Source organism: Siphateles boraxobius, unplaced genomic scaffold (assembly GCF_051911475.1).
Source record: "Siphateles boraxobius isolate OS27281-9 unplaced genomic scaffold, OSU_SipBor_1 77, whole genome shotgun sequence".
Taxonomy (NCBI): domain Eukaryota; kingdom Metazoa; phylum Chordata; class Actinopteri; order Cypriniformes; family Leuciscidae; genus Siphateles; species Siphateles boraxobius.
The window spans coordinates 16,512,557-16,656,735 of record NW_027509205.1 but is presented as its reverse complement, the minus strand read 5'-3'; the positions used below and the strand labels follow the sequence as shown (position 1 = coordinate 16,656,735).

Sequence of the window (144,179 nt, the reverse complement as noted above, 5' to 3'; positions counted from 1 at the left end):
GGAAGAGATAGAGTGAGGGAATTAGAAATGGAGACGGAGAGAGAGCCACAAACACATTAAGAATGAGGGGGAGGCGAGAGATGCGATACACAGATTCGGTGCAGGGGGAAGTGAAGCGTTATATCACAGTGATAAAGAGATGAAGAGGCGCTGAAAACTGAGGTAGTGGCAGGGCAACCCAAATATGACCCAAACTATTCTCACATGCCATGCATACCGAAGATTGCGGTATGTTTCCCATCGCTGCTATGCTGCATGAATCATGGGTAAGAGTCGAGGGAGTGGAGAGAACACACCTGTTTTAACTTGGTGCCATCCATCAAATAGCCCCTACCTGCTGCCTGCCAGACGAGACTGCTGTCCTTCAGGTCCTCTCCTGGTCTGTGCGTCTGCTTTGCAACAGGTGTTGCCTCAAACACGACCTGTGAGTCAAACCATCAGCCTAGATTGCAGAGCTGTGTACAGTTCAGAATTGAGGAGTTTGCTCACTTCAGGTGTGAATTGGAATTGAATTGGCCAAACCCCACAGGAAGCTGAATTGTAATGACAGGAAGTAAAATTTACTACATTTTAATTCAAAGAAATAAAAGATCTGTCCGTCTGTCATCCATCTTGACTGTCTGTCTGTCGTCTGTTTTTATGTCTGTCGATCTATGATCCATCTATCTGTCTGTGTCTGTCTGTCTGTCATCTGTATTTCTATCTGTCTGTCTATCTGTCATCTATCTGCTTGTGTCTATCTGTATGTCTGTCATCTATCTGTATGTCTGTCATCTATCTGTCTGTCATCTATCTGTCTGTCTGTCATCTGTCTGTCTGTCATCTATCTGTCTGTCTGTGTCTGTCTGTCATCTATCTATCTGTCTGTCTGTCATCTATCTGTATGTCTGTCATCTATCTGTCTGTCATCTATCTGTCTGTCTGTCATCTATCTGTCTGTCTGTCATCTGTCTGTCTGTCATCTATCTGTCTGTCTGTGTCTGTCTGTCATCTATCTATCTGTCTGTCATCTATCTGTCTGTCTGTGTCTCTGTCATCTATCTGTCTGTCTGTGTCTGTCTGTCATCTATCTATCTTTCTATGTCTGTCTGTGTCTGTCTGTCTGTGTCTGTCTGTCATCTATCTATCTTTCTGTGTCTGTCATCTATCTGTCTGTGTCTGTCATCTATCTGTCTATCTGTCTGTCTGTGTCTGTCTATCATCTATCTGTCTGTCTGTCATCTGTCTATCTGTCTGTCTGTCATCTGTCTGTGTCTGTCTGTAGGGGTGGGCGATATAGCCTCAAAATTATATCACGATATTTCTTGAATATTTGCGATAATGATATTTATGACGATATAGACATTTTTGTTGTTGTTGTTGAAAATTTTCTTATTATGTTTATCTCACCTAAATGTTTGCTCACTCATTGCGTTTTTACAATGCGGTAATTTTGTTGTTAAGAGTTTACACAACACAAGGAAGCTTGATTTCAATCTTTGACTTAAATGTTAAATGTGTGTAGGTCTAACACCAGTATTCAGAAATAGTACAGAAACATAAAAGTAATCAAATGTAAAATAACACACAGTCTTTTAGTTCTGTTTCCTGATTAAATTAAATACATAGGCTAATAATTCTCATTCATTACAATTAAAGCTATCTTTTGTTGTTTTGACGACAACATTAATGACAGACGCATAGCCTATGGCTGCTGTCACTTTTACAGCTAGTGCACTGATCCATTGCTGTTTTCATTATACTGTCTGTCACACTGTCACATGCGTTTTATACATAACCGACTGTGTTTATGAGTATACTTACCAAGACCGGAAGTTTTACACAATTTTGCGTTTTTCCCCCCGTTAAAGCCATATAATCCGCGAAGAATAACTTTAGTTTCTCGCGAGCTGTAGCCTACTCTATGTATGCACGCAGTGCAACTCTCTCAGAGAGTGCGCGAGTAGCTTACTGGATAGTTTAAAACCGCTTGAATGTTTAAACTGATAAGAATTAAGAAGACTTGAAAATTATAAACTTTAGTTACGATGCAGTGATGGCCCGATTGTGCAAGAGACCATTCAGTCATGTCCCGACTCATAAACGCGCCGCGAGAGAAGACGTGCGTCGGCAGCCCCGCTGAACACTCAAGCTGTTTGTGAAATTGCTAAATCATCATCGGAGGCTGACAGGCTGCTCTTGCGCTCAGAAAGGTGTTGTTGTTGTGCGTGCTAGGGAACGTAAATGTGCCATACGTCATCGCGTCGCTATATCATTGATATCGCGATATGACACTTTTTTATCATGTAAAAATGTATACCGGTATTATTGTGGACGGTATGATATGGCACACCCCTACTGTCATCTATCCGTCTGTCTGTGTCTGTCATCTATCTGTCTGTCTGTGTCTGTCTGTCATCTATCTGTCTGTCTGTGTCTGTCTGTCATCTATCTATCTTTCTATGTCTGTCATCTATCTGTATGTCTGTCATCTATCTATCTTTTTCTGTGTCTGTCATCTATCTGTCTGTCTGTCTGTCTGTCTATCTGTGTCTGTCTGTCTGTCTATCTGTGTCTGTCTGTCATCTATCTATCTGTCTGTCTGTCTGTCTGTCATCTATCTGTCTGTCTGTGTCTGTCTGTCTGTCATCTATCTGTCTGTCTGTCTGTCTGTCTGTCTGTCTGTCTGTCGTCTGTCTGTCTGTCTGTCATCTGTCTATCTGTCTGTCTGTCATCTGTCTGTGTCTGTCTGTCATCTAGCGTCTGTCTGTGTCTATCTATCTGTCTGTCATCTATCTATCTGTCTGTCTGTATGTCATCTATCTATCTGTCTGTCTGTCATCTGTCTGTCTGTCTGTCACCTATCTATCTGTCTGTCTGTCATCTATCTGTCTGTCTGTCTGTAATCTATCTATCTGTCTGTCTGTCATCTGTCTATCTTTCTGTGTCTGTCATCTATCTATCTGTCTGTCATCTATCTATCTGTCTGTGTCTGTCTGTCATCTGTCTGACTGTGTCTGTCTGTCATCTATCTGTCTGTCTGTGTCTGTCTGTCTGTCATCTATCTATCTGTCTGTCTGTCATCTATCTATCTGTCTGTCTGTCATCTATCTGTCTCTGTCATCTATCTGTCTGTCTGTGTCTGTCTGTCATCTATCTATCTGTCTGTCTGTCATCTATCTATCTGTCTGTCTGCCATCTGTCTGTCTGGCTGTCATCTATCTATCTGTCATGTGTCTGTCTGTCATCTATCTGTCTGTGTCTGTCTGTCATCTCTCTGTCTGTCTGTCATTTATCTGTCAGTCTGTCATTTATCTGTCAGTCTGTCATCTGTCTGTCTGTCATCTGTCTATCTGTCTGTCTGTCTGTCATCTATATGTCTGTCTGTCATTTATCTGACTGTCTGTCATCTGTCTGTCTGTCATCTGCCTATCTGTCTGTGTCTGTCTGTCATCTGTCTGTCATCTGTCTGTCTGTCTGTCTGTCATCTATCTGTCTGTCTGTTTGTAATCTATCGATCTGTCTGTGTCTGTCATCTATCTATATATCTGTCTGTCTGTCTGTCATCTATCTACTTGTCTATCTATCTGTCTGTGTCTGTCATCTATCTATCTATCTGTCTGTCTTTCTGTCTATCTGTCTGTCTTTCTGTCATATCTGTGTCTGTCATCTATCTGTCTGTGTCTGTCATCTATCTGTCTGTCATCTATCTGTCTGTCTGTCTGTCATCTATATGTCTGTCTGTCATCTATCTATCTGTCTGTCTGTCTGTCTGTCATCTATCTATCTGTCTGTGTTTGTCTTTCATGTCTGTCATCTGTCTGTCATCTATCTATATGTCTTCTGTCTGTCTGTCATCTATCTCTCTGTCTGTCATCTATCGTCTGTCTGTCGTCTGTCTGTCTGTCATCTATCTATCTATCTGTCTGTCTGTTTGTAATCTATCGATCTGTCTGTGTCTGTCATCTATCTACTTGTCTGTCTATCTGTCTGTCATCTATCTATCTATCTGTCTGTCTGTCTGTCTGTCTGTCTTTCTGTCTATCTGTCTGTCTTTCTGTGATATCTGTCTGTCTGTCATCTATCTATCTTTCTGTGTCTGTCATCTATCTGTCTGTGTCCGTCTGTCTGTCATCTATCTATCTGTCTGTCTGTCTGTCATCTGTCTGTCTGTCTGTCATCTATCTGTCTCTCTGTCTGTCTGTCATCTATCTGTCTGTCTGTCTGTCTGTCATCTATCTGTCTGTCTGTCTGTCATCTATCTGTCTGTCTGTCTCTGTCTGTCATCCATCTGTCTGTCTGTCATCTGTCCATCTGTCTGTCTGTCTGTCTCTCTGTCATCTATCTGTCTGTCTGTCATCTCTCTGTCTGTCTGTGTCTGTCTGTCATATATCGTCTGTCTGTCTGTCATCTATCTATCTGTCTGTTTCTGTCTGTCATCTATCTTTCTGTCTGTGTCTGTCTGTCTGTCATTTATCTATCTGTCTGTCTGTCATCTAACTATCTGTCATCTGTCTGTCTGTCATCTATCTATCTGTCTGTGTCTGTCTGTCATCTGTCTGTCTGTCTGTCTGTGTCTGTCTGTCATCTGTCTGTCTGTCTGTCTGTGTCTGTCTGTCTGTCATCTGTCTGTCTGTCTGTCATCTATCTGTCTGCCTCTGTCTGTCTGTCATCTATCTGTCTGTCTGTCTGTCTGTCATCTATCTATCTGTCATCTGTCTGTCTGTCATCTATCTTTCTGTGTCTGTCATCTATCTGTCTGTCATCTATCTGTCTGTGTCTGTCTGTCTGTCTGTCATCTATCTGTCTGTCTGTCTGTCATCTATCTGTCTGTCTGTCATCTATCTATCTGTCTGTCTGTCTGTCATCTATCTATCTATCTATCTATCTATCTATCTATCTATCTATCTATCTATCTGTCTGTCTGTCTGTCATCTATCTATCTATCTATCTATCTATCTATCTATCTATCTATCTATCTATCTATCTATCTATCTATCTATCTATCTATCTATCTATCTATCTATCTGTCTGTCTGTCTGTCTGTCTGTCTGTCTGTCTGTCTGTCTATCTCTGTCTGTCATCTATCTATCTGTCTGTCTGTGTCTGTCTGTCATCCATCTATCTGTCTGTCTGTCTGTCATCTATCTATCTGTCTGTGTCTGTCTGTCATCTATCTATCTGTCTGTCTGTCTGTCTGTGTCTGTCTGTCATCTATCTGTCTGCAGAGGTGTCAAAAGTATTCACATAAAAGTAAAAGTAATGCAAAGAAAAAAATGCCATTAAGGATAAAAGCTTAGGCCGCACCACAGGGGCACTACCACCTCCTCAAAACAACATGTTTCTAAAGGCCATGACTATATTAAAATGTTAATGTTGAAAAATTTGAGATGCACTACCTGTTTCAGCCGCATATACGCCCATAGAAAATGAATTTCAGTCCAATTTTCATTTTAGTAAAATGCAAATACATTAAAGAACCATATGTGTGTACTACTGAGCATTAACATATGTTTCATCTAGAGGAAGATATGATGACTAGTTGCCTATAAGTATTGTAATGGTGCAAAAAGTCAAACTTCAGAGGCATGTTATCATCGAAATGGTATATGTTTATACTTCTGTTTAAGGGCGTAGGTTTGATTTTGAGATTGGTGGGGACTGGGGACATCCACAGAAGTGGAGGAATCAGGAAATTAATAGGATAATGTATTAAGGTTTTTAGTCTATATTGACCTTAAAAAATACGTTAATTCATTAATTCTGTAATGTTACAGGTAACTAATAAAGACAATGAGGCAGTTTAACAGAGACTTAACTTCAATCCGTTCATAGTGCAATGCAATAGTGCAATACTGACTTGTTCCTTGCTTTTTAAAGAACCCAAACACGTCGGCATCTTTCATTAAAAGGATATAGTTTACCCAAAAACAAAAATCATTTAGGCTACTCACTCTCAAGTTGTTTCAAACCAGTTTCTTTCTTCTGCTGAACACAAAAGAAGATATTTTGAAGAATGTCGATACAGTTGATTGTAGCCATTGACTTCCATTGTAGGAAAAAAAAATACTATGGAAGTCAATGGCTATCATCAACTGTTTGGTTATCGACATTCTTCAAAATATCTTCTTTTGTGTTCAGCAGAAGAAAGAATCTTTTTTGAAACAACTTGAGAGTGAGTAAATGATGACAGAATCTTCATTTTTAAATAAGTGAACTTTTCCCTTTAACAGAAATTAACTGTTGGCATATATGTTTTGCATCAATACTGTCAAGTTTGTCCTGTTGGACACGACACACAGCAATACTGTCAAGTGTCATTGTGACCATTGCTCTGAGACATGTTTTCAGCGCCTAAGTGCACTGAAACTTCTTTCAGTCCAGCTGATGAGACTGGGATGACAAGGGTTCAACTTGATCAAACAGGCCTCTCATTTCAACAGACCAAGCAATGTTATTTTTTCATGTTTTATAGGGACTTTCCATAGACATAATGATTTTTATACTGTACAAACTGTGTATTCTACCCCCCTACACTAACCCTATCACAGATAACTTTCTGCATTTTCAAAAAACATCACTTAGTCTGATTTATAAGCCGTTTTCAAATAAATCTTTTAAAAAATCCCGACAAGGATTTCGGATATTGCTATCTTTATGGGGATATTTTGATCCTATAATATAGGGTTACACACACACAAACACACACACACACACACACACACATACACACACACACACACACACACTCTCTCTCTCTCTCTCTTTCTTTCTCTCTCTCTCTCACGCACAAACACACTCTCGATTATGTTTGCCACTTATCCCGTGATTGTCTTACAGTACTATATTGTAAAAACGGCTGTCCCCAAATCAATATTTGACGCGATGTGCCCCGTATTCTTGAGCAGAGAACTGTTGATTTCTCCGTCACTTACCGCATCTAGATTTCCTAATTCCTTCGGATGAGTTTTGCCGCTTCACACAACCAAATGTAACAGCCTCTCACAAGTTTTCACAAAGAAAACACAGAGAAGAAATCGCACAGATCAGTTTAGCGATGTTCATTAGGTGGGACTCAGATCTATTAAACGTTTGTGTAATTGGCCATTTTTTGAACGATGACAACCCGAAATGAAAACAAGCCGAAAATAATTTTTTATGTATCTGTCTGTCATGTATCTACTTGTCGATCTATCTGTCTGTGTCTCATCTATCTATCTATCTATCTATCTATCTATCTATCTATCTATCTATCTATCTATCTATCTATCTGTCTATCTGTCTGTCTGTCTGTCTGTCTGTCTGTCTGTCTGTCTGTCTGTCTGTCTGTCTGTCTGTCTGTCTGTCTGTCTGTCTGTCATCTATCTTTAAACTTAAACTGTCTTGTCAAAATTGCAAATTTGCAGCCTGTTTGTTGCCTCAATTCAAATCCATGAGCTGATTAGGAATTTAAAGGGACATTTTCAGTTAATTCATGAATGGTGCACAACCCTGATATGGCTCATGTCTTACATTTTTTCTCAATAACTTATTGGCACAGTCTTTACGTTCTATAAAACTATAAGCACAACTGTTTTCTGGAACATCAGAACATGTCTACAGAACATCTAATTCATGCTTTAAAACCTAGTTATTTTGTCAATAAATTGGCCAATGACACCAAAATAAAGTGTTTTTGTCAGCGGGTGAGACAAACTGGTCAAAATGTTTTGTTTTTTCACCATGGAAATATTTCTTATACAAATTACATGTTTTTCCCCTCCCCTACTTTTTTGTTGACTCTAACTGCTTTCTATACTGTCAGTTTTGTGAGTGTAAATACAGATTCAGGAGTCGGAAAACATTGACTGTGAAAAGTCAACACTGTAGTACACAAAAAGAAAACAAACACTTGTATTTACACAGTTTTGCAGCAATGAGTTACATGTAAACTGAAAATTCTTAGTTGCTTGTTCATTGTTTACACACTTATGTCTTTCTCTAACACATACAGTACATATCATCTTAGTTACATATCTTCCTATTTCTCTTCCATAACAATGTTTAGTTTACATCTAACACATTTCTAGAAAAAAATGACTGTAAAAATACAAATGTAATACAATACACACACATTCACACTATGTGTACTGTATACACTCTGTGTGTGTGTGTGTGTGTATATATATATATATATATATATATATAAACATTTGTTCATCGTTCATAAACATTTGTTCATCTACTATACAGTAGTCAACATTTGAAGAGGATTTAAACCTTTCATCATTTTGAACAATATCCGATATTACAATTTCGTGAGAATCATTAGTTTTGATCAACAAGCCATGTGCATTTAGTCATTGTGCAAATTGTTGACAATTGTACTTAGTCTTTTCTGCACGTGTGCCAGAGCATGCAATGCAATTCACTTAAATCAATAAGAAATTCAAATCTGATGTGAACAAGAAACTAATTGTTCAGAGATCCGAACTTATTGTCTCATTTGAGATTTGAGCCAAAGCGTTTGAGAAAAGCTGTAATATGTCAGCATGTCTTGACATTGCAAAAACAATAGAGTTATATTGTTATATTGCACATATCTTGGTTGTGATTGTTGGCCCGGAGTTCCTTGCTTTGAATGTGTTCATTGTCCATTGTATTTCAGAGTTTAGAATGCTTTAGTTAAGACAGACCGCTGATGATGTCACCACATTGCACAGATGTTGCCATAACAACAGTCTCAAAGCAGGTCTGCATTGTTATTTAACACTGGTTTATTGGCTGAGTAAGGAATAATGCAAAGAGACAAGGTCTAGACATGTTAGACGCGTTGTGCTAATAATCTCTGGTTTAGCTGAAATCCCTCCGATTATCTTTCTCTTTCACTTCCTCTCTTGCTTTCTCTCTCTCATACCCCCGCCTTTCTCTCTCTCTCTCTCTCTCTCTTGACGGATGGATCGCTCTTGTACTTCCAATCTGCTATCTCGGCTGATGCGGTTAGTGCCTGTGACGCTGCTGCAGGCAGGAGAGAGAGAGGGAGGGAGGGAGGGGTAGCCGAGCAGGACGAGGACGGGGTGATGTGGAGGACACGACATCTGGAAAACAAGCAAATGAAAACGAATGCTCGGGCACCACGCTACAGCAGACGGCACGTGCCACAGAAACAAACAATCTGGGCTCGCTTAGCATCAGCTACTGCGCTAGAGACACCAGGCTATACGTCAGTGCAGGGCTTTTGTGTTTCAAAAAAGATCTTGTTTTGATGGGGACGAAACTGAAGGCATTCAATTCAAGATCACTCTCAGGTTGTCAGTGTTCAAGGTGAAGTGCAAGTAAATGTCCAGCAGAGGGAGCTGTTTGCCTCAGTCAGGGCTCCAGGGCTGTCCTGTACCTGAATGCTAATGAGCTCCGGGATAATTGAATAATCTGCAGATACAAGTTTATAATTCAAATTAATAGATGCAATAAATGATCCTATCCAGACAAGTGTTTCATTAATGCACACAATGTGGTGATCTGTGAATGTCACTGTTTCAGGAAATGATCAGTAGTTGTACTCTACCTGTACACTGAGGTATTGAGCTTTTTTTGCATTTGTGTTTTATTGTAGTTACTTGAAATGAAAAATAAAGGGCCTTAGTTAAATGACAATTTGACACAAAATGATGTCCAATGGGTTGTATTTGTTAGGTTTTTTTTTGCACAATGCACAAGGAATTACTCCTTAATACTATCAAGTTACCATAAATTTTCAAAAGAGAAAAGACTATGAAAGAGATGCCAAATTTACTGTGACTCTTTTAGCAAAATTGGATTTCTCTCACAATATAATAAAAATAAGGGTTGCACTTTATTTTATAGTACGTGTACTAAAAATACTGGTTAATATAAGGTAACTGGGTTAGGTTTAGGAGAAGGTTCAGGGTTAGTACTAGTTATTACCCAGTTATTGTAATTACTATAATGTAAGTATGTAATAAAGTAAAGTATGTTTAGGGGAACAGGACTGTAAAGTAAAGTGATACCAAAATAAGACTAATCATTAAGCAATCTAGCTACCTATTTAACATATTAAACAAGTTAATATTAGCAGTGACAATCTTAATTTAACATTTATCCTTAATAAAAATGGTGACTTTTCAACTTTAGATTGAAATGTTGTTATCATTAATCTTGGGGACGTCACTGAAGCCAGTTCGTGGGAAAGTGTGCTGTAAATTCTATCGCAGCAATGTTGACTAGTTTTATAAAATATATACAAATATACACGCGTGAATATTAAAATTGTAAAGTAGTAAAATTATGACAACATTAAATATTACAAATATTTAAATTATAGAAATGTAATAATTTGAAAATATTCAATTAAAAAAAGGAAAACAATATTATTTTCAACTTAATATCATTGAAATAAAATCTGAAAATATCAAATATAAAAAATATTGTAGAAAATAAATAATCAAAAAAATATATATACATAAAATAATAGTTATTCATAGATGGAGGAAATGCGTCATCAAACCTTGTGAATTGGGCTAATTGAACAGAACTGTACTTTTATACATCCTTGTGTCAAATTTCACATTCGTGTCCAATTAGACTGAGTTCCATTAAGACACATTTCTGAATTCAAATTTAAATGGATAATTAGCTATAAACCATAAACAATCTATTTTGGTTTTGCAGTTTTATTAGTCCTGTTCTGTTTATTCAGTCTTAAATAGCGTGTATTTTATTTCACCGTACCTTCACATTTTATGTTTCTCATTGCCTTTGTTGCAAACCACTCAGATTCCTTGAAAGTGCAACTGCGAATAATTAACGCCATAAACTCAATTTAAATTCTATTTCTGGACAGGTTTGTCTTGTGTATGTTGGCACATTTATAAGTAACTTAATCTGTCAATGCCAATGTTCTCAGACGTTTCTTTGATTTTCCAGGTGAGAAGAACATGTAATGCTATATGTAGGACACTGACCTAAACTGCTTGACCTCTGGCAAGGCCGGTCAAAGGTCAACTCACTTGACATCTCTGGCCATATCTTACTGATGAACACGCTCAGACCGAGTCAGACGCACATCTGTGCTTGTGAGACAAACACTATCAAGTGCGGGTGTAAAATGACACATGGAAGTAATCTGTTCATCTCTGCTCTGGGCAAGAGGCATTTTTAATTTCACTGGAGGATAAAAAGCCAGCGGCAGAACTCCATCCATTTTGTATGGTGCCTTAATTTCACACAGCCCACAGAAAAATTGGCAGTCGATTTGTTTTTTGAAGATCCCTCCATTGATAGTAATTAAATTTGCTCTTGTCTGTTTTTTCCCCCTCTTTTCTCCATATCTCCTCCTCTCTTCCCCATCTGTATGCCTGTACTCCCTCTTCTCATTCTCATTGGCTGTCATCCCTCACTGTCACACGGCCGCTTCGAGCCATCGACCTCTGCTCTCAGCCCGGTTCAGCAGCGGGTCACCAGAGGGAGGGGGGCTTGTGTTATTGGGGGGTGCCAGCTTCCTTCCCTCGCCACGGTTACAGCTGCTGCTGCTGCCATGGCAACTGGATAGCAGAGCGGACCCGCGTGCAGATACTTGCAGAGAAACACACTCTAATGGTGTGTTACTGGGCCCTGATGTGCTTTAAAACAGGTTTTGCTGCATAAGTGAAAATGACTTGGGAAAACCTCAAATTTTGACTTTCTTGTTTTGTTTGTTGCTCAGTACAATCTATTCATGTGGTATCCAACAGGTTTTTTTGGGGGGGTGGAGTGCAACTTTCCTTCACATTTTCAGAAACAGGGTTTGGCTGTTAATTGATGTTGACCAGGAGCATGTCCTAGACTTAATTATGTCATGTGATTTTTTTTTTTTTTTGTGGAATTTATGGATATTTAAATTCTTGCCTATACTATACCAAAGATTATAATTATTTTTATGTTATGGTGATAACTGGTAAATGACTAAGAGTATAGTATTATTATTTATATATATATTTTTTTTTTTGAGAATTTTTTTTATTTTTTATATTTATAATATCATATTAAAATGGTGCAAATATTAAAATATTTTGTAATATTATTTTCAAGTTAATATTATTTAAATAACAAAGATATGAAAATATAAAATATGTACATTTTAAAAGTTGTAAAATTACCGAAACATTAAAAATTATCATTACAAATATTGAAAATAATATTTAAAAATATGAAAATAAAAAAGTAAGATTTTCAACCTAATATTTAAATAACATTCAAATTAAAATATGAAAATATCAAATATTTAAATGATAAAGTAAAATTATCAAAACATGAAATATTGTTTCAAATATTGAATATTAAAATTATTTAAATTAAAAAAATATATATATAAATAAAAAAAATGTAACTAGATTACATTAATTAAAAATATTAAAATTATAAATAAATTATATGATCAAAAAATAAAATATTGCAAATATTGATTGTTAAAATAATAAAACGCATACTAAAATGTTAAAATATTAAAGTATTAAAAATAAACCTGATACTACAAAAAAAATTGGACATGCATCATTAAACTGTACATTATTGAAAAATGGATATTAATTTGCTTAAGATTGTATTTAACATTGTCAATTATTTGTGTTTTTAAAGAATAACTTGAAGTGTGTTTTAGAGGTAATCTAAATGTAGAAATAAGGCAAATAAAACATGCACACTTAAATATCCAATCTCGATAAATACATACCCAATATGGACTGATGCAATAACTATATGTTGTGCATCCCCATTTACATCAATTGTCACATGGCTAACATTGTAATTTTTAGTCAAAAGGGATTGGTTAGAAATAGAAACTGGCTTTCCTCTGCTGAGATTTGGCTCCACACACATTGTTTTTCTCCTTCTGTTATCATATATGGGAGTTTTTTTGTCACCCTTGTCTTGCACATTGTGGCTAGTGATCTCTGTAAAGATGCTTTGAAACAACATGAGATGTGAGAAGTGCTACAGAAGTAGAATTTGACTTGAGTTGATTCAAGCATCATGCTTGTCGCATGTTGCCAAACGCTCTAATGAAGAGCAGCGCTGCATGTGCGTAACAGACAGCACTCGTATGCTATTGCTCATCACGCCTGCAGTCAGCTCTACTTGCAAATCTACAGTACACTCCAGAGGAATGTTTAATAAATCAAAAACTGATTAACAACATGATGTTGGCATCTTGGTGCAGATGATAAAGAGTCACCTGCGAATTGTGAGGTCAAATGAAGGAGAGAAAGTGAGTGGGAATGAGGATGAGAATAGAAGAAATAGCCACAAGCGTAGTTCCAGATCTCTCCAGGTGTTTCGGCACTGAACGGACTTGCTTCACTCAGAGCCCCGGGCCACGAGGTTCAGACCAGGTGGAGCTACTACAAAAGAGACTATTAATTATGCCTTCACCTTCTCCTTCTTTTCCTCTCTTCCCTCTTTCTTTCTCTCTTGCCAAACAAATATGATGGATGGGGTTATCAGTGTCTCACAGAAGCATGAACGGTTGTCAGGTGTGCTTTGATGTCCGACAGCTTGAATCTCCTGCCTTGTGCTTTGATGATGTGCTTGAAATCCAGATGAATTGACATACTGTAGTTCACACTCCATACAGCACGGCAGGCCATTAAACACACTCCACATAAGATTTAATACACTTGTCTTTGCTTTGATAGCGAGCTCTACTTTGCACTTTTAAATGCGATTCCCCACAGTGCAATGGCAAAAGCTATTGCCCTTATCAAAAAAAAAATACTTTATCTATTTCACTTCACTTCATAATGCAACCTAAAAGCGTTTGTTACATGTGCCACCTGTCTTTACTGTTTTTTTTCAGAAGTTTATTGCTCTCTTGGAGGTCTTGGGATTGTGTGTTGTGCTTTGGGCAGCAACTTGTGAGAGGATTTAGGTTTTGTGCTGTACCATTACCATCCAATAGGTGGCGCTCCTTACATAAAACACACTGGCTTTGGTCCATTGAATGCAGAAGGACAGTTTCCACTTGCTCTTTGGTTCAGGGTGGTTGTCAAGGTAAAGTTTTAACATGTATTTTAAGGGTTGTGCACTTTTCAGAATTGAACTGAGAATACTTGGAATTTGAATTTAATCTGAATTGAGGAAGCAAACAGGATGCAGAATTGCAATTGGAGTTTTAATGCAAGGTAGTAAAATGAATTGGAAATAAATTGAAATTCATAAAACTGTAATTTTTAACTATAAATGCAAAGTTGGACAAGACAAACTATAAATGTTGCCTTGTTAAAGCATTGTTGCATTGTCTTTGAAAAATTAGCAAAAATGTTTAAAATATGAATATTCAAATTTGAATGCAAGTAGAATTAAACATGAACAGTACAGTAGGTCACATAACTCTAATTTTGAACTAGAAAATGTTGAAAAATAGCAACCTAAACAAAAAGTTGCTTTAAGTTGAATGTTTTGAAAATAAGTTTAAAATGTCTTTTAAGAGAACGATAGATAGACAGAACGATAGATAGAAGGATAGATGAAAGAACGATAGACAGACAGAACAATAGACTGTAAAATAGACAAAGACTGTAAGATATATAGATAGATAGATAGATAGATAGATAGATAGATAGATAGATAGATAGATAGATAGATAGATAGATAGATAGATAGATAGATAGATAGATAGATAGATTATAATACATTTGTTTTTGTGGACCAGAGTTGAAGAACAGTTAATTTCCCAGAATGCATCAGAAATTCCTCTTTCTGTCACTCTAAATCAAATTCTTGGTGTGGCAATTTAATTCAAATTTAAACTGAATTGAAAGGAATCCAATTTTATCAGTCTTGAATTTTGTGCAGCCCTGTTAATGGTGTGATTAATTTGATCAAAGTTAGAATAAAAAGATCATTACAAATGAATGTGAAAGAATTTTTGAATATTGCCAAAAGTACGTCAAATATTTTAACGTAAAAGCGTAATCTTTTTAGGTCACAATTAAGAAGTCAACCAGTTCCAGCAAAGCTAACATATACCATTCCATAGCAGCACTGAAACGTGTTTAATGACTATATAACACCTCTTATACAATATAAATTGTGGTGTTAAATTTTTGATGTTGATTTAACAACGTCGTGCCCGCATCCGGTGAGTTGGACTGAGGCTGTGCTGTTAATGATAGCCCTTCTGTTCAACTCCGCGTGTCCCTGGAAGTCAGGTCGCCAATGAATCATTTACATTGTTTTAATCAGGCGAGTGAGACTAGCATGCATAAATGAGCACTGGAACCTATTTGCACTTGGTTTGCGGGGGAGAGCGGCCGGTTCCTCCAACTGAAGCGGCAGGGAAATGAGGGGCAGTGCTCTGGAACGCTAAATGACCAGTCACCAGCCACCGTTTGGAGTCGCCCTTCAAAGAGGCAACGACTCAAGGCGCCTTGAGTTTGTTTCTGTTCCTGATTAGCTGTCCAACCGAATGGATCGTGCAGATGCAGAGGTGTCAGTGACAGAATCAGGACAGGCTTTTTTTCTTTTCTTTTTTTTTTTTTTTTTTAGCTCAGGTGGGTTGACAAGTTGGCACGAGGAAGGAGCGACAGGCTAAAAGGTGTGCGTGCAAAAGGCTGGGGAATCATTAGCGAAATACAAATGTTAGTTTGGACAGGGTCACGGATCAAAGGGAGTGAAATGCTCCCATGTACAGGCAGTGAAATGACTGCGCTGCTCTGCCAGCGAGGTGTTTCTCCACTGTTCCCGCTGCCAGAGACTTCCAGTAAATGGGAGTTTTTGCACAACGTTCCTGCAACTGCTTTTCCCCTCCACTTAAACTGAACAGAGCTCTCTCTCTCGACCGCCTTATCGGCAGTTTTCCAGCACACAGCATAATTGCATAGGCTACTTGTATTCTGTCCCCACAGAAATACTGTAAAAAATTATTGTAATTTTAAAGGGGTAGTTCATCCAAAAATAAAAATTGTCATCGTTTAATCTCCCTCTTGTTGTTCCAAACCTGTGTTAGATTCTTTCTTTCTTAGATATTTTTGAAGAATGTTGGTAACCAGACAGTTGATGGTGGCCGTTGAGTTTTTTCCCCTATTATGGAAGTCCATAATGGGTCCATCAACTGTCGGGTTACGAACATTCTTCAAAATATCTTCTTTTTAGTTCAACAGAAGAAAGAAACTCTTACAGGTTTGGAATGAGGATGAGTAAATTATGACAGAATTATCATTTTTGGGTAAACTATCCTTTTAACGGTAAAAGACTGTAAAATGCTAAAGTAATAACGTGGTTAACAGATCAAATCGGACATTTCATGTAATTCTACGGTAAAATATTGATTATTTTGCAGTTTTTGAAAGTGAAAAACTCTCCTTTTGAAACAATTTTCGCTAGAAATTCCTAGAGTTAATTTTTCTAGCTGACTAACGAGTTTATGGTCACTGGATATGGTATTTCTGAGGTAAATGTGACGTTACATGACATTGTTTACAAGCTGTTTCACTGACGTCTTTCCATGGTTGAAACACTGATTACGCGATTCCATATGACGATACGGATTTCGATAAAATGTTCTCCAATGTTCCATTCTTTCATCAACTGAAAACAAGATGACTATAGCCTAATCGATTCTTCGGATTTAAGAATCAATATCGGTTCGTAAAAATGAGAATCGATTAAAATCAAGAAATCGATATTTTTTTACCCAGCCCTAATAAAAATAGTATTTGTTAACATCGGTTATATCGCTCATTTGAAGCGAACCTAAGTAGAACGGCTCTATATTTAACAAAGAACATTTAAAGGCCGGACGCGGTGCAAACTGTATACAAACTGTATGCAAACTGTATACTATGTCTTATAGTATACAGTTTGTTCCCATAACCCCCATTTACAGTGAAAAACCGTAAACTGACATTCCCAGAACATTATCAGTTAATGAATACCATTTTACTCCAAATTTAGGTAAACTGTAAAACCTAAAATTTTGCTACCCTTTTTTTTATGTGGAAGTTCTGGTTACCACTGCCAGACTGTTTTTTACTGTAAAATGTACAGATTTTTTTAAATTTATTTTTTACAGTGAATAACATACAGCATGGAATAAGCTCACATACAAGTCCACCTTTCACCTTAGATGAAGGATCATGGTTTGTTAGATCAGCAAAACAAATAAGTCAATAGTCGAGGCTAGGGTGTCCTCCCAGGAGTGGCATCCATCTTGGCGGTGACTGGCAGCTCTGTCAATGAGCGGGAAGGCAGTAATGTGTTGGCATTTGGAGGGCAGCAGGAGGAGGAGGTGCTGGTAGAGCTGATAAGAAGGAGAGAAGAGGGGGAAGGCCCATTCTAATCAACACTTTGCTCTATTAATAACGCATGAGATAGAGGAACAGCAGAACTCCCACTGATGAGCTTGGCACTCACTTGCTTTATAGAGTGGCTTGTAGTGTTGATGTGGTTATCTGCTGTTTATTTTCTCTTTGATTAGAAAAAGAGTTAGCCAAGTCTTCTCACAATTCACCTTCTTATGAGTAGAAGCTAAAAATGACCGTATAGTTTGAAATTGCTACAACAACAGTGTTTACCAAATGCATAACTCACTATCAGGTTCTTCTCGATAGTCATTCAGTGACATTAAAGACATTTATAAATTATGTTACAAAAGATTTCTATTTCAAATAAATGCTCGATTTCACTAATTTGATTGATTTATTTTGCTTGAGAACTATGGAAATACAAACTATTACTGAATTGGTTTGTAGTTCTCAACACCTTCTCACTGAAATCATTTTTGACAACCTTGTCTATGTTAGCCAGCTAGATAACATTATCGTGGTGACAGATTAGCAGAATGCGCAACAACAATGTAGAATACATAAATTCAGAACATTTAAGTTTGCAAGGCATAAAAATGGGTGAACAAGTAAGAATTTCAGTGAGGGTGCGTCTCAATCAGCTCCCTAGTTCCTGGCTCTAATCAGGGAGTCGGCCATTTTAAGGGCTGTCTCAATTGCAGAATCCTTCTAGGGCACTGAAACGTTCGCTCCCTAAAAAGTTCCATAATGCACCGTGAAAACCAGGGAGAATGGATGCTCACTATGTTCCCTTAACGGAAGTTCTGAAGCGTGGAACTTAAATCATGTGAGCCAACTCGCTACACATAACGACACGCGATAGATGTTTTTAAAAATACAAACCAATGTTTTATTATATTTCAGCAAAAATATGCATTGCTAGACAGGTAATAACTATAATCTAGCTATCATTTATCTATAATTTATTTGATGCATATCATTTACGTAATGAGCCAAGTATTTATCATAAGATTTAGCCTATAATTTTTTTTTTTAAAGATCAAAGATATTAGCTGTTGTTCATAATAATAGTGGTGTTGTACAATGAGGATGTTGTCACGTCGCCTGAAATAGTCATCAGTGTCCCAATTTGTAGTGAGCCAGTATCTTTAACTGTCCTTACCAGTGCCCGAATTCGTGAACACGATTTACTGATACACAAGCTAGGGAGTTGATTAAGACACACCCTAATAAATGGTTCTGTCATCTGATCTAAAACTTTTTGTTAAGCCCCACTTGTTCCACATCCCTGTTATGCAATCATGAACCAAACTTTTGTTCCACACCTTTTGGGATCTGTAGCCTAGTGGTTAAAGAACTGGTAACTGAAAGGATGTAGGTTCCAACCCAGCAGGAGGTGACCCATGATCTTTCCCCATTGTGCACTTGAGCAAGACACTTAACCTCATGTTTCTTCAGGGGGATTGTCCCTGTAATAAGTATACTGAGAGTTGCTTTGGATAAAAGCATTAACTACATGATAAATTAGCAAAGTCTTACTCAGAGTTTTTTTTCCTCTCATTAACCGTATTCCACTGTCCTGTTCCATAATCCTTTCCCGCAATCCTATTTCACAGTCCTGTTCATGAGTCTCTGTCCTGTTCTGCAGTCCTGGTATATGGTCCTGCATCATGTTCCTGGCAATCTTTGAGTCCCCAGAGTGATGGTGTGAACCGGTGAGTAATCTCCCTGCTAGTATGCCTGAGTTTCTATTGATTTTGTCTCAACTTCCAGCTCCCCCAATTACCTCCATTCAAGCCTGTTAGTGACCATGACGTCAGGGGAGTGATAGTGGATCCTGGTCTTTGCTCCCTGATCTGTTTGTTTGCACAACTAATTATTCCTGCTGCTTCCTTTCATTAGGAGGAGCTGAGCTATTGGGTTGTCTGGAACACTAAGTGCTTATTTTGTTTGGTGTGCAGGGACTGGATAAAGAGAGAACTGGCTGTAGAGGGTTCAGACTGTTTTGTTCTGTAATGCAGGGCTTGGTAATGGAAAAATCTAAACCTATACTTATAATATAGAGAATTTGCAACTCAAAATGGCTGCAAATGCAACTTGATTTATACCTTGTATCTCAGGCCCCATCCACACTACTACGTTTTAGTTTAGAAACGGAGACCTTTTGTTATGTTTGCACCTCCTGTCCAGACTACAACGGCAAAAACGAAGACCTAAAACGGAGAAGTTTAGAAACGCTGCCGACCCCGTGTTGCGTTTTGAATCTCCGCAGGGCGTTTTAGTGAAGACGGGTCAAAACTGAGGACTTTAGAAACGATGACGCAGAGGCTCACGTGGATAACGAATTACAAGCGTTACTGACTTTGATCTCTTTGCTAGCAGCTGTTGTGCAAGTAAATTGGTACCTTTCCAATATGTCGCCGTGATGGTCACGTGATCTGCGTTTTCAGTCGTTTTAATGTGGACGGAGATCAATTCTAATACGCAGTTAAAACGCTGGTGTGGACGGAGATCGTCTAAAACGCAGTAGTGTGGATGGGGCCTCAGTTTCAAGGGATCAGTGCTTGTGCCATCATAGCGAAGTCATTGCCATTTTCTTTTTGCCACTTTTGTTGACTTGATATTTGGAAGAGGACAGAAAATAGTGGGGAGGATAAGGATTGGGAGCCTAAACTTGCCTTGTCCACATGAGCACCTTTTTCCAGTTTGTGATGCTCTTGCTAAATGGTTAACGGCAATGTCAATTTTATTTCCACAATGTGGAATCTCGTTTCTGCCTCAGAGGATAAATAAATAAATAAAGGTAATCGTGACTTTTCTTACATCAAATTATATATGGTATTGCCACTTTATGTCTTGTTTTGTTAGCGACTTATCTAACGGTGCAACTTCATACTGTTTCTCACAATGTGACTAACTTTCAATGTACATTTATATCTCGCAATTGTGACTTTAGATTTCATAGTGTGATATGAAATATTACTCTATATTTTACAATATGACTTTGATGCTTATTTTAATCTCCCAATTGCATTCCTGTAGCTCAAACAGTAGATCATAGAGCTAGCAACCCCAAGGTCATGGGTTTGATTCCCATTGAAAACTGATAGAAATATAGAACTTGAGTGCAATGTAATTCACTTTGCAGATATTTTATATGCATAAATGTAAACCATTACGTTTTTTATTTTTTTAGTCCAGGTGGACACATGTTTCTATATTAGTGTGACATATTTCTGAGCAAATATTTATTTATAAAGCATCATTTATTCCCGTTCAATTTCTTGAACGGGAATAAATGGGGGCAAGAATTTATGAAAAGTGGGCGTCCATGCCATAATGAATCCCAAATGTGAGGTTGCTAAAGTAATGCCTAATTAACTATTTTGATATTAGTTACCATTATCGTTTCAGAAGACGAGCAAGTTACATTTTAATAAAATATTTTTTGGAAAACACGCTCCTGCACAATAAAACAAGAGACGTTCATTAAGCTGGGTCAATTTTGATTTTATGTTGACTTTAAAGTGGACATAAAGGCCTTTGCAAGGGTTAAAATTTCTTCTACTTAATGAGACCACTCCAAACAAATCCTTACAGCCTGCTAATGAGGACAGGAAGTCAAGAAGACTTACTCTCATTTCCTCAGCCTCGGCCCACTCTTATTTAGTCTGGCTCTCGCCTCTCTCCGAGTGCTTGCTTGCATCTTGTGTTCGTGTGTTAGGTTTTTCCCCCCCTGTTAAACTTCATTGTAGTGAATTATGTCTGGGAGGGTTGTGCGAGCAAGCAAGACCCTGCATCTGCAGTCCCCCTCCCCCCTTTCCCAGCAACCCCAGCGCACTCAACAGTGAGAGGAGAGTGCCAAAGAGAGCACAGCCGTGGCTCCTTAATGACTCCCATCCCTCTCCGTGCCACGTTATTAATTAGCTCAATGATCCTTGCCGATGGGACCTGGGCGGCGGATTAGAGCCCCCCGGCACATGCCCGCGGATGCCACTGTCGGAAAGGTGAAGAGGGACAGGACCGTGCACTGTGTGTCTCTGGAGAACCTGGGCACTGCAGCCAGTATCACTCTCAGAGCCCATGGGAACGAGGTGTGTGTAGCAGAGAGATAGTGAGAAAGCAAAATGCAGTGTGTGTACATGTATCTATAAGAGATAATATGTGAGCATAGCATACAAGCGTACATATGCAGTGCTTACTTTCCTAGTAATGTCTTTCCTTGTGGACATGTGACAAAGGAGAGTCCTGTCGCCCACCTGAGTGTGATTGAAATCTCTCCTCTACGTGTGACTGCTGGAGACGGTGTCTCCTTGCCCTCCCATCGAATCAATCTGTTTATCTAAGGCCCTTTGCTCATGGCACATATATTTGCGTTGGTCAAAATGAAAAGAAAGTGTGAAAGAGAGTGGGACTGGCCTCTCCAGATGCCTGGCAGTGGCATGGAACAAATTAACATAAATGTCATTGTCAGAATGGAATGAAGACAAAATCTGGGCTTGAAAGCAATCTGTGCTGCCAGATGATGACAAGGAGACTCATTTTAGCACACAAAGAAGACAGTCTGGTTGGAGATAAAGGTGTTTTTATAATGTTTTAACTCTACTTGCATTCTTTAAAGGTGATGTAATTACCTTTAAACTCCAAAAAGAGACAAAGAAATTACCTTTGTCTCCCAAAGACATCTTTGTCGACCAATATGGGTTTTTCGGGGGCTGATATCATGCTGATTTTGAATCGAGGAAACAAACGTTCTCTTTCGTTACATTTACATCTACATTGCAATTCTGCAGCAGATTTGAATGTAAGGAAGTATAATTAAAATTAATTAATTCAAAAACATTAATATAACTGACTTAACTAGAGAAGTACTATTGGATGATAACTGAACTGTGCTGTATGATGACATTGTTTCCTGCAGAATTGCTTCTATATGAAATTAACTAATTTAATAATTGATGATATTTACAACTGAACTGAATCAACTCTGAACTGCCTTCAGCTGAACAATGACACTAGTTTCTTTTTGAGCTGCTGTATTTTTCTTTATCATTTGAATCATTTTCCTGTTATCACTGTAAAAGCTGCTTTAAAACAATCTATATTGTATAAAGCACAGTATAAATAAAGGTGAATTGACTTCAAAAATGGTCAAGACTGTTGGCTTCATAAAGCCTTGAAATTTACTAAAAACCCTTGAAACCTTGAAGCATAGATAGAGAGATATGTATTTGAAATTTGATTTGATTTGAAACACTTTTTACTTAATGTATTTTATCATATTTAATAGTTAGTATGCATTACCTGTGTTTAATTTATTTGAAATTCAGTTCACTAAAAATCCTCTTCTTTATTCCGATTGAAATTGGTGTTGGGGCTGGAAATTGGTGTTGGGGCTGAAAATTAGGCTGGGGACTGTCTGTTTGGAAAGGCAAGGGACAGTCGGCTGTTTGGAAAGTTAATTTGTTCTTTTGCAATCCCATCTAGTGCCGCTAGTGACACCAGTTCAGGCGAGCTCAAAATGAGAGAACCACTTCCCTGGGGTTGGATCGGACTACATTTGTAGATTTGGAAGAGGAGCTGCATCTTTATTGGTCCAGCATCAGAGCGTCAACACATGTGGTGGGCCATTTGGGTCTTGTCTGGGTAAATTGGCATTCAAGTCGCATCCTGCTTGCAGTCTGATCCTGGCGGCTGCGATAATGCTAATGGCAGCGTGTTGGCGTGGCGTTGAGACACTCGCTCTCTCGCATCATACGTCTCTATATGGCTCTCGGCATCACCAAGGTGACAGCTGCGCGCTGCCTGTGTGATTATTGACTGGGTGAACTCGGCACGACCCCGCTGGTGTGCGAGTAAAGGGCAGGGAGTTAGTGTATGCCGCACTGTCTGTCAGACATGTCAATACTGTGATGAATGGAGGGGCTGGTTATTAAAGCAGAATTAGAGCGGGGGGCACGGGGAGGGGGGCGGATTTGGAGGTGGGCGATAAATGATGGTGCAAATGGCTCTGCAGTCGAGGGCTGTAGTGCCGGATGGCACAGCATCAGTGTCATCCGTCTTTATTATCCTCCAGGGAGAGGAAAGAGAGAGAGCGATAGGACGAGAGAAGGTTGGGGAGCGGTCAGGGATACAAGAGCCCATCAAAGAGCCTTGCCTTGCACTGAAAATCCCCCTGCTGGTCACTTTCTTTCCTCCTCTCACCTTTAAGTCGTCCCCCTCATCCTTCTTTGACTTCTCTGCGCTCTTTCGTTCTCCTTCTTTCCCCTCCATTTTCTCCAGCACAGAGGGAGGGGAAGACCCCCTACTGCTATTAATCATGGTGAAGTCTCAAAGCCCAGCGGCTGTGCATACTCATGCAGGCAGACACACCAACATCCGCGCACACGGGCGATGTGTGGACGGGCCAGCCGGTGGGTTCACTGCACAGTCACAGAGTGCGAGGAGAGAGGCTGATTGGAGGAGCTGGTGTTTGGCCGGCCCCTTCGTGACATGCCACCCTGACTACAGATGAAGATGCTGCTCGCTATTCGTATTCTCTCCTCACGCGCAACCGAGCCCACAGAGAGGCTGTTGCTTTTTTCTAATTAGTGCTTTATTTATTGATACCCCAGTTAACATCTCTCCTAATTTTGGGACGACTCTGTCTCTATTACTGGAGGATTCATCTGCTTCAGTTTCTTTACTTTGCTCCAGAGAACATGGAGATGTTTAGCTCACCTTCCTCTCTTTACCAAACAGTTCTATTCTTCGTTAATTATAGGAATATTTGCGTATTTATTCAAACCTCCTTGTCTTGATTAACACTCAAATTTATAGTCGTACCTTCAGGGATCCATGCTGCAATAAAATGGTCAACAATGGTGACACAAAAATAAATGTGTGTGACAGTCATTTAAAATCTATTCATTATTATACGTTGAATTAGACTAAGGCTGTATCCGAAATCGCATACTTCCCTACTGTATAGTAGGCGAAAAACAGTATGTGAAAAAAGTAGTATGTCTGAATTCGCAGTACTTTGGCAAAAAGTACCCGTATGACCTACTACTTCCAGTGAGATTCTGAAGTGTGCATACGATGGACACTTTACAATCTCATAAGGCCATTTGTGAAGGCCAAGAGCAGATTAATGAATGGCAGTGAATGTAACTGACGCTGGTCATGTGGTAATGACAACATGGGGAATGTACGTCTGTATTACATTCATATTACACACACTCATATAATAAAGAGCATACTGATTTAGTGGACATTATTCAAAATAAGTACCTACTCTAGTGAGTATGTGATTTCAGACACAGTCCAACTGCCTTGTTTTACTGAATGCTCAAACTTGTATTTTCAGTGCTCTGTACTGTGATAAAATTGTCAAAGACTGTGGCAAAAAACACCTCTAATCTTTCTAAAGATGTAAATAACAGCATTTTACGAATCATGAGATTGCCAGTGATGAGTAGATTTTTAATGATTGTCACCAATATTGTTTTTTTGACAACGAGCCATGATTTCCGATTCACACACAAATTACTCTTTTGAACCAGATCATTTAAACAAGTCAGTCAAATGCTGCGTCCAAAATCGAATATTTCCCTACTATACAGTCATTGTCAGAATTAATGGTACCCCTGGTAAATATGATCAAAACTGGCTGTAAAAAATAAATCTGCATTTTTAATCCTTTTGATCTTTCATTCAAAAAATTCACAAAAATCTAATCTTTCAATGAAGTAAAAGAATTGAAAGTGGAGGGGAAATCACATTATGAAATAAATGTTAATCTCCAAAACACGTTGGCCACAATTATTGGAACCCTTTTATTAAATACTTTTTGCAATCTCCTTTTTTTAAGATAACAGCTCTGAGTTTTCTCCTATAATGTCTGATGAGTTTTGAGAACACCTGACAGGAGATCAGAGATCATTCCTCCGTACAGAATCTCTCCAGATCCTGTAGATTCCCAGATCCATGTTGGTGCTTCTCCTCTTCAGTTCACTCCACTCATCAGGTCAGGGAACTGGGACGGTCATGGCAGAAGCTTCATTTTGTGCTCTGTAACACATTTTTGTGTTGATTTTGATATTTGATTTGGATTGTTGTCCAGATGGAAGATCCAAACATTGCCCATTATAAGATTTCTAGCAGAAGCCGTCAGGTTTTTTTTTTTTATCTGTTGATATTTGATAGAATCCACGATGCCATGCATCTGAACAAGAAGCCCAGGACCTCCAGCAGAAAAATATGCCCACAACATTAAAGATCCAACGGTACATTAAATTGTACACATGGGGTACTTTTTATCCTTGTGTGCACCAATCCCATCTAGCGTGTTTGCTGCCAAAAAGCTCTTTTTTTTAGTTTCATCTGACCACAGAACCCTGTGCCGTTTAAAGTTCCAGTCATTCTGACAACTGAATATGCTGGAGTTTGTTTTTGGACGAGCGAGGAGGATTTTCCTTGAAACCCTCCCAAACAATATGTGGTGATGTAGGGGTCGTTTGATAAAAAAAAAAGGCTTTCTGACCCCAAGACTCAAGTTATCTCTGCAATTCTCCATCTGTGATCCTTGAAGAGTGTCTGGCCACTCAATATGTCCTCCTTACCGTGCATTAAGGCAATATAGACACAAGTCCTCTTCCTGGCAGATTCAGAACATCTTTAGTTGATTGTAACTTCTTAGTTATTGCCCTGATGGTCAAAATGGGGATTTTCAATTCTTTAGCTATTTTCTTGCAGCCACTTTCTATTTTGTGATGCTCAACAATCTTTTGATGCACATCAGAACTATATTCTTTGGTTTTACTCATTGTGATGGATGAATAAGGGAATTTGGCCTTTGTGTTTCCTCATATTTAAACTCCTGTGAAACAAGAAGTCATAGCTAGACAGTTTCATGTTCCTAGTCACCCTGGTGTGCTAAAAAAAAGGTAAACATTAATGGGAATATACTTCAGAGATATTTGACTCGTAAACAATTCTAGGGGTACCAATAATTGTGGCCAACGTGTTTTGGAGAAAAACATTTATTTCATAATGTGATTTTCCCACCTACTTTCAATTCTTTTACTTCAATGAAAGGTTAGATCTTTGGCAATTTTTTGAATGAAAGATCAAAAGGATAAACAATGCAGATTTATTTTTTACAGCCAGTTTTGATCATATTTACCAGGGGTCCATTAATTCTGACCATGACTGTATGTGTAAAACAGTATGCCAAAAGAGTAGTATGTCTGACTACATAGTATTTGTAAATCAGTTGGCGAAAAGTCCCAGGATGACATTCTACTACCGCTGCGATTCTGGAGTCTGTATTCATGGACACTTTACTATCCCATGAGGCCACGGGAGAGGATTTATGAATGGCAGTGAAGTTACTCAACTGATGCTGTAGGTCATGTGACAGTAACATATTCATACTAACTACAACAGTCGCAAAGTATATTAAAATTGAAATGTTGTAACTATTCAGACAGTATGTGATTTCAGATGCAGTGAAAATTATTTGCCAGAATTTGTGATTTGAATCTTATTCATTCAGTAAGTGAGTCGTGGCAGTGAACACTGAACTGACACATTCAGAATGACCCAATAACCGTTACTGTGATGAATTTGTGTGTGTACTTATTTACAGTACAGACTGTTTGCTCATATAACATGTAATTAAAGATGCATTTTTACAACAGTGCGGTATTTAAAAAAAATCTAATAATATACAGTATATGTGTATATTTAATTAGAATATATAAAAAAAATACAGAGTTTATATTTGGTTATTGTTTAGTATGAGGAAACTTTTGTTAGGGAAAAAGACATTTTATTCAGTCTGGAGCCCTGACTATCCAGTTTTCTTTCTCACATTTCAGCTGCAGAGTGCTTGTTGCTTTAACTTGCCCTGTTTTGGCAAGTGATCCCACGCCATCTGCGTTCTGTCGTTCCGCCACTTAAATGAAAGTCTGGATCATTGTTGCGGTAGACAAAACATTTACTCGAGGTCTTCAGGAAGAGAGCCAGAACACTTAGAAGGATAACTGTGTTTGAGATTAATATGATCAAGTTGTTGTCTCATGGTCACTCCCATAATGTAAGAGAGACTCTTAACCTCAAAATATCTTACTCAACCCTCTTAACATCTGAAAGACAAACACAACTAACTTTAGGAAAAGCGCCAAACATGGTCCTTAATTACCAGCCACTCCCTTTGACCAGCATGTTATTCACTCTCATTTATCCGTGTCATCTCAGTGTGCGGCCACTGTAAGGCTGACGGTCATAAAATGGGATCTTAACCCCAGAGTTTAGTCATTCACAGCTCATGTCAATTTTTTCCACACCATTTTTATCTTTCGCTTAGATAAAACTTGGCTTGCAGCTAATATTCTTGAAATAAATCCCTTCAGCCTTTTTTTTCTTTTCTCCAGTCGTTTTATTTTTGACTGTCAAGTTGGCTATATGTTCTGCATTAAATGAATATTATGAGTTCTGTGCATATTAAGCTCAATTGTCAGCATTTGTGGCATAATGTTGATTTACTTCAAATATAATTTCCTTTTTTTCTTTAAAAAAAGGGGGTGGGGAATGATGCACTTACAATGGAAGTGAATGGAGCCAGTTTTTGTAGCACTTAAAATTAGAAATGTGAAGCTTATAATTAATACATCACCCCCTGGTTTCACAGACAAGGCTAAAGCCTATTCTCAGACTGAAATGCATGTTTGAGCTGTTTTAACTGAAAGCTACTTGCACTGAAATATCTTAAAATATGTCAGCGTCATTGTTTTGTCTCAAGATGCACACCAGTAATGTTTTTTTTCTAAGGAACATTTATAAAAGCTCCTTAAATGTCCTATTTGTACTTAAGGCTGATTTATACTTCTGCGTCGGACCTACGCCGGAGCCTCTACGCTTAAGACTACGCGTTGGTTTTCGTTTATACTTCTCCGTCGTTGTCCTCGTTAAGGCGCAATTACACATGTAGAGGGAGCATGTGAAACCCGAGGGAGGGGTTCTAGCAGACCAATCACAGCGCTTGCGTCTGCGTAGAATTTACGCGTTGTTACATTTTTGTAGAGGTGCACGTCAGGGTACGCCGAAGGGTATGTGCGCTACACACAGCCTCTAATGACAGAGTTCGACGCAGAAGTATAAATTGGGCTTAAGGCCTAATTCTGGCTTAATCTAATCCCTGTTTATGAAACAAGGTCAAATTATTCTGTTAAAATGTGCATTATTTAAGCAGTAAATGTTTAAATCATAATTTTACAGTAATTTTAGAATGACTTTAAAGAGTTTTAGCCAACATGTTGTCATGGAAAGAGGTTGTAAAATCAAGCTCAAGCTCAAACCTTCATTTTGTCCTAACCATATCATTCACCTGAGATTTTTAAAATGAATCATTGATTCGGTTGGGCCAGGTATGGTATCTCTTATCAACTAGTGTCTCAAAACGGGCTCTGTTCCTGCCAATCTTACAGTGTCTACGGTCACTCCTCCGCTCAAGAAGCCTTCACGATATCCTTTTTTAAATCAAATCTTTTTTATCCTGTTTTAAAAAATGACCAGCCTATCTCTGTCTTACCTCATTTCTAAGCTATTGGAGAAAATTGTGCTGGATCAACTCCAACACTTTTTGTCAAATAATTGTATCTATGAGGTTTTTCAATCTGGTTTTAGGACTGCTCACAGCACTGAGTCCGCCCTCATGAGAGTGCTAAACGATATTTATCTCTACTGATTCTGGAGATACTGTGGTGCTTGTTCTCTTAGATCTTTCGGCAGCTTCTGTTACCATAGACCACCCTACTCTTTTAGCTAGACTAGAGACTTGGGTGGGTCTAAAAGCTACTGTTCTGACATGGTTTCAGTCATACCTGTCTGACAGAAAGTTTTTAGTAAAGATGGGTAATTTCTCCAGCTCTATGGCACCTCTGACCTGTGGTCTTCCAAAGGGCTCTATTTTGGCTCCTTCTCTATTTTCTCTCTACCTCTGGGCACTATTCTGAGGAAACATGGTGTATCATTTCATTTTTAAGCGGACGACATCCACATTTATATTCCAATCAAGAGAAACAAGTACGATTCAAAAATCTCTACACTGGCTGCCAGTTCGACAGAGAATAGATTTCAAAATTCTACTCAATTTTTAAATCTCTACATAACATAGCTCCTGCCTATCTCTCTGAACTTGTTCATCCTTACACTCCTAAGATCCTACGACCAGGCTCTGCTGGTAGTCCCTCGTGTTAGACTCAAGCGTAGAGGGGAGCCTGCGTTTGCGGTGTCTGGGCCACAGCTCTGGAACACCATGCCTCTAGAGATTAGAACGGCCCCACCCTGTCTGTCTTCAAGTCTGTTAAAAACCTACATGTTCTCTTTAGCATTTTGATCTCTTTTCTTAGGTTGGTTTTACTATTTTATATTTGAGTCTGAAACTTTTTGGCCACTCCTGTTTTCCCATTCTATATTTGAGTCTGATCCTGCTTTGCCACTTGTTTTACTATTTTATATTTGCGTCGATACTGTTTTGCTACTCCTGTTCTAAGGTTGCCCTTAGCTTTGCTGCTTTTATTTATGTTTTATGTGTTATGCAGGTTTTATTTTCTTATATGGTTGTTCTGCCTAGTGTCAGCCTAGTGGCTGTTGTAAATGTGCAATATAAATAAAATTAACTTGAACTAAAATTGAATTTAACTTAACGCAAAAAGGGTTTGTATGTTTTTTCCCCCTCAATGAAATCATGTTAGCTATACTATTGAAACTGAGTATTTTAGTGTTTTCGGATTGACCCCATTAAGCCCATAACCAAGGTTTTTGCTTCTTTTTATTTTTTTTTAGAAAACGAGGGACAAACGGAAAATATATTTTTTTTTTGTGGTATTCAACAATATGCCACAAATTCTGTCGATTGAGCTTAACTTGTACTGAACCTGGAACATAATCCAAGTGGGCCAAATAATCCCCGTTATGTGAATGGAAGAAAGCAATAAGTTAATTAATTATTACATTAGCAGCCGCTTCTCTCAGGTGATCAGTCAGTGCCCATCCTGCCATTCCGGCCGCTATCTCATCCCAACACCTGCAGTTCTCTCCTCCTCTCCTCCTCTCCTCCATCGCTCCTCTCCGGGCCCTTCGGGCTTCTCCTCTCCGCCCAGATGGAGCGAGACCCGAGTGTCACATCAATCGGAGTGTACTATTTATATTTATGTACGAAAGAGAGAGGGGAGAAACCATGGCACTGTGGGGTTTATTGACTAAGCATTAAGTGGGCATTATCAGACGATAGGGATGTTATTTATGAGGCAGAGGGAGAGACACTGTGGCTGAGTTATGTGAGAACCAGCCTGAAGATGAAAGCTGCTCACACAGAGAGGGCTGATAGCAGCCTGCCTCTGTCCCCTCATTTTGGCGCTGGAAACGGGGTGTGACGTACCCGGCTGAAAAGAGCTGCAAATTTATGGACAGTCGGTCCGTGCCAGCCTATAGGTCAACCATGCCCTGTTTATCTGGGTCTCGCTGTCGTCGCTATGGTCAGGGATCAATGGCGCTATGCAGAGCAGATGCGAAAGTTCAATGACAAATATGACACTGTGTACTAGAAGAATGCAGATGTGCATATAATGCCGACCTGTGGGAGAGAGAATTGACACATGGTTGTGATTTATTTGTATAAATTCATGTTTTAAATATTAGTTGCTAATATTTTGAAAAGGTGAGATAAAAGAGGTCACGGACCTAGTGGTTTTCAACCATATTGTTTTTATACCTGTGTGGAAAAGCACTATTTGTTTGCTTTGTTTTCCTTCAGTTAATTTACTCTTATCGCCACTTGCTCATTAATAATAAGGACTGTGGATCAATGTGAAATATGAGCTGTAAATCCCAATGCCAGCTCTGCAGAAGCCAAATTGACCCTATTTACTTTCTTCATACACTTTCCTGGTGTTGTTGAGCTTTATTTAGAAGTGCATGTTATTCCAAAGAAAACGTCTCGGTTACGTATGTAACCCTAGTTCCCTGATAGGGAACGAGACGCTGCGTCAAACGCTGCGGGAACGCCCCTGCGTTGTGCGTCATGAAGCACGTATGGAATCAGCCCAATGGAGAGATGAAACGTCATAGGCGGGTGACGTCATCGACCAGGAAACTATAAAGCACCCCAAAAACACAAGCGCATTAGCTTCTGATAGGCTTGAAGGAAGCGCTAACGGGAGTGCCGGGAGTATGGCGGAGCGACGCAGCGTCTCGTTCCCTATCAGGGAACTAGGGTTACATACGTAACCGAGACGTTCCCTTTCAAGGGAACTTCGAGCTGCGTCAAACGCTGCGGGAACGCGAATACCCACGTCGCCATAGGACCAAATGACCGTCATGTGAGACTAGCGCACAGAGGACGAGAGCACCTGTGCCCCAGGGGTAGAGCTTAAGTCTAGGTCATAGAACTTAATAAAAGTATGCGGTGAAGACCATCCAGCCGCATCACAAACATCACTCAGGGAAACCCCCGACAAAAGAGCTTTAGAAGCAGCCATACTCCTGGTAGAGTGAGCTCGGACAACCAAAGGTGAAGGCTGGCCAGCCGACTCATAAGCAAGTGAGATAGCCTCAACCACCCACTTGCTCATTCTCTGTTTAGACGCCGGATACCCTTTCCTGGGTGGCCCGAAACATACAAAAAGTTGTTCTGATTTCCTCCACAGGGCAGCTCTGTGGACATAAGCGTCTAATGCCCTAACAGGGCAGAGTGAATTAAGTTTCTCCTGGTCCGATGACATAAATGGAGGAGGACAGAAAGCCTGCAGAACCGTAGGTCTAACAATATTAGTAGGAACCTTAGGAACGTAACCTGGTCTAGGATGCAGAAAAGCTTTAACCATGCCAGGTGCAAATTCCAGGCACGAGGGTGAAACCGACAGAGCCTGCAAATCTCCGATTCTTTTTAGTGAAGAGATAGCAAGCAAAAAGATAGTCTTAAAAGTGAGAAACTTCTCGGGAACTTCTTCGATAGGTTCAAAAGGAGCTAGGGAAAGACCTTCTAATACAATGGCCAGATCCCAAGTCGGCACCCTCGTACGAACTGCTGGCCTCAGCCTCAAAGTGCCACGGAGGAAACGAGTTATAAGCGGGTGTCTCCCAAGAGAAACTCCACTGAAAGGGACGTGGTAAGCAGCTAGTGCCGCCACATACACCTTTAGTGTGGAGGGGGATAACCCTGTGGAGAAGCGCTCCTGCAGGAATTCCAGCACTGCACCCACTGGGCAGTTAACTGGGTCCTGCAGGTGTTCTCCACACCAAGAAGTGAAAAGTTTCCACTTCAAGGCATAAAGCTTCCTCGTGGATGGAGCTCTGGAGTTAAGAATGGTCTCAACAACCTCGGTTGAGAGACCGGAGTCTATGAGCTGGGCCCCCTCAGAGGCCAAGCCCACAGTTTCCACAATTCTGGGCGGGGGTGAAGTATCGTGCCCCCCGCCTGGGAGAGTAGATCCCTCCTGACCGGGAGCTCCAAAGGAGAACCGTCCAGGAGAGAAATCAGGTCCGCAAACCATACTCGGGCCGGCCAGAACGGGGCTACTAGTAGTAGACTGACCCCGTCCCGGCGGACCCTCTCCAGAACTCCTGGTAACAGAGCAATCGGGGGAAAGGCGTACAGACGTGACCTCGGCCACGGCTGCACCATAGCATCCAACCCCAGGGGGGCTGGAAGAGTGATGGAGAACCACCGATGACAATGAGTGGTCTCCTTGGAAGCGAATAGGTCCACCTCGGCGCGACCGAAACTCAACCAAAGGAGCTCCACCACCTCGGGGTGGAGTCTCCATTCCCCTGGCCTCGGCCCCTGCCTCGACAGGGAGTCTGCTACCACATTCAAATACCCAGGGAGATACATTGCTCTCAGAGATAGTAGCTTCCCTTGGGACCACAGGAGGATCTGACGGGCCAACTTGTAAAGCCGGCGAGACCGCAGGCCCCCCTGATGATTTATATAAGAGACCACCGACGTGTTGTCTGATTGAACTAACACATGATGGCCTCTCAGGTCTGTTAGGAAGTGTTTCAGAGCCTGAAACACAGCCAACATCTCTAGACAATTTATGTGCCACGAAAGATGATGATCCTGCCACAGACCTTGGGCTGGGCGACCACTCATGACCGCCCCCCACCCTGTGAGGGAAGCATCCGTCGTTAGCGTTATGCGACGACAAAGAGCCCCCAGCACAGGACCTTTGGATAGGAACCAAGTTTCTCTCCACATGACCAGAGCACGAAGGCAGCGCCGCGTGACTTTGAACGTGCAGAGCGGATTTACCCTCGGGGAGAATCCCTTGGTCCTGAGCCACCACTGTAGCGGTCTCATGTACAACAGGCCGCAAGGTATAACGTTGGACGCTGCTGCCATCAGACCCAACAGTCTCTGAAACTGCTTGACAGTGAGTAGCTGGCCTAGCTTCACTTGTTTCACAGCTGAGAGAATCGAAGCGATGCGGGTCGGAGAGAGTCGCGCCCGCATCGATACCGAATCCCAAACGACACCCAGAAAAGTGGTCTTCTGGGAAGGAGATCATACACTTTTCTTTGCGTTCAGCCTCAACCCCAACTTTCTGATATGAGCGAGGACGACATCTCGATGCCGAACCGCCATCTGCTCGGTCTGAGCTAAAATCAACCAATCGTCGATGTAATTGAGAATACGAATGCCCTGAAGCCTCAGAGGCACTAGTGCTGCATCCATGCATTTCGTGAAAGTGCGGGGAGATAAAGCTAGGCCAAACGGAAGAACCCTGTACTGGTACGCCTCGCCCCCGAAGGCGAACCTCAGGAACTTCCTGTGTTGTGGAAGGAGGGACACATGGAAGTATGCGTCCTTCAGATCTATCGTGACAAACCAGTCCTCGGACCTGATTTGAGACACGATCTGCTTGATAGTGAGCATCTTGAATTTTAGCTTCCCTACCGAGCGATTCAATATGCGCAGGTCTAAAATTGGACGCAACCCCCCATCCTTCTTTGGAACGATGAAATATCGGCTGTAATAACCTGACTCCAAACTGGGAGGAGGAACCCGTTCTATAGCCTCTTTTTGAAGGAGCGTTTTCACCTCTTGTTCCAATACCAGAGCCTGCTCGGGGCCCACCACTGTGTGCAGAACCCCTCTGAATTTTGGTGGACGACACCTGAACTGGATAGCATAACCCTTTTCTACTGTCTGCAGGACCCAATGAGATATTTTTGGAAGGCTTTTCCACTCTGCCAGAAATTCTACTAAGGGTACCAGCCTCTCGAGACTGGCCTCTGGTGTAACTTGAGCAGCAGACGCAGCGCCCTGTAACGGCGCACCGGCAGGGAACAACTGGTCTGACCGCTCTGAGACCCTCCTCAGAGGGAGCGAGCGTCCCTCGGGAAAGCGCTCGCTGGGATCGTCTGTGCCCCGGCATAAAGGCGGGGTTGGCAGAACGAGCCCCTGAGGGCACCGAGGAGGAATGGGCACCGTAAAAAGAGGTGAACACCTTTCCGCCTCGGTGGGGACCACCCTCAGCATCCTGAACGGCTTGGCGTCAGGACTTCTTCTTAGCCGAAGCCTTCTTAGCCAATATAACTGTCCTCAGATCAGTTCTACTGGGAGAAGGCTTCGGCTGAGAGTGTCGCGGCTGAGCCCACTGTCCAGCAGGGGGAGCACGAGACGCGACACTCTGCCTCTGCTGCGCTCTATGTGATGAGCTCGAAGACGGCCGGGGCTGCTCCCGCCCAGCAGCCCCAGGGACATGAACTTTAAGGGGAAGAAACTTTTTAAAAGCTGCAGTTTGTTTCTTTTCTTCTTGGAATTTATCGATAACTGAATTCACAGCATCACCAAACAACCCCATGGGAGAAAGAGGAGCATCTAAAAGAAAAGCTTTTTCTCTCTCTTTAATATTAGTCTGATTTAACCACAAATGTCTTTCTGCGGCCACCAGAGCTGCCATAGAACGACCCATTAATTTGGCCGATTCTCTGGTGGCACGCAGGGATAAATCAGCAGCCTGACGCAGTTCGCGAACTACGTCAGTACTGACCTCCTCACTCTCACTCATGTCCCTTAGCAGATCAGCCTGGTATGCCTGCAAGATTGACATAGTATGCAGACATGACGCAGCCTGACCTGCTGCCGAATATGCTTTACCCACCAAAGCCGAAGTGTTTCTTAAAGGCTTGGTGGGTAATGCCGGTGCCTTAAAAGATGATGCTGCTTCGGGGGAGAGATGGCTCGCAAGCGTCTCTTCCACACGAGGCAAAGCACCATAACCATGAGCCTTGGCTCCCATAATATTAGCGTATGTTGAAGTCTGGGGACTAAACACTCTATATGACACCGGTTTTCTCCATGATTTCGACACCTCGGTGTGGAGATCATGGAAAAACGGCAGGCACCGGCGTGGAGGCTGCACACGTGACGGCAAAAAATCTCTCATCCAACTTTGATTTAGAAACAGACTCCTGTCTAGTCACTGGCCATTCAATATTAAGTTTTTCAACAGCTCTTGTTAACACCTCCATAAGCTCATCACTCTCAGGAGTGTGGGGTGGCGAATCCTCCACATCTCCCTCAACACTAACAACATCAAGTTCCTCAGAACTGGATAGCTGCAGCATTGGTGCCTCAGCCCGAGCGGAAGAAACCGCAGCGCGTGCTTCCGAACCCGGGACTGAGGCACTGGATCTCACAGGTGAAGGGAGAGATAAGGCAGAGCCCGTCTCAAACCCCGCTGTGAGATCCATCTGCGATCCCCACGATAAGCGCCGCCGCTCTGCCTCGGCAGAAGCGGGACCCGAACCGCGGGGAGCGCGCACCGAACCGCTCTCCTCAAAGAGCGATCGGCGGGAGCGGAGCGTCCTTAACGGCAAACGCTTGCAATGCTCACAGTCTGCTCCCTCGAGAGCAAACTGGGCATGCTGAACTCCCAAACAAACAACACAAAGATCATGTGTATCCCCGCTCGTTAAATAACGCGAGCAGGGAGGAACACACTTTCTAAACTGCTGTTCGTCCGCCATAATCTCTCAATATATATATATAGGGATAAATTGTTTGTGTGGTGCAGGGTATGTAAGACAGACAATATCACACAGGGACAGATTCACATGTAGCGCGACTGAAAGCACAGAAGCTAATGCGCTTGTGTTTTTGGGGTGCTTTATAGTTTCCTGGTCGATGACGTCACCCGCCTATGACGTTTCATCTCTCCATTGGGCTGATTCCATACGTGCTTCATGACGCACAACGCAGGGGCGTTCCCGCAGCGTTTGACGCAGCTCGAAGTTCCCTTGAAAGGGAAACGTATTTTTCACCCCCTCCCCACCAATCACCTGTCATAAAATAAGTCCTGACTTGTATGGGGGTAGAATTGTTCCATTATTCCAAATAAATAGATTATGTTCCACAAATAAATATAAAGAGATTCACAAAAATATATCAATTTCACAAATAAATAGATTAAGATCCACAAATAAATGTAAAGACTTTCACAAAGAATTATAAAACTCACGAATAAATAGAATGAGATTTGCAAATAAAAAATATATTTACAAATGTTGTTTATACCACAAACACAACTCTGCCTGGCATTTATTTGTGAATCGGTTCCTGTGCATTTGTAAATCCCCTCACGCATTTATGGATTTTGAAACACTTCTAGCGTCGGCGTGCACATAAATCCACAAATAAGTGGACTCCACCCTCCCTTTACCTAAGCCAATCAGATAACGGCCACATTGAGCTGACCAATCGTAGCACGTTCTCGCTACAACCAATCACGTTAGGCTTTACAGTCGGGGTGGTCTTGCCCTGAAATAACTTTGCTCGTTCATCTGCATTGGCTCAAATAGGAAGTGTAGGCTAAGAAAGACCCATAATATTGCCTGAGTAAAATGTTTAAAATTTGGATTTCGTTAGAGTTAAACCATGAGACTGCGTATCAAGCCAAGACACATTTTTATGAGCCTTTGAAAATGCCAGAGAAACGCGCTTACGTTATGGGAACAACCATTTTTTTACAGTCTATGGGAACAACGCGTTATGGAAGCATCACGTTATTCATGATAAAACAGAAAAGCATCAATACGTTGCTGACTAATGAATAACTGGATCCAACCGCGTGATACATACGCGAGTCTGTGTAATATTGGGGAAATTGCTGTCACAACAGCTTTTCCCACTTCTTCAGTCAAGTTTTAAATAGCAGGTCCGTGGATCTAATGATTAAATATAGGCTATAACATGCATTTAAAAGTGAAATGCCCAGCAGACAGCAGCGATTTGAATTTATCCGTTAAAACGCTTGATCACACAAATAATATTTCATATGAAACAGACTTAATAATTGTTTTGTAAAAGTTACTTACAGCATCCAATATAAATGCAAATATATCTTTTTTCAGAATTATCCACTCAAAACCCAAGTAGACACGCTGTTACATCTTCAATGATGGTCATTTGGGCTGTTTTGTAATGTATTACATCGTGTCTAGCCCACTGCTCACCCCTCCCTTTCGAAGAAGCTACAGTGGCTAAAATGGGACAAACGTCGTCGTCTGAGACAGCAGAGAATAGCCAGAGTAAACCAAGTTTCTGTACCACAGTCCATTATAAACCACATAATGGATAAAGATTACAAAGCCATAGTCAGGTGAGGATCAAGGGTCTTAATACATAATATAATAATAGTAATCAGCTGATTGTCTCACGAACGTAACCAGTACATTCTCCCCACATAGCAAACCCATAATATAGCGAGGGAGAAGAACCACATAAAACTATGCAACTATATATTTTTTCTAACAGGGTAGTAAAAGTTTAGCTGGCTAATATGAGCTGTTACTGTGGCTGAGCTGGTTAAATCGTTAAGCCTTGTTTATACTCTGTGTCCGCATGAGCCCAAAGGTGCGTGCGGCAAAAATAGCGTGATTGTAACAGCGCGTACGCCTCCGCATCCCCTAGACACCACTTACTACACACAATAGGCTTTTTTCTCTGATTTTGGAAACTCGATCGACTTAAAATGCTTCAAAGATCGACGGGTTGGTGATTCCTGTAACTGTTTTACGGTCAATGACAAGAGTAGCCTACTAATCAGCTGTCTCACGAACGTAACCAGCACATTTATCCCCACATAGCAAAGCCATAACACAGCGAGGGAGAAGAATTAAGTTACATGAAACAATCCAACTACATATTTACACCACTGACAAGGGAAAAGTCACTACTCATGGTGTTTATGGCTAGCTTCTAGCTTTCTGCAGCTTCTCTTTCAAGGTAGTGACGAAACGCGCTCTGTAACGCTGTTTGTTCGCTGTCGGCTACGGTAGAAACATGACGTCACAATATGGCGACCTTTATAGAAGGGGATTCCCGCGCCTATGTTGATATAAATGTCTCACTCTAAGGTAATAAAAACATTACGGTTTATTAAGTAAATTCTTTATACACCACTGAACACATAGTTATGGATGTCATATTGCATTTCTGTTAATAGATACTCAAAAGGTTTACACACTGCACCTTTAATAATAAAGAATAATAAATATAAAGAAGCCTTAAACTCCAACAATCTTTTGGAAACGGGTCTTTTAACCACACAAACAGCTAATTTGAATGAAGCTCCCATTACAGCTGCTTTCAGGGGTGCAAATATCTGCAGAATTAATCAGATCCAGTTCTCGCCCCGAGTGTAAAGCCTAACGTGATTGGTTGTAGCGAGAACGTGCTACGATTGGTCAGCACAATGTGGCCGTGATCTGATTGGCTTAGGTAAAGGGTGGGTGGAGTCCACTTATTTGTGGATTTGTCTGCACGTCGAAGCTAGAAGTGTTTCAAAATCCACAAATGCGTGAGGGTATTTACAAATGCACAGGAACCGATTCACAAATGCGTGAGGGGATTTACAAATGCATACGATTCACAAATGCGTGAGGGGATTTACAAATGCACAAAAAACGGTTCACAAATAAATGCCAGGCCAAGTTGTGTTTGTGGCATAAAACACATTTGTAAATATAGATTTTTATTCGCAAAGCTAATTTTATTTATTTGTGAGTTTTATATTTTTTTTTGTGAAACTCTTTACATTTATTTGTGGATCTTAATCTATTTATTTGTGAATTTGATATATTTTTGTGAATCTCTTTACATTTATTTGTGGATCATAATATATTTATTTGGAATAATGGAACAATTCTACCCCCATATACTTGCATCATGGATTGTCCTGTTGCACTCGGAAATACAAAATCATTTGGCAACCGTATTTGTGTAGATTCATTCTTTGTGGAAAATTTGTAGCTTCACAGAATTTAAAATGGTAGGCACAGATTTCACAGCTTCTTGTGTAATGCTTATATAGCTTCAGGTACAGTAATATCCACATCAGTTATAGCCAAGTTCCCCTAGGGGGGGCCTGAGCAGGTCCCCAAGGGTACGTGCAAAGATTTAAAGGCTAGGATATAGGTGATTTGTTCCAGAAACTATTTTTGTTGTGCTTGTTGAAAGTGTCTTCACATCTTGATAGCAATCACTAAAGTCGGGTTCACAATGTACTATTTTGTCCACTATTTGGCCGTCTGAGAAAAATTTTGCAAATCCTAAAAGATTCCTCTGATCCTAGGCTAAAATATGAAGTCCTTGATCGTTAGTTTGACATGTTCACCAACAGCCGATTAATGACCGTTGCATTCAAATTTGACCTCAGATGAAATTCTGGCAGTGTCAGAAGTTTTGACTCTCAATCTGCAGTGTGACTTCAAATTGTCTTTATTTTTCAAGACAAGCCATGACCAAAATTAACATTAGAGATTTCTTTGTAGCCCACTGTCACCGAACATGTCATTGATTGATGTAAAACTCCAGACGATTTTTCTTATGTGCGTCCGATTTTAACGTGTCTTGGCTGTCGTACAGTCTGACATTAATGACAACGGAGATCCTACAGTGTGACATGGCTTACAGTGAGGATCATGTTCGTACAGTCTGAAAAAGAAACAATGGTAAAGGACTATTATAAATCGTGCACTCGGCTTAAGTTAAGCGGTCTAAACAAATTTATATGTAAATATTTCGTCTGTTGAAGTCGTAGGACCATAAAATGTTTGTCCAATCATTGCATTGGGTCCGAATGTCCTACCTGCCTCTCAAGGTACTTATGTATTCCATACCTCCGCACACCTGCTCACGCAGACATCACACGTCATCAGTGTGTTTCATGCTATGCAGAGTTAGACATACGTCAGTCACGAGCATTGCAACCTAAACAGCAGCCTCCTTTTACAGTTCCTCCTGAACCAAAACAACCAGCTTATGGTGCGTTCACGCCATAACTACCGTAATTTGGAAGAAATTGAAACCCGTCACTCGAATTTATGCATTTCAATAGCAACACTATCGACGCTACTAGCCTTCTGTGTGCGTTCATGTGTTTTGAAGGAGGCATGGCTTTGGGGATGCTCTGAAGGAAGGGTGGGATCTCATGCTTTCAAAGCTAACTTGCTATTGTTAGCGTCTCCAAAAATTGCCTACCGTACCTTTAATGCATTTTATAGGTTTAACAAGTCAGTCAATATTAGATATTTAATGAGAACCATTTATTTATTTATCAACTTAACAGTTACTATTTAAAGTAAAATAAAAAGGTATTTTATTTAAAAAAGAAAAGAAAAGAAAAAAAGAGTGTGAGTGTTTTGAAAGACAATATATATACACACCTATTGTGTATGCCTGCCTTGGGTTGCTATGTTTTATGAGGACTTTCCATAGACATAATGATTTTTATACTGTACAACTGTACATACTGTATATTATATCCCCTAACCCTACCCCTAAACACAACCCTCACAGAAAACATTCTGCATTTTTACATTTTCAGAAAACATCACTTAATATGATTTATAAGCCTTTTTTATGGGACCAAAATGTAAAAGATCGAATATTTCTGGTATTACTATCACAACCAGGGAATATCTAACACACACACACACACACACACACACACACACACACACACACACACACACACACACACACACACACACACACACACACACACACACACACACACACACACACACACACACACACACACACACACACACACACACACACAAACACACATATATATATATTGATCTGACTTTAAAATTAAATCCTTGTAATAATGACCATCTTAATAATGTTGATAATGCTATACTGTATGATATGGCAAGTGTGACATATGTCTTCTTTGGTGTCATTGAAGGGGTACTTGAACCTAAATGATGGCTGTGGGGCTTTCTGGAGCAAATATAAAGTTGGGAAACTCTCAAACTCTATATTCCCAACTCAGACTCTCAAATCAGCCCATCTCGATTCCGGTCTAATACTGTCGCTGAGAATATGAACATTCTTTGAAGCTCTTTGGAGACCATCATTTGATTCATGTGTGACCAAATGCAAGTAATGTTTATAGCTGTTTAGCAGTTTAAGTGCTTTCTTCTGAAATATTGGTTGGTTTTAAGACGTATGGACAGAAATTAGAGGAAGGAGTGTTTCATTCACCAATGTCTCAGTTTATTTTGAATTACTTATTACAATCACAGCTGTTGATTCCGAAACTTTATTGTAGATTTACACGTCTCGTGTTTACCTCTCAGTGGCCAGAGTGCCTCATAAAAATGAGGAATTATCAAATGCACTTTCAAAAATAAAACAAAATTCCTTTCTGCCTGAAACGGGAAAAAAATCACATGGTTCAGCTGAGCCTTTTAAGGATGGAGCTAAATCTGACATCACGTATGATCTCGCACCTTTCTTGCATCTATAAAATGCCAACATGCTCAAACGCTCACACTTCACCTACCTAAAGCCATCTTTCTCTCTGGTAAACCAGGTCAACAAACAAAAAGCAATTATGTTAGGCAGCTGCCGCCTGGGAGTGGGTAATTACAGTGCAGTGTGGACAGCTTCATTCTAAACAGGTACTAAAAGCATCATTAATCATTTCCATCATGATGCTTCAGTCCGTTAAGGATCACGTGACGCACCGCCGAGGGCTCGCCAGGGATAGAGACAGGCTGCTGTGGGAGACGCCGGCGTGTGATTGGCTGCTGGCAGAAGTCCTTGCGGAGGTCAGCCAGTCAGCAGGCCTGACCCGCCAATGACCTTGTATCACTTGACCTTTGAAGGGCTCAGGATCACGCCTTGATATCGGCTGGGCAGCGAGCGATGAAGAGGGAGGGAAAGGTAAATGGCCCAGTAGAGGAGAGGAATGGTGGAGGGATGGATGAATAGGAGAGAGGGGGAAGACGGTTAAGATGAAGAATAAAACAGTGGGTTGATTGAGCACCAGGGCTTTTCCCCTATGCACTGACTGACCAATAGAAATGTATAATTATTATGCAGTATAGGTATACAGCATTTTAAGTATTTAAAGATTATTATATGACTTGTATGAATTTGGATGATTTTAGATGATTTTATTTGGATATATATGTGTATATATGTATACAATGGGCACATGAATATACATGCAAAAATGGTGTAAAATTATCATTGTGCAATTGTTTTATTCATTTACTATATTAACCCAATTCATGACTTTCAGGTGCGTCGCTCTGATAATGGGACGGTTGCATCCTGTTCGACATGGATCGGTGGATTGGGCACAATGTCTTATTGGAAGACAGACAGAAAGACGGTGTCCTCTGCTCTTCTCATCTCCCCCTCCACCTCCTCATAGTGTGTCTGTGAGGCTATCACTATGGCAACCTCACCGAAGGCAGAAGGGAAGTGTGTGTGTTTGGGGGGTTGGCGTAGTTCAGACAAATAAGCATTGCAGGGCTCATTTATTCATTTTTGGTTAGCTGAAAATGTGAACATGAAAGGTCAAATATGCTTGTGTTTGCATATTTGTTTTGCACTTTTGTTTACAGCAGGCGTTCAATATGGAAGGTATGAAATAAAAGGTTTGTTTTGGTGAATGATGAAACGGAACAAAACATATGGCATTGAAATTGCTCCTTGTTTCTGTTAAGAGAAAGCCTTGAAATATTGCTATTAATTTTTTCCGCATTGCTCTTTGTTTTATGAAGAATATGCCACTTGCTTTTGTGCAATAAATGTAGTGCTTTTTTTTCTTTGTTTTTGTAGCCCAAATATCTGCATCAGCAAAAATATACATGCTCTCTTGTTGTCTTGCTTTAAGGTCCCAGTAGTGCTAGTATGCAACTTTTCAAAGGGCAATCCAAACCTTGAGAGTCCGCAGTGCTACACCATAGAGGTCAGCGCTCATTTCCCAGGATCCACACATAAAGGCCTCCTTTATATATGCCAATGACACTTACAGAGGAAGAGCTAGGACCATATGACTATGAATTGTCACATTCACAACACCTACACTCTTTAAAATAAAGGTTCCAAGAGGGTGTTTTCACAGCAACGCTATGGAAGAACCTTTCATCATTTCTTAAAAAAATGTTTTTTTCTTAGTGTGAGTAACATGAAGAACCCATTTCCATTGTAAAGAACCTTTTGTGCTATGGAAAGGTTCCATGGATGTTAAAGGTTCTTTATAGAACCATAGATTCCAAGAACACATATTTTTAATAGTGAAGTGCACTGATCTGAATGCAAACCCCCCCTGAACGTAACCTTGACACAGTTTCACCTCGGTAAGCGTCTCCCGTTCTCTTCCTCATTCGGATTCCTAGACCCTGGGCTCCGTTCTCCCCCTCCCCCTTCTCAGAGAGCGCAATTTCTTAGCCAGCTAGAAGTGCTGAGTGCTGCTGTTTGCTTTGTACACAGAAATTCGCTGAGGCTGTAAGCTGTCCCCAAACATCTGTTCTCTGGAGTCGTAAATGGTAGGAGAAACGAGGGCTAGAAAATGGTCTGCGTGCGCACGCCCCTGAGCGTTATATATATGCAAGGTGCCTTAAGAGCTTCCCTCTACCTTCCGCCTTTGTGTGCCGTTGACAAGCAAACAAATGAGTATCAGTTCTTCATTTTACTGCTTGCGATGCATAAGAACTGATACAATGTGTGTTTGTAATGGAGACTGTGTGTGGGATGTGAAGATATGTTGGAAGCTGTGTGTTTCCTTTTGTTAGTGTACAACAGTAACCAGCCATTTTAAGGACCACCCATTAGAATCAGCCATCATCAGAGGCCACCACACAAATGGACAGTGTGAGGATATACATTTATATACTGTATTTTTAAATAACCAATTGATATAGCTATACTAAATGCATATAAACATGTTCTGAACATGTTTGCTTTGTAAGTATTTTGAAAGATTCTTATTGAATTAAAATAAAAAAAGTTTTTGCCATATTTCAATAGTTTCATATAAAATTTGAATGGCTATAATTAGGTGAAACTGTATGGGATGATTTTTCAACGTTATACAGTAGTCAACATTTGAAATGGATCAAAAAAGTTACAATCAAAGTTCATCTAAGACAAGAACGGGTATTGTTCAAAATTCATGTACAACTTTGGTGAAAGGTTTTGATCCACTTCAAATGTTGACTACTGTGTGTGTGTGTGTGTGTGTGTGTATATATATATATATATATATATATATATATATATATATATATATATATATACACACACACACTATTAAAATCATCCCAGATAGTTTCCCCTAATTTTACACACACACACACACACACACACACACACACACACACACACACACACACACACACACACACACACACACACACACACACACTGTGTGTGTGTGTGTGTGTGTGTGTGTGTGTGTGTGTGTGTGTGTGTGTTGCTTATTAAAAGGCATAAGCACAAAGTGATTTTAAATGGGTTCACATTTAAATCTAAACATCACTATTTTCATACACTACATTGTTTTATAGTATAGGAATGTCGGCAATTAATGAAGCTGAAGCATGATTAACACATGTTTGTTAGTTTAAAATAAAAGCTTATTTTAAGTAAATAATATCAGTATTTTTCTTACTTTTATTTTAACTTTTTAACAGTTATTTGTAAAAGTAAAATAAAAGTGTCTTTTTTCAGTTTGTGTGGCTGACACTAGCAAGAACACTACAGATTTTTCTCCTTTTGTATTTGCATCTAGAGTCATTGCTGCTCACTCAGACTCAACTGATATTAGGCCTCTATTATAATACATAAAATAATGTATGGCTTTGGTCATCATCCTAAGAGCATCGCTATAAGCCAGGCAATATCGTTTCCTCTCAATTACTGAGTAAAATGCAACCGTGCAGTGAGGATTAGACTTGATTCGATCACGTTATCTATTTCTGCGCCCACATGCCATAACGTGGGCAATAAGCCCCTGCACGCGGGTGTAACTGAGCTAAAACGCACATCAGCTTGTGAAGGTGAAATCTAATGAGCTATACTAGAGAAAAAACGTTCTTCCTGAACGCTGTACATATTCATGCGTCAAACGTCTCGAGAAAGAATCTACAGTATCGTATAAACAAGCCTATGCTTTTATCTCTCCTAAACCTGGGGACATTAAGTCCGCATTCACGCTTAAAAGCGCACAAAAATAATAGTCATACATCTAGTTAATAATATGATTTTTTTTTTATGAAAAAAGTTACTCGAGACGTTTAGAATTTCCATTATTCATAAAAAGGTGATTATCTAATCTTCTTTGTTTTAATCTCAACTTTTTTCTATCTTCAAAAAACTTAACCAGAAAAGATTATGGATCAAATCATAAAAAGAAAACGTAGCCTATAGATGAATAAATAATAATTGTTATTTTATTGTTATTACATATATTCAATTGAAACGACACGTTAATAAATGGTCTCATTATATAATTTTGAACCGCTTTAATTAACTAGAAGCCTACAATAAACATTTTAAACTTGAAAGAAGTGTGAAAGACGCAACACATTAATAATGCAGCCTTTTCTCTGTGAGTCACTGACCGGGTCACTGCTGTCTCGAGGCAGAACAGAGGTCAAGAGGTGAAAGGTGAACTCTGGAGTAACTGCATATATTAGCAGGCTCAGGCATGCGAGTCGTGCTTCGTGCATATAGGGTTCCTAACATGGCGAGATTACATGTTTTCAGTAGACCGAAGTCAAAAAAATATTTTGAACAAGCCGTCTCGAGGAACGCTTATTTCATTTCATTTTAGTCGCCGGTACATTGTTTGATTAACGCATCTGGATTTTAATGCTGCTAGACAATTGTAAGGGCATTTAATATAATTTAATAAGTGTCTTTTTCCACTGTTCAGATCATTTATCTCTTCCCTAGACTGTAGTTCTTTTGTTAGAGAATTTGCTTTTATATAAAGGGGGTTGGCTAATAAGCAAAATCCTTCAAATTAAAATGATCTTTGACGATTGTTATGCAAAACAAAAATGGAATTCATGCAGTGAAAAAAATGTTAATTTTAAAGGAACAGTATTGCCTTTCAGTTTGATATTGTGAAGAATCTGACTTAGTTTTCTGTGCATTATCTTAATGTTAGTGATTACACTGAAAACAATAAATGAGTGAATAAAATATGGCTTGCATTTAAATGCTGCAAGGGTTGACCCATCACGAAAAATCAATTAAAATTCAATCAGCTTAAATCCACTCAACATCGATAAATCGATCGTTCAGAAATTACGATAATCCCCTCTCTCATTCCAGATCAAATATTGTGTCCATCCACGAATAGAATAGTGACAAAAGGGGAGAACCTGCAGGGCAAATAACTCCATGTTTATCCATATAGCATTTTAAAATGATAAAGTAGGCTATATCTGAAAGATACCATATGAATAAAGGCACTTTGAGGATAGGCTATGCATTCGAAATGTAAACGCTGCCAAAAAAATAAATAAATCACAAGTCTCACTTTATTCGTCACCGTTCTTCTAGCTCTCAATGCACTGCTTTGATGCTATATCAAAATGAGGAGTTGGTATCAGTAGGTTCAGCCCGTGGCACTCGATTTAACCTCTTCCAGCCATAAATTGGTGAAAATACACTGCTAAGTGGAGGCACTTTGTACGTTGACAGGTTTTCGCCATTATTTAGAAAGACGAGTATCACCGATCATCGTGCGGCGCTCTTTATTTGCAGATAAAAGCACAAGCAGCATGGATATGACAGACACAGTATGTCTGCGAAACGGCAGCAAACCTGTTGAGTGTTTCTGAATGAGTGCAGCCTGCGCTCGTGCGCGCGACTAAATCTGCCCGCATCCGATAGGCTACTGTAGCCTACATGATGCACGTTAAAGATGTTTTATTTCATAAATAATTACATTTTAATTGCATTAAATAAAATACATCAAATAGTAGTTCAAAAATAATTAGGCCTACCTTTTCTCGGATATTCAGTTCGCTGCTTGTTAAAAATAAAATGAATGTTTTTAGGCTACAATCAACACGGTTTGTGTTGTAAAGCCTGGAAGAATAACCAGATGAGCAGTGTCAGAAATAATAATCTATTTTATTTTTTAAATTAAGAGGCAATAATTGAGCCTACACTGTACATTTTAGTAAACTATTTTAAACACACACTTAGACATAGAATATAACGTAATATTAGTTTATATAAAATATAAAAAACCGAGTTCATTTTATTTTCTTGCATTTCCCCCCACTTTTATTTTATTTCAAATAAATATCATTTTTGTCAATTTTCTTGGCACTTTTAGCCTACCCTGATTAATTTATGACCATGATTAGATCTATAAATTGTAACGATTCATTTTCTGATCTTTAATAACAAAAGCAAATTCATAATGACAAAACAGGTAGCAAATAAAACACTTAGGCTATAAGATATTAAAAGGTAGACTATTAAGTGCGTTTTTATTTCTCCGCTAGACTCAACAGGTGAGCAAACTTTATTTTTTTTTATCATAGAGAGTTACTGCTTTAATTTCTTAAACAATACAGTTGAATAGATAAATAAATATGTATGTTTAGGGGCAAACTTAATTTTGGGTGTGTAGGCCTAACTACATTTTGTTCAACAGAATCACTCTCTTGCTCTCGCGCATGATATTCACGTGATTGTTAACATTGTAGCTATAGCCTATAGCAGCAGTGCCCAAAATCTTACCCTACTGAAATTATCTTTTGTCAGGAGATGAACAAGTGTGTGCTTTTTTCGAGTCCTCATCACAGCCAGTATTAATCAGGATTAATCCAGGAACGAGGCCTTCCCGCAGCATTTTCTTCTGTTTCATGCGTCTGTTCTGAAACCAGATCTTCACTTGAGTCTCGCTCAGTTGGAGAGTGTTCGCGATCTCTATCCTTCTAGCTCGAGTCAGGTATTTGTTAAAATGAAACTCCTTTTCCAGTTCTGTGAGTTGTTTGGTGGTAAAATTAGCTCGCGGGGCTCCACTCGAGGGGTCCTCGTCAGCATCTCGTCCGTGGTCCGTCTTCAGCTCCGGGTCCGAGCATCTCCCCAGATGTATAGCTGTTAAGGAAATGCAATACATATTAATAAAAAAAACACACACAGGTCTATATAAAAAGATTCAAGGTTTAATTCAGTGCTTACCATTCTTGAATGAAAAAAACAACAACACACGAACAACGATTTCATTATTTTATATTCATATTAATCTCTGATCGACTAAAATGTCACCTGCAATTTTGTTGACAAACATGGAAAACAAAACACTTAAACTTTTTACTGTTAGTATTACTGTTAATACGTTTGCTGTTAATATATTCAGTTATACACTTGCTACCTAAAATATTATTGGCATTTATTAGTAATGCTTGAAATTTTAAACCGCGAATAATTGGAAACGAATTTATCGGTAGCCTACTGATTTATAAAAACAGAGCACCATATTAATATAATACTATTTTATTATATCTTAGTTATGCAATATGATTTTAAATTAATAACACACCAAACGTTATGAATATAAAAACAGTGGATATAGGGTACCATATAATAGTATTATATTCATATTGTGCTCTAAGATTTAAAAATAACTACTCTGTAAAAAAAGTTGCTCCCCTACATTAAGTACAATCTAATAAACTTAATTAAACTGACTTAAAAATGTATCTTGTATAAAATAAAAAATGTTGAAAAATGCTTAACTTAATTTGATGAGTTAAAGCACTATAAAGACACAAGTTGTTATAAAGTCTTGATCATATATATATATATATATATATATATATATATATATATATATATATATATATATATATATATATATATATATGTATGTATATATATATATATATGTATATATATATATATATATATATATATATATATATATACACACACACATATATATATATATATACACACACATACACACCTATATATATATATATATATATAATTTTTTGACATGTATATTACATATAAAACAGTGCATCATAGTCTATTGTTTAAAAGTGAGTTTAACAATGATATTTGAACTAGCTTCCATATCTGCCTTTTGGTTGAGAGAGGAATATGGTTTTTGTTTGAGAAAGAGCGATACATTTTCAAGTATGCAAAATCTCTAAACTGTAATATGACACTGAAAAGTCTTTATAATCTTCCATATAAACAACTTTTTTTGATTCCACATTTTTATTTTTCTACAGCAGAAATATCATTTGCTAGGCTTCTGCAATGGTCACTCATTTGTGTCTTTTCAGTGAAGGTAATTTTCATTGAGGATGAGTTTTTGATTGCTTGACCTTCATCTGTATGCAAACCCTGTCTCAGTAAGCTAAATAGAAGACTGTCTGTTTGCTCCTCACAGATAACTGTAGGTCAGGGGTCACATGCACTGTCCATCACAGCCTGTCATAAAAATATTCCAAAGTTGCTGCTTTCCAGTTTTTCCATTTTGCCCAACATTTGAATTTCCTGTAAATTAATAACAAAAAACCTAGTGTATCTAAATGTGCCTTTGTCTACAGTGTTAATTTTAGAATAGCGTTAAATCTGCAGTTTAACTGAGCTAGTCAACTAACAGCTGTCTTAATGGAAATCAAACTAATGTTTGTTGTTTGCTTGTGTTGTTTGCTTTTGGAAGCTCACAGGAAGTTGCACATTCCTTTAGGGGGCACACACACACACACACACACGGGTTGGACGGGAAAATCCCCTGGGGTGTTACAGAGGCATTGAGCCCTCCCTCACATACTGCTACAGTTGCAAGTGTCTCTCTAACCTCAGTGCCATCTGCCTACCATGTGTATGTTTCTGTGTGTGTGTGTGTTTTTGGTCATGTCATTGCAGTCATGGACGTACAGTCTGACCCGACGCAGGATATACAAAGACAAAAGTCAAATAAATACACAATGCTTTGGTTGCAAACGCAATCACAAAATACTAATATCTTCCTAAAATACTTCTCTTTGTTAATGCAACTAAAACATTGTATATTTATTTGCATTAACCTGCAATGAGGTCCATGAGCATTTTCAATTAAAACACTTTCCAATGAGCTGAATAAACTCTACATTCTCTTAGGCTTAGAGCACAAACAGTTGATCATTCAGTTGGTCTTTATCTCGCTCTCGCTGTGCAACTGAAAGTAAACAAAGAGATGGAAAAAAAAGCAATTGTAGGGTCACCTCTAATATTCACAAGGGATATTCTAACAATCAGTGCATTCACTGACAAATATGAAGTAATTAAGCAATTTCCTTAGGAAATAAAAAAGTGTGCATGAAAACACTGATGAATGAGTAACTGGATAATAGAATTGGCAGTCGCCAGAAGGCATAAAGGAATCAAACGAAACATTTGAGGAATGACTTGCAAACTTGGAAATGGCCAACCAGCCAGAGGGATGACGTGCCCCACTAAGCCTAAAAGAGAGCAGGGGAATGGGGGGTGGGGGATCGATACAGATTGCCTCGGTCATCTTGGCATCCAGCCCACAGTAATTCAGGTGCTGTCAGGGTATAATTGAAGAATGACGCACTGGGACTGTGTGCACTGTACTGGGGGATCCAGTCAGACACTCTGTGTAAGCTTTTATTCATGTTGAGAATAGGAAACATTTGATGTTGGCCAGTAAGAACAATAACCCTCACAATGCATGGAATCTCTGATTTAACGGGACCGTTCACACAAAAATGAAAATTCTACCATCATTTACTCAGCCGCATGTCGTTCCAAACCCATTTGACTTGCAAAGAGGAATACTGTGAAAAATGTCTCATCAGTCGAATTCAATGGGGTCCAATGTTCTTCATAATATCTTCTTTTATGAGGAAAAAAAGAAAGTCATACAGGTGAACTATCCCTTTAATGTTTTTTCCCTTTAATAATAATCTTTTTTTTTTTCATTAGGTTTTAATGAACTTCAGTAAAGGAGCAGGCAATAAACATTCGCCCTACCATTTAACATTTGACTTTGGCTGCTGTGTTGATGTGAGTATTATCTTAAGCACTTGTTGACAGACCTCTCATATATCATCATACAATGCTTTCTCCATAAGGCTTGCCATAAAACCAAGACATTAATCACAGAGGGAGAGCCCCAACTTATAGTGACCATTTTATTTTATACTTCTCTTCAAAGGGAAAATTCACCCCAAAATGAAATAATTTACTCACCCTTATGTCATTCCAAACCTGTATGCATGTCAATGGTAATCCAATGTTGTTTTGAACACACCATTCTTCTAAATATCTTCTTTTGTGTTCCGCACAAGAAAGAAATGCATACAATGACGTGAGGGTGAGTAAATTATGATAGTTTTTTGGGTGAACTATCCCTTTAAGCCTTATGTGCTTAAAGGGACAGTGAAGTTCAAATCTAGGTAAGAATGAGTGCAAAAAGTTGTACGCTTCTCTCTCTCTCTCTCTCTCTCTCTCTCTCTCTCTCTCTCTCTATATATATATATATATATATATATATATATATATATATATAATGTGTGTATATTATATGTGTGGGTGGACAGGCAGGAGCAAAACAAACAACAGACAAAACGGTACACAAATTGTGAACGCCTGGCCTTCAAGCATTTGGGATTTCATATAGCAGGCCTTTCTATCCTATTTCCTGACCACAGCTGCTGTTCATACGCTGGGCGATATAGCCCAAAATGACCTTTTCGCTGACATATTTGCCTGTGAGTTATTTTAGATCATCAGTGTGGCCTGGCCAGACATTCTTCTCCCTGACAGTCTGGAAACCATATGAATGCTGTATTACTGATTCGTAGGAAATGACAAATCAAACAGGGCTCTTCTTGGTTTTACCATCAACCTATTACATTATATTGTGATTTATTGAGGGGGACGAGCGATTCACAATTTAACGCACGGCTCTCACAACAAACATGAAATACTTTGACATAATACAGGTCAAATGTCATTGAGCGTGACATTTTATGAGCACATGTCAAGTAACTCACATTTGAACTGCATTAAACGCAGACCTATCCAATCATTACTCTGGTTAAGGATTACGCTGCGATTCTGACAGACATTTTCCGACATTCAATATAGAAAATTAATTGCAGCATATAAACATTGGTCTCTATTAAGATTTAGGGCTCTGTCGAGGAAAAGTATTCCTCCGAAGTTTATTTGGCTCTGAATGGAGAGCTAGGGGGTGCTGGACTCCTTTAAATATAGCCTGGGCTGCTTCTTGTCAATGAGAGAATTTTTAAAGGGATGAACATAGTGAATAGAATGAAATGGAAAGTGCTATTTATAAAAATGGAGGAATTCTGCCTGGCATGTTGTTGCTGACCCATTTAGGCACCAGAGCGGATCTTATATATTACACTCTCCTTAATTTTTAAAGGTTTCTCCATAAAACAAGCAGCCTGATTTGTGAAGCAAGAACTATCTGTCCCTGACATCTGCAGAGGATGTTTCATAATCTGCTTCATACTTTTGCTTACTGTATACTTATAGTCTGACATGTAAATGTTAAATAATCTAAGCCGTATGCACCATACACACACACACACGTATATATATTTACATATATGTATAGCCTATATATATATATATATAGCCTATATATACAGATATATATATATATGTGTGTGTGTATATGTATATATTAGTGCTGTCAAATCGATCAATCGCATTTAACATAAAAGTTTGTGTTTAGGTAATATGTGTGTGTGTATATAGTATTTATATATATGTGTGTGTGTGTGTGTGTGTGTATTTACACAGACAAGCACACACACTCACATATATAATATATATACACACATAGGCCTACTTTTTAACTTTTTATTTAAGTACATGATGGTTTCACTGTTATTTTTAGGTGATTATATTATGTAGGGATGTTTTGAGGTGGTGATATTAGCTAAACCCTATAGACATATAAGCCTACAAGCGTGTTGATATGAGTACATTTAAAGTGAGGATTGATTTATAGTGAGGAGCACTTTAAATTTGCTCATAAGTCGACATGCTTCACTATATTTGTTAGTGCATGTTTAAATATTTGGCCTTCAAGTATAGCCAAACTTACACACTTAGCTCCTCCTCCAAGTATTAAGTGCTGAAAAGTTACTGTCCAACTTTGGATACACTACTTTCTTAAAATCATTTTTTAATTGAAAACACAATTAGCAATCGCATTATTATTTTAAATCACATCCCTAGAATTTAAAAGAAAATTGGCAGAGAATGTGGCCACTTCATGGTCAATTAAGATGCGCTGCAGAAAAGTTTGTCGAACTAGAAAACTAGTCAACTTACCTGCACGGGACTGATTTTTCCTCACTCTCATCCAGTCGAATGTCTTTTCACTGTGCAATGTCTCATTTAACGTGTTTAGAGCCTCGTGCCTGGTGCTATTGTCCTGAATTGAAGGGTGATGCACTGGGCGGTCGCATGTGTGCGCAACGAGGTGTGTGTTGTTGACAGGGCCGAGTTCACAAAGCGCGCCGGAGAAAGTTCTGAAAGTGTCTGAGGAAGGCGAGAAGCCCGTTCTGGAGAGACCCTGCTCACGACAGCTTTGGAAGGAGGGGACTTGGGGTCGAACGGTGTGCACTGGTCTGCAGAAGTCTTGGTTATGGGGGAAGGGGGGTCTGGTCGAGTTTGCAGGACCAGGGTCCTCAAAGGGCTTTGAACACGTGCCTGTGGCCGTGGCACTAAGATTCGTGAAGTTATATTGAAGAAAATCCGCCTCGGTGTTGTTGACATGTCCCTCCTCTCTGCTTGGGAAGTCAGTAGTAGCTCCGTGGTCCTGATGCAGACGCATTACTCCAGTAGCATGATAGCCCTTGAAAAGTGACGTTGTGTCCCTGAACCCTTGATACGAATTCATGGCTGCATCTCATATATTCCTGATTTTCATTCGAGGCTGGACGCGACAGAAACTCCATCCACAGATGCCACACATAGCGCGCAAGAGGACAGAGGCTCAGATCTAGACAGGGACATGCCTTGTAGAAACATTCGATCAGTGATGGATGGGGATGACGTGCCCTCTAACTCTTGGCCAATAGCCGGACATCTCCTTCATCTGAGTGAGCGTTAATTTACCAAAGCAAGCAAGTTTGAATGACTTATTTGACCCGCTAATAAGGTCTCGTGGAGTGTGTGCGCTCGCGCGTGCGCGAAGAGGGGTCAACATCAGTACTACATTGCATAGTGGATCATATTGTATTTAATAAAAGCGCACTACATTATGCTGGATGATTTCTATGAATTTTACACAAATGTCAAGGCATTTGTGAAAAGTCACATTTAGGATATTATTAGATTATTTGTTCTTTTTGTTTCAGATCCAAATCATTTAGGCTAATTTCCTAACGGATAGTTTTGTGTTTTAAATTTAAGTTAACCCATAAAAAAATATTATTTCGACACGCTGTCTTCATATAGTCTCTCTCTCTCTCTCTCTCTCTCTCTCTCTCTCTCTCTCTCTCTCTCTCTCTCTCTCTCTCTCTCTCTCTCTCTCTCTCTCTCTCTCGGAAGGCCCAGTCCGTTTTAGATTAGCACGCACAGAAAATCAATGACAGGTTTAGTCAGTATTGCAGCCTTAGCTTACCCGAATAAGTTCTTAAGTCTGCATTGTCAATAGTTGTTAATGGGAAAGCCATTGATATTGTGGTTCATGCCTATTAATTCATTTAAACTTTGAAAATAATTTTAGAAACGTACATCTCCCAGGTAGCCTAACACACGTTAATTGCATTGCTCTTGTGCTATTTTTAATACTCCGATCTATTTATCTTTAAAACAGATTTCCTCAACGCAAAGAGTAGCCTATCCATACTTCGCAAAAAACTGAAACTCTGTGTAGAATTCTATGGCCACGGGGAATCTAACATAACAGCTGAAATGATGTTAAAATGGAATCATAAAGTCATTGTATGAGATTTCTGAGTGATTATCTGTGCTCTAAACAGCTGTCGTCGCAGGTCATTCGTCGGTCAGATGATAATTAGCAGCTGCTTCCCCTGCAATAATCAACCGCTTCATACAAGAAGTATTTAACCTTTTATTTTTAGAAATATTTATTTTTTAAAACAAATGGCAAGCTAATTCGTTAAATATAATCGTTTCATAAAAATAAAAAGTACAAATAGCTTTATTTTAGGCTAAGTTTAATATGCTAAACTTAATTATACACTTGCTGCCTTTTACATATTGCATAAAAGAAAGAAGAAGAAAAAAACATATAATTGCATTTAAACCTTTTCACTGTTCTCATTCTAAGAGGAATTTCTCTTGTAATTTCAAATAAAAGCCAAAATGAATTCATACTAAATGGTAATAAGTAGCGTACACATCCTTAAAATGAGTTTTTGACTAGCCTTTGTTACTTTCAACGATAAATAAGAGATGACTATTACGGAGTTTCTTTCATTCTCTTGTTTTCTTTTCTTCTTTTTTCCATCAGATTAGAATTTTTGTAACTCCAAGCAATAATTGGATGAGCCTATTAGACTTGAGGATGGTTATATAGGCTATATGATCAATAAGTTACGAAAACACATGTTTTTACATTGCTTAAACTCATCAAAATAAGTTAAGCAATTTTCAACTTTTTTATAAGTTATACAAGATTCAAATAATTTTTATTTTATTTTTACAGTTTATACATATATGTAATATGATAATTGATGTTAAAAAAATCCCAGTTAATCTAATATGTGATTCATGTGGTATTGAAACGTCTTAATTCACTGGATAAATGCAAGCCAAAATATTATGAAATATGTCCTTATAAGATACCCTCTGAACTTTTAAAGCCTTGCTTTGTTAATCTTGACTGTTTGCATGTCTAAAATATGAGAATTTTTTACTATTTCACATGTGCATTCCATTATGTTTTATGTGACATTTCAAAAAGTTTCTCCAAACTCATAGAGCATTAGACAGAGAACACCAGAGATATTACCTTCAGAGGTTACAACACTCTCACATCTGTTCAGATGTGGCAGCCCTGGGTTCCCTTGTAACAGATGTGGCCTTTCAGACTTGTATGGTCTTTCCCTCCAGTATAGCTCAGTCATTAAAAAGTTATACTGAGTCAAATTATTTCAACGTTAAAATATAATACGGAAAATATAAAAACGTAGAAAATGCAGAAATGCACATTTGCATCACGTTTACGTTTTGGGAGACAAAAATATATACATTGAATGTACTGTAAGTCACTTCGGATAAAAGTGTCTGTCTGTGTTCTCTAGATCTAGAAATCGGAAGCACTTTGGCGTTGTTCATTAAATCAGATTAAAATCAGTTTCTGGCAAAACGAGGTGAGTTTATGATCATTTCAGTTGTTTTTTTAACATGCATAAAATGTATTTTATTAATATAAAAGGGCAAATGTTAATTAGGAAAGTGAATAAAAATTAACAAGATGATTATATATCTAATAGTTATTATATTGTTTGCATTTAAACATTTGAACTACTGCACAGGACAGAAGGAGGAATTTCTGCTTATATGACCAATAAAGAGTTTTACTAGGGCTCTGCAGTGATTAAAAAACCATCTCAAATAATCAACAATGTATAACGGTGCTCTCACAACCCCAGAGATCTGGTCCCAGCTGGAAGAATAAATGGAATTCTACGGGCAGCAATGCACTGAATGACGGAGTGCAATATATCCTTTCCCTCTGTACATTTGCATGGTACACTTATCCATCTTCATGTCAGCTGTGGGGTTACCCAGGGTTCACGCGCTAGCTTGTTTCTCTCCTCTCCGCTCAATAAATAAATCTCTGCTGCTCTCTGTTTACGGGCTGAATATAAATTTGTTTGCAGTCGATCGCGGGCCTGTGTGAAGGCATTAGAAATTGTATTTCTGTAATGGGTTTCAGCATGAGGATGGGGGGTGGGGGTAGGGGGGTATGAGCCAGGAGTTGCAGAAGTGTTTGACTGCAGGGTAAGAAAAAAAAAAACAGGTGTGTGTGTGTGCACTGCTCCACCTCAATAAGATTATACACACTTTTTTTATAGTCCAGATAAGATAAATTAGCTCAAGGCTGAATTTAAAATGGATTTAAACTGAATTTTAATGTTATTTACTCTCATTTTATAGAGATCAAATATTAAGGGTTTATTCGTTTCTCTTCGTGCCATATGTTTGGTTACTATAAATCGTGAAGGAAAGCGGTGTTCAACATGCCTCCATGTGTTTTCTACAGACGTTTGACCTCAGTTGAACAGCTCTGGGTAAACAAGTCATCACAAACGTCCCCCCCCCCCCCCCATTCCCCCCTCAGTTCGAAACAGCTTGCTTCCCATCAGCACCCGTGTTTTGCCAGGACAGATGACAGGAAATCAGTCTCGGTTCATGTTCGTAATAAGGTGAGGGAACATTAATTTTTCTTATTGACTGGAAATAATACCAGCTTGCCACATCCGAGCTGTTTCCGGTCGTATCCTGTCTTCTACTGTTATAATGTGTGCATATTCAAAGCGAATGACATGCACCGGCCAAGCCTCTCTCTGTGAAGGAATTGCATGCATGTTCACCTCTCCGTGACTTTATAACTGGAGGCTGGTGAAAACTCCAGTGTGGTACAGGTTAGGTTTCATTATGATTTGAACGCATCACTCTTCTCAGAGGGGAAGCTCGCTCTGATAACCTGATCTCTCTTTGGTGACCCTCCCACAAGCTGTGGGATCTTGGCTATGATGTGGAGATCATATCATTGCCTGATTTTGACCTCTGACCCCTGTTACAGAGCCCTGGCATGATGACTTGTGGCCCGGGTTTAACCCTAGAGGACTGTTGGGCCTAATTATTTCTCATCTCTGAGCCCTGAAAATGCCAGGAGTGAGATGTTGCTGACAGGTGACTGTCACCACTGGTGGGAAGGTCATTGCTGTTAATGCAGAGCGGGCCTGTCTCAGATGATTGGTTAAGGGCTGGTAATCTATGCACTTGCGTACACCTCTTACTTTACCACAGGGGAAAACACCAGAGAGGAGGCCGCATGAAAAGCAGGCCTAGAAAGTATAGGCTTGTGCTATATTCAGAATTGAATTAGGAATGGATTTTAAATGAGGTAGCAAAAAAGATGCTAATTAGAATTCGAAGTTGAATGTAAGAATGTAGAATTAAAATGAATGAAGATAATTAACATGATTCTAATTTTATCTAAAAAAGCAATGTTTGTCAAGACAAATCTGAATATTGAATTGACCGTGTTTTGAAAGTTTTGAAAATAGTTGAAAAGACAATTTTGAAGTTTGAAAGTTTATAGGCCACAGATAGATAGATAGACAGACAGACAGATAGACAGATAGATAGAGATTGATTGATTGATACATGCATAGATTGATTTGATTGATTGATTGATTGATTGATACATGCATAGATTATCATTGATTGATTGATTGATGCATAGATTGAATGATCGATTGATACATTAATTAAATGATACTTAGATTGATTTATACATATAGATGGATTGATACATAGATGGTTGATTGATAAATACATTGAAGGATTGATACATAGATTGATTGATTGATTAATTGATACATGAATGGATGGATGGATGGATGGATGGATAATTGATTGTTTAGATGGATGGATAAATGGATGGATAGGTAGATTATATTGATTTATGCATAGATTCATTGATGGATGGAGGGATGGATGGATAATTGATTGGATATATAGATAGAATGATAGATGGATGGATGGATGGATGGATAGGTAGATGATATTGATTGATTGATGCATATAGATTGATTGATACATGGATGGATAGATAGATAGATAGATAGATAGATAGATAGATAGATAGATAGATAGATAGATAGATAGATAGATAGATAGATAGATAGATAGATAGATAGATAGATAGATAGATAGATAGATAGATAGATAGATAGATAGCATGGCAGTAGCAACTTCAAGGTCATGGGTTCGATTCCCAGGGTTTGCATGAACTGAAAAACGTGAATGCAGAGTCATGGATAACAGCATCTTCGAAATGCAACAAAAAAAGTATATTTATATAGACAGACAGACAGACAAAAAGTCTGACAGGGAAATACAAACGGAGTAAGAAAGAGCAATACAGGGAAAAAAGTGATAAAGGGAGACTGACAGGGAAGATGAAGCCTTCGATAACATCAACAGCAGTAATTGATTGAGCACATTGCTGACAGGGTGATTGTTTAAACTTGCAGTGGTGCATTTTACTCAGGCGGCAGCAAGATGACTCTGATAACAAAGCATGCCTAGCACTTTTAGAGAGTTTTTAGACTTTGTCACTTCATGTGTTTTTACTAATAGCTATCTAATCATGAAAACACCAATTCCTCTCCAAGATGCATTTGAGACAGATGCGAGAGGTGGAGGCGGTTAGAGACATGTACAAGATGCAGTCAAGTGTAAATGCTTCTGTTTGTTAATTAATCCCAGAGTCCCGAATGGTTTAGGTTGAGTCCATACAGTCCGCACGTGAGCAAGCAATCATGGATGAGACGCATGGATTGAGCAACTGAAAATCTCAAACATCATTTTCCATACGGGGAAAAAGAGACTTTTCAACATTAAAAATTTTGCAGCCCACCATTAGCATTACCACTGTTATATTTTCATATAGCATAATTATAGATTGATTGATTGATACATGGATGATGGATTAATATTTAATTAATTGATCGATTTATTTGATCAAAATACAGTAAAAACAGTAATACTGTGACATTTGATTACAATTTAAAATATATTTTAAAATATAATATATTCCTGTGATCCAAAGCTGTGTTTTCAGCATCGTTACTCCAGTCTCCAGTGTCACATGATCCTCAGAAATCACTCCTGTATGCTGATTTGTTGAAAAAATTCTTACCATCATCAAAGTTGTGCTGGTTAATATTTTTGTGGCAACCATGATCCATTTTTTTCAGGATTCTTTAATGAATTGAAAATTCAAAAGAACAGCATTTATTTGAAACGGAAATGGTTCATGATAAATGCATTTTACTGTCACTGTGGATCAGTTTAATGTTTTCCTGCTGAATAAAAGTATTTCTTTCAAACAAAAAAACGAATTCTAATGACCCCAAAACTTTTGAACTTTAATTTTCTTCTCTTTTTTACAATTTTTATTTTTAGCTTTATAAAGAAAAACTTCAGGGTTTTTTGGACCCAAATATGTGTTTTAGGGGTACAATAGCTTGTCACTGGACATCTTTGTACCTTTTCTTTTTTTTTTGCCCACCTAAGTGTTGTTCACACTTTTAAACAAAGAAACGGAAAACGTTTTATGCTTTATGGCCATTAATTTACACGACTACAGTGTTTTGGGGACCTCAAAATGCAAACTTTTGAAAACGGTAATCAAAATGCGCATTTTTGAAAACGATACCGTTATTGTCTGCATGTGTAAACTACAAAAACATGAATATGTGAAAACGGTGACGTTATGCACATGCGTGTTACATGTTCAGTCTATAGGCATGTAATTTTTCTTTATGAAGTGACATCGCCAACTACTGCCCTGGCATGAATAATACAGCATTTTTAATCATTTTTGTGGATCCGTTTGAACAGGATCATTTTGAATACGTTGTCCTCTGTACGCAAAAAATAGTACTTCATTGTCATGTAAACGTATATACTCTTAGAGTAACAATACATATCTTGAGGTACTACTATGAACCTTTAAATAAGATACAAAGATGTCCTTTTAAGGGTACTGCCCCAATGACAAACTGTACAATTTGTGCATATTTGTTCTAAGAGTGTATCAGTATCATTGTAAGAAGCTGACCTCATACCTTTCACTTTTTCTCTTCAGGTGTTGCAAAAAAAATGCATTGATAATGAATATCTGTCATTGTATTATTCAAAGTATTTCATGTCGAATTTCTTTAATTACATTCTTTTAACTACACTTTCAGTGTTCTCTAAAGAATTACTCATTTTAAATATCTTCAAGTAGACAACAATATGGAGTGTCGCCACTTCTAACAAAACTGTTGTTTTTTGGCACACAAAGTACATAGTGACCAGGTGTGTGTTAATGGGATGCACTGCTGATTCTTACAATCACACAGAGATCCCAGCGGGCATGTGCAGAAACAGCTCTGTCGCATCTATCCTGTGTACTTCGCTTAGTGTAGTGTATGGCTGTAAGAATACGAATGCTTCCGGTCTTCACTTCCTTCTTGAGCCCAGCAGGCAGCAGCCCAAACAAAGTGACAATAAGCCATCTGTCATACGAGCGTAGACTGCTGCACTGTCTCCAGTGCCTCCAGAGCTCCTTACTGGGAGACATTAGCAGGGTTAAACAGTCGGTTGGAAGGAAAACTCGTCAGTGCACAGCCATATGCCTCTTCTCCTCAATTGCACAGTGAAAGAAAGCTTGTCGGAAATCCTTGAAGATGTTTTGTTTTTGGTGTCCAGACCCGAGAACCGCTTTTCTGAAAATCATCAGGTGTCGATTCGGTTGGAAACCAGCAATTTAATTTATCGTAAAGATCAGAGCGTATGTTATGGTAATTGTTTTGTAGGAACCCTCATCAAGTTTGTGAGGCTTCTCATCTGTGTGACAGTCATCAGCCTTTTTTTTTCTCCATTTAATGTCACCAATCACCTTTAGCTGGAGCGTATTTAAAAAGCCATTGATCTTTATAATACAATGCTTTAATATGACAGTAACAGTTGTACGTGATGCAGGAAGTCAAATTGTGGAGATTGATGAGGGCTTGCAGGTGAATTATAATCCATCTACCTGAGTGATGCCTGCGCTGTGTTCCATACCAGCAGGCCAACAAATAAATAAAACCCACAAAGGTGACACTAGGAATTGATACTTAACAATCCCTCTGAGCAACATGCACTAGGAGCGGCTTTGACTGAGAGAAAAACTCCCCTGGAGAGACAGAGAGCGAGAGAGAAATGGTAAAGCTGGGAAGGTTAATGGAAAAGAATGGACTGGATTTGCCAAAGGTCACACATACAGAGTCAGCACCTTGTTTATGATTAGGAAGAGGTCTGAGCACAGCTTGTGTTTGAGCCGCTTAATAAAACGCTTTAAATGACTATTGATTCATGCCTCGGAAGAGAACTATGAATCTCTATGTAGTGATTACCTATGTAAGCATAAGGTCCAGCGTTTTTAAATCCTTAATGAGAGTCATACGGTAAAAGTGTGGTCACAGAGGTTGATCTTCTCCTTTTTAATTGGTAAGAGGGCCTATATTTCATTATAATAAATAATGTTGTATCTTCTAATTTCTAAAATTGTAGTCGGCCACGAGATGTTTGAAGACAAATTGAAAATTTTAATGGCCAGTGGACCATCTCTTATGCAAATTGACTGTAGAATTAATTGATTCGATCCAATTTCCAGATCCTTAACTAGATTGTGGGATTACTAACTAAATCTGGAATGTGATGTATGTGTGGTGTCCTGTGGGCCGTGTTGTGCAGGGCCTTTCTGACGATTTTTCAAAAATTCCCAGGATGAACTTATTTGGAGCGTATGCCGTAATCTCATTCGGGATGTGAATATGATGAGCGACTGATGGGAGTCTGTTAGTGCACTCAGTCTAGGTTAGTGCTGTGGATCAATGTGTGACCCTATTGGGGGGGAAAATTGGGAATTTGGAAGAACTGACCTTTAGATGAAAAGAAATGGACTGAGATACTAATGAAAAGAAAGCAATATCCAGTTAGACTGGTAAAATTGCAAGGTGTATGAGTGCAATTAGTTGATGTCAATAATGAGGTTTCATAGTTGTAATGATGATTTCCTCGTGGGGATATTGATGCTGAGAGCTTGCTCAGAAACTATGGCATGGTGTGCTTTTGTGTAGATTTGTGCACCTCACTACACTAACAGTTTTTTGTTATAGTTCTCAATTAAACTCACATTTTTGGTTGATTCACCATTATACATTAAAACAGAAACTTGTTTTAATTATATATGTACAGTAGTAATGTGAACTATTTACACTAAGGAAATTAAAGTTGTCGTATTGATGGATGATATATTGATTCCATATCAATTGGTTACGAGACGATTTTTCAGAATTTGTTCATATTGGATATGTATTGGCTGATATTGGATACTTTAATGTGCATGCTTGTTTTTATGCATGCCACATTGGCCACCCTCATAATTTTTAACAGCACTAACAATTAATAATCTTTATAAGAACTCAAAATAAATTTCTGCTTCATGTTGCAGCTATAATTTTGCGAGTCCTGGTCACGTCCTACATATAAAAAAAAAATGTTTTACCACAAAATTTTCCCCCAATGTTCCCTAAATACTTTTTTACCCATTTATCAGTTGTCGTCACAATTATTATTGGTATCGAGCAGAACTTTATGCAGTAAGCAGTATCACTGTAAGAAACAGGTGACATTATCTCATAGCTTTATTTTTTCCTCTCTCTCTCTATGTTGTATAGCAATACATCAGCAATGGATATCTGTCATTGTTCGCCCATATATATCATGTTGAAGAGGAACTTGAATTATATCAAAGACAGCTTTGGATCAATTCAGTCATGTGGAGAGTTTGTGATGTGCAGCCTGTGTGGTTTTAAATGCTTAAAAATAGGTCTTTTTATTGTGTGAGTGGCCAGAGCAAGCTCTCTCTTTCTCTGTGATCTTTGCCAGGGGTCGTGTAATGCTCCTTAATGTGCTCGTAAATCACGGCTGCTCAGCCCATACACACAAGAATGTAAAGAATCCAACGCAGCCTCCATCTATCTCTCTCTTCTTCTGTCTTTAAGTCAGTCCAGTAAATCTTTTTTTCTTCTGAACACTCAAAGAGGAATTTCTCTGCAGCTGATTTTCTGCAAATTAATTACATACTGAGCTCAATGATGGAATGATTTAGGAATGTAGTGGACCCGTTGTGCTGTTCTCTTTACCATGAAATAAAGCTCATACAGTGCAACGTTTAAATTAGATCTTGATCCTTCTTAGTTTACAGGCAAATTTGTCTTCTGCGGCTACACTGCAGGATGTCTATTTTAAAAATTGGGGCTGATGATGTTCAATGGTCATTCTGTCATGCCCCTTTGAATTACCAAATTTCTCTCTTGTTATTTTCATTAATATTAAAGTGTTAGTTCACCCAAAAATGCAAATTCTTTCATAATTACTAAACCCTCATGTCGTTCCAAACCCATAAGACTTTCGTTCATCTTCGAGATACAAATTAAGATCTTTTTGAGGAAATCTGAGAGCTTTCTGTCCATCCAATGACAGCTACGCAACTACCACTTTCAAAGCCCAGAAAGGTAGTAAAGTAATAATTTAAGTAATCCATGTGACTCCAGTGGTTTAACCTCAATTTTATGAAGTGACGTGAGTGCTTTTGAATGTGAGTTTTCTAAAAAAAAAAACACATATAATTTACCACTTTTACCACTCCAACATTCACGAGAGCACCACGACGCATGCGTGTTGTGATGACTCCAGAGCAGACTCGCGCGTCAATACAACACACATTCGGACGTTCACGACAGCAGCATGAGTCATGAATCATGCATGTTGTGTTGACATGAGAGCCGTTTTGCATAAACGCGTGTTGGAAATTAATATTTGGTAAATTATGTTGTTGTTTTTGCGCAAACAAAGCACTCGCATCACTTCATAAAATTGAGGTTAAACCGCTGGAGTCACAAAGATTACTTTAATGTCTTTATTACTTCTCTGGGCCTGCGTAGGCTGTCAATGGAGAAACAAAGTTTTTATTAGCTTTTATTAAAAAGACCTTAATTTGTATTCCGAATTACGGTTGCATGATATATCGAAATTATAGGAAAATCGCAAATGTACATATCGCAATATGCATATCGCAATGACTTGCGATTACTGAATGATTTTAATACTTCACAAGATTACGAAAAGTCAAAGGCTTAGGTCAAAGCAGATAGCGATAGACTGGACACGTGACTGTTACATACAGTGCTTAGCATAGTAAATACACCCATGCTAAAGTTGACTAAAAAGAGGAATAAAAAAATCCTCTTTTGGAAATTGATCTTAATGCCTTTATTAAAAAAATTAGGAAAACTCCAACCTTTAAGGACACCATTTTTTTTGTGAATGAATAATGTATCGTAAATAAATAAATGTTCTTCCTTAAAATACTGGTTAAAATACTATGCATCCTGATAAAGTTCCCTTGGCCTTTGGAATAAAAAAAAAAACATGTCAATCTCTAAGTATGGTGAAGGGTATGTGATGATGTGGGGCTATTCTAATTCCAAAGGCCAAGGAAACTTTATCAGGAATCATAGTATCCTGGATCTATGAAATAACTGGCCTTTAAAACTGTCCTTCTATGGGAGTTTTACATAGGGGTGTCCTGACTTATGCACCCTGTATTTTAAGGAAGAACATTTATTTACGATACATTATTCATTCACAAAGAAAATTGGTGTCCTTAAAGGTTGGATTTTTCCTCGTTTTTTATTTTATTTAAGGTATTAAGATCATTTTCCAAAAGATGATTTTTTTATTCCACTTTTTAGTCAACTTTAGCATGGATGCATTCACTTATGCTAAGCACTGTAGGCCTACGTGTGACATGCTTAAAGGTGCTCTAAGCCATGTCACACGTTTTTTAGGCTGAAACATTTATTTGTCACATCAAACATCTCCTTACTCTCCGCTAGCTGCCTGTCCCCTGAGCACACTGTAAAAAACGCGGTCTCTGTAGACAGCCCAGGCTCCACAAACGGCAAGAAAAACAAACTGGGCAAACTTGCACCACGAAACATAACAAACTCTTCCAGCCAATAACCGACAAGAATGATTTGGGGGTGGGTTTGGGGGGTTAGTGCGCGTGCACATGAAGGGGGGTGTGGGGAGTTGAGGAGAGAGAGGCATGAAGAGGGAAGTTAGCTAAAGGAGAGATGTCCTAGACCCAGACAGGGACAACGACTAACGTTAGAATTATATTCTCTTGAATTTTGATATGGCCGACACACGACCAGAGACGACGTTCTGATGAACAAATAGCAGAGAAGAGACTGAGAAAGAACGCCCGAAGTCCCGAGTTTACATCGGAAAAGCCTGTTTCAGAAAGAACGGAAGGGAGAGGGAGGGGACGGGATGAGGAGGAGGGAGAGTCTAGCTAGCCTCCGTTTTGTTTGACAATACTGCGAACGTCAACAAGAAGTGACGTCACCCAACATCGCTTAGATCACCTTTAATGTTATTACGTGCAATAAGCGAAGTAGCCTGTGCATAGGATGCTTCTTTATTCTTAAAAATATAGAATGTGAAACGTATGTTGGTTTTATTATTTTCATTTAAACACATTTAAATTGGCTATATTTTAAATGTATTTTACATAGGCTACTTAAAAGCAGCATCGTGTGTGTATCTCATAACTAATTCGTACGTATTTTACGAGGCGGCTAATTCGTACGATTTGTCTAAACCCCAGTGACGGGTAGGTTTAGGGGCATGGTAAGGGGTAGGTCATTTGTACGAATTCGTACGATACGACTATATTGGGCAACTTGTAAAATATTTAGGATTTAGCAAAAATTTTACAAATTAGCCACTGTAAGAATTGCCGTTAATTGGATCATTTAATGAATTATCGCTAATCGATTTTTTCCCAATATGTGCAGCCCTATAGAATGATATGATGGTGAGTAATTAAAGGATAAGTTCACCTCAAAATGAAAATTTCCTAATAATTTACTCACCCTAATGCCATCCAAGATACCCATGTCTTTCTTTCCTCAGTGGAAGAGAAAATAAGTTTTTTGAGGAAAACATTTCTGGATTTTTCTTAGAATAATGGACTTCAATGATAACCACTGTTTTGAAGTCCAAATCAATGCAGTTTCAAAGGTCTTTAAAGTGCTTGAAAATGCTGTGCACGATCGCAGCTGAGGAGGAGGGTCTTGTCTAGCGAAACTATAGGTCATTTCCAAAAAAAATAATATATATAGTTTTTAACAATTGTGCGGATTGAGCTGATCTGCAACGCGCCGGGAACTACGTCATCAGTTGAAAGGTCATGTCCATGTCGCCGGCGCCAGCGGAATGTCTGTTGAGACAATCAGATGGTAGAGTCAGAATTTGGCGTAAACAGAATGAGAACATGGATCCATCATGCCTTGTTACCACTGTGCAGGCTGGTGGTGGTGTAATGATGTGGGGGATGTTTTCTTGGCACACTTTATGCCCCTTAGTGCCAATTGGGCATCGTTTAAATGCCACGGCCTACCTGAGCATTGTTTCTGACCATGTCCATCCCTTTATGGCCACCATGTACCCATCCTCTGATGGCTACTTCCAGCAGGATAATGCACCATGTCACAAAGCTTGAATCATTTCAAATTAGTTTCTTGAATATGACAATGAGTTCACTGTACTAAAATGGCCCCCACAGTCACCAGATCTCAACCCAATAGAGCATCTTTGGGATGTGGTGGAACGGGAGCTTCGTGTCCTGGATGTGCATCCCACACATCTCCATCAACTGCAATATGCTATCCTATCAATATGGGCCAACATTTCTAAAGGATGCTTTCAGCACCTTGTTGAATCAATGCCACGTAGAATTAAGGCAGTTCTGAAGGCGAAAGGGGGTCAAACACAGTATTAGTATGGTGTTCCTAATAATCCTTTAGGTGAGTGTATATATATATATAATTTTTTTTTTTTTTTAGCTACATTAAATTTTCTAAACAGTTTTATAAAATACATATTTTTATTATATAAAATAAGTTTATAGAATAATGCTATAGGCTATATATAATGATTTATTAAAAACCGTTGAATTGATATTCTCTGTCTGTTTAGAAGTTTGATATCCTTTGTAACTAAGCAAGTAGTCGGTTAGATGCAGGTTAAATACAGCAAAGCACTCAGCATTCCGTTCAGTTGCACTGAAGGGGCCACCGGGAGGCCAACTCCTATTTTGCATATGGAACAGTGCCGCGTGGTGATGAATGGTAAGTTCAGCAGTAGCACAGACGGTGTTCCATTCTCTCGCGGACACTTGTATAAAGATATGTTCACATACTTATCTGCACATTACTGTATCAGATTATTTATTTAGATTTGTGATTTTGCCTCAACTCATTACGGAGTCATTTGTACCTTTAATCAGAATGAATGGAACGAAGGGCTATTTCCATCCTCTTGATTACAAATGCGGCATTGTAATCTATAAACGGAAACAAGGCTGAGAATATAGTTAAATCTATGATTAATTGTGCAATGTTGCTGATAGTCCTGGAACCCTCCAGTAGCGGGGATGAGAACCACTCAAGGTTACTAAGTTAGGCTACTAATTATATTGGGTCTAGATTGATTTACGCAGAATGACTGAGATTGGCCAAACTGCAATTGCTCAATTAGTTCAAATTTCATCTGAAGTTAATATTTTTGAAAAGGTAGATTTTACTGTTCCGTGCTTAGCTTATAAAATTACACACGGCGACGTCCTAATTAAACATAATTAATCAAAATGAGTTATCGCCCACCCTGCCAGGGGCGGTGCCAGCCTGGGCTTCTTCGCCGGTAGCGTGGCTGTAGTCCAATTTTGCTTAAATGTGTAATAATAGACTCTGTTTTTAGGAGAAAGGAGAAAACCAAATGTGCTTTCTCTGGTTGCGCTTTAGGTCCCATACTGAAGAAGAGTGCTTGAAGGTTGGAAGAGAAGTGCACTGCCTGTCATTAGGCCCAGCGGGTTGAGCGGCTGTGAAGCTGCTTGAGAGAGAGAGAGAGAGAGCGCGCGCGTGAGAGAGAGAGAGAAAGAGAGAGAGAGAGAGAGAGGGAGGGAGAGAGAGCGACTTGTCTAAATGATTAATGTTGCGAGGTTGGTAGGCGGAGGAAGGCATATATGTAAGGTTATGTATTAAGAATACAAAGTACAGTATTGCCTATTTCAAAAAGTATCAAAGTAAAATTCACAGAAGCACTTTTAAGCTAAATTAAGATTCAATCTCAGTTGTTCTCAATTGTTTCTACTAAACTAACAAAGAAAAAGAAAATATCTGGAAAAACAACAGAATGAACACATTATTGTCATTCACATGCTATTCAGTCACCTTTATTAACTATCCAGAGGGATTTAATTAGTTTTACGCAACCACTTTTCAGTTTCAAACACATGCTTTTAGTCTGATATGGCCAAGAGATAAGAACTAGAAATATATGCACATTTTACATTACAGCTCTGTCATGTTCACACTTTTGTCTAGATGAATAGGTAAAAACAAAACAAATAAATGATTATATCATTGACGTAGTATTGTGATAGAGGGGGTAAGTCCTGTTTTGTTGCTTTATTCATTTGTCAGTCAAAACACCATACATTCAGATTTAAATGACCAGTACTTTCAGTATTAAAACAGAAAAAAAAACTGTAAAATGTAACTCAAGGCCGTTCAACATGGCCATTATCAACAACATTTCCAAGTTAAAAGATTCAGCACATGCCTTGGGAAAAATAGCATATCGTTTTGTGAGTAATAAAAATATGTGGCGCACTTGCAAAAGTTGGGCGGATGTTAATGACCATTCAAAGTCTTAAATGCCCTTTTTAAAATAGTATTTTCTGTACCCAAGAGATAAACTTGTACAAGAGGGCTTACATCCATGTGCAATAAATCTTAGCGCTTTGCAGAGATATTACTACAGCAGTTTATGCACAATGGTGACTAACTCTGATACACCATGTACAAACTGATAACATGTAATCTGGTTCAAAGCGAACTTGGTTATTGAACTCTTCCAAGTTAACTTTTCATATAAATCATCATCTAGGGGCAATAAATCTTCAATTTTCTTATATATAAATCATGCCAGAGAGAGTTACAATGGGGAAAATAGCTGATCAGCAACAGAACAGCATACTTTGTGTAGAATTTGTATTTGTATTTCACTTATTACAGAGGTTGGCAAAGGTCACTGTCATTATGTGAGTCATTCTTTCAGTGCTGGATTCTGAAAGCAGAAGTCCCTAGTTGTTGGATTTCCTGTAGTTTCACTAGTGGTTCTGAGCACAGTTCATCATTGATGGTCTCTCGTAGTGGAACTGGAATTGTAATGGCATTGGAGTATCCACCGCACTGCCACTAATCGCAAAGGGCTGGTTACCTGTTTTCAGGCAGGAGTAAGAGGACCTTTCCTTTGACTTTTGCTTATGGTCTTTCTTATACTTCATGCGACGGTTTTGGAACCAGATTTTAATCTGGCGGTCAGTGAGCTTCAGCAGCGCTGCCATCTCAAGTCTCCGTGAGCGGCACAGATAAGTGCTGAAGTGAAACTCCTTCTCCAGCTCAAGCAACTGAGCGGAGGTGAATGCTGCACGTGTCCGTTTAATGTTAGAACAGCTGCTATCTCGTACTCCTGCTTCACCACTGCTGTGCCTGGAATCACCTAGAAAACAGGCAGATGGATAGAAGTTTTCAGGTACACAAGTTTCTGGTTCCCTGGTTTCATAGACAGAACTTTAGCCTTGTCCCAGACGAAAGTGCATGTTTGAGCTGTTTTAACTGAAAGGAACTTGGACTATCTTAAAATATGTCCGTGCCATTGTTTTGTCTCAAGATGCACACCAGTAATGTTTTTTGTTTTTTTTGTAGACAATTTTATAAAAGCAAAGTCCTAATTGAACTAAGGCCTAATCCTGGTTTAATCTAAGCCCCGTATGTGAAACCGGGCCAATATTTGTCGAAAATAGACTGATTCTCAAGTTTCGACAATGATAAGATAGTTCACCCAAAAATTAAAATTATGTCATCATTTCCTCACCCTCATGTTGTTCCAAACTTGAATAAATGTCTTTGTTCTGTTGAACACAAAGAAAGATATTTTGAAGAATGTTTGAAAAAAACTGTTTGGTTACAAAATGATGACAGAATTTTCATTTTTGGGAGAACTATCCCTTTAACCATTTTGAATAGGATAATCTATTTGAAGCATAAACTGGGATGATGAAAATATAGCATGACATCTTTGAATATGCTCAGCTGCATCGGTGTACTTAGAATTCACACTGTCTTTGGGCACACCACTGTTGGTAGACTAATCACCAAGTTAATTATCCATTCCGTGTGTTCTACTGTTAGATTCCCTTATGATTTTTTCATATCAAAAATGTTGTTCAAGTTGTGACCTCAATGGCATCTTTACATTACATTACTGAACATATAAGATGACACCCAGCACATTATATTCACTGTATCACCTCACTAATTATGGTATATGTTTGATAGAACTTATTCACTAGTGTAGAATAGCTTAGGCTAAAAAAAGTGAATCCGTTTTATCTGTGTGACCCAGAAAAAGCCAACACAAGACAAAAACAAACAAAAAATCCACTGTAGGCTCTTTTTTTATTATTCTGCTCCTTAGTAAACGTTTAAGCTTAATCAAGTTCACAGAAGAACTAGCGGTCCCTAGAAAATATGACTTTCCTTAGAAATTCTCTTGTTTTAGCCTATAGACATTTTCACAGAGAAACGTCATAATACTGTTAGACACCATATCAAATCCCCATGCTTAAAATATATAATTGTTTTTGTCAATGAGCAATAAGCATAGATTACATTTGCCCCACTCTTGTGTTTTTCCATAAACGTGTCCACATTCATCTTAATCTTTGGTTTTTGTGTTCATGATGGACTGAACTGATGAACATATTTAAATAAATTAACTTAAATTATCAGAATGAAACTTCAGTTTTAGACACACTCTTACATGAATTTACTCGAAGTAAACACCATCTTTATTAGTCAAGATTGAAATGTTGCTTGTGATTATGGGCTTATTTTCTATCAAAGGAGGAAGGATAACACCAATAATTGATTAATAACTGTACTTCTAAATGATGTCATTCATTGACATTAGTGTCTAAGTGACAAATTACATTTACATAGAACCAAATCTGACACAGATGTTATTCATTATCGACTAAAATATGACAGACTGATTAGATTACGTGTTTCTAAGCAATACAAATCAATATACCCCATTTACTCCAAAAACGAGTTCTCTCACCTGATTCCATGACTTTAATGGAGCTGAAGTTTATAGGTGTGTGTGACTCTCTCATCCAAGGGTACTTCTTGCTTGGAAAGCAGGAAGTTGGTAGCTTGCATCTCTTATCTTTTTCCGTATCATTCGCGTGGTCCAAGGAGTTTATCTTTTCATTCGTAGGGTAGTTGGCATCAGCATAGGATGAATAGGAATGTTGGATTTGAGAGATTTTTTCAAAGTTCCAAATATGGCCTTCATAAGGTTTTGATGAATTTTCTTCAGCATGTTGACTCCACGCAGAACTGCTCTCCTGTAGAGCACAAGGGGAGGAATGTTGCTCCATAGAAAAAACATGAGATTTTTTGCAACATATCTTGTTCAAGTGTGCATTGTAAATGTGAAAGTCTTGAAACGAATTCTTGTACATCTCTAACCCTCCTGATCACTCGGGCTGACTAATTGATCACACAAGGTGTAGGAAAGACATAAAAGTACACTCACTCGCGTCTTTAATTGTTTCCCAACAAGGGTAAACAATGTAGTCACGTGATGGCCTCCTCCAATAGCCTCGCGCACTCGCTGTTTGAGTTGTAAAGTGCTCGAAAGCAACCAAACGACGATTCCGGGTGCCTCCGCATTCTTCAACTATTTTGCAATTTCGAATGATTATCCTGTGGACAGACGAAAAGCCATGAGCAGGGCTCATACATTACCCTGTGCCCGTGCTGACAAGAGTTCAGAGAGCGTGATTGAGATGTGGGAGGGAGTCGGAGACCCATTTGGAAAGAGAAAAGACACGCAAGTCTGGGATCATGTCTCTTTAGTTAAGCCACAATGGATTGCAGAATACAGACTTCATTTCCTTGATAATGTTTTATAATACAGTGTTTGAAACCTTGACTTACTTTTCAGTCCTCTTGTGGTATGTATTTAAAAATAATCGACTTGTTTCTGTTATAGTTAAGTAGCCTAATTATTCGTAACAACAGCTCCACGTGTCTTAACATTTAATATACAGTATAGGCCTATATATATATATATATTTTTATCTTTGTAATCTGTCGTAAACAGCCATGTAGATAAATGTTTAAGCAATGCTTCTTTATGAATAAAATATTTCTGTAATATAGATTGTTTGTCTTTCTCCATCGGCATGTTTTGTAAAAAGGATAACAAACAACCTTTCTGATGTGTGATGAAATTGCAACACAGGTTAAACGGATCTTTTGAATAGGCTACTAATAGTGTTTTACTATCCACATTTTTTCGACGTGTTTTGAGATTTCTGCTTATTTTACCTGGTGAATTAGACATCAAGAGAATCAATGGGTGCGGTCAAACAAAGGGATTTTGATTGTCAATGCTGTAGCTGACAATGCATGTCAAAAAAAATCTTTGGAATGATAGTTTTTTTATTATTATTATTAACTGGCAGTATAAGAAACGAGTCGCTAAGATGGTTATTTGCTATTTCGGGTAACCAAACAAATATTTTTAAGTTGATGTAAGACCCGCATTGAGTAGGCTATTTAAAACAATGTCTTGATGAACAAAGAGCAGGAACAGCCCAGAATTGGCGTATAAGGACGACATTTTAGGGCAATTGGAAAGTCTTTAAAAACAACAAGTTACCCAGCGCCAACAAGTTTCAAAAAGTCATTGTAAATTGATCACAAAACTCTTGCTTTCGCAACAGAATTAGTCTTTGTCCTCTCTGACGTCATATAGCCTAAGCTGATGGAAGAGGGTTCACTTAGAACGTTGACTATTTTGCACTCAACCTGGGCAGATCGCTGTATTTTAGAAACCTAGGCTATAGGTTATCGACACAGTAAGAATTCTTGTTGTGCCAATTCCTAATTTAAACGACTGCATGCCGATAACATTAGCAGTCTCGTTGAAGTAGCCTAAGTATAAGTATAGGCCTACCCAGTCTGAAATGAACATAAAAGACATCACCCTTCCTTTACACAAGCTGCATGTGGACAGCGGTTGTCTCGCACTAGTGATTAATTGTGCACAAGGACTGAAACCCAAGGACTAGTCCCTTTTCATTTACTCTCCACAGTGTCTTGTTTGAGTATTTACTCAGACACTCAGTACTGTCAATAACATGTCTGGCGTATTTTCGAAGACAAAGACTGATAGCCTCAACGACTCACTCTCTTTCTCCTGCAGGGATTTTTATTTTTTGTTCAGGGAATGTTTAATATAATACACTGTTCAAGGAGTTTCTAAAACGCCAAAAAGCGCCTACCAGTATGGCCAGATTTGTATTTGAATAATGGACATCTCAATCCTAGCACATGTAGGACTACAAGATTACTTTGGACTGCATTAAAACAATGACGTGTAAATGTCAGCATGACACCAATTAAAAAGCCTTGTCTCTCATTTCGAATGGTTTAACTAGTCAAATAACCATAACCAATCATAACCATGCATATACTGTGTATTAAAGAAGATAATCAAAGAGCCATGGGGCTGTCCTCTCCGGTTGTGACGCTAAAATCAATCTTTTTTTGAGAACGATTTGTTATTTTGAGTTCAGTGAATTGCTGTCACAAGCCATGTCAAATAGAAGCATTCACTATGCATATTACAAGTCCGGCTTCTGCCGAGCTGCAGCGCTATTAACATGAAATATTACTGCGCCCGAGTGTGCAGGGAATGCAAGTGTACTCATTCCATATGAATTAGATATTCAATAAATGCTATTTAAACTATTTCGATGCATTTTCTATTTTATTAATATTTTTTGGAAGTGGCGGTGTTAGTGGAGGAGGCGGTTATAGGGTTTTTTATTATAATACTTATTATTCAGCAGGTTTTTATGGTTCCCCTTGTGCCTTTCATATATTTCGAACTCGTCCCTTATTGTTTGAAAGTCGCTTGTGATCTAGGGAATTTTCTAATTAAAGTAAGTTTGTTCCCTTGTCTCATGCCGCTGGGTCCATTCACTAAATCTGAAAAGGAATCTTTGATGTAGTGGCTCAGCAAGACCATAACTCAGCGCCTCCGCCGGTACACTACAATTCTCAGTGAACTCTGTTTGAACCACGTTGCTGGCAATAAATCATTTTTCTTTCTCTCACAAAAGCGCGCCGGTCGCTCTGGGTGTCAACCCTTTTATAATTCCTCCCTACCTTCTGCGCTCTTGTGGTTGCTGACACAAACATATGCATAAAACATCGATAATAACATCGCTTTAACCATTTCGTGCAAAGATGGGCTCTCTAAAGAGGATAAAAACCGGAATGAGGCAACGAACTATTTTGCTAACATAACTCCAATTGGTGTTTTTTTTTTTGTATTGCGGATTAAAGAGTTTTAAAAAATGGGTCTTTCTTTCTTTCTTCCTTTCTTTCTTTCTTTCTTTCTGTCTATTGAAATCACTACATTTTTTTGGATTTCTTAAAATCATAATATTTTCATAGTTTCTGCACACCGCAATGGATTCATTTCTTCAATAAAAATTCAAGTAATATCCTAGTGTCTTTTTTTAGGGGACAAATAAGAGAGTAATTCCAGGAAAGGATTTAGTCGGTTATGCATACAAATGGGCCTGTCTCTGATAGTGTTATATCTTCACAATCTGAACCTAAATAAAACGAGTGGAATTTAAAAAGATCTCTCAAGTAGGCCTACTCTTGAAACTTATGAGCTCGACTTGATAGAGTCGATTGCTCTGTTAATTCTGTTATTCATAACTGTTTACATTGTACTTTAAAGTGAACATGTCATGTCTGGCGGATTCACTCCACAATGGGAAAAAATAAAGGAAACCTGAAAGATTAATACAATTCATATGAGGTACAATTTCTTTAAAGCTGCCTTGTTGACAGTGACTTTTAGAGTAATATAACTTCATCGCACCTGTCATATTTTCTTCCGCATAAATAAAATGATACTATATAACCTATGTCGTCTTATTTGCATTCATGTTGATATCCTAGTTTCATGTTTCTTTCTAAACGTTTTATCTAAACTGCTTATGAATGATTGTCTATAAAGTCATTGGACTTCTATCTTTGTTCCTTCAAAGATAAAGTTGTCAAGTTGTCTTTATTTCGGCGGCTTTATAATGTTAATATAGGATTTCAAGTAGGCTGTTAGTATTTATATTCTATGCCAGTACATGCCCGTTTAAAGCACTCACCATGTTGTACAGAAAACGTTAATCTACGAATGCCATTTCTCTATAGAAAAGATGACATTAATCATTTTGGCGCAGCAGCACGTCTCGTGACCTCCTCATGACCGCATATGTTTAGACACACTGCAGACACCCCGGAGGACTGGACAAAAGCCTCAATACACAATTCTGCATCTATACCGTGACACTGGGAACTTCTCAGTTGCAGCAAGGGAATCTTTCTTTTAGGCTATAAAGATATGTCAACCTATATGAAATGACTGAAAATAACGCACTGAATTTATAACTGCACTTATAACTTTTTAACAATTTATTGTTTGTTTGTGGAAATGTGCTCTACGAGGGTCTTGATATGAGCACATTTCTCTGCATGTAGCTACGTGAGATTATGGATTTTACAGAAGATTCTTCTATCTTGTCTATCTTCTAAACGTGCCTTGGGACCTAAAATTACGTCTGTGTGTTCACTATAGACGAGCACAGTCTCTGACATAGGTTATGTGTCCTTTGGCTCTTATAGCCTACATGAATTAGGCCTACTCCATATCTCTTTTGTGAGACGTGTGGAAGCCTGCAAGACAGATACACAGAAACAGAGATGTTCACAGGTGACCCTTCATTCATATTACGACCGTGCTCAGTCTCGCATTCTTAACAAACTGCCCCCTGTGCCATTATACGTTGAACTCTTCATTGTAACGAGACTTTATTGACAAAGGCTGGGTAAAATACTACAGGTTAATTCGATAAAAACAGGATACGCATTGTAGCTTCAATCGGTAACTCGGTAAAATAAAGAACTTTTAGTGATAATGGATGTTCTACTATTCTGTGAGCGACTCTCGTGTAGCTTGTTGCCTGGCAACTTGAACAAATCACAAGATCAAGATCACTCTTCTCTTTCATCAGACATTTATCTATCTTACCCGAGTAATCCAGTATGAAATTATATTTATTCATATATATATATATATATATATATATATATATATATATATATATATATATATATATATATGCCTATATTTTTTTTTTCTCCTATAGAAAAACAACACATTGTTGGGTTCCCCTGCTGTTCCCAACATGCTCAAATTACGGTGTGTGTGGCCTGGTAAACCCTACATCATGGGGACAAAATGTCCCCAAAAAGATAACAATATCCTTATAACAACGAAATCCTTGGCCTTGTGGAGACATTTTTTTTCGTACTAAGTAATGTGTTTTTAAAATGCAGAAAGTTTTCTGTGATGTTTAGGGTTAGAATATACAGTTTGTACAGTATAAAAATCATTATTTCTATGGAAAGTCTTCATAAAACATGAAAACTGTGTGTGTGTGTGTGTGTGTGTGTGTGTGTGTGTGTGTGTGTGTGTGTGTGTGTGTGTGCATGCGTGCGTGCGTGTGTGCGTGTGTGCGTGCGTGCATGCGTTCGTTCGTTCGTTTATACCGTCAAGCAACGCCTCTTTTCAAACAGCAAGCAGATCGTTATGTTGCGCAGAACGATGCAGAGGTGCGTTTCCCAAAGCCAACTATGGTCGCAAGTTCCGTCGTTACTAATATACTTCAATGGAAATTGCGATCATAGTTGGCCAACGATTCTTTTGGGAAACGCACCCCAGTTCAAGTGGCAATCAGGTCCAAAGATGTTGAACTAACACCAACATTTTCACCAGTAGGCTACGTCCAATAATTTGTCTACGCATAACAATTTTTTTTTGAAAATAACTTTATTTTAATATTAACGTTAAAAACTCGACGGGATTTTATTTACCACTTGTTGTGTTTATTTGGTTAACGTGATCTTTTAAAAATGATTTATTTACCTGCTGCAACACGATCTCATGAAAGTGCGTATCTATAACACAAATTTTATTTATCCTGCTATTTATACGCCAAAAATAGTTTCTGCATGCAAATGATGCACTGTGAACCCCTTTGGTAGGATTAGGAGTTTGGAGTGTGCGTATTACACGCCAAAAAGTGCATATCATAAGCACGTGAAAACTGCTTATCGTATGGACGCAGAAACTATTTTGGCGTATAAATGGTAGCCTATGAGAAATAAGATTCGTGCTATAGATACGCACTTTCGTGAGATCGAGCTGTTTGTTTTTTTGTTTTGTTTTTTTGCATGTTGCATTTGTTTTGGTTAAACTGTAGTTGTTACACAGTTCATCACTTCAATGTTGATTCATTCAGATCTATTACGGTGTCAATGTTGCAAAAGTTAATGTCATTATCCAGCTCAATTCAGTTTCTGAATTCAATTCCATTTAAAACTGTTATGTGTTTCTTGTGGAAAAAATATACTCAAGCTCTAACTATTATATGTATTTTATATTATTATTATTAAAGTAAAATAAATAAAAAGACTATACGTGTCCCAATCTGATATTGGAAGTCACAATATATCTGTTGGTGAAGGTAGCATAACTCTATCAAGCTGTAATTTTTCGGTTGTCCTGCAGGTGACTCCATACCTTTTACCGATGCACTTAGTGCTCCGATTCCTACGACGACTTCCATGCTACGATTTATAATGCTTTGGGGAAACAAACAGCATGTAATTCTAAAATGATTCGTAAGATCTACTCAGGCGTACGTTGCTTTTGGGAAATCCCAAAACGCCCCCAAGACGTTTATCATTAAAGGGGTTTCTTCATTTACAACTTATGATTGTTTGTTTGACACTTAATCTGGAGTTAAGGCGTGTTCTCATTTAGCACATGGTCACTCAAATCTCATGGGCATTCTCATGAATATCTGGTGTGACTGCATTAGGAGAGACACTGTTGAAATTATATTGTTTTTGAGACAAATAATTGTTTTTTGAGTGCACAAACATGTCTTGATGTTCGATGATTATTGGATGAAATGGCCGCCCAGACAAACGTATCTTTCTTAATAATATTATAACCAACACTTTAAAAAGTAAACATGGGCAGTTACTTGACAATGCTATTTCTACCTATGCTCATAAGTGTAATATGACTTTCAAAGTTTTTTTTTATTCAGACATATTAAATATTTTTGACTTAAATAATACCAGGTAATGTAGATTTTGCACCGGCGTGATGCAGACTTTGACAATTATTTGTTTAACTTGTATAGTAGACCTATTTTTGGTTTGTGGTAAGTATCTGTTCTTAAAACAATTTTTTTCTTTTTTTGTCGTGTGTACCATCTCTCAGTTGGGCTGCTCTAGTTTGGGTGGCCATTAGGCATGACATTTGGGGTCATGTTGAGTGTAAAAGGTTAAGGGGCAAGACATCAGGACAAAGATTATGGAGATATATGTTGAGCGCAATGCAGACACTCTTCTTCGCTCACGCTCTTAGTTTTGCATAAAATGCGGGAAAAATATATTAAATGCGCGAAAGTCAAAGGCACGGTTAGACGCGTTGGACTCACAGGACGTTTATCCAATGGAAAAATATCTGTATTATGTATTTTATGTGTCGAGCGGATATTCAGAAGAACTGACACATTTCTGGAAAATAGCAGGTGACCCCCGATTCAACTCTGATGCTTTTTGCGACGTTCAACACAGAGTTTATACAGAGGATCTCGTAACAATGCTAAGAACTTATTAAGAACTTAATTTGAGAAGACACTTATCTTACAAAAAAGAGTTGACAAAAATGCAGTTTAGGATAAAAAGGCAAAATGACAATGCATCCAGTACTTTACAGAACATGATATCTTATATCTTATATGATATGATATCTTATAGTGATCATTTATTATTGTGTATTTATTGAGTAAAGGTCCCTAATGTTCATTTATTAAAAATAACTGTGGCTGATCATACTTCCCTGCGATATATTAAGAAATGTTGTACCAGAAAATCCCCATGATTATGAAAATTAGAATAACGAATAAGCAAGTCAAAACTTGCTCAACAAATGGTGCGTTGTAAATAGCTACATAAAATTGATGCTATATATACATGCAACGACAGGGCCAACAGATGACCTGTCATTGCGCAATTACTAGTCTCTAACCTCTTTATGACTGAAACAATCATCTGTTCTCATAACAGTTTTATGTCTCGTGGAGTAATTAACATGGTGGACCCTGTATGCTTTACAATGGGTTAGTGTCAGGTTTAGTATTAACACACGCAAAGTGTATTCTTCACTTCCCTTGTAAATTAGTTGTTTCTGGGCCGGTTGCTCGAAAGCAGATCTGACGTGCAATGTAAGTATTGCTTTAAAATTAAAGTCTGTTCCCCGAAAGCCTCGTTACCTTGATGCGTTAAAAAGTAAACGAGAACTTAAAACCACTCGTAGAACATGCAAGGTATAACTCCATTCTGCAGTTTACAGAAAAAAAAACACTGACATGGTAAAATAATGTGCATTTCTGTGCAACTGCAAACACTTCAATATCACACAATTGTATGGCATGAACAATTGTAACTGCAGTATTCAGAAGAGAACCCCCCTCCCCCCTCTCCCCTTGGTAAAATGCGCGTTTCTGCAGACAGGTGATGATCTTCGTGCTCTTCCTGATTGTCTCTTCCTCATCTTCCTCCTACAAGGGCAGGTTCAAAAGCCTAAACACAACAGTTTTTGTGCGGTGTGGCACTACTTGTATTGCAGGGCAAAACCCTCAATCATCTTTTTGATTTATGGGCGCATAAAGAAATGCCCACTTCTCTATACGGTACAGTTCACTACAGTGTGGATGAGGCCGTGGCTGTTCAACCTTCTATGATTTTTATGGTTAACAAATATAGTTTAATAGTTTGTCCACTCGCATAAGGCTCACATTAATTTAATTATACTATAATTATAACTGAATTGTTTACTTATTATAGCCTTATATTTAAAATTATTGAAAGAATTATTTATTTAGGCTATTATACGCCTACAACATAATATATATATATATATATATATATATATATATATATATATATATATATACACACACATAGCTACATACATGTACCTGTATATATATATATATATATATATATATATATATATATATATATATATATATATATATATATATATACATACATACCTGTGTGTATATATATATATATATATATATATACAGGTTGTGTGTGTGTATGTGTGTAAACATAATAATAAATATAATAATAAATAATTTCCCTATAAATATTAAGTAATTGTATTTATAAGCATGTTTCAATTAAAAATATATAGTATTTTTTCGTAACTTACAACAGCTATATAGGACAACTTTTTTCTTTTCTTTTTTTCAGTAGGCCTATTGTCACATCGTAAATGTTTTATTTAACACTGTATTTAAATTTATTTTATAACAAACGACCTCTGGGCTGGTTTTGGAAACGGTACACAACCATCATTAAATAATGTACGACATAAGCTAAGACGATCTTTAGAGAGTGATTTAAACTATTGGAAAACAGGGCTTAGTGCAAATGCTGGCGCCATGTTGTTCATCCTGCATAAATTAAGTTATTGGGATCAATTATGAGCTATTGCAGAAAGCCTACTGTTGTTACAACTATCGATGCAGCCCTTAAATGACGAATGTTGTGGGGAAATATGTCTAATATAATACGGTCTTAACAACTTTTCTAACTGTTTAGAAAAGTTAGCATATTTGTGTTTATTTTCACTTGTCACCTAACTAGAGATCTTATTTATCAGCAACTAAAATATGATTGTTAGCATTGCAGTACAGAACACTAGTTTATCTGAATATAGCTTTTTCATCAAATACATGAAAAATATTAACCTAAAAGATAAAATTATAAATGTTTTTCTGCAACTTTGCCCCGAATAGCCAACGCTTCTCAAAAATGTGTTTTAGTTAATCTAATTAGTTAATCTAATGGTTAACTAAATGGTTTAATTTAAGTAAAAATAATAATAATGTTTGATACGACTGAATCAACTTCACTAAATTCGGTTGCACCGATTTAGTAGGGTCAGTAATTTTAAGGGTCAGATTATAAAGAGGTGCAACTGAACGTTTCTCTTTTTACATTACTGTAAGTATAATAAATATTTATACATGCAGCATTTGTATGAAAGTTTATTGGCTGACAAGAAGTCACGTGTTATGATTTCCTATAGGCTACGTGTCCCCGGAACAATACAGTTCGTTTGTTTGTTCATTTATTTATAGTTTAGTACAACATATGTCAGACGGTGCATTTGTTCTCCTTTTCTTTTAGCGTGCATTAGTAACAGAAAAACTGCTTTACATCTTCCGTTAAATGTCAGACATCCAAGCAGGAAAGTCAGTCCGTCAGGACCGTCTTGTCTCACGAAACAGGTTTGTTTTGTATTTTAAAAGTTGTAATCAGTTTGGATGTCACACAACCTGTAATTAAGTTAACAGTCAATAAAAAGCTATTTCAAGCACTTTTCCGAGATATTGATTTCACATTGTCTTAACTGTTAAGAACAAAAAAAGTTTTTTTATTTTTTTATCCCCATTTAGGTAAACGGTCAACATTACTGACCAGCACAACGCTATCTCACGACCAATTCGTAAGAGTGATTAAAAGGTGGCTAATTCGTACGATTTGTCTAAACCCACGTGATGGGTAGGTTTAGGGTCGGGGTCAGATGTAGGTCATTCGTACAAATTCATACGAATTTGGCAACTCGTAAAATATGTGCAATTTAGCAAAAATCGTACAAATTTATACGAGTGGGTTCGTATGAATTCGATCACTACACTAACAGTTCGAAAAAGAAAAAGATTACAAGGTCGCAAGCTACAGAAGAGCCTTGTCCCAGAGTTCACCGATCTAGTAGCAGGTCATATGGTGCAAAGCAACAAAGGAGAAACACATTCAGATGTCCTTCTTCTATCGCCACATCAATATAACCAAAAACCCACAATGAAAGCAAGAGCACCGGTGGAACCCCAGGAAGCCTGTGAGGGTGCACACAGAAGGTACACGTTGAGAGAGCCAGTGGGGTCAAGGGGTGGGAGAGGTCGGCCAACCCGGCTGAAATGAAACTAATGGGACAGAAAATGTGTCCCCAAATTGAACTCGACTTTTCTTAGTTGCAAAAAACTTCAATAAAGTATCTTTTCAGCCTCGCGACATGGAGGCGACAGCATCTCGAAAGAGGCTGCCGGGATGCTACAATTTAGGCGTGCACATTCATTTCTCTCATTGGCTAATGGTCCCTGAATGCAGTTCTGCACCTCTTTTCAAGTGACTTCCAAAGTCATGGCCAGGCTGAGACGAGGGCCAGTGCATTTTTCCCATTATGTTTGGACAAACTATCCGCTGAAACATATTTTTCAGTGACGCTATTGTGCTCTATTTAGTGCCTGTACAACTTAATACATTATAAGTACAATTGACTATTGCTGCCGGACTTGATTGATGGTCTAAAATGGCTCACTCCTTTGTGCTTCTCAGCCCCCCACTTAGCGAGCCGTTGTGTAATCTTCATTCAAGTCATGCCGATTTACAATTAATCAAACACATTCCTTATTTTCTGTACGTTTCTTTTTTTTGAGAGAGAGAGAGTTTATTTCAATTGACACGCTAAGTGTTTAATGTTTAAAATGTAATATATTCTTGTGCATTTGAAAAAATACAAAAACGTCATAACAAAATTAAAACCAATTTGCACGCGGGAGCGTTCTATGCCGCATTGTTAATGGCAAGGCCACAGCATGCAGATTTTGGTCCTGTGTGCGATGACGTTGCTTCGAAGAGAATCTAGCGCCACTTTTTTAAAAAACAATATGGCACACAAAGAGGAGTGGCTTGAATCAGAACTTTCAAAAACAGAGGTACTAGGGATGTATTTCACCACATGCAAATTGCTTGATTTAATAAAAAAAATATATAATAATATGGACATAACTGGCCGATTTCACAGCCTTTGTCTCTCTACATTTGTTTTTTTACACATTTATCCCATAACACGTATTTTTGCAATGTGTAGTAAAGCTGATTCGTTTCATTCTCCATTGCATCTGAATATTTCAAGATTAATTAGCATTAATTTGAAATAACGAATTGCAAAATAGATTTGATTTAAACTCAGCTAAACTAATTTAATAAAAATATAGACCATAAAATTTAAAAATAGACCTATTTTCACGTTCTGAATATCATCCAATTTTTTACTGTTAGTTTACCTAAAAGAAAAAGGAATTGGTTGAATTTGTCAGCTTGAAAACGCTTGAAATTAATATAGCGGAGAGAAACATAAGCAGTGCTGGACATTTTTGAATACTGGAATTGATTTTCAGAGACATTTTCAGCCATGTTGAAAACAGTAATGAATCTTCTGGAATGAATAGCGATAAGGTCCCTTCTGAAAAGGCCCGAGTTATGTGACTCGTTAATCGAAGAGGTGAGAAAGTGATGTACAGAGCCCAAACTAACCCCTACACAACCCTCACCCCTCAAATATGAGAAATAGCGTTGTAGATATTAGAGAAGGTATGGCAAAAATAAAATGGCTGATTAATTTCCTGCAATAAAGAATGCTGGAAAACCGTTCCACACCATGGAGTATTTTTAAATGCACTGAAAACACGATTTTCCGTTTGGGCCTACATTTGACTTAGACTACATGAAAGTTTGCATCCCCTGTTAAAAAATATAAATAAAACTTTTCGCTATTTATGCGCGGAAATGTAATCTACATTGCATATTAATAAAAGTCAGCCACGCAAGTCTAGGTAAAACTAATAGACACTTACGTTTTATTGACCAATATAATTAGCACAAATACACTAAACTGATTTTATTGCATCTCACAACAATCTGCTGTAAATAGCCTAAACACAACGCCATCACAACAAAACTAAATGATAATTTAAAATCTTAACCTTTCCATACGACAGATAACCCACAGCATGATTTACTTTAAAAGAAAACAAAGACGTTTAAGATATTTTTTTTCTATCGATACCCACGATAGTGTTTTTCATTTACAGTACAAAAAAACGTACCAGCTCTTTCAAGTGAGAAATAAATAGATTCGTTGTGCACTTCACCTTGGCAGCTGGGCTAAAGAAAGGCCCACAAATAACATTTGAATAAAATGTCCATAACCTGCTTCGCCCAAAACATTTCTCTTAAAAAGAAAGAAAAGAAAAGAAGAAAAACAAACAAACATCATATTGATTCAGTTTTTAGATAAATTAAACCCTGTTTCTCGTAAAAAATAATCCATAGGTATTCGCAATAATCCATGCTATATAACATGCATTTTATATAACTGTGGACTTAAAGGAACCCCCTTTACGCACAAGATACCTACGAAAACAAAATATATTATATTTTATAAATAATCAGTCATTTGATCTTCCCTTTTCTCCTCTCCTCGAAATAGTTCTCTTATAACCTTGTAATATCCTCGGCACGCTCGGGTCCGGAGAGGTCCTCGGAGGCTGATATGGTGTTAGTGGTGGAAGCTGCCGCCGCGGAGCTTGTGTTGGACACGGAGGAAATGCCCGTGGAGGACGAGGATCTGACTTTGGTGTTTGGCAGCCTATGGTCTTTTTTCCACTTCATCCTGCGGTTCTGAAACCAAATTTTGATTTGCCTCTCCGAGAGGACCAAGGAATGAGCAATCTCGATACGTCTTCGCCGTGTTAAGTACCGATTATAGTGGAATTCCTTCTCCAATTCTAAGACTTGCTGGCGAGTGTAAGCAGTTCTAGACCGCTTGGGTTCCGCTCCATTGTAATTAGGGTTCACTGGAAAGAGGAGAAGCAAAGGGAAAGAAATAATAGAATAGGAAAAGAGTAGAAAAGAAAAGAAGCAGCGAGGGAAGGATAGGGTAAACAAGCGTGTCTTTCATTGAAAAATGGTGGCGACAGAGGAAATGAGGGTGGGATGGATAAAACATCTTAAAGTTAGCTTTCTATAATAAGGCTAAAATCACATTGGACTCAGCACTGAATTATTAATGCAACATTATAAAGCTTAGTTTTTCCTCTGGTCCCAGATCTCCCTCACTCTCTCGCACACTCATAACAAGAGAAGCCACATGGTGATACGACTGCCCAGAGTATACCTCGGCTATAAAATTTATGGTGGGTGTAATTACCAATGCCTAGTCGTAAATCCGCCTCAATTGTGCCATTTCAAAGGCTTCTATCCTATCGTAGCAGAGGCTGGCCAGGGGATGAGTGTAAAAAGGAGTGAGGCAGACGGAGAGAGAGAGTTAGGATGAGGGGCGAGCTTTATAGTGCTTAAGAGAAATACACTCAAGTTGCCTACCGGTGCTGACGTGAATTTTCTTCATCCATGGGTACACAACGGGTTGTTTGGCAGAGGCTGAGCTGTTGGGATGCTCCGGGGTGGCTTGATTGCAGGCGGAGGATGCAGCCGGAGGGGTGGCAGGAGACAGGGGTAACGGTGGGGGCTCACATGAGGCAGGTTGCCCTTTTCCGAGCAGGTGCCCCGCGTGAGGAAGTCCATGTCCTCTTTGAGTATCAGGCTCAGGGATGCTTGGACAGTTAAACTGACGCTCCTGGTAGCTTGCCCGCGGAGGGTATAACTCCTGGTGGTGATGCTGGTAGCCACTCTCCCTTGCACGGCTGTAATATTCGGGGCTATGTTCGGGAATGTAGCTATTTTGCGAATATTCCTCGCAAGGAGGAAATTTCGGATCGATGTAGTTAGAGTCCATCAAATACGAGCTCATGATCATTAATTTCTGGAGTGGAAAATAATTTTTCTAGCTTTGTCGTTTTTCTGCTCCATAAAGCCCTCCTACTAGCGAGCAACCCTGTAAAGTTACTTTTACCACGTGATGCGATGGCCCAATGGCATGGGGCGATGTAGTCCCCGGATAAGGAACCACAGCTTTTGCAAATATACCTTCAATTTTCCGCCATTGTCCGCGAAGTCTCTCAGTCTCTCTATCACTCTCTCTCTATCTCTCTCTCTCTCTCTCTCTCTCTCTCTCTCTCTCTCTCTCTCTCTCTCTCTCTCTCTCTCTCTCTCTCTCTCTCTCTCTCTCTCTCTCTCTCTCTCTACCTCTCTCACACACACACACAGAGACGCATACACAATGGCCAAATCTTCTCGGATCATGTCATAGCAGGGATTTTAGGGATGTTTCTCAGTTAACTTGTGCATGTGCCGTTACCTGTATGAGTTTCACTAATTAATTAATTTAAATAATAATAATAATAATAATATGTTATAAGTAGTAGTAGTAAAATAAAAATAAGTAATTGCAAATGCAAATAATTACACAACATTATACAATGCTTTTTTTACCACGGATTTTTATGACTAAACGTGCAGGGAAATATCTAGTAGCCTATAAGCATCTTCGTTATTATATAGAATTAATAGGGCTGTTAGAACCAGATCAGGATAATGTATGTGGAGGCAGAAAGCAGATTCTGTGTTTAATTAAGATATAAAGGCTTTAAATCAATCGTTTACATTATGGCGTACAGCATATTTCCGTTTCTACAATTTTGGCTCAGTATGTTCATGTCTTCCTGTGGTAGTAGTCATTTTTCAAACTCCTTATGGTAGTAACTAGTAAGCACACACGACTTTCATGCAAAGTCACGTGCCTCAGACTGAGACGAATACAAACCCAACTTGGCGTTCGTGGCTTTTACGTCGCCCATGTATTCCTGTAGAGACGTATTTGCGATTTTAATGTTTTGGACACAAATTCGGTTCTACAGGGTACATATAGACGACTACTGAGAGACCTTTCTTCTATTGGAAGTTTTAAAACAGAACTCAAAGAACAAAATAAGCCAGGTTAGGCTATGAGCTCTTTTGCTTAAACAGGGCTAAATCATTTTCTTGTTAGATTGTTTGTCAGAATTTATATCTAGGGTCAGAAATGGTATCTAGGAACAAAAGTAATATTTGTTTGTCATCACTGAAAAAATTAAACGCAGAAAAGAAACCAATGTATTAATTTTGTATTGTTTAAAAAAAAATGCTATTTGCTCGAAAGAGAATAAGCAACACATCCGAAGTGATAACATTTAATCATCAGTAGGTTAGTGAGACCAACACACTACATTTTTATACAGATTTCGAAATGCTTTATGTATGTAGGCCTATGTAGGCTATGTATCTATCTATATATGTATTTATTTATTGTTTGTTCATTTTTTGTTTTTTATAAAACTTAGCATATTAGTCTTTTCAATTAAATTCTGTATTATCTGTGTATTCTCATACACAACAAACAAATTGTTCAATTTAACGAAAATGATTTACGATACGACAGAATTAATTTCAAAATAATTTATTCGTTGAGGTTAAATATATTTTTACGTGTTCTGCCTTTTTCATATTTTTCATATCACCCCTAAACACTCCAATAGTCTGAGTAAAAGAACCTAGAACATAAAATAAAGAGTTGAGTGGGCATGAGATGGACAAACAATAAATAATTTTACTATCCAATCCTATTAAATCTCGAAAACATAGGAGCACCCACTTGAATATTCCATCTCAAACATGTTGTGCACAAAGCGGACACGTGACAGCACTGATGAAAAATAAGTTTCTTTTGTTCCTTGGGGTTTATTGTGCACGTTATTACCATATGACCGCCCGGTAACCTGCAAGACCGTGCCCTGAATTTCTCTCTCCTGTTTAGCTATCTAAACGGGAACAGATACGAAATAAAAAAGGATATAGGCCTATACTAAGCAAAGAAAAGTATATAAACTGTTAAGTAAAGAAATAAAGTTTTTAGAAATCATTTAGGCTATATATAGCCAAAGCAACAGAGACTGTTTCCAAATCCAATTTTCAAACCACCAGAGAAAATAAGATTTTCTCCCCTAAATATAACAAAACCAAACAAACAGACAGGACATAACTCTTTAACAAACGAAATCCAACGAAACGGCCGTTTGCCTTATCACAAGCCTTTTATTTTACTTCGAGACCCTGCAGATGTGATAGGGATTTTTTGTCCACCCCCACCAGCCTGAAAACGCCCCCATACACCCACTCGGCACTGCTCTAGTGTTGCGGACGCATTTTAATATAAGTTAGACAGCGTGACCCGCATTTCACCCCTCGCGTTCGACTCGTTCCAATAGTTCACTGCCAAGGAGTTATTGATGAGCGAAAAACGATGAATTCCCTCTACACATAAATGGCCCCAGATTCTGTACCAGCTCAATAACTAGTTATAATGTAGAGACTTCCAAAAAGCTATAACCGCCGGCGAATTTGCTTGATGATTCATTTGTAGCCTATATATGAGATTCCCCATAGATAGATAGATAGATAGATAGATAGATAGATAGATAGATAGATAGATAGATAGATAAGCTGCCCATAACCAGGATCTATTGTTTGTATGCTTAAACGAATGACATTTACGCCTAGGCCTATATGATATTTAATGTATGCCCTTTACAGTAATTTGGAATTATTTCATTTTCGGGCTCATATTTCTTGACTTAAATATCGAATAAAATTGAGTTCAAGTGGCCTAAGCTGTTCCACAATATTAAAAGGACATGGTCGTATCTTTTTTTTTTTTTTTTTGCGCTCTTAAATATTTAACGTCAGATTTATTTATTTGTTCTATATACAACTGTGTGTGTGTGTGTGTGTGTGTGTGTGTGTGTGTGTGTGTGTGTGTGTGTGTGTGTGTGTGTGTGTGTGTGTGTGTGTGTTTGTATGAACTACTGTGTACTGTGTATATATATATATATATATATATATATAATATATATATATATATTCTATAGGCTGGATTTAAAAAAAATATAAAAAGAGCTTATTGGCTCACTAGCACAACAAACAGCTTTAGCACAAAACACTTCCTTGCCTCGAACATGTGCTGTAGTTGTTCGCCACTATTGTCAGGGAACACTGCCCTCTGTGTTTATACGCAGCGAAACAAGATGGGACAAGAATATTATAGGCAACTGGAACAAGAAAATAACGGTAAGACTTACCAGTGCAACGACGACGTCCTCCTTGCCCTCACGTTCATTATTCCCTCATGCGCTAAAAAGAAAGAAAGCAATTTAGAAAATGAAAAAAAAAATACTTATAAAAACTTATCTTCCCAGGCGTGTAAGGATAACCTATTTAACGATATAATGGGTTTGATATATATTTAAAACATTTGAATTCCTGTGATGGAAATAATGCCAGTCTTTCAGTATCCTGAAAATTAATATCAGTATCTGAATAAATATCTGGAGTTTATGTAATCAGTTAAAAGCTAATAATATCAAATCATGCATGAAGCGTAATGACAGCTGCATTTAAATTCTTTACTGATAATTATGTTTTAATGTTTTTAGTACAACTTCTCTTTGTCTCTCATTGAGGTTGAACTGTCCAAAGGCATGATCCTTTAAAGTAGGACAAGGCTATGTATTTAGCACAAGTTATTTTCAGAACTATTTCCTTGATGAATGTAGTTATTTTTGCAACAATGGAGGACCTAAAATGAGTTCCTACTTGGTCAGGTTAACATGGCAATTCAGGATTGTTTAAAAAAAAAAAATTGGGATTGTTTGCTTCTTTCAGGTTTACAGCCTCATGGAGTTTCATTTAACAGTATATGTTTGTGCAGACTGTAAATTCACATACAGTGTTGTACCACTGTTTGTCAGTGTGGCAAACCCCCCCAGTGTGAATATTAACCTTAATACTGGGGGGGGGGGGGGGGGGTTATATACACAGAAAGATAAACATTATATGTATATACCCAGTTCTACAATTATCCATGCTCAACACTGGAAAACATCTAAACACTATGGTATAATTTCAAACAAATCTAAACTGTGTTCAGTTTAAAGCTGTAATCACTGCATTAAAGTCAAAGTATTTTCTGTTACCCACTGTTGTTTCACTGTAGCTATGCAGTCCTTGTTGTCATGACCATCCGTTTTCTTAATAAATCATAATCATGACATGGCTTTATTAATATATCCACCAGTCCAAATTTCATTTGCTATTTTTTTTCTTCTTTTTTTTCATTCATTCACCTCATCCATTTCTGAATGAAGAAGAGTTTATCCACATTGAGAATAAAGGTTCTGTCTTGGATTTTTTTAGATGATTGTCCAAACAGGAACTTCAACAAACAGAATGTGGATTGTTAACAAAGGCTATTCCAACATTGAAAGCATTGCCTTGTTTAGTTATTCTGCATGTAATGGCATAATTTCCAACTCTGTGTCATTTGCTGGCTCTTTGAAGGAGATTACTGCCATATTCCTTGTATGGCCAGTCAATTAGTAACCTGGTAAATGACAAAGGAATTTGTTGAACCCTTGCACTCAGAGAGAAGAAAACAGCGGAATATAAAACTATTGCCCCCTATTGGCAGTTCATTTTTTTGACACTGTATTCAAAGACCTTTAATGATCAAATTAAAGGATGCACATATGGGCTCACTAAAATAGTGCAGTTAAAATTATAAATGTCAACAACAAATTCATTTGAATTTATTAAGTGTTTTCCATCAATAGGTACAACAAATTGTTATTAATTAAATCTCTTTAATAAGTGGACATTTACTGAAAGTGTTTCCATAGTGAATGTGATGTTGGTTGTGCTACAGTACATGACCAATTTATTCTCTCAATGACTTTCCAATACCCCACAAAAATATGAAATGCTATAAATTTAACATTATACTGATTATTATTCTAGTCAATGTATACAATAAGGAATATTATCAACCTCAATCAAACTTGAGTGAGTAAAACCTGCACCTGCCTTGAACCAAAAATGAGCCAACAGGAATCAGCTTCTGCTTTGATGTGATAAAAACTATGGAGTACATTCATAAAAATGTCATTGTCAGCTTTGTTGTTCTTCCAATAATAATGCACATAAATAATGAACACATAAATAAACACAACATAATTTGAGAAAAGCAGCTGTGAAAAACAACTATTTAAAAACACGTGATTATAGTTTCTAGATGGAGTGAAGTTTCTGATTTATGGGATAAAGAATGGACATTGAAAATGAAAGAGATGAGCAGCAATGTAATTTTTTGTTTTATTATATTTCTTTTATATTAGATTTATTGTATAAAAATGGATTGTGTAATTGCATGACTGAACTAAACTATTATTTCAAGTGCTGTGTAATGAACACTCCTACATGTTTATAATTCACAACAGTAATTATTGATAACGGGCAAAGGATTAGCCAGTGTTTATATTGGAATATCACATAAGATACACTTAGACTTAACTTAGTACTTGTATAAGCAAGTCAGCAGTTTACCAACTTAATACTAACTGGAGTTCTATCAAGTACATTCTTTTAAATTATAATGTTTTGATATATGCTTAATCTGTCCTCCCACTGTTCTTTATAAAATAAAAAAACAAAACAAAAAAAGCATTTATTTAACAGTAAGCCTGGAGGAAAGAACTTTGGCAAGCCATGGAATTTACAGCTCATGATACTCATGATATTTGCAACCAGACACAAACCACTTATGCTACAAACCACAAATTGCAGTGAGTGAGCAAACTGTACAAAGCTGTTTTGTGAAATATTTGCAAAATCTGACATTATATCTTATATTAACATCTCAAAGTAATGGCAAGTCATGTCATGTTCGGTTTTTTTGGGTTTTTTTTTTTTTTTTGCATTTGAAGGATGTTGTTTTGTTTAAGAAAACAGGGTAAACAGAACTGAAATGGTTAAAGACATAAAATGGTGGCACATTAATTGCAATCCACAGTTTGCTTTATTAAAACTCATGAAAGTTTGTAATTAAAGCCATCTTACAACTGGAAACAAATGAATGGCAAAACAATAAATAAATACCCCCATAAAACTGACAGTTATAGTTGTATCTGAAACTCGGCTCTTTTCCTTAAACTATGTATATTAAAAAATTACAATTACTGTTTGGGAGATCAATAACCTTTAATCTTGGTTTTTCTTCATAATTATTTTTTTTGAACACAGGCCCTTTTGCTGTGCAAAGGTTATACATGAGTTAGAAACTGGGGCATTGGTTCTTTTCATTTGAAATAACTCTCAGAATATACCACAGGCCTTCACTAAATAGAAACAGAGCAGTATGACGATGGCGGTGGAGTTCCTGTTCAGCCAAGATCGCTGTGCACAGATTAAAGAGAACATTGTGGATGAACAGGGTCTGACTTATTCTGTTTCCAAGCACAACATCATAAAGTAAGATATGGCTTATACTTTTCATACCATGATTATAATGGTCAAGTGGAGCCTCATCTGTCAAATAAAGACCACTGAATATCCGGAGTTGAAAACCGACAAATAACAGTGGTCCAATTTGTTTCATTTGCTTTGAATAAAATGTATATTTTTCATGTGACTTTGAACCATTTGGAGTCATTTCAGTTATGTTTTTGGTTAAGTTAATCATGTGACTGCACACTGCCCTGTACATGACCCCACCACACAACACCAAATCTTCTCTGCCCTGCACATGACCCCACATTATGTCCGATCTAAAGATATATGTTCTGCGCTCTCATCTGCAAACCAATACGAGATCACTTAACTTCTTAGTCCTTCACCGTCACTTTTACCACAACATACACATCCTAGGGACAAACTAAGCATTTTTCACTAGTATTTTGATATACGCACATTCTGTGATTGGATATAGCTACTAGCTAAAAGCAAATACTTAAGTGAATATTAATTACGATCCAAGGTAAAGCTCTTCACACATGCGCAATGCTTTTAAGATGCATACAAGATGTTTTGAATACATATGAGTCATGGTATACAGAATTAGATTTCAAGCTGCTGCCAGAACAATAATTCCATATCAACGCCAAATTAACAGTAATATACAAATGCACAAACGTTGAAAATTGATCAAAACTGAACAGATGAGGACACATTTGCGCACCACTTGACACAATTTCTCCATGAACTATTGAATTACATCCTTGATTAATTCCCGTGGGTGTTGCGGAGGAAAGTACATATTTAATTAAAAAGAGAAAAACAAGATTATTAACTTACTGCAACCGCCTGGGATCCATTTGGGAGAGTCGAACTTCTGCAGACCCTGACGCGAGTAACCCGCACTAACAGGCTCTAAGCCTTTCTCTCAGAGATAAGACTAGCCAACAGCTGCGATTACGGACAGTTAACATTATATATGATGTAAATATATTGAGGGTTTGTCAGGTCTTGCAGGCCATAAAACCCACTTTAATGACCCCACGTGCTCTTCCTGCACCAGTCACTGGTCTTGCTTTGGGCAATTGGCATAAATAACCTTCAAAACTTCAAAATACGTGGCAAGAGAGCTAAAAAAAGAGGGGTTTGTGTAAAAAGCAACATAGTAACCACAGTAACTGGCAATGTGGTCAAGATAGCGAGTGTAGAAATTGAAAGAAGCGTGGAAATTTACATTGAATCTCCAATATAGGTGAGTGAGACGATTCTAAAATTAAAGCACTATTGAAACCGTAGTATAAATTGACTGTAGCTGACTGTTTTTATTTTCAACTTAGTGTGTGTATATAATGTTAGCATTCAGAAACATGGAGTATTAAAACGTTCGGTAGCATTTCAAATACATCGAGAGCGCCGAGAAGGCATGAATTAAGAAAAACTAGAGCCTATGTGAAACCAACAGTAAAGCGTAAAAGAACCTGAGTAGAACAAGCCATTCGAAAATTAGCATTTTGTTCACACAGTCAACGCTCCAATGTCCTTTGTTTGACATGGGCCTGGACTAACATCATGTCTCATTTTCTAAATGACAAATTTCAACAATAAGCTTTGAGCAATTCACTTTAAACGTCTTTATATGCTTTACACTTTCGTTTCATATTTCAAATGCATAAAAACGTAGGCCTATATTATAATTTAGTAGCACGCAGTATTTTATTAAATGTGCAAACTATTTTATTAAATGTGCAAACTATCTTATTGTTTTAAGGGTTTTGTACACCAAAACGTCACTTTGAAATGTTTGTGTAAACTTCCGCCGATTTGTTAAAAAAGGAAACAGTTGTCAGTGTCTGATGGGTGAGAGGAAGTGCTGTAAAAGTTTATTGGGGTCATAAAGTTTTATGTGCCTCCGTTTAAGGGCTACTGTAAATAAGTGACCAGGGCGTTAAAGTTCAATCATGTCTCATCACTGGAAGTATACACATGCACAATTGGTCCTCGATTAATACACGAAAATTTTACCAAAATAATATTATTTCGCGCTGAAGGTTTTCTTCTCTTAACCCTGCACGAGGTATAAAATGGGCCTTGAATGCAAAAATGCATTTGTGTAAAGAAAGACTCATTATTTTTGTTTTGTCAGACCAATTGGACTTTCTTTACGTTTCATCGATTTTATTTACAATGATACCACATTGGAGGTTTAATTGGACACAGACAGCGTTTAACCCAGAGCTGACAAAACTTTCTGATGTTTAGCAATTTAATCTTGTTACTGTGATGATTCATTATTGACTGGAAAAGTATCGATGTGGCTTAACAATGAAACTTCGAAAACAAATGGTAAGAATAACAGAAGTAATGGATCATACAAATGCGGTTCACACAAAAGTATAGGTCGTGTAGTTTGTTTGGTATGAGAGGTATAAGCCACTCCTTACAGTACTTGCCTATAAGAGTAGACTGTATAAAAAAGAAATACCAAGGTGCCTGCCTGTAGAATTTGCCCCAAAAAACATATTCAATTAAAGAGCAAAATGTTAGGAACGCATAGTGTTTCAACAGACATAATAATGGAGATAAAATTACCATTTGGCTGCTGGTTGACAGACAACATGATAGACAGCGTTTAATATGACACTACAGTTATTGCAATATTATCATGGAGTGTGGTTAACTATAGCCTACTTGATGTATTTACGACAGAAAGTACAATGGATAAAAAGAAAAGTTCCATCAAAATTCAATATGCAAAGGAGAGATTGATCAATGTTCAAGCAAAGCACCACATTATTTGCACTTACATTGAAGTCAATAACTGGATGCAGGCCTCGGTATGCTATTTTAGGTTATTGATACAAGTGGTTTTAGTAAATTATATTCAAATAAAGTTTAAGCTTATACATTATTCAAATAAGAATCTCCTTTTGGGAGAGAGCAGTATCAATAACGAAAATATTGACATATTCACACAACAACATGATATTTTAGACAAATGAAAGACATTTACTGCTTTCAACAACAAAATCTAATCATTTGTTGCTTCAAGTTAACACTGCCTTTATTTTCAGGCTTTTTCAATTGAAGCCGTGCACCACATTATTTATAGTCCTCCTTTCACTTTCAACTTTGAGTCCTTCTTCCACTTCATGCGACGGTTCTGGAACCAAATTTTAATTTGCCGCTCGTTCAAGCAGAGGTTATTGGCAATCTCGATACGTCTGCGACGTGTGAGGTATCGGTTGAAATGGAACTCTTTCTCCAACTCCAGAGTCTGGTACCGGGTGTAACTGGTTCGTGACCTTTTACCGTCAGATTCTGAAGTGGCATCAGAAAGATATTGGGTTACCTATACGTGAAATTTGATCGACTGTCGTCCTCATGCATATTACTAGGAAAAATATTTTCATAATCACTGATGAAGTTGCCACCAAACACAATCCATAAAATGAAATATGGATACATCAAGCATTATGAAATCCAAAATGAAAACAGTGGACAGGTGGTATGTCGCTAACATTTATTTATTCTGAAATTAGAAAGGGTCATGCACAGAAATAACACAAACGTAATAAAAAAAACAACCATAATAATCATAAATGTATGAAGGCCACGAGCTTCCGAACATGTCCTGACCCACAATATTGAGCTCAAATTAAAAAAAGTCCTAAATAAATAAATAAACATAAAAAGACAATGCCTTACTGCTTAGAGGATACAAATTGACATTATACTTTTGTACTTTACTAGCTACTCCAGCGGTGCAGAGTGCAACTAACCGGAAACAAGTAGCCTACTGCCAGATACTGTATGTGTGTGCAAAGATTCGCTTGAAATTCCACTTTACACGAATAACATGTAAACTCATGCTTAAAGCAAGAAATAATAAGTACATTTACATGTAATACTTTTTTTGCTTTTCTTAACCAATTATTTCTCCATAAATTTGACCGGAGATCACCTCTTCACAGAAACAGGACAGGTTTACGAGCAATAGATGCCTTTGTCATAAAATTTACGGCCGCTAGTTTTATTATTTCCTGCGTTTGGCCTATAAAACTCAAGAGGAAAAATATGGAGCGACAAAACGTAGGAAAGAGATGCAATGACGAGGATGAGATGCGTGCAGTTTCCCTCTCTCTTCCAAAACAAACTTTAAACGTAACTTTACCGTGGCTCATGTGTAGCTTTGTCATCCACGGATATATCTGCGGCTGCGACTGGTTCTGACGCTGAGTCGAGTTAGTTTGTTGCTTTATCGCTGAAGTAGTCTCCATTTTGATATCGTCTGTGCGGCTCTTGCCGCTGGGCTTCTCCATAACTTCCATATTCCCCTCGGCTTTTTGGCTCAACAGTCCGTGACTGAGGGGGTTGTACCCGTGAGTGCTTACAAAGCTACGAGAGCCCAGAGCTGAACAGGACTGTGTTCGCTGAACTGCTACACTGGTCCTTGCACGGTCGCTTGTGTTTATCACCTCCCGTTTCAAAGAGTTGGAGGGGATTTGAGAACTGAAGGATCCGCCGATATCAAGTCCTTCGTACGCGTAATTGGACTCGTGAAACTCAGAGTGAACACCATAGTTGCCAAAAGTGTGCATTCTACAAGAGGAGGCGTCTTGCGTTTGCTTGGAAAAAGACTTTCCAACGTATGAGCTCATTCTATTTCCAAAACAATATAGTAACCTTAGAGAGAGAGTCACAAAAAGCACCCGATCGCAGCAGAGATTGAATCAGCTAATAAAGTATACATAAGTTGTTTAGAAGTTTTATTTGTTTATTGGACTTTATTTGTATTTCTAGAGGACGTTGGGCTTGTCCTAAAAAAGAGCAGGATTTATAGGAGGAGGAAATCATTTTCTTTTTTTTCTTGATACGACGCGTAATGCCCAAATATGGAATGTTTAAATAGAATCACGTGCAGCTCCTGGGCCAGTCATAAATTGGCTTGATCCCCAGGAGGTTATTGATAGACAGTGAAACGTGTCCGATAACTTCTCGGTATGGAAATCATCTAAGGGTCTGGGCTAAAAGGGTGAGACCGTTAGACAAGAGCGTCATCTGGCGTCTAATACTGGACAAAGCGGCACCACACACACACACACACACACACACACACACACACACACACACACACACACACACACACACACACACACAAACAAGATACTATGCGATACGATGTTATGGCAAATCAAATGTCAAGGCCAACACGATAATCCATATTCTATATATGACAAATATGTGTTTCTCCCGTTTCACGGTAATGGTTTGTGATTGTTTCGTGTGTATGTTGCTTTTTTCTTGGGTATTTGCGAAATTAATCCCCATTATGATCATACATGTCTCTTAAATGCGTCAACGTATGTGCATTTATTGCAGCGGCTTCACAAAACTAAATGTGATTTATTTTTATATTATCGCAGATCTACTGGTTTAGCGTTGTGCCACTAGATGCAATGCAAATGTGGTTTTGTCAATCAAGCATAGCCGCTGAATGGACTTTATTTATTGAATGAAAAGTCGTCACATAGCCTACTTTAATCATTAGGGATTAACAATAATAGGTTGCATTTTTCCATTAGGATAATTGGGCAGATTAAATTTGAGTTAAATGAAGTACACTATAACGATACACCAAACTCCAATGTAACCGTGAATTTAATTTGTTATTTGGATTCAAATTGCTCACAAACTCACAAAGATATGTAGGCCGAAATAAAATCTTCTTCAAAACGAACAAGTGTTTCAAGTCTTAAGTTTACAGAACCCTTTATGAATGGTGAAGAGCGCAAGGCTGGAGTCAAAATAAAGACAATAAATGTTTTTGTTTTCAAGAATTTTATTAAATAATACACAGTTTACACAAACAATATAATTGCGTACCAAGGTATATGTTTGTTTTCATATTGGTGTGATTCTCACTTTAAGACAAGTTTATATGCACACAACTACAAGTATGATGAAATGTATTTTTTGAAGTTCTCTCAATAGCTAATGTGCCAGTATACAGCGGCATTTTGAACAACAGAACACTGACGGGGCAAAAGCAATATTAACAAAAAAACAAAAACAAAAAAAGGATAATAAAATGTAATAAGGATTTAGGTAGTATAGTTCATCCCGCCAGGGTTCGTTTCGTTGTACAAATATGCATCCACAAAGAAAAAAAAAACTGAATGTACATATAAGAAGTTTCCTTCACTTCTGGAATGCTTAGGTACAGTTTAGAGGCTTAATAGTTTGGGAGACATAGCCTATCAAATTCGAATACATTTTCATCTAATGTAATTTTCTACTAGCCTATAGCAACATGATAGCTAATACTAGAACCACACAAACATTTCAGCTGTGGCATTGTCATCACGCAGCCAATAAAGAACTATTTTCAGTACAAAGAGAAGTGAATTGCTTTATGGTGGATAACATGTGCGTCTTCCTCTCTCTTAATCTCTCCATTTGTTTCAACGTGTGTAAATGTTAGTGGCGTGGTGGTAGTAGAGCTTGTGTATGGTGTTCAGGTCGGACGAGGAGGGGGCAGTCAAAAGGAATAGCAGAGTATACAGTCCATGCATTAATATTTGCAAATTCTCCGTTTAGGTAGTTACGTTGCAGTTAACAGGCGTTCGAGAACGAGAAATGGACTTCCTAATCTTTAATCTTTTTAACTTCCTCGGTTTCCTCCTCGGTCTCCTTCTCGGTGTCTTGAGGAGTACCCGTTGATTCGGTCCCCGGTACAGTAGAAGTTAGATTGGTCTCTTTCTTCCATTTCATGCGCCTATTCTGGAACCAGATCTTGATTTGACGCTCGGTTAGACACAGAGCGTTGGCGATCTCGATGCGTCTGCGTCTGGTTAAATACCGATTGAAGTGAAATTCTTTTTCCAGTTCCAAGGTTTGGTATCTGGAGTAAATCTGGCGACCTCTTCTTCTGTCTGACCCGTACCCAACTCCTGTTGTGGGGAAAAGTTTAAATGCATTTTAAAAAGAGAGTTTACACAAATCAATTATTAATTGAATGCAAAATAAAACACATGTTTGGGATCCTGGTGGAATAATTCACTTAGAGCAATTTTTAAAATCTATTTTATAAGGTGACTAATATAACAATTTGACAAAAGAATGTAGCCTATATACTCAGCATTTAACCCATTATTACAGTCACAAAGCAAAGCGAAACTTGTTTCGAATTTCAGTGTTTCTAAAACATTTCTTTCAACTAACTTTCCTACCGTGTGTTTTCAAACAGTACATCGGACAAGTTAAGTCACATTTTTAACATAGTAGTGAATGCTCTTAAAATTGTTCAAAATGCACTTTTCTTTGGATATTTTTTTAACGCGCTCACACTTATTGTACATGTTTTTGAAATAATTTTGGCACTTGAGTATTAAAGGAGGAAGCCAAATGGGATTCCCCTCTCTGGAAAAGGGGGCTTTTATAGTCTGATGATTTAGTAGTGGTTTATGAGGCCATAAAATGTAGCTACTCTGTTGATAGGACGTATCGTAAAACAGACCAATTCCACCAGGGTATGTCCCAAGTCGCAGTAAAAACTCACCGCTGTGCGAGTTCATGCGCTGCATCCACGGGTAGATCTGAACGTTGTTTCCTTTCTGATCCTGTGTTCCTGCACGAGCTTGTTCCAGGCTGTACTCCTGGGCAACGTGGCTCTGCGCACTGAGTCCCATACTAGTTTGCCTGCAACTGGGAAGCACGTCCTTATCTTGAAGAAACACGTTAGATCCATACTCGTACGGTCCTCGACTTGATCCAAACACAACGTTATCTTGAGGTGAATAGAAAGGGGACGCATAAATCCGGTTTTGGGTCACTGTGGTGCCATAAGACGAAAAATGTCTGACTGAATCATATGCGGTCGTGTTCAGTGGCATGTTGGGCAAAACCTCTTGCCCACCAGATAAATGGCACGAGAGCGACGGGTTCGCGAAATACGAATTCATACCTTTCCTATCGCCCTCTCATCAACTCACCCTCCTATCTTATTTCCCCTCTCTTAATCTCTCACTTTCTTTCTTTGTGCTATGGGGTCTGCTTCCTTCTGTCACATACACACGTCTCCCGCCTGCTTTCCTAACTCTCTTTCAAATGAACTTCAGAAGGATTTCAATAATATTAATTTCCAGTCTCCGGTTAAGACGCGCAAAGCAAGTGTTATAGCCAAGGCTTGGCTCATGGAAGGACAATATGACAGCGTCACCTGACCACTTTCAGCCAATTGAATGCGCTGTATACGGAGGAATATCGAGCTTGTAGCTTCTTATCCTTGTGGCTTCAGTTGATAAAGTTTAAGTAAACACACACACAAATACAGAATACGCACTCACACGAACAATGAATCACATATTTTTGTGCATTAATCAGCGAGTTAATCTGTTAATCTTCTCCATGTGTATTATGAAGATAAATATAGACTTAGGCTATCCTGAAGGATCATGCATTTTACAATGAGCTAATTTTCCTCTCAGTTAATTGCCTGAAATATGTTTTTTTTACAGCTGCTTACTGTAGCGGACGTAGACCAAAATATTCTATATTTTTATGTTTTACTATGACAATACTACTGTATTCGTGTCTTTTTGGCGCAACAACTTCATTACTTAATTACAATTACTGTGAAAAAGATATTACTAAAATTTTAATCATTCCAATTATATGAATAGAACTCTTTGTTTAAAAAAAGAAAATGACCAAGATTTTGTTTACCCTCCCTTTTAAGAAGCATTTCACAATTTCATATAAAAAATTAAAAGTAACTAAGAATATGTCCGCTGATACACATTTTATATCATATTAATAGACATTCACTGCATTGTCGTCAGTCACCAAGTCAAATTACCACACTATTCTTTTATTATTCAGTAGATAGGTAACGTTTGTTTTCTCTATCTCTATTTCCTCGGGCTTTCATTGCGCTGAAGGGGAAACGTCTGTTCTTTTCCTTTCCCCATTTGTAATGTATTGATAATCTCAATGGTAAAAAGAACCTGAGTAAGGAGGGGGGAAGGGGCATCTTACTAAAGAATGCGTCAAACGCGCCTCGGTGCCATAAAAGTCACAAACCCAACTGAGGACTTCCAGCTCTGAAGCAATTACCCCTTTGAATGTATGGGGGCTGTGCAGCCAGACTCTTATCTTGTGGACAGAAAGCTGCTAAAATTAGAAAGCTAAAACATTTGCATTTAACTTTATAGTGTATGTAGAATGATTATGAAAAAAAAAATACCACGAGACATTTTAAACTTAAGTAGGCTCTGATGACTGTATTGATTTTATTTATAAGGATAAAATATATTTTTTCAGAATTTCTCAAAATGATCATATTTGCCAACGATATGTTAAATAATACAAATATAATTTTGTTTTTTTGTAACAAAGTTTTCCTTTGTTAAATGCTAGCAGCCATATTAATGGAACAGTCAATTTTATCATGTTCAAAGAATCAGTAGTGGGAAAAGGACTAGTTTTAACCGAATGGTTAGGGTATGCTCCATGACCTTAATGCAGGCCACATGACGGGACGTGTGAGGCCAAAAACAGTGGTTTAGAAAGAGGTGCGCAATACACGAGATTGACAGAACAGTAAAATTTACTTCCAGCCCGACAGTGAGAAAAGGCATTTAACAGCTATAAAACAGGCTAATCTGCTTAACGATTGATTAAATGCATACAATTTTTCTTTGTATTCTAAAGTACCTATAAAATCGGGATAAATCAATATCAAGGATTAATGTTTTTGATGGGTTGTCCTATTTTGGACAATATTTGAGATCGACAAAGTTTAACTCTATATCTCTGCTAGGAATGTCTACTAGGAATTTCTAAACATCAATATGGTAAGTGCTATTTGATTAGTTTACGGCTACCTACTTCATATGAATATGATTAATTATCTTCCGAAGCTAATTCATCGACGTTTAAACCGATAATACTATACTACTACTACTAATAATAGTAGTAGTAGTAGTGCAGTAGTAGTTTTAACCGGTCTGCAATAAAAGTAATAAAAACATGAATTAGCATACACGCCGCTAAGTTAATACAATAAATATATCTATATGGCAGTGTGTAACTTCACGTATTACTATGATTTAATTCATACAAAATTACACTATGTATACTGTGGGAAAGAAACTAATAAAAGTAAAATATAACAGTAATATAAAATATTTCTTGCGTGAAAAGCGTATGCACACGTTTTAACATTTTTAAGTTTGTGGATATTGCACAGTTGCCAATTCAAATATATGAAATCTAAAAATTAAAAATAATCACAGCAATAATTATATTTTCAATTCCAATTTAAAAAATATCTCAATTACCTTTGTATTAAACTAGTAGGCTATGCCACTGGATATATCCTAAAATATTTAAAAACAGGAAAGCGCGATGCTGAAAACAAATCAGAGGTGCATTATTAATTCTTAAATCATTTAATTGTTTTCACTATGGCTATCTTCCGACGTGTAGGCTAGTTTGGCGGAATTGAGATCACATACTAAGTTTAGGTTGTATCTATATATCTGACTCTTTGATGTTCAATATTGCTCCAACGACTTTGAACTGAAAGCCTTTGATGGGGAGATTTTTCATATCGTGATCTATTTTACAGCATCAGTCTTGTGAATGAAGTAGCGAGTAAAACACACCACACTCAGTCTGCAGTTGGTATGTTGATGTGACTGCAGAGAAAGAGCTTTAAGTGTTTTATTGCAGCCCTTAAGACAAATCGCACGGTTGTGTTTTAGCGTTTGAAGAGGCAATAAATAGACATCCCGTTTGGCCTGTATTCTCTTTACACTCGACCAAACTACGCACTAACGTCCACCAAAATCGTCCTTACTTCCAATGCGTAATATACGTGATATGATTATGATCTGGAAAAAGCAAGCTATGCACATCCTTACTGTGCTCGATAATGGCCTAGTCTGCACATTCTCCAAAGTTAAATTAATGTTATCATTGGCCTATTTATTTGTAACGGATGTTCACAATTGCAAATTCCAATGATGAGTCTTATAGCTCTCTTATCCAAGCCCAACTTTCCTACCCTGTCATCTATATGTCGATGTATCTATGCGAAAACAAAATCCATAATAGTAACGTGACAGCTGTAACAGAGCTCTCGTGTGCAGCTAAGCACTTATAACAACACGCGACCCGAAGGGGCATTATGGTTTTTAACTAGCACAAGATAATTCTGTGAAATTTTGTGGCCGCGTAATGACCTCCATGAATAAGGCGTTTTGAAGTAGAGCGAACTCATATTGCCCTGCGGTTCTTGTAAGGAAATGTTTGGAATTGAAAGTTCGCCTGGAATTTGTTTTCATTTTCGTGCAACTGAATTATGCCTTCTATGATTCAAATTCAATAGCGGTGGCAGACACGAGATTGGCCCAAAGTTTACACAAATGATAGTCAAATGGCAATAAATGTGTCAATTTCAGAAACCTGTTTAGGACTTTGCTATTAACACTAAGAATAACTGTAATACACAAATGAATAAATCTCGTGCACCTTATATACGTACAGGCATAAGGATTAGTTAAATAGACTCAATTTTTAATGGCAAACAAAAGACAGCCATTATTCCGAGGCAAAGTGGAGACTCACAGTAAAGAAGAACCCCGCCCTCCACTCGCGTTCTGTCTCTCACTTACACACAAACACACACATGCACATCGACGAACCATATGCGAGCCCACACACAAGCATTCTGCCTTAATAAATTACCAATCCATTAAAACAAATGAGAAAATTAGTGCACGCAAACCATAGCTCTACAAATCAGATTATCTGTTTCTGTATAAAAAATATATATATGTTCATACACACTTCTAATTTCACAAATAAACACAACATAAGTAAAACTTTTCTTTTCAACGCTTCCATTACAAATGGAATGCATGTTCACAACAACTGGTTTTATTATTAACACTTTTTTTGTTTCCCCCAGTCCAGCCGCAGATGTGGATTTCAAGAGGCCCATGACTGAAGGTCGCAGCTCTAGCTTTTTGGTCAGCGGAGTACCAACGGATTTTTTTAACATGCTATCCCATGGTTATTATATTTAAAGCATCATGTTTGTCAATACTGTCTCATTACAACTATAAAACTAATAATAATAATTAAAAATAGTCGGACTGTTTCTGTATTTGTTTTGAAATGACTTTATTATTTAAATAATTGAGTATTAATATGAATTGCAATTTGTTTGTGCTAATTAGCTAGCATATCAATCTGTATGATAATAAAGCAATTGTATCAGTTTCCTTTCAAATAAACTTTTTACGCAGAAACACCAGCAAATGGGAGACATATTTCCACATGAAAATTAAGATCTGAATTTTATGTGGGCAGTTGCCCTGACTGATTTTAGGCTCTGTATAATGCCTTGCATATGGAGCAGGCACAAGGTGGCAGTGTTGTTTGATTTAGTCTTCACGGAATGACAGTGTTACATGATTGAACACGTGAGAGAGAGAGAGAGAATGAGAGAGAGAGAGAGAGAGAGAGAGAGAGAGAGAGAGAGAGAGATTGTTTTAACAAATATTCAGATATGTCTGGAGTGTTTAATCAGTTGTTTGCTTTGTAACACAAGCCGTTTACGCTTTAAGTAGTTGAGCAAGTGTAAATTATTTTGTGAGCGTAGCTATACAACCCGTTTGTCATCAGACGTACACGACCAGAATTCATCAGTTTGGATACAAATTAACGATACTAGTTACATTGTAACCCTGTCTCTCAAAATAGAACTCACTCATGAATATTTCACATTTTCCAGTGTAAATAATCACACATAACGAGGAATAGTAAAATGCAATCTAGAAAGAAAATATGACAAGAGCTACCAATATAGCCCGATAAGTGTCACATAGTCACATTGAATTGGTTAAATATAGTCATTTTTGTAAAAGGCCTGATATTCTTGAGTCTATTTTGCACATTGTATTAAAGCTATAGCTTACTATGAAGTCAAAAATGCAATTAAATACATACCCGTTTCAAAAAACCACAATCAAACACATAACCTGACAAAGCATGTGCTATTTAACTATTTGAAGGTAAACGCATTAACCCCAAACCACACCCGCTTGGACAACTTAACTAAACTTAAAAATATTATAATTAATTTTCGCCGAAACAATTAATAATCAACAATAGTTCCAGAAAGCAATAACACAAGTCACTTGTCAACGAGGCTGTGCGTTCACAATCCATACAATATTAGAGAAAACGACACAATAAAAGAACATTTATCTATGTTTCATGTCTCTCTTAAACATCCCGTTTGACACGAATCCAGTACTGTCAAATCACCATATAATGTAGCTACATCTGTAAGAAGCCAATAAGCAGCGTAGAATATGTTCACTTACCAGCGTTCGCTGTTGTCTGTGTGACGCACGTTCAATGGTGTTCGATAGCAGCACATCATAGGCAACGGCACTAGGATCTAGATCCCATGCTCCTGTACTCTTAAATGTTTTACTCTTTCGAGGTGAAATTATCATATTTACGCACGCGAAACCCCTCAAGCTCCAGCTAACAGTGCTGTTTTCCTCTAGAGGATCAGATGGGTAGAAAGGAGACTGGGGAGGCGGCGACGTCAGTCATTACTAGCGATGAAGCAGACGAGACAAGATGGTGTTATACTATCTGCGTTTTAAAAATCCTCTTTAGACGGTGAATAAACAGAAAACGGGAAAAATGGCTGGTGCTAAGATCATTTCAACACCACAGCGAGCTCGTAAGTCGATAGATGGGGATATCCAGTGGAAGACAACAGCACAAAGTTCATGTTCATAGAGTGAGTACCACGTGGTCTGACGCAACCAATGACCGCGTGTATTCAGTCGTAAACTTTTATTACTTAGCTGTAAATTCCCCCTCTAAACAACTAGGAATGTGTTACGTTTCACCCTCTCTCAAATATCGCATTTCCCATTTTCTTCCTTCTTTTTTTTTTTTTTTTTTTTTTTTTTTTGTTGGCTAAGTTGATGGCATTGAGAAAACAGTTTTATATTCGTCATAAAGCCTATTGTGAAACACAGAAGTACAATTACTATTAAAAGCTTAATGATCACATTAACATTTTTCGAATCTGGGTATGATGAAAATGGTAAAACAGGATAAATAAGCTATAATGGGCAAAAATGTATTAGGTGTCTGTTTATAACATGTGCAAGCCCTATTTTGTTAATCTAAATGTGTAAATATAAAGGGAAATATCCATTGTCCTGTAGCCTATACCCACAATGCGTTTAAAAAAGTATTGATATTAATAATTAAAGGTGTAAAAGTCTTAATGCAGCAATTATTTTTTAACCATTGTTTAACCTATTTACCCCATTTGACCCATTAGGGGTTTTGTTTTGGACTAGTCGTTTAGCAGATCGGAGCACATTATAACTTTTTAAAAGATAAAGTTAAAATAATCACATGATCATTTCACAAGGATTTGAGAGCAACATAATTATAAAGATCGTGGAACATTAGTATTAACTATTATTCTTATTTCACAAAATTATCATAAAGTCACATTTGTAGCTACTATCCATTGTGTACAGACGCACTTGCAAAAGAGAACAAAATTAAGTTACAAAAACTTGCTATTGCAAATATTCTTAATTATATGCTGGCCTATTTCCAAAAAAAAAACTTTTGACATTTTTTAAACAACAGTAGTTTGACTCTTGTGCTGTCAAATGTCTGTACTGAACAACTAATAATAATGCAAAATGAACAGTCCTCTCTGTCAGATAATGCTTTATCAATTTATTGTTAAAGAGAAATCAAATATGATTATTGATTCAATGATGTTCAATGATGTTGATTCAGTGATGTTAAGCTTAACACTGTAACAACGTCAAAGTTCAGAAATGTACAGTTCAGTGTTGTATTATGGTGCACGCATGTATATGTTTTAATAAAGCTTTACGTTATTCTTCAATAGTTAACGCTATGTATATCAATGTAGTTGCAGGTCATTTGTTTTCTTCAAACGAAATTCGTTATATGATCTTGATTGGTTAATTGATAAGTATCAGAATCATTAATTGCAAGATGATAGCATTAAAGAAAATTAAATGAGATATCCTTAAAATATGTAACATGTAGGCTAATGTATGGAAACAATTGCAATTGAGCAAAAACAAAACCAGTCAAGACAATACAGCCAAAGCTATTTTATGACAATAATACATATTAACTAAACGATTTTTTGGCTAAACAAATCGACAAAAGTTAAAAAAAAAAAAACTTTATGAAAGCTGTGTAAGTTTTTCCTTTAGGCTTAATTCATGTAGGCCTATTTCACTCCTATTTTTTTAGTTTCATACCACAAATATACACAGAACGCAAATCTACGTACAAATATCGAACACACTCTAATAAAAAAAAATAAAAAAAATAAATACATGCACAAATACTTACACTAACGAACATAGCCAAGAGCGGGGTAAGATTTCCCCCTTTAATTTGTTGCTTTTCAGGAACAACTTGTTTTTTTTTCTAATTTGATAGCGCAACCATAAACAGAATGTAAATATGTGTACAAATATGACAACTTCCACTCTTATAAAATACAATAAAATAAAATATCACACAAACATATACATGCACCCTTGCATACATACACTCAAAGCAGCCCCACGTCCACGTTGCTTTCCTGGTGTCTTGTTCTAGCCTGTCTGCACTGCACAGAAATCAAAAGGCAAAAACGTCTGCCCGGATGCGACACTGTCGGGTTTACACCACCAATAAAGTTTACTGCAGGTATAGTAAAGCCCTCATTTGGAATGTAACAGCAGTGCAATACAAAGGCAAGGCGGATGGACAATGACCACTGCAATTGTCACTACCACCGGAACTTCCTGAAAAGGTCTATGCCTTAATTAAAATATCTTCTTTTTTTTTCATCTTTTTTTTTTACAACAGTGACCCTCCAACACCATCCCAACAAAAGGAGAGTGAAATAAACACGTTAATTATTATTATTATTATTATCATCAGCAGCAATAGTAGACAATATTGTGTACATGCAAACGCAAAAAAAATGTTCAAGAATCTTGCGTATCAAGAATCAAAACGTGTATCTTTCCTGTTTCAAGTTCTTAAGAGGTATACTACACTTTAATCATTGGTATCTGTTTTGAGATATACAGAATTTTAATATTCGTTTGAATCAATCTGGAAATATTATATGAAATACCTTATAGGCCTACTTGGCTGTGGTTTGGCTCGTTGGAAACTATTTTCCTATAACGCATTAAATCTCGTTGGCATTGAAAATAAATTCTGATATTCTATTATTATTATTATAATTTAATCCATATATTGCTTATATTAGCCCAGTCTTTGTTATGTCATCATCAGCCTAATTGTGGCTGCTTTATTGGGCACTAGTCTACTGTTATGACCTGCCATTAAAAGTTGTAAAAGAGACAACACTTTTGAACACTCGCACATAAGGTAGGCCACACTAGGATTTTAATGGTGATAGTGATATTTTAATACTTTTAAAGCCATTTTAAATGTCGAAGCATTATCATAAACCTGCTTTAAAACACAGATTTGTAGCTACTAATTAGATTGCTCCCGTTCCTACGTCATGTTGCATATTCTGTCAGATTTGTGTTGTGTGCTAAAATAATGCAATAGAAGGCACATGTAAATATTGCTCTTGAATCCTTTCGTCTTTGAATAAGACAAGTATTGGCATTGATAATATTCTAGCTCGCGTGTCTTCTGGAAGGCGTCTTCTGTAAACATCCAAATACATTTTATAGCACAAATAAATCTTTTAATTTTAAAATTATTTTTTTTGTATAGAAAATAAGACAGTATTCCTCGTCAATGGACAATGGCCAATGGACGTCGTTGAACAACAAATGAGTCTGTTTGCTAGACAAGAGAAGACTGTACATTTTAAAAATGTAAAAAGAGTAGCGTGCTTTGTATATAAATATTGCAAAAGGATACACTTTTGCAAGATTTCAGTAACTTGTATCAGTGATTCATTATAGAAAATACCCTTAATGTCTTATAGCAAGGCCGAGACCTGTGACCTGTCCGCTTATGTTTCCCAGTGTTGTTATTTTGCTTTGAGTAAATCTTCTTAGCAAGATCAACTTTTAAGAAGATTCTTTATCTTTGACAAGAAATAACTTGATGGATTCACACACGGTGCCATCATTTGGAAATGTTAGGTACGGATGTGGGGTAAATATGTTTTGTGAGGTGGAATTGTACAAAATGAACTGAAACTGAGAAATTTCATGATTATGTTGAAATTTCACATGCTAAGTACCTGACAATAAAACAAAAAATGCATGATAAAGGCATTATATTTATTTGCACAATTTAGATCTGCTTTAAATTTTGCATTATGTCTGACTTGATCGCGCCATTTTGCTTGGACGGATACAATTTCTTATTAAACGGGGAATTCAAAAGACAGCCGTTGGTTTTTTGAGTTTGAGATTGAGTTGCGATGTAGAGACAATCTTTCAAAGCTTGAAAAGTTTTCAATTAAAAACAGTTAATAATGGTGAAATATTGTTGCATTTGTCATTTCAGACACCCAACAGACATGAAATATATACTATAAAAAGGCATTAAGTGTTGCGTTTGTCGTATTTAACATATACTTAAACAAAAAAGAAGCATATTTGTGTGTTTTATGAATTCAGTATCATGTAAACAAGTGGATTCAGGCAAACAAATAAATGAGACGTGATAGAATGAGCCATCTTGTTTATTCTTCTGTTGATTTCAACAATGGCGTGGACACACACGAATTTGTCTATATTCACACGAGGAACACAAGTAAAACGAGCATATTGATAACAGCAAGATATTACAAGACGTACATGAAGGTTATACTCAGTGCAATTCAAAATCTACGCTATAACACCAGCACGAAAAATGACTCTCTTTCCTTAGATAAGGTAGGGTAGTAATTAACGTGTTCATCTACACATAATGTGCATTTTCTATAGGCAGTTTAAGTTGTTGGGGGAAATGTCTAAATAATTTCAACAAAGCAGCATGTAGAATAAATTAATAATTCATTCTAGCAAGCAAAACTTTGTTTTTAGGTAGTGCCGTGGTACAATCTTTTAACATATAAGATTAGCTTTGAGCTATTGGTGTCTTCCAAAGACTTCAAAAAAGCTCGATAATCATAATAAGTGATTAAAAGGGTAAGTTACATAACTTAGGTTTAATACTACAAAACAAGAGTCTATGAAATCTCTAGGTAGAAATGTATATTGCAAATTTCCCATGATTAGGTAGCTTCTCTCGAGATTTTTAAACGATTGCAATCTCTGGTGAGACCAATAAAATAATCGAAAAAATACAAACTGTAGCCTGGCCCACTTACATAGAATAACAATAAAAAACAGTTAGGTAATCGATAAAGTATGTAATACAGAATGCATTTTCTACACTTGCCATCCCCTTTCTCAGTACACATAGCACTAATGCAATATTGCCATATTCGGATTGCAGAAATAGTGTTACACCGAATACATAATCTATTCCTCTGTCAATTTGATTCGTAATGTCAGCATGTTGTGGCTTGATTTTATATACAAGACCAACCGTTTTTAAAAGTGACAGGCTGATGCAAGCATTTCAGTATTTTAATTGGTTGCATCTTAGTCATTTTTATCCCCCATTCATCAAATATGAAATAAATGTTAAACTCCGTTATATGCTTATCATGCTGCTTACATTTCCCTAAATAAAACATTGTGTTCCTGTTAGTTTGTCAATTTGTAAAATGCACAGATCCACTTTTCGCTAATGGTAAAAGTCCTCGTGTGTTGGTAAAAAAAGAAGAAAAAAGCTTATTTTTTCTTCTTCTTTGGGCAGGTATGAGGGTACTTTTGTATGCAGGGGGATTTTCTCACTGTTTGACCCAACTGTTTGTAATAAAATTCGCGCGTCTTCCTTTTCATTGCCCATTCGTGAGACCTCTTCAAAATCTGCCATATAACCATAAAAAAGACCATAAAATCACTCCTTGCTTTCCTCTTTCTCTTCCGTTTCCTTGTCTTCTCCTTCCTCCACCTCAGCGTCCTCGTTGGCCTCTTCTTCGGCCTCTGCTTCAGCCTCTCCTCTCTGGCCCGGAAATTTGTCTTTGTTATTTTCTTTTTTCCACTTCATTCGGCGATTCTGAAACCAGATCTTCACCTGCCGTTCGGTTAAGCTCAACGCATGGGACACTTCAATCCGGCGCTTGCGCGTGAGGTATGGGTTGAAGAGGAACTCTTTCTCCAGCTCAAGAGTCTGGTAACGGCTGTATGTCTGCCTTCCATTGCGTCTCCCAGGAGCTTTGGAGTGAAACAAAAATATCTGTCAATTGCATGTCTCCATTGCTTCGCTCTCTTTTCATTTACATATCCTGGGATGTAGTTAACATGAAGGAAACATAAATTGCTAGGTATGTCTATTTATGTGTAAATAAAAATTAATAAACAGTTAAATTGTTTACAAATGGAATTTTCTTCTCTGTTTTTTCAAACACACACCCATACATACATCTCTCAACTCATATCACACTAAGGACAAATTCTAGCACAAATCACAAAGTGTGTGTGTGTGTGTGTGTGTGTGTGTGTGTGTGTGTGCGTGTGTGTGTGTGCGCGTGTGCGCGCGTGTGTGTGTGTGTGTGTGTGTGTGTGTGTGTGTGTGTGTGTGTGTGTGTGTGTGTGTTTGTGTGTGTGTGTCTCATAGCGTGCCTTATAGTCTAATATCCTCATTACGATTTGCCCCCAGAACATATCAGGCTATGTCAATCGTGGGCAGTCATTGTCGTTATAGAAGGAATTAAACTTACAATCTTCTATACAATGGCGTTTCTAGTAGATAAATGTAAATTGATTTCTTCCATAATTTCCATGTTTCTATGTTTGAGTTACACAACAGCTTTAATTCAGGTCAGTAACGCACAGAATTTCACATAACCTGGTGCGCTGTAGCGCGCGCGCACGCACGCACGCACTCACACACACAGACAGACACACACACAGACAGACAGATAAACACACACGCACACACACACGCACACACACACACACGCGCGCAAACACACACACACACACACACACAGGTTTTCATAGTATCTATCACTCGCTGACAAAATAAATAGACTGAAAACCTTTCCTCATTCAGGTTCATTACCAGTTAGTTTTAAATTAAAGTAGACAAATAGATCTTCTCAATGCACCTCAAATACACTTGTCATTAGTATGTGTTAAAAGGGTTTCTTTCAAAATATAATTTGACTGACCAAAAAAGTGTACTGAAACTATTTTAGACTAACTATTGACCTTCAGCTGTTTCATTTTAGAATTTTCCTTTTTCCATCTCAACAGGAAGGAAACGCAAACCAATGGAAACTATCGAACAGCGTCAATTTAAATCAAACTAATTATTTGACACTAGCTTTTGCTATTACTGTTTACCACTACACATTACAATCACGAATCTTTCCTCGTTCCTTTAAGTCATCACAAAGGTTGTAAGACAGGTGATCATTTCTAACTATAGCGAGAATAATCTGAATCCCTCCAGCTCTATGTCTACACAATTTAGCCAACACTACTACAATCGTTTTACAAATAAACATAATGGTCCAGTGAAGTGAAATACGAAAAGCTGCAGTGCCTATAATTAAGTACAATTTCTCAACCTTAAAAGCATAACCCACCTGTGTTTTGATCTGTGTTTATGAACACTGCACGCTCTTGACACACTGACGCAGTCACACAGACAAACTCACACGCAGTGATTGAACAGAATGTGAAATAGTAAGTGTTCTAACCGTGAGGCCGCATCCATGGGAACATGAGGCTCGGAGAGGTGTTCTGACTTAAGTGGCCTTGTCCTTCTCCAGGGTTAGTGCTATTGGACGATTTACAGTCTGGGTATTGCGCTAAACTGGCCTCTTGCTGGGTACCATAAAGCGGTTGCCTTGGAAGGGCTTCATATCCATAAAATTTCGTAGCGTCTCCGTGACATGCCAATGCACAGGGGTTCTGTTGATAACCAGGGTTGGAGATACCTGTGGTTCCGTGATGGAAAAAGTCCTGTACGTGATGCGACGGGTGTTGAAACCCCGGCGCAGCTGCTCCATGTCCGTACACGAGCGTGTGGCTTCGGGCAACGCTCTGTGGAAACCTGCAGTCGTAGTAAGTTGGCTCTAATGATTCGCCGGCTTTGTACTTGGAAAAAAGAGGGTTAACAAAATAAGAGCTCATGTTTATCTAGCATTAAAAAGAGATAAAATAAATTCTCCTCTCTAAATGGTGGCAATCTATTGTTGCAGTTCCAAATGGCATGCAACGCAGACAGAGCAACCGGAACCAGATGGAGAAATGCTGCCCCTTCGGACAATCTGAGGCAGCTCCCACTTCAGATCCTCTCGCTTAGTCTCTCTCTCTCTATATCGCCAGCCTTTTCCTTTAGCAACCTCAAATCATGGCGCGCACGGTGGATGTGTGTTAAGGTTAAAGCTGGCTAGCTCCGAGGCTCAGTCACAAGCTCGTACTTTTTTTTTTTGCCTCCCACCAGCCACCCCCACTACAATGAGACCCCTCACCCCCTCCCCCCACTCCTTGTCCCCTACACCCCACCCTTTGGCTCCTCATCTTTCCAAAGCGTCCACAGGCGTCTACCTTGAAGGGGAAACATAGTTGTATGTGTGTTTTTTTTTATCGAATATAAACAGCTGCACGTATTAAATGAATGAATCACTGAAGTTTTTAATGGCTTCTATAGAACATATCCGCAGGTTACTGCAGCTTCGAACTGGCCGTGCAGGTTAGTCCTGCGGACGTTGAAACAATTTGTCTGGTATTTCATTTGTGATATAACTATTTCCCTTCAAAAGGGCCATATACGCTCCGACCATTACACATCCATTATGATAGGTTTATAAGGTTGCGTATCGAGCCATAACCCACAGGGACTACATTACTCAAGTTTTCGAACATTACGAAGAAACGGCTACAACGATTGACACCGTCTACCAGCTAAAACACTAATTTATAATGACAATGGAAAATACTGTAACACCATTATAATTAATTATTATTATTATTATTATTATTATTATTATTATTATTATTATTATTATTATTATTATTATTATTATTATAATTATTATTATTATTATTATTATTGCTGCTGCTTTATTTAAAGTTTGTGACGAGTAATTTTGATGCCTACCTTGATTATTTGTGTTAGACTGCTAACACACACACACACACACTCACACACACACACACACACACACACACACACACACACACACACACACACACACACACACACACACACACACACACACACACACACACACACACACACACACACACACACACACACACACACACTAGCTTCTCTTGGCCCTCCTAAACCGTACTAAAAGTTGTAAATCTGCTGCACTGACACAATAAAATTGCGCAATAGATGCCTCGTTATTTTACTAGACACATTAATGGCTTGTTGTTTATTTCGGCTTTGCTCATTTAAAGTCCTTCCCAAAATATGAGCATGTGGTTTCGTGTCGTTACTTGACAATTTTTACACTTCGCTGCTAAACGGGAAAGGCACACACAGGAAATTTATAGACATCTCACAGTCTATAAAGATGCAGATTCTGGGTCATTGTCTCAGTTACAGGAACATACCATGGAGTAGGCTATATAAATTTGTAACGGAAAAAAATCAATGATTAAAAAATAGTAATTAAGTAAGTAATTGTATGTCTTTTCAAATAAAAAAATCGATCGTATTAAACGTATTATTATAATATTGAAGTAACCGATAGGCCTAATTGTTTCGTTTATTATTATTATAATTATAATATTTTATAAAAACAACAACAACAACAACCATAAATGTAACACGAAATTTTAAAAGTAGGCTATCACATTGTTTGAAAGGGATTATAAAATCATCATAATTATTATTGGGATACGGTATATTATAAAAGGCCCTGATTACAAAATCAATGTCATCTTTAAAGCGTCATATGTGAGAATGACGAACAATTGGCACAGACAAACATGCCTTCTAAAAAATAAAAAGGTATCCAAAAATGAAGAAATAAATGGAAAGCGACATTAGTAAACCAGATCTCACACGAGATTGAAATACTGTGACGATTTCCCAGTGCCTTCAATAAATTATGTCAGCTATAAGGCAGCATTAAAACCGACACTGCATGCGCTTTTAAAAGGCATCAGTGAGTTACGGATTTTGACAAAACAAAAGACAGAGTGGGGAAAAGCACCGTAGCACGAAGATTCCAGGCGACATAAAAATACTAAGTACAAAAATTATAAAACAAACAATTGTTTTATGATTATGATAAAGATGGTGTGAATGTAAAGTTTATTACTTTAGCGTGTTGACATTTTTTTTAAAAGCTATCATTGTGATTAATAACAGAAGGCCATTCTTTCAGCACTTTTCTTGTAGCACTCCCAGGATTTAGCAGCCCAAAATGCGTTAACTGTGAGTCAATAGCGCCATCTAGTGTGTTTAGGGGTAACTTTTACAAATTATCATTGACAAATTATCACTGGCAAAACACACAGACACATCCAAATAAATTAGGACAATGACAGAAAGCCTATTTGAATGCACCTGTAGCCTTTTGGAAACATTTGACTGTGAAAACGCATAACACTCTTAGCAGTGCTGAACACATGATTTAAAGGCGTACAGCACCAGTATGGACACTGTAAATTAGCTTTACAAGCATGTGTTAAGTGAAAACTATCATTTTTAGTTCAGCGTCATTTGAAGGCTTGGAGTGAGTTCTGAATGCATCTTGTGGTGTCTGTTTGTGGATTGATCTTGCCTCTAGTTTGCCCAAAGGACTATATGGCTCTGCAAATCTCTTTGAGAGGGTCCACCACCAACGTACATTAAACCATAAAGTAATTTAGCCCAGACGTCTAGCCAGTTAGCCAGGTTGGCTTTGTTCGTCTGCAACTGAGACAAACAACACCAAGCTCCAACAGGGTTGTAAAACTAGCATTTTTGTTTTAAGCCGGAAACGTGGTCGATCGGGCTTTGAAATCACCGCATCCTGTTCGTATTGTTAAGGCCCACAAAAAGGCAATTTCAGTCCAGCGTAGAACGTTAAACATATTAATTTTAATTAGCCTATATCTATACCACAACTGCTACTCGTAGCCTATATAAATAAGAAAATAGTAACATCGGATGATTTTAAGATTACGCCTGTGCGGTTACAGACAGTAGTAAGTTAAGAGGGTTAAAATACAAAGGTGACTGAAACAATTTAGTCATAAATAAAGAACGCTACAATTACAGGACAGGTCCCTTTAAAAGAATTCAATTTAAGTTCATACCCCAAAAACCCGCAGTCTACATTGACTTCAAAATCAAACTCGTTTTACCTTTTCGGAGTCCCTCGGCCTGATTAAAAAAGCCATCATTGTTGCAATTTATATTTTTAATTGATATTGTTGTTGAAATTTCCATAAAATATGTAGGCCTAGGCATATGTGTTTTGTGGCTCTGGCTGTAGGCCTACTGCAAATTGAAATCTTTTCCTTGAATTTTTCCTCCGAAACTTGTCATATTATTGCACAAATAATTTTACTAATAACAATAACGAAACTATGTATATTTTTATTTAAACGTCAAAATAATATACAATTTAAAAATAAGGAAAAGGCGTTTCAGTGCTTGGAAACAGGCATGCAATTAAATAAAAGAATATGAGTAGCCTACATAAATAAGGCACGGCAGTGGATGAGGCCTACCACAGGCTTTTCGGTATGTTTTTTGTGGGATGTATACATTTGATATTTCGACTGTTACACACTAACTACCTCTGTTGCCATTATGCACTCTACTCCATTCTCGAAACTTTTCACATGAGAACACTGTATGTGTAGGCCAAATAACTGGATTGTATAAACTGAATTCCTGAAAGCTATTCGCTTCAAATATATGTCGTCATTGTGCGGTCAAATGAATGAAATGAGACACAAAAGTCATATTAACATGGTTGTATATATTTGGATATATCTACAATCTAAAATGAAACTCATTTACAGTTTAAAGAATGTAAAATACACAAACAGGTACATCAGAAACAAACTAAGCACATCGACGCAAACACGTATATTTTAACTACAGAACTGTTATTCTTTATAAAATACTCGGCTTTGAAACCTCCTAAAAATAATGGAAGCATAGAAAAGAAACAACCACGTGGAGCATAAATTAGGAAATTGAAAATAAAGTAGTTCAAGTATTTTCTCTCTGAAACTTCGGCTTTTTGTGTTTGTGAGTAAAGAAACGTTATGTAATTCCAAACTACAATATTAATATGACTCAATCCAGCATGGTAAAATTACGCTTATATTAAATCATACTTCACCAATTTTTCAAAGGATATCCATATAGGATATTTTTTTTCTCTGTTCCTGTTACAGGCCGCAAATGTTAAGACTCGTGATGATACTAAATTATGGTTTTCCTTCAGTCTGTGTCCGATTAATGACTTTTGGTCTATTGTTCTTTACTGTCGTTTTTTTCCTTGTTCATTTTCTTCATCTTCATCCGTCGGTTCTGGAACCAGATTTTGACTTGTCGCTCCGTTAGGTTCAGCACCCTTGCTACCTCATATCGCCGGTCTCTTGTGAGGTACATATTGAATAAAAATTCCTTTTCGAGTTCGAGTGTTTGATACTTGGTGTATGGACAACGCTTCTTTCGAGTTGAGCGCGCATGGATCCAGTTTGCCACAGGATTATCTGAAAAACAACGCATAAAAAGTATGATTAGGTGCTGCTGTAAACAAATACGCTTAGATTATTATTGATCTATGTCTTTTCTTTCTTGATTATGACAGCCATAACTTAATGCATTAATTTACGAACTGTAGCACCTAACAACACTTCTCATTTTGGCTAAATTAATCTTCAATTAAATGGTCAGGCTTTATACGTGTAAATAAAAAGTAATTTCATATGAAGTCCCCCTATCTCTGTCTATTTTAAATATCTTCGCAAACTCTTAGGAGAGAGAAATGGCGCTGTAAACTAGTGAATGTATCTAGGCCTATTTGCTTTATAGGCCCATAAAAAAGAAAAGGCTTGTGACTCAAGCCTTCACAAGTCTACGCTCAAAGTTCTGCTATGCAGTGAATGCACTGTGAACATTCCACGTGCTGTGTATCGATGTAAATGCTATGTTTAATTTTATTTTTTTTAATGTAAATTATGTTTCCTTGAATAGATCAAAACACCAGTCACCGTTTTTACGTTTTTAATTAGACATTTCAGTAGGTATGTTGTAATAAGCTCCATGACAAGTAGGCTACAACTCAAAATAAGCAATATTGGTATTTATAGGTTATAATAAAAAATATACTGTTGAAACCCAAAATTAGGTATACGAATTCTTAATTTGTATACGCATCCTCACTTTTCAAACGCCTGAATTGTTATTGAGCCAACGGCAGGCTAAAATGATACATTTACACATTAAACAAAACACAAATATAACAGTATCATATTAGAGTTAATGATAATGATAATGGTATACAGCTATTTGTAAACATCACATGCTACCTTCTTTTGCTAGACTTTGCTTTTTAGGAGACCGTTTTTATAGCTCGTTTTACAACCCAATCCTATAGCGTTTGTCATCAGTGGATAGCCCCAAAGCAGACTTGAGTCGAACGAGAGGATGAAAGAGTATAGAACTTGGTTTTACGATGGACAACAGCCAACCACCAAGCAAACGCAATAAACTGAGAAGCATCCCACATACCCGGTTGTAAACAAGAATAGCACTAACTTACTTGGGTCTAATTCAGGCTTGTCGTCTTTGTGCTTCCCGGAAGACAGAGTCTCCGTCTCAGGCGATGGTGTGTTCTGCTGCTTTTCTCTAATGTCGACGGCGGAGCAGTACAGATAATCCGTGTAAGTGCGTCCGTTCGAGCCCAAAGTGTCCCCAGTACGGGGATCCTGGAAGCTGTCGGGCTTCAGTCCGTAGTGCCTGCTATTCCCTGCATATCCTGGAAAAGACACGGTACCGGGGATAGGCTCCAGCCAAGTGCGAACGTACCTTGAGTCTGTGCCTAGGTGAGGTTGGTGAGTGTATGGATGGTAAACCACTGACGACTGGGAGTGAACAGGGGCCCACGAGGTAGTAAACACGGGTGGTTTCGGGGCAAAACTGCAGGACGGGTAATCCGCGCATTCCGGTACCAGGGTCGTCGGGCGTGAGCTGGAGGATATCGGACCAGTGGCTGTGAAACGACTCGCCAGAACATCCTCGCTCTCATGGTTGATCAAGGAATCCACATAATAATTACTTATGGGACCCGTGGCCGACATGGCGATGTTTCCCTTCTCTTTTACATGCATCCGATTATTATATGGAGTGTATGTGTACTTTTTTATCTGACCGTAGAACAATCAAGACAGGTAATTATTTCAGAAAGCTTCCCCAGCTGGGATTGGACGCCTAAGGAACACGTGATTGCATTTACCCCCTGAAAAACTGCACTGCAGATCAATGCGCGCTCTCTCCTGGAGCAGCAATGCACTTCGAGCTTGCAGTAGGTTGCTTAATACTAATATTGTCTTTTTTCATAAAGCCTAAATATATGAAGATGATGTGTTTCTAATATATTATGATGCAACTGATTTGTTATTTGTAGCCTTACAGAGCAGCACAGTGTGTGTTAAGGGTTTTTAAAAGGGCACTATTTGTTTGTGTAATCAATCTCTGTCGAGGGAATGCTACTGTGCTGTGGCTAGCCTTGTGCGCATCCCTCACTGAACAATGTTATTTATTAAACAATTAGAAAAAAAGAAAAGGTTGTACATTTCTTTCTCAGTTTCACTATTAATTCTATATAATTGGAACGGACCCAATGGATTCATTTTGACAAATATACGGCTCCTGTGCTGTCTAGAGGGTTGCTTTTATGCACTGAAGTCCTATTTTCCTCTAGTTTCAAATAAATACAATTGGGATATCCCTCGTAAAATGGAGTTTTAAACAAATCGGGGCGATGGGAATAGTAAGACGCCTAAAAACGCTCCACAACTGCGGCTGTATTCGTCAAGTGGTCGTGCATGCTTTTATGTCCTTCAATAAATTTTTACGAGGACCATTTGATTGTTCATAAACGTGTCGTTAATAAAACTGCAGTTGAGTTCCTGGTATAACGTAAAACCAACATTTCGCTTGTGAAAGAAGTCTCATCAAACCACTGTCGAATATAGGCTACAAGAAAGACGTGTGACTGTTCACAAACTCCATTAAAATTGCATATGAGAGAAAGGTTTGAACACGCTTATTTAAATAGCAATTTCATTGCGATATTTTTGAAAAGGCAATTGCATAACACATTTACATAAGTTTAGTAAATTCTATATACTTCCCTTTCTTTATTTTTTTTTGTTTAGTTATTTAGCCTTTTTTTGCGATTCTTTCAAACTTAATTCTAGTTGTTGTAATTCGAGGCAAATAGTCATGTTAACTGAAAATAAAATTATACTAAAACTGAAAGGTATGTGAAATATTTGTGAATATAATTTTTTCCGAATCATTTGGTTTTGTAATTCCGAATTATAAATAGTGGCGCAAACATAAACAAAGCATGATTTTATTCTTTAAATCATTAAATACTTTAACGCCATACTCTTGTTGTGTAGAAAATAACACCGTCTGAACATTTTATGAAATATGTGAGTCATTCTATTTTAGATTAAAAATTTCTTCTAAGTAAATTGCGAAATTTGGAAATATGTTGATTTTGGTCTGCAGTCATTGTCAGTGTTAGGCCCAGTATGAAACCGGCCACATGAGGTCAGGCTTTTTTACCGCCCTGTTTTCTGTGGGAACACCAGACATTGTCAAAATATACTACACACACCAAATAACAAAACAATACGCGGACTCTTCAAATTACTCTTGTATCGCAAATATTGAATACTTTTACTATGTCATATTAATTGTTCACAGAGACTCGACCCAAAGTAATGAGTGTCATCAATGTACTATTTTCATTCGTAAAACAACTCAAGTTATTGATGCAACAAAACAACTAAAATCAAAAGAAAGTAAATACTGAATTTATGCTTTCATACCGTTCCCTTTAATAATTAGGCCTATGTGTTTTATAGGAAGACGTGGCAGCTTGATTATGGCGTGAATGGGTTGCCTTGAGACTGCAGAGGCAATATCATTTAGATACTCTGAACAAAAGTGAAAGTAAAATCGTAAGTGTATTAATAGGTATATCCTTAATGGGAGGCTGCAGCTTTTTGTGGTATCAATGCATCTAATCAAATTCTTAGAATAATTACTCTGTGGCATGTACAAAACAAACAAATATACGTAATATTAAACGTTCTTTAACCATTTTATAAATCACGGCATCATATCTATAGCCTATAAAACCTTTATCGTTTTTCCGAGGGCGTGGTTGATCCTAAAGTCGTAGTTCACTCCCTGTTGTTCGCTTACGTTTATTTTTAAATGAATGTTTTATTATGGTGTTCTAATTTTGTTAATGATGCATGTATAACGCTATTTGTTTGGCAATATAATGTTGTTTTTAAATAAATTAAGCATTATCAAAATAAAATAAAAATCAAACCGTGTTTTATTGTTTGACTGTTCAATGAATGTCTTTGAAATTTCTAACTGGAATTGTAATATTTTATTCCAAGTGGTGTGATATATAATTAGATTTTTACAGTAATTATATTAATATATACTGATGGTATTTATCAGTAAATTTGACAAATTTCAGTTTTTTCACAAAATATATCAGATTCATATAGACAGAATAGCAATTTTACTACGCTCTCTCAATGGAACAAGGTGATATAATTTATAAACGAGATGTTCGCTATGTGGTCGCATTTATTTATACATTTATTGAGAACGACCTTGTGATTTAGCAGTGTAGAAATCTGCAGAATATAGTAGGCTATTCGCTGCAGTCTTGGCACTGAAGCTGTGCAGGGTGACTCAGGATAAAACTCAGCTATACATGCTCACCCACTCTTCTATCCATCCTTACATTTAGCTTTTAGAAAATCACAGACTTTATACACATTAGCCAAAAATAGACATCTTTAAGATACTGAAATTCACAAAGTAGCATATCTAAAATATAGCACTTTAAGGAGCAATTTCTTGTTTAGGCTATAGCTACAAGGAGCTGGTTATTCACCCATGATCCCATAATATCGCATTTAGTCTCGTGTGACGAAAAAACAATTTAGCTTAATATACAAATACCATTTCTTTCATTAGCATAATTGAATCCTTTTAATTGATTTTAAGTTGTCATTAAAACACATCAGAGTATACTGTCCTTTCTGAGACTACAACAGCACGGCAGTGTAGTCTCATCAGTTGTAGTTGTAGCAACATCATTGCTAATGCACTTTGATTTACGGGAATCTCTCCACATTAATCTCCAGCTTCCTATCCGTTTTTAAAATTAGGCTGCTTTTTGATCGACTTTGTTTTCGTTTTAATACTGCATAGTATAGCTGGGAAAAAAAGCATAGTCAAGAGCAGGTTAAAAATCAATATTTTATTTTTTTCTTAGTTTATTTCGAGCGCTAGCAGATAATTAACATTTTTATTTATTCAACTTTTTATGTTTTTGTTGTTGTTGTTTTTTGGTGTGAAGTATACTGAGGATTATTTAAATAATGCAGTCGTTGGTACCAGACCCATATAGCCTTTATAGCGCAACTGCGCCTAAAAATACAATTGTGTTTCAACCACACACAACAGACAGATGTTGCGTGGATATCAATGCAGTACCTTCTCAAAATCATCCCACATAACTTCAATATGTTATGTAGTAATAAATAAGGTCATGGATTTTTATCATTATTATTATTATTGTCTTTTAGCTTTTAAACGACCTTATGTGCGCCATGGTCAACGTGAATATCACAATACACTATACCGTTTAGATTATATGTTATCCTTTTTTACTATTATATGTCAGATATCTTTGTATTCATTCACGGGAGACAGGAGGATACCAAATAAAGCAACATGTTCACAGTTTATGAGTTTATCTACAGAATTGGTATACATAACACTACCATACTACAGTAGCCTATTATTTAAGTAGGTTTTCATATAATTGTTTCCGGAGAGCAAACGTGCAAATGTTTACATTTTCGGTCAAAAAACTATTTATATTAATATAGCCTAGTGTAAGTGAAAACACCAGCTAATATAATATATATATATATATATATATATATATATATATATATATATATATATATATATATATATATATATATATATATATATATTGGGATATAAGATTAAATTCATACTTTGTTGTAAAAAGCCGAGTAAAATGCTTTATTTAGCAAAGTAACTTGCTTTGGATTAGAAACTCTTTCTCTATTTAGCTCAAGCAGCAATCAAGCAGCAATGCTTATCAATACAACGAATGTTATTTCTCGTGCAATTTATACGCATAAAAGAGTTTTTGCGTGTATATGATACGCAGTTTGCGCGTGCATATGATACGCACTTATGGCGTGTAATACGCACGCACCCCCCTCCCCCCTTTCCCCTAATCCAACCCAAGGGGATTTCAGTGCGTAGCATATACACGCAAAAAACATTTTTGGCGTATAAATGGCACGAGAAATAACATTCGAGGTATAGATACGCACTGTCATGAGACTGTGTTGATCAAACCTGTTCCGGACAACTCGGAACTCGTAACATACAATGCAGAAAACGAGGGCGAACAATGCCAGTTTCCAACATGAATGCAGTGTAGGCCTATAGCTACATAAAAAATAAATAAAAACAAACTAAAATAGTATCAATCAAAGGAACGGTGTAAAAAAAAGTAAAGCAATTAAATAAACAGCTAATCAATATCCTCATTCAAGCCCACTGAAAATAAGCAGCAACCATATTCTGTGTTAAATTCTCATCCCAGTATCTGTGTTTGGAAATCTATTCAAATGTTTACACCACAGGTGTAGGCCATTGCTAATGCTACTACAGACATGCCTAATGCGGAATGTGTCACACATACAGTACTTTATGCTTCTGAATGCAAGCCAACAATTCAACATTTTTTTATATATACACTGAGCAAGAGTACGTGTTTTGATGTCCACCAATCCTTAGGCTATTTGAGGATATTGCCGCTATATCCGCATGCTCGGCGGCAGTGTCCTGTGGGGCTATTACGCGTGCTGTAAACTCTTTGTTGGTGACGCATTCCAGAGGAGAACCCCATTCACTCAACTGAATGAAAATGACTTTGGATTCCAGACTGTCTCCTCCCGTCGCAAAACAGCTGAAGGGAGGGGAGGGGGTTAAGAAAACAAGCATATCTGGTGAAATCCAAAGACTCTCCCAGGAAAAACGACAAGTCGCTGATGAGGCCCTTTACAACCAACAACTTTCTCAAAAACATTACCTTAATTCATTTAGCCTAGTATTTACACATATTGTTTATATGGTTTAAAGAGGCATTGTCTTCTTACTGTACAGTGTAATACTGTCACAGCACAGATACTGAGATTTCCCGATTCCTGATTTGGAGTAACCCACAAATGTTGACTGATTTAAAAAATGATTTTATATATATATATATATATATATATATATATATATATATATATATAGAGAGAGAGAGAGAGAGAGAGAGAGAGAGAGAGAGAGAGAGAGAGAGAGAGAAATATTCAAGTTTAAATAAAACAGAATAGACATCTTCCAGACATTACTCAAAATGCACATTAACTGCCTAAAATCTCGTTCTCTTTCTCTGCCTTTCTGTAGCTACTAAAGCATCGTTTACTAAAATGTTTTACTAATTAATAAATGTAAATGTAGAAATAACTGCAGAATTTAGAATTAATATGATGAGTATAAATTCCAGACAAGCTGCGTCAAGCTGTGTGTGCGTGTGTGTAGGCCTAGGCTATGATATAGGCCTAAATATATATATATATATATATATATATATACTAACGATTTTTTTGAAAGGTCTGATATGGTAGAAAAATCTCCGTGAAGGAACCACACAGGTTCACTGTTTGTAGTGCATGGAAGTTACAGGTCAAACATAGTTTGCCTTGGATACTAGCCACAGTAATTCTGCTGGCAACGCTTTTTAACGTTTAGCATGTGCTGTTACTACTGACTACTGCCACTGCTCATGTTGCTGTTATGTCAGTAATAGCAAGTGTTTAAACGTTCTTTTACAAATGCAATTTTGCTATTTGAGCCAGGCTGTTTATAGCTTAAAAATTGTGTGGTTGGGTTGGCCCACATGTGGGTGTAAAGTAATGTGGCACCATTTCAAAACAAATATCAAGAGATTTTGTAATTGTTGGGTCACGTTTCTGAGAGTACAAAATCAAAGCAGACCAAGTGGATCAAATTTGTAAGGTGATTAGTCTCATAAACCCACAAACACAATTACAATTAACTACACGGAAAGAAATTCATAGCTGATCATTTTATTATTAATAGCTGGAAAAATAATCTGCACTTTTTCTGTGTCCGTCAATCCACAATCTATCCGTTTCTGTAATTTCTTTGCTAGCACCTCAGCCACTAACATTTCTACTGTTAAAAAGTGGCTAAAACACTTTGGGCCATATATTGGAATAAAAGAATAAGCCATAATAAGGAACAGTCTAAGTTCGCCCTATAATGTTAACGGTCCTTTCTCCCTCTGAGAGTCTAAATTCTCTTTTACAGCCCGACACAAAAAGGCGAGGAAAAGAGAAAAAGAGCCCGCTGTGGCTATAATCGTTCAGTTCATTTACAATGCCATTTGCGGAAACTTCATTGCACAGGGTGTAATTTAACGGCAATTGTCGCCCTTGATGAAGACGAACTGACGTAATCAAGGCAGTTTTTTGTTGTCGAGCCAGGAAGCCAATCCCAACAACATGAAACTACCTAAACCACGCACCAGCCGCGCGTAACGGCGTTATCCACAGGAGGAGACAAACAACAAACTCTGCACAGATAAGTAAGGATTTTATTCCATTCCTCAGAGCCTCGAGCGTTAATTTAATCAAACCTCGTCTGTTGCGTTTCTATGCCCGAGAGGCCATGGCTTTTGGGTAGTTTTAAGAATTAACACCAAAATGAGCACCAATTGACATTTCTATAAACCAGCAGGCCTATTGCTAAAAAATGTCTAACCCATTGACAAATTACTAGCATGCAATAAGTATAGATGTTCAAAAATAATGAGACTGTCAAAAGAGTTTCCTGTTGCTTTTTTCCCCCCAGACCTAAACGCACCTGTGGACAAATAGTTACAATAAAAAGATTTGTTGTAAAAAGATCAAGTCATTCAGAGGGACTGCAAATAGTTGAAATTAATTTATAAGACATAATGTTAGTATAAGTAGATCTCCACAACTTGGAAGATACTTGGAAGTTGCATGGGGCACATTATCCACAACAGCACTCTCTTAACTTAACTACAACTGTCAGAAGCACAGAGAGCAAAGTCCACTTGTCAAGAAATGCGCTTATAACAAAGCTGTTATCCATGGCAGCGCGTGAGAGTATCCAGAAAAGCCTCTCTCAGCTCAATAGGGGGAAACAAGGAAAACGTTATCCTACCTTGAACGTTCTGAACACGGTCTGATTAGCGTCGCTCATAGGATCCACTCATTCATTCACCGTTGCTGTAGTTCTTTCATTCTTCCGTGTTCAGTCCATCGTATCATAGCGTTCCATAACTCCATAATGAAAGGTTCCTGGTTCCAAAACAGCCAGGCAGCCCGCAGAGCGCGTCAGCGAGGCCAGCATTGCAGTCCCGAGTATGTGAATTAGCCCTCCTCCACTCACCTTTTAATGCATCTTTACTGCAGCAGCACATTATATTTGCAGATCATAAAATCCACCCCCAGCGCTTTCCAGGACCGTCATGACATTACAATTTTATGACCTTGACTTACTGTGGTCACCTGGATAATATTTAAATCAACGTTATGGGTCTTCCACTCATACTGAAAGTGCTATGCACTTTCTCTTTCTGCCTCTCTTCCCTATCTTCACCCACAATTTCTGTCATCAGAATACAGGAGAAAATATGCAAGGGGAAGGACATACCAGGACATAATATTTTCCCACCCCGTTTTATTTTTCAGCCTCTCGAGTTAAACATCAAATTGACAAATACACGTCAAGAACAAAGCATGCAAAATACAGAGCGCGCGATGGATACGACACGCACACTGACAGCAAACAAACTAAGCTAAGACATTCAAAAAGAAATCTCGCTTTTATATTCTGAGTTAAGGGTTTTCAAAATTACAAATCTGCCACGAATATTTGTACCAAGCATAATTTTCTTCCGCTACTGTCATATTTACAATTATTCAGTTGTGTTCCACAATGATAAACTAGACGCGGGTGTAGCCTAATTGTAATCTAAATGTAATATTGTTTGCAGGATGTTCCAGTTCCTTTGAAGTGAAAGTCATGGGCCTTTGCTTTTTTATATTTTTATATGAGTCTGTCATAAAAAGGGATAAATGAAAGAGGGCAAAAAAGAGATTAAAAATAGAGAGGGTCTGAACGTGGGGAACGCGAGAGAATATGCATTTTTATGATTTCTTCTTCTGTCTGTTTCTTAAGCCCTCAGTTGAAGCTATAGCCTGTTAGCTCTCGGACGCGACTTTCTCTGTTGAGCTTCTTTAGCTTCATCCTTCTGTTTTGGAACCAGATCTTGACCTGTCTGTCTGTGAGGTTGATACTCTTGCTGATCTCCAGACGGCGCTCTCGAGTCAAGTACATGTTGAACAAGAACTCCTTCTCCAGCTCAAGTGTCTGATACTTTGTGTAAGGACATCTCTTCTTGCGTCCACTTTTCGCTTTTAGCCAGTTCCCCGTTGTTTTTTCCAATTTAGCCTCATCTGCACAAGTAAACAAGAGAGAGAGAGAAATAGGTAGGCCTATGTCGGAGTATGACTGCAAAATAACAGAACTACACATGAGGCGCTGCAGGTCCTCGTTTGAATGTTATTTGGTTTAGTTTGATTTTTTGTTGTTTTGTTTGTTTTTCCACAAAATATTCATATTTTATATTCGTTGTTCTTTAGAATAAAGGTTATGATCAATGTATTGTACTAAAGGTCTGATCTAATGGTTTAATCTAAACGGGCCTTTTTCTTATGCAGTGATGCCGTGTCCCTAAATTTGCAATTTAACATAGCCTATCTGAAATGTTCTTTTATGCATTTTAAATTATTATCTATATCTGTTTACGTACTTCGACGGACTACATTTCCGTCCAATTTCACAAGTTCATTTGTGTGATTTCAGTCGGTCATCGGCCAGCTAATATTTTAAATCGAAACGTCATCCACCAAGATAAAAACAATGATAAACATACAATATGCAAATAATATAGCCTATAAGTAACATATATACAACAAATATTTATTTTCCTTTTTTGGCTGAATTATTTCGTTAGATTAACAAAACAAATTAGCCTAGGCTTAAAAAAAAAAAAGTTCAGATGGAAGTGCGAATAAGTGTGTTATTACTGCAGATTTCAGAGAATTCCATAGACTACTTAGGCCACCAAATATTTTCATAACGGAGATTGATCAAACAAGAAAAAAAATTGAATTATAGCCTACACACACACACACACACACACACACACACACACACACACACACACACACACACACACACACACACACACACACATATATATATAGCCTATATATAAACTGAATTTGACTTGCCTACAGTTTAGAGCGATGCAGGGCTTAATAAAATTGGCTAAATTAAGATTTTTTTGTCGTATCTTGTCAGTTATCAGTTACACATTTAATCACATTGATTTAATTATTTAAAGACCACACAATGATTTCAAATTGCATTAATAAGATTTTAATGAAGAACTTTACTGACATTTTATTACGACAAAATACAAAAACAACATTATAAAATAAACGCTAGACATGTCCAAATAATTAAATGTTTAAAATATTTTAAATAGATATTATTTACTTAAACGGCTATTGTTTTTTCGTTAAATGCAAACAATTTTTTTTTACAAATCTTGACCAATATCATCAAGTAGCTAATTATGTAGTCATTAATGATTCTTCATTTAAACCTGTCTATATATATAAAACAATAACAGAAAATACTTCAATATATATTGTGGCATGCGGGGAAAACGTAATTTTCACTTCTCTAGTCTATACTATTGCGGGCAGAACTACAACCAACTGGAGTGTAATAAAAAATCGAATTTAATTAAATGTAGCTGATTAGTGTGAACTGTTTTGTTTTGTTATGCTGTGCTTGGATGGATGTATTGTAGAGCGCACTTTAACACCGCGTGTTAAGTGATCCAGTTAATATTAATGCCAAGACCCGTTTAAAAAAAATAAATGCAGTTTCATTTTTAAGCACACATGATACTGTTTAACAGACAAAGATCCAATCTGGGCCTGTAAGAAAGGGCCTAAACAGTCGTCTGTGCAATAAAAAAGGTCTGCAATTTTGACGTGCAACTTGGTTGTCAGTTCACATGTTGTAAACATAGAAGGACGCGCGCTGTTATTGTGTGTGTGTGTGTGTGTGTGTGTGTGTGTGGCAGAGAGAGAGAGAGAGCGCGAGAAGAATTAGTTATCACCTTTCATTTCGCTTTCGGAATCATCAGTACAACTGTCTATTTTTGCGACACTCTGCTCTTTTATAGCCTGTCTCTGATCCATGTCGTCTTCCTGTATACTCTCTCCCTTGTCTTCTGTGTCCTGCCTTGCCTTGCTGCTTTTGACATATGAATCTGCTGCTAGTGCCTCAACAGGCGTGGATATTCTGAGAATTGGGTTAAAGTCCGAGCCGAACTCATCTCTTCCGTGGCCCCTTCCACTGGCGTATACCTGGCTCCGTCGGAAATAATCGGGGGTGGAGACGGCGCTTTGATTCGGGTGGCTGTTATTGTCTCCCAGACGGATGTAGGTGGATTTCTCAGCGGAATCCTTGGCGCTGTCGATATCAGGCTGATAAAGACAAGGAATCGCTTCCTCTTTCACATTGCTGGCTGGAAAGGAACATGGATGCAAAGGCTGGGCAACAGGTTGTGAGCCTCTGTAAGTTTTAGAGCCTGCGATCCAAGCGTCCCGCTGCGACAGGTAATGTGAGTGTTGGTAACTGCTGAGATGCATCCCACTCGGCTGCAAGTCATCCCGTTTGGAGAGAGGGGTACCAACGATACCAAAACTACCCATCATGGAGCAACCATATTCTGCAGACGGTTGGATATACATTCCAGAGTTGGTTGAATAGCTCTCACCTCTGAACGGAGATGTTCCTCCCACCAGCGAGTCCATCAGGAATGTGTTGTTGGCTGCCACGTTGTTCGGGCATGACATTTTGCAACTTGCCTCGTTTTTCTTTTGATTCAAAACAATCACCTTTATGCCGAAGAGGATAAGGACAGTAGGACGCTGACATCTTTTGGGGGGACGAAAAATATCAGCAACATAATTATGGATTCAAGGCGCTTTGTCATGTGATGTTCAGACCAATAGGGTTTTGAAAGTGGCCTTGATGCGCCAGACCGTCTTGACGTCACTGGGGTCAAGTTGTTGAATATACGTGGTACAGCATGGAGCAATGGCGCCATCTAGCCGATTTTCACGGACAAGGAAACCAACTACAGAACAAAGAACAATCGTCTTCAGATATACTGTTACGTGGCGTATGCGTCTGCAAAAGAAAAATAGAGAGAGGCAAGTAACCTAAACACTTCATAGAAATCAATGGCAAATTTCACAAGATTAGTCAATATAGAGGATGGTTAGCCTACAACACACTTTTACAAGTCTGCACGCTCTGTTTTCTAAATGGACATGCGATTTTATAGAATCAGGACGTTGTTGAAACGTTCTGTCAATTGTTCCTGTCTATCTCGACACACACTACTTAATCCATTCTTTGTTATTTTCTCTCTTTTACAAATTCCATCAGGGGGATCAATTAGGCTATATATTAATTAAATTAAATATTTTGTTATATTGTAGTTTTTTTTTTCTTTTTGGAAAGATGACTACTTATGTTTTTTTCCCCATTATCTTTTTCTGTGTAATTTACGTTATGTAGGCCTATATAACACACGAGGAACCAATGATTCATTTGGAAAACGGCGACAATAGCACATTATATATTTTTAAATTTGTTACAGAAATTATCCTACATTTATACATGCAATTAAATGTTTATCTTAAATTTATTTGTGATCTTCAACGCTGCATAAAAAGCAAAAAGAAAACTTTAAAATAGGCTAATTAAAAGTGAATAACGTGCTCTGAATTGTGTATCTATTTATTTAGCTTACCTTTATGTTAGCGTTAGCTGTGAGTTTTAGTAGGCTAAGTGTGTTGATTTTTTTCTCTCACAGTCACTTAATTATTTAAGCTAATAGCCTTATAAACCTGGTTTTATTTCAACCTCTACGTTTTTCGTCAAACGGGTGTAGGCTAACTTGTGTTTCTGGATCCAACCATATTTCCTCTGATTCCTTGTAATATACACACACTACATAAATATGTTTTCCGATTTTGGCACACATTTCAAATTAGGGAAAAGGTAAAATGAACACTTCGCGCTCGTCAAGTTCATTATTTTGCCGTTTTACCAAACTGCATCGAATCATCTAGAGCAATGAAAAAACACTACTGTGGAAAACACGTAAAAATTACGTAGCCTATTTCATGTACTCGGTTTGGGTCATTTTTAGTGTTGCTTACTACAATGTATATATTTTTTTACATTTGTATTAACCCTTGGACTTGAATGATCTTTTCTATGTTTGCTGGCCAATGCATTTCTCAACGAGGTCAGACCCAGCTAAAGACATGAGGCTTTGTTGTGATTGGTCTGTTCACTTGTCTATCACTCAGCCTTTTAAGACAAACAAATACACTCTCTCATGACAGATTATAAACGTATAGAGTTTATTCAATGCGTTGCAAGATCTGGTCTTTTATGTAGGCCTACACCAATATTTTTTAACATTATATTTTACGTAGCCTATATAAATGCATGTTAACACACTTTTCTAAATGTAATGCACATTATTCAAAGGGATTAGGCTATATATATATATATATATATATATAGCCTATATATATATATGAGATTGTGTGTAATTGTCTACAACTTATATAATTTTTATTGTATAATTGCATATCAGGCAAGTATATCGGAATTGCAAGTCAATGTTGAATATAGGAAATTTTAAAAAAAAAATGTGTCTTAATGAATTACAGGTCATGCTGCACCCACTCGCGCAGTGGCTTTCTGATTCCAGAGGTCGTGACAATGAAAACGTATTTCAGAAGTTGCCTACATTTACACATTTAAATTGTAGTAAATATTGTTCAATAGCCTATAATATTATGTTTCGATGAGTATTATGTCTAGAAACAACGAGAGAGTCAAATGAAAACATTTAAAATGCCTGTACATTACGGATTGTGGACAGATGTATATTATTTAAATGTAATGTATTTTTACTGTTTCAGCGAGAGTACTTTCTTTAAAAAAGTTATTGAAAAAAATTACCATTAAACTGTATTTACTTACTGTTGACTTAAATATGTAACGTCAGTGTCTCAATGTAAGTAAAGAGCGTGATCAAATGTTTTTTGTCTCTTATTTCAAAACAGCTTATTTCATATGATGAAAAACGACAACAATTAATAAAAATGACAAAAATGCAATTTTTATGGTCTATATGCAATTTGAATGATCTGTTTCTCTTTTTTTCCGTATAAATGCCGAAAAGAACACATGGAAGGTTTGAGGCTTTTAAAGAGTATTCTCAAACATTTCCCTTTTCTTCTATTGACGTTTGTGATATAGGCTACTATTAAATGTCGACATGCAGCTGTTACTGTTAAACAGAAAAAGCTAATCCCCTTTTCTTTCGGAGCTATATCACACATATTGAATTGCACAACATTCACGTTAATTGCAGAAAACAAAAACAAAAAAAAGTGTGTAAAAGAAAAAAATTAGGAATAGCTTTTTCACACCCACTCCATATATAAAAATAATTTATTTTTTTAATTTGAATAGATAAATGTTTTTGAGCAGGTTTTGATTTCTGATAATTTTTTAAGGGTCATTACATGCACTGTGCTGTAAATTGAGGCCTCTACGTAAGTCTGTTGGCCTCGAAAAAACGAGTAAAAACAGAGTAGGATATTCCGTGCTTGTTTGGGATCTAAAACCACTCATAAAACATATTTCCAAGTTAAAGAGACCCGCTTTTTAACCGTTTCCCTTCACCAAACAGGCGTCCAGCCGCAGAAGTCTATGGAAATTTATGGTTGATGCATGTAACGTTTTAAAGACATTTATAAATCAGAGAGTGGTAATCGGAAAGCACATCAGCATTATATTAAATTTTAATATCACGAAAGACCATACAAATGACTCGTGGGCACCAGTGGCGATTGTATTTACAGCTTTTCATCACATACAGGAGAGCGGAAGTAAGTATAAGCATTCAATGAGTGGTAATAGGCTCTGTGACGCAACTGTAGCCTACTGCTTGCAGAAATCTTTGCTATAGAGACGCATTTAGTGTGACCGGGTTGCAGATTGGAAACTGTTGTCACTTCCAACATTCCAACATTTTATAAAATCTGATGCCAAAAACGTGTCTGTTTATTTTTATGTTACTGGAAAACTGAGTGCTATTTGTCAAATGGGAAAATTGAGCACTATAGGTTAGCGTAACCGAAAATATTAGACTCTTGACATTCTTGACATTGATATTTTGTATGCAAATATGTTAGATTAACTTTGTAAAAACAATATTTGACATATGCTTTTGATAGATTATGTTGCATGATGCTGACCGGATAGTAAAAAAATTTAATCCAGGTTGTATTTACATCCAGTATTTACATCTCAGTCCACAGTCACTATGCTGATGCCTCTGGAGCCTCCGCCATTTTCCTTGTTGCCAACTAAGAGCGCCGTCGAAAGTGTTCCATTTCGCTCTTGCTTTCCGTTTACCCGATATTAGGCTGCTATATTCGATTCTGAGCAATTACCATATCCACACAACGTCTTACAACAAAAACAATTTGTTTTGGAAAGTCGCATTTATGAAATGAATCAACCCACGACACGAAATGAAGATTTTATACTAGTCATTGTTCAAAAGTCTATATGCGCGGATTGCTTTGGTTTGGTGGCGACAGTATCTCCGGCGTTTGATAGGTGGACAGTCCAAGTTCCTGCTCCTCAGTGTGACGACGCAACAGAATGGAATTCAGCAAATTAACTACGTCACTGAGCCAGGGCCAAGGTTGGTGGGTGTGACAAGAAGACAAGCCTTCCAGCCTTGATCCTTGGCTATGCCCCCACCCGCCATTTCTATCCCACAGTTCTACAAGCGAAGATCAGCGGCAAAGTATCATCTTTACTAACACATCACACACAAATACACAAGTATCAAGTCACATTGGGAATTTACAAATGAAAAAATCTGTTGAGTTTTAATACAGTTAACTGTTTAAATCTCAACAATAAATCAGAAGGCCTACACTAATTCAGCCCGCAAGGGACCTCCCCTCCGTTTTCGATTCACGTTCAAACATCAATGCATAATTACTCAAATCTCTGTTTTAAATCTGTCAGAAATCTATTTCCTGTTACCAGGGGAAAGTCACAACCAAGCAAGCTTAAATGGTCAAGAACATGCCAAAATGTCATAAAATATTTCAAGCATGAAAATATTACATTTTACAGAGACAATAAAGCGTATTTAATGGGAGTGCTAAAACAGGAAAAGTTACCTGCTGTAGTTTAATGTGAGAGGTCAAAGTGTTGCTTCTTAGACATTCCTTGGTGCTTTCCCACTTGCACTGATTGGTTCTGTTCTGTTCACCACGTTTCCTGACAAAAGGGGCTCCTTGATTCCACTTTATTGCAATAGGTTAAAGGTGAAGGCCTTGACATTATTGAAGTTCAAAGACAACTTTTAATTATATATTTTTCTTCATACGCATAAGTGCCAACTGCACACTTGCACGCCTTATGAGCCCACAAGTTGTGGCACAATCCATGTAGTGTGATCACACATAAAACTGCACATGGGGACAACATGCAATACCAATATCTCACCTCTGTTGGGTCTGTCAAGATGCATGCAACTCAGCTTCATCTGAACAGATTATTCCATGTGGGCGATATCGTTTGATAGTTTTTTTTGTTTGTTTTGTTTTTTGCACCTATAGACAATAATGGTTCATTTTTAAACTTCTCAAATTTTTTGTCCAAGCAGCCGGACTTTCTTGTTTACTATTTACTGCGGAAGTGAACACCATTTCCCTCGAACAGACGGTGCAATTAAGTCAGAAAAAGGCAATTTAGGGCCCTGACTTTATTGCAGTGTCTAGACTACAAGAGTGGAGATTCCATTTAGAAGGTACTAAAAGTCGTTACCGAAATGCTCTCTAAATTTTTGACGTGTTCAAGAGCAATTTCATGCATCCCTTTCACTTTAGACAAATACATACATCCCTAAAATTCCCTAAATGTTAAATATTTTTGATATTTAAAAGTTTTCATTGAAAAACAACCGATATAGCTTAATATCGATACACTTGAACGAACGTGTGGAAGGGAGACGACGAATAGAGAGAGATGGAGCAAGAGAGAGGTATAGAGAGGTTCTTCTCTCAGATCTCTGTTTTTTACTGCAGTGTTGTTATACACATTCCCACAACTTTAACTTCACCGTAGACTACCTTGTGTGTTTTTAAAATCAAGTCACAATTGACATATCACAGTTTATCTTTATTCGCGTTTATTTTTGATTAATATATAGTACAGAGGCCATTTCGGATCGCTTACTACTTGCGAAAAATGAGAACTTTGGGCGTACAGCAAATAATTTAAAGAATCGAACAACAAAGCTCACACGGCTGCAAAGGCAATGTAAAGAAAAATAGCAGCAGGGATAGGGTGAGGATACTCAAAATAACATTATATTTACATTCACGAATGCACAATGCATATTTTCTGTACAAGGAATACAATATTACAGATTGTACAAGTCACAGTTTTAAATGGTGAAAACATAAAAAAAGTATGACATCTCCAGACTTAAACCAGAGTCGAGTGTATGTGTTTTAATATACATATATACAACCATAAAAGGATAAAGGATACAATTTTATAATATATTATAGTAGGCTATTTTGTGACCATTTTCAAAGTGGAGATTTCAAACATTTCACTTAAAAGAGGTGTCACATACATTTTGGAAAACAATGTAATTTTTGAGAAGTGTAAGTTTTACTTTGTAAATCACAAACTAGAAGTGCCAGTTTATATTGAAACTTTCTTAGTGTCTATATAAAAATTTCATTTCTAGTTTGTGATTCACAATTTGCATTTTCTGTCCCCAGCCTCAACCATTACAGTCATGTTAACCTTTAAAAACAGTTTTTAATACTGTTGCTGGCCTTGAAAAAAAAATCAATTTTTTTAATTAGATTTATGGGGATATTGAGACATAGGCTACGTAATTTAAGTTTGCAGAAATATTAAATAACCGGCAACGCCATTTCAACAATTACAGCAAAGGATTCCCAGAGAAATATTGCAGGCGATCTCTGCTTAATTTCTTTTCTTTCATTCTACGATTCTGAAACCATATTTTGACTTGTCTGTCAGTAAGGTTTAACATTCTAGACAGCTGCAGCCTTTTCTCCTTGTTGATGTAAACGTTAAAGAAAAATTCTCGCTCCAGTTCACGAATCTGAAACTTGGAGTATGGACATCTCTTCTTTCTTGTGCGCGGAGTACCTTGGGATAAAAAATAAATAAAAACATTTTAAATTATTATCTTATAAAACATTTCCTGCAAAAAAACAAAACAAAAAACAGAATGAAATGCATAAATGCACAACACATTAAAAAAAAATTTGTATTGAAAGATGTGTTTGTAATCTCCAGTGGCAGCAAATGCTTAATGGATAGCATCTAAGATTACTGATATGAGGAACCAGGCACAGCTAAGTATGTCAATCCGATACAATACTCTAATATCTACAGCCGTGGATAAATCTTATTAAAAAAAATCAAAATGTATAGACTATATATAAAAAAAAGAAAACAATAAAACAGCATGTTAAGCTCGGCAAAAACGCAAATAATTGAAGGTTGTTGAATTAAAAAATATATATGTTTTTTTACCTTTTGAATTTATAAAGTGATTTTTTTCCTGTCTATGCATTTTCGCTGTTTTTGCATCACATTAGGCTAATTAATAAATGTGTTTCACAAATTATAGAACACATGACGTGAAAATGTGTTCTCTTTGTTATTTGTAATATTACAAACAAATGCAACTTACTATGGGCCTGAGGAACTGTCCCTTGTAAATGGCCGTGAATGTTAGCTTCTCTTCTGGAAGCTAAAGCCTATAGTTTGAGAAGCGCCGCAAAAACAAATCTAAAAAGCAGAAACCTAAAATATCCAATGATGTCTTTTGAAACGTAATTACGACAGTTCTGATTGGCCTTAATGTATATTTTGAGGCATTCCAAAAAGATAAATACATCTTTTAAAATAAATTTCTTTCGTGTTTAAATAGATAGATAGATATGACACTGGGCAAGCACTAACAATGTGGTCTTTGACGATATACATCAACCCCATGGTAACTCAAGTCACAGCACGTTTAACAGCTAATAAGGACTTAGTTTACATTCGAGCTGCTAAAACAAAATTCACAGTATGCCAAAAGTAATGTTCTGCCCAATTGGTTTTTACCCCCGACTGCTGAACGAGAAAATCCGTTGCAATGCTCGACGCAAGTTCATGATCAAAGTTAGCATTTGTCACAATAGCGCGCTCTTAAAATTTCACAGACTCTGGGATAGTAGCGTCTGTGTATAACATCCTCTTTTTTCAAAGCGCTTTCCCATCGTAAAAATTCTTTTCGTTGGAGGAAAGAGCTTTGTAGGTTATAATAAAATCCTTTGAATGCTTATAAAACTCCACATAAAATCTGACCGACAAAACACCGGGCTAGTCCCTTAACCTTTCCCCATTTACAGCTTCGGTACCTACTCGAATGGCTGTTCTTGCTCGCGTTCCCGTCCTTAGTAGCTGCTGAAGTGCACGAGCCCGAATTGGTATGTTCCTCCTCATCCTCTGGGTCCTTTTCCGGCTCCTGCGCTGCGGATACAGTTGTGGCTTGTTGGGACGTAGTCTCTAATTTGTTCATCTCGCTCTTTTGTAAACAATGTTCTGACTGATTGTCCGTGCTACAATACGCGGTTTCAAAAAAGCGGTCAAAACCTTGAGGGAGCACGTTGTTTTTCCCCACGCCGGCGTAAAAACCGGTGGAAGGGTGGCTAGAGTTCGGATGATGCTGGTGGTGGTGGTGGTGGTGGCTGTACACACTCTCGTTTTTCATGAGCATTTCTGTCATGGTGGATGGCGGAAGACAGTCTCTGTGCACCAGGTCTTCTCCTGAGTAGCAAGATGCATAGTTGGTTCTGTGGTGCCATTTGCTGGACGGGTCCAGACCATAGGAAACATCTCGCACTGGTTGCACTTGAGATAGATTTGTGGAATAGGGGTATGTGATTTGTCGCGAGGGCCCCTGTGGAAGGAACGAAGAGACGGCGGAAAATTCTGGAACGTAGTAGGTGCAGCTGGGGAGGTAGATGTTGGAGGCACAGCCCGTCCTGTCCCCGAACTCGGATGTCCGGTCTTTACGCGTCTGGGAGCAGAAGTTACCCAGATTAACAGAGTTAAACATCTTTCTCCTGTAGTCCGTACTACAGATATGATGTTTTGGATTCGGGCTGCAGAAGGAGAAAATTTGGGAAGGCGAGATGACGCGCAATCCGTCTAAGTCGCCCCGCAACACGTGATCGAAAGTAGATATTGTCATATATCAATTTGGAACACATGGATGCGTAGGAGTGGTTCTGTTGGGTAAGATCTGTGAAATTCAAACGATTAGTTTTCAAATCATGCAAAACCATGTAAAACAGTAACATCTTTTGTTTGTTGTTTTAATCGGGTTTTGGAAGAACGAAGAGAAATATTTTATATTTATGTGTACGTGTGTTGGAGCCTGTGTAGGTATTGAGTAACGCTGATTTTATGAGTCTGAGGCAACACAATTATATGCTTATATAACCTTACATGTTCTAATCTAAGACTTTCGCATGTAACAAAACTGTTACAACTTTAAAAGGATAACTGGTATGATTTATTATTCTGTTGTAGTGTTGATTTCTGCACTGCTTATATTCAAGGGTCGAGTTTTACCGCATTGTCAAGATGCTTTTGTTCAAAAGCATAGAATTTTATATTAGGCTATATATAAATATATATGCGTTAAACATATAAAGCATATATATTTATTAATGGTATGGTTAGCAAACATGCCTTATAGATGTCACGTGTCAGCTCCACCCAATTCTTGAATATAGTCATAGAACATTTGTGAGTTTGTCTTTTTTCCTTAAATGAAAACATTGGGAACACGCATGAAAACGCCACCCGGAGATTTCAGTTATTGCTTGTATAAACACAAAGTTTGTTTGTTTTTAGCTGTGGTTTAATTTTAAACCAGGGAAAAATAGTTTTTTTTCTTGGTTTTAATCAACGACACTAAAAATAAAACCTATGAATGGTACCATGTAGGATGACTCTATCGTGAATGTAAAACACTGTCTTTTATCAAAGGAAAAAATAAAAAAATTATGTGTAACATACTATTGTGTTCGACCTTCCTTACACCCAGCACAACACGTTTTGGCATTTAATATGTGCAAAGCACGTCAAATGATCCCATGGATATTTTAAATCTCTGAGACCATTTTATGAGAGGCATCTGTTTAAGGCAAAACATACTATCCAGTTTCAATATGTACCTCCAGCGTCTAATAAAACAAGCCTAAAATGTTTTATTTTTGTTGCAGAATTCGGATAAATACTAATTTTAAAGAAAAATATTGCTTTTCATTTAAAACTCATTTTTAACAGTAAAAGATCTACAGTAACTCTATAATAACACATTCTGCTAACACTGCAGACCATGCTAAACTTCTAAAAATTATTTCAGTAGTTGTATCACAAACTAATTCGTGAAATAAACTATAATAATAAAAAAGTTCAGTAGGCTATGTAGCACTCGTTTTAAAATATTTATTTTCTTTTTAAATTAACTGTTAATTCGTGTACAGATATGTAATATACAGATTTACTGACCGGTCATGGAAGCATTTCACAGAGCAGCACATGTAAACGAATTACATTTACCATTGTTTATGATACCAATTGTGTTTAATAGTTTATCTTCAGAAAGATTATTTTTATAGGTCTATTATTTATTCAAAGCAGCTTTTCAGAGGCCCATATGAACAAACTATGATCGATTGTTGTAAATGTATTCATATCAGTTAGACTGCAAATCACAACTAAAAGTTTTTTTTAAAACAGAATTTTGCTAGATTACTCGCGTATTTGTGTAAGAGGTATGTGGCAATGACTTTATGAGTCCTCTCTGAACGAAGCCCTCTCAAAATTGACAAAAGGTTGGTGTGCAGTATGCCTTCAACCAAGTACAAAGAAAGCAGACAGCTGCCCAGACCCAGCACTTGAATTTGACCACTAAAATTCTCACTGCAACCGCCATAAAAGGCCGAACGCCGGAAAAGCAAGAAATGCTTTGTTCTAAAGAAAACAAACAAGGTAAACAATTAAAAAAGCTCAAAGAATGAAATATCTAACTAGTAAGATATGCAATACAATGATTGACGAAAGCTGTACTATTCATGTTTCAGTCAATCAGGTCTATAAAAGTTATTTTGAACGAGCTCAAAAAATAGCCGTGTCACCAATTTGAGACAAAACTCTATCGTAAAACTGTTAATGATCAGGAACAATATCGATTTTTTTGTAGTCAATCTATTCAGCATAAACTTGTTAATGCGAGAAAGATTTTTCGAGGTAACTACTTAAAGACTTAACATGTTGTTCCCACATTGTGTGTCGTACTCGTTTCACAACAAAGTATTGTTTTCACGCAGTGCATAACAACTACAGCATCTGACATGTTTTGTACTTGATTTTGCAATAGTTGTTCAATAGGAGACAGGTTTCATATGCATGTCAACTAATTCGATGCAATCGTACAGCTTCAGCACTATACTACTGGCTGTAGGACCCTGAAATTCAACAAAGGTGCGCCCTTTTCTTTCTCTAAACAAGCACTATATCCCCACAAATGCTCTGCCCCTGCTGGAGATTTGGACAATTGTTGATATTGTGATGTAGCAGTTGAATTGAAGGGGCAAGTTCAGATGGAAAGAAATGCGTTTAGAGTCTAGAGAGACAGAGGTCTTGTAAATGTTTGCCATCACAATGAAGAACAGTGAGCTTTAAGACATTGTCAATGGAATTTTTTGAAATCCGTTGCAGCTAAGGTCTACAATTATAGAGTTAAAATTACAGTCACGTATTAATGTTACTCGGACTAAAACGGCGCGGCTAATGCCTCAGAAAAGAGATTCGAAGAAATAGCCCACACGGTCAATCTCAGTGTTTGCCCTGCCCCGGCGGTCAAATTCTTCGACTTTTCTTCCGTAGCCTACATCAACACAAAAATACTTTTTGCCTCATGCCGATAGAACATCGACAGAAAATTAAACATATTCAGAAGTCGTGATATGTCAACAATGAGACCAAACAACAGTTGCAAGCAACACTCAAGGGCCCTTCAGTTTACCTCTAGGGCTAAAACCTCAGCAGGGCTAAAAAGGGAAACTGTGTAATAGCATTACTGTCCCCTAATGGCCTAGATAAATTTAATTGGATGTAAGTCGGGCTGTTAAACTCGCTCGTATGAGCTGTGAACAGATTCAAGCGACAACAAAAACGGCCCTTCTTTTTACAGAGGTCTCCGTGAGTGCATAGCCTGAGCTACAGGCAACCAGTGCCCAATTGTGTCAACTGAACATCGCAATCATAGAAATCCTAGAAGCTTGTTGCTCAAACGGTAAAGTGAGAGCATGGACTGACAATCGAGGAAAGCTTTGTTATATTGAGTGATATTACATATTTTGTTGGTGGGTATTCATGTGATTAAAACAATAAATTTAGCTACAA

At 37.7% G+C, this 144,179-nt stretch overlaps 9 protein-coding genes across 9 annotated transcripts; all 9 read right to left on the bottom strand.

The window, feature by feature from the left end:
* Positions 1-47,792: 47,792 nt before the first annotated feature.
* On the bottom strand, positions 47,793-54,749 carry hoxc1a (homeobox C1a). The gene is made up of 2 exons (XM_077218925.1): positions 53,923-54,749; positions 47,793-48,684 (listed from the first exon to the last, which is right to left on the bottom strand). The coding sequence occupies exons 1-2, from the start codon at positions 54,491-54,493 to the stop codon at positions 48,335-48,337; spliced, it is 921 nt and encodes a 306-aa protein (XP_077075040.1). The 5' UTR covers positions 54,494-54,749; the 3' UTR covers positions 47,793-48,334.
* Positions 54,750-69,687: 14,938 nt separating this feature from the next.
* Positions 69,688-108,164, bottom strand: hoxc3a (homeobox C3a). Its single transcript, XM_077218930.1, has 5 exons — positions 107,303-108,164; positions 90,701-90,752; positions 73,137-73,307; positions 72,658-72,974; positions 69,688-71,034 (listed from the first exon to the last, which is right to left on the bottom strand). Exons 2-5 carry the CDS (start codon positions 90,736-90,738, stop codon positions 70,643-70,645), a joined length of 918 nt encoding a protein of 305 aa, XP_077075045.1. The 5' UTR covers positions 90,739-90,752; positions 107,303-108,164; the 3' UTR covers positions 69,688-70,642.
* hoxc4a (homeobox C4a) lies at positions 85,462-87,959 on the bottom strand. Its single transcript, XM_077218926.1, has 2 exons — positions 87,012-87,959; positions 85,462-86,485 (listed from the first exon to the last, which is right to left on the bottom strand). The coding sequence occupies exons 1-2, from the start codon at positions 87,442-87,444 to the stop codon at positions 86,124-86,126; spliced, it is 795 nt and encodes a 264-aa protein (XP_077075041.1). The 5' UTR covers positions 87,445-87,959; the 3' UTR covers positions 85,462-86,123.
* On the bottom strand, positions 93,453-98,734 carry hoxc5a (homeobox C5a). Its single transcript, XM_077218929.1, has 2 exons — positions 98,077-98,734; positions 93,453-97,223 (listed from the first exon to the last, which is right to left on the bottom strand). Exons 1-2 carry the CDS (start codon positions 98,561-98,563, stop codon positions 97,009-97,011), a joined length of 702 nt encoding a protein of 233 aa, XP_077075044.1. The 5' UTR covers positions 98,564-98,734; the 3' UTR covers positions 93,453-97,008.
* Positions 99,727-102,541, bottom strand: hoxc6a (homeobox C6a). The gene is made up of 2 exons (XM_077218927.1): positions 101,464-102,541; positions 99,727-100,855 (listed from the first exon to the last, which is right to left on the bottom strand). The coding sequence occupies exons 1-2, from the start codon at positions 101,864-101,866 to the stop codon at positions 100,551-100,553; spliced, it is 708 nt and encodes a 235-aa protein (XP_077075042.1). The 5' UTR covers positions 101,867-102,541; the 3' UTR covers positions 99,727-100,550.
* Positions 108,165-111,665: 3,501 nt separating the features above from the next.
* On the bottom strand, positions 111,666-115,502 carry hoxc8a (homeobox C8a). The gene is made up of 2 exons (XM_077218118.1): positions 114,760-115,502; positions 111,666-113,266 (listed from the first exon to the last, which is right to left on the bottom strand). Exons 1-2 carry the CDS (start codon positions 115,193-115,195, stop codon positions 112,950-112,952), a joined length of 753 nt encoding a protein of 250 aa, XP_077074233.1. The 5' UTR covers positions 115,196-115,502; the 3' UTR covers positions 111,666-112,949.
* Positions 115,503-118,998: 3,496 nt separating this feature from the next.
* On the bottom strand, positions 118,999-121,473 carry hoxc9a (homeobox C9a). Its single transcript, XM_077218131.1, has 2 exons — positions 120,793-121,473; positions 118,999-119,740 (listed from the first exon to the last, which is right to left on the bottom strand). Exons 1-2 carry the CDS (start codon positions 121,358-121,360, stop codon positions 119,496-119,498), a joined length of 813 nt encoding a protein of 270 aa, XP_077074246.1. The 5' UTR covers positions 121,361-121,473; the 3' UTR covers positions 118,999-119,495.
* Positions 121,474-129,113: 7,640 nt separating this feature from the next.
* Positions 129,114-132,632, bottom strand: hoxc10a (homeobox C10a). Its single transcript, XM_077218120.1, has 2 exons — positions 131,650-132,632; positions 129,114-129,907 (listed from the first exon to the last, which is right to left on the bottom strand). The coding sequence occupies exons 1-2, from the start codon at positions 132,389-132,391 to the stop codon at positions 129,633-129,635; spliced, it is 1,017 nt and encodes a 338-aa protein (XP_077074235.1). The 5' UTR covers positions 132,392-132,632; the 3' UTR covers positions 129,114-129,632.
* Positions 132,633-137,742: 5,110 nt separating this feature from the next.
* Positions 137,743-140,904, bottom strand: hoxc11a (homeobox C11a). Its single transcript, XM_077218939.1, has 2 exons — positions 140,121-140,904; positions 137,743-138,851 (listed from the first exon to the last, which is right to left on the bottom strand). The coding sequence occupies exons 1-2, from the start codon at positions 140,815-140,817 to the stop codon at positions 138,619-138,621; spliced, it is 930 nt and encodes a 309-aa protein (XP_077075054.1). The 5' UTR covers positions 140,818-140,904; the 3' UTR covers positions 137,743-138,618.
* Between the last annotated feature and the right edge of the window lie 3,275 nt (positions 140,905-144,179).

Excerpts from the sequence above, each read along its gene's own strand:
- hoxc3a (XM_077218930.1), bottom strand. The coding sequence starts at position 90,738 with ATGAACGTGAGGGCAAGGAGGACGTCGTCGTTGCACTG. Across the intron at positions 72,975-73,136 it reads GAAACAATTAAAGACGCGAG|GCAACATTCCTCCCCTTGTG; the intron begins TGAGTGTACTTT and ends TTTTTCTATGGA. Across the intron at positions 71,035-72,657 it reads CATTAAAGTCATGGAATCAG|GTGATTCCAGGCACAGCAGT; the intron begins GTGAGAGAACTC and ends CCTGTTTTCTAG.
- hoxc9a (XM_077218131.1), bottom strand. The coding sequence starts at position 121,360 with ATGCATGTAAAAGAGAAGGGAAACATCGCCATGTCGGCCACGGGTCCC. Across the intron at positions 119,741-120,792 it reads CAAGCCTGAATTAGACCCAA|ATAATCCTGTGGCAAACTGG; the intron begins GTAAGTTAGTGC and ends GTTGTTTTTCAG.
- hoxc5a (XM_077218929.1), bottom strand. The coding sequence starts at position 98,563 with ATGAGCTCATACGTTGGAAAGTCTTTTTCCAAGCAAACGCAAGACGCC. Across the intron at positions 97,224-98,076 it reads AAAGCTACACATGAGCCACG|AATCTGACGGTAAAAGGTCA; the intron begins GTAAAGTTACGT and ends ATGCCACTTCAG.
- hoxc11a (XM_077218939.1), bottom strand. The coding sequence starts at position 140,817 with ATGTTTAACTCTGTTAATCTGGGTAACTTCTGCTCCCAGACGCGTAAA. Across the intron at positions 138,852-140,120 it reads GAGCAAGAACAGCCATTCGA|GTACTCCGCGCACAAGAAAG; the intron begins GTAGGTACCGAA and ends TTTTATCCCAAG.
- hoxc6a (XM_077218927.1), bottom strand. The coding sequence starts at position 101,866 with ATGAATTCGTATTTCGCGAACCCGTCGCTCTCGTGCCATTTATCTGGT. Across the intron at positions 100,856-101,463 it reads GCGCATGAACTCGCACAGCG|GAGTTGGGTACGGGTCAGAC; the intron begins GTGAGTTTTTAC and ends TCCCCACAACAG.
- hoxc8a (XM_077218118.1), bottom strand. The coding sequence starts at position 115,195 with ATGAGCTCTTATTTTGTTAACCCTCTTTTTTCCAAGTACAAAGCCGGC. Across the intron at positions 113,267-114,759 it reads CCCATGGATGCGGCCTCACG|CTCCTGGGAGACGCAATGGA; the intron begins GTTAGAACACTT and ends TTCACTCCAAAG.
- hoxc1a (XM_077218925.1), bottom strand. The coding sequence starts at position 54,493 with ATGAATTCGTATCAAGGGTTCAGGGACACAACGTCACTTTTCAAGGGC. Across the intron at positions 48,685-53,922 it reads GAAAAATCAGTCCCGTGCAG|CTATACATCTGGGGAGATGC; the intron begins GTAAGTTGACTA and ends TTTCCTTAACAG.
- hoxc10a (XM_077218120.1), bottom strand. The coding sequence starts at position 132,391 with ATGTCATGCCCGAACAACGTGGCAGCCAACAACACATTCCTGATGGAC. Across the intron at positions 129,908-131,649 it reads TTCCGAAAGCGAAATGAAAG|ATGAGGCTAAATTGGAAAAA; the intron begins GTGATAACTAAT and ends TTACTTGTGCAG.
- hoxc4a (XM_077218926.1), bottom strand. The coding sequence starts at position 87,444 with ATGATCATGAGCTCGTATTTGATGGACTCTAACTACATCGATCCGAAA. Across the intron at positions 86,486-87,011 it reads GAAAATTCACGTCAGCACCG|TGAACCCTAATTACAATGGA; the intron begins GTAGGCAACTTG and ends TCCTCTTTCCAG.